The 135,057-nt window shown below is 40.1% G+C and overlaps 2 protein-coding genes and 2 non-coding genes across 6 annotated transcripts; 2 read left to right on the forward strand and 2 right to left on the reverse strand.

The window, feature by feature from the left end:
* Nucleotides 1-2,653: 2,653 nt before the first annotated feature.
* On the reverse strand, nucleotides 2,654-3,382 carry Sf3b5 (splicing factor 3b subunit 5). The gene has a single exon (XM_046448756.2). It carries the CDS (start codon nucleotides 3,243-3,245, stop codon nucleotides 2,985-2,987), a length of 261 nt encoding a protein of 86 aa, XP_046304712.1. The 5' UTR covers nucleotides 3,246-3,382; the 3' UTR covers nucleotides 2,654-2,984.
* A 34,457-nt stretch (nucleotides 3,383-37,839) lies between these two features.
* On the forward strand, nucleotides 37,840-84,845 carry Stx11 (syntaxin 11). Of its 3 annotated transcripts, XM_046450799.2 has the most exons (3): nucleotides 37,840-37,976; nucleotides 38,202-38,372; nucleotides 81,339-84,845. In XM_046450799.2, exons 2-3 carry the CDS (start codon nucleotides 38,300-38,302, stop codon nucleotides 82,205-82,207), a joined length of 942 nt encoding a protein of 313 aa, XP_046306755.1. In that variant the 5' UTR covers nucleotides 37,840-37,976; nucleotides 38,202-38,299; the 3' UTR covers nucleotides 82,208-84,845. The 3 variants fall into 3 exon arrangements, with proteins under 3 accessions (XP_046306755.1, XP_046306769.1, XP_046306763.1); XM_046450813.2 differs by lacking the exons at nucleotides 37,840-37,976; nucleotides 38,202-38,372 and adding an exon at nucleotides 45,142-45,345; XM_046450807.2 differs by lacking the exons at nucleotides 37,840-37,976; nucleotides 38,202-38,372 and adding an exon at nucleotides 45,484-45,692 and having other exon boundaries at nucleotides 81,339-84,844.
* Nucleotides 61,542-61,647, reverse strand: LOC124096994 (U6 spliceosomal RNA). The gene has a single exon (XR_006853072.1). It is a non-coding gene; the product is annotated as a U6 spliceosomal RNA (small nuclear RNA).
* Nucleotides 84,846-117,830: 32,985 nt separating the features above from the next.
* Trnal-uaa (transfer RNA leucine (anticodon UAA)) lies at nucleotides 117,831-117,913 on the forward strand. The gene has a single exon. It is a non-coding gene; the product is annotated as a tRNA-Leu (tRNA).
* Nucleotides 117,914-135,057: the final 17,144 nt, after the last annotated feature.

Below are 135,057 nucleotides of genomic sequence, written 5' to 3' on the forward strand. Positions count from 1 at the left end.
AAAGGAAGCAAATGGGCCTGTCATTTCTAGGAGAATTATATATCTACTACCAGTGATCAGATTCAAGTTTCCAAGTAAAGTTAAACTTGCTAAAGACATACCATTGGGAATTTCCTCTTTTCCCCCTAGTTTTTTTTTTTTTTTTCTTTTTGTCATGCTGGGAATTGAACCCATGGCCTTGTACAGGGGTGGCAAGCACTCTACCAACTGAGCTATATCTCCAGCCCACTCATTTTTTTTTTTTCAAATTGGTGTATTATAGTGATACATAACTATGGGATTTATTGTTACATATCCATACATGCACACAATGTAACAATGTAATTTGGCCAACATCACTCCCCCTCCCCCTGACTAACTCTCTCACACCCCACCTCCCAGCCCTTGGTCCCTTTCCTCTACTAATCTCCCTTTGATTTTCATGAGATCCTCACCACAGCCCTGCCACTTTTCCTTTTTGCTCTCTAGCTTCCACATATGAGAACATGAGACCTTTGACCTTCTGAGATTATTATTTTGCTTAATATAATGGTCTCTAGCTCCATTTTCCTGAAAATAATATAATTTCATTTATCTTTATGGCAAAATGAAACTCCACTGTGTATATTTACACTTTCTTTTAATCTGTTAATCTTTCATTAATCTGTTGATGGACACCTAGGCTGGTTCCATAGTTTAGCTACTGAGATTTGTGCTGCTATAAACATGGGCACAATTGTGAATTTCTGTGTCTTTTTTTCTTCTCTCTCTCTCTCAGGGATTGAACCCAGGGTGCTATACCACTAGGCTATATTCACAGCTCTTTTTATTTATTTTTTAAAATTTTGAGGCAGAGTTTCTATAAGTTGCTCCGGCTAGCCTCAGACTTGCATCGTTCTGTCCAAGATTATATGCACGTGTCACCACACCCAGCAGGTGAATAAATTTAATGTAACAGAATTGTAAAGTTAACTGACTTAATTTCAGATTTCCTGTTTTAATTATCTTTAAGAAACTACCACTGGATAGATTTGCTAGAATATCAATGAATAATTATTTGATAAAGCTAAATATTCTTCCCATACTACTGATTTATGAGTAGTGGATTTTCTCATACTTGAACCAAAAACTTTGTATCCCAATAGTATGAATGAATGAAGAATTGAATAAGAATCCAATCATCAATTAAGCCAAATACCAAAGAGCTCTCCAAAATGTTTTTTAAGTCATTCTTTTCAATAAATTGTTTTGCAAACTAGCTATTTTTCATAAAAATGGTTTTATTATGTAATTTTTTACTGTTACTTTAAACGATTTAGTAAATATTTTTAAACTTTGTTTTCTTTTTTTAATATTTTATTTTTTAGTTGTGGTTGGACACAATACCTTTTTTTATTTATATGTGGTGCTGAGGATAGAACCCAGGGCCCTGCACGTGCTAGGTGAGCACTCTATCACTGAGCCACAACCCTAGCCCAGTTAATTTCAATTGTGGTAAATATCAACAGCTATAACACCCACACAAAGACTCTTTGGGATCTCTGATCATTTTTTAAAGTGTAACAGAATCCCATGACCCAAATTTTGAGAACCAATGACTTAAAATATCAGGTGCTGGAAGTGTAACTCAGCAGTAGTGTGCTTACCTAGCATGAATGGGACCCTGGGTTTGATCCACAGCACTGCAAAATTAAATGCCATATCATGTCACTTCTCTGCTTAGAGACCCTCCAGTGCTTTTTTTCCTACCTTCTTCAGATTTTGTTGTATTGACTACATAGATCTACCCTTTTCTGCCCTCCTTTATCTGTCCCTGCATTCCATTCAGTACACTTGTCTCTTTGTAGTACCTACAATTAGTCAGACACTGTCCTGGCCTTAGTCCCATGCATCAGTAGTTCCCTCTACATGAAAGCAATTTCCCAGTTTTCTGCATGGCTATTTCTCTCAATTCCTTTAAAAAAAAATCTGGACTCAAATGACATCATCTCAATAACCAAATATGAGAATGATATATATAAATTGTGACCCTACTAACTGCTCCCACCTACCAGCATCTTCTAACATTTATGTCTACAGTTTGTTTGGCCTCCCTCTTCTCCAACTAGCATAATTTAAGCCCCAAAGTCTAAAAAAAAAAAGCCTGCCACTGAGAACGACAAACATCAGGTGCTGAGGCAGAAGGATCACAAGTTTCAGGCCAGCACCAGCAGGGAAACCCTGTCAAAGAATTTAAAGGGCTGGGGATGTAGCTCAGTGGTAAAGCGCCCTTGTATTTAATTTCCCCTACCTGGGGATGGACCACACACACACACACACACACACACACAATTTGTTGAATGAAAAAACATACTCGTTTACCAGCTGTCATTTCTGAAGACATGGCCACAAATTCCAAGGGAGCGGATTCAATTTACAGAGACGAGGAGTCAATGAAAGCAAACCATTTTGAAATGAGAGAAAAAAGGTGGGATAAATTAATCATAAACCTCAATATTTGTAAGCATGAAAAAAAAAAAACGTTCTTGGGGATTCAGGGTGGGGAATATTACAAAGGTCTGCATAGAGAATTTAAGGGCCTGATAATGAACCAATTCCTACTCGAACTCTGAAATCCTGGTCCCCAAACCTCTCCCCGAACCCTTCCACCGGAACAAAAGGAGTCACACCAAAAGACAGGGCAATTTCTAAACTTTATGGAAAAAGCACCAATGACAGACAACTAGCCAGGTCCCGTTTCACTCCAGGGTCGTCCTCCCTAATGCTCGTCGGCTCTAGGACCTCTCCACTCGCACAGTTCTCAGGGTCCCGACGGTGTCTCAATGCCATGTTCCGAAGGGTCCACGTTTAGGCGGGTCAGGAGGGCCACTCCGGGACAAACCCCTCTGGACACCGAAAGCACGAGCCGGGAAGAATCTGTTCACTGGAGGCGGGAAAACGCAGGAAACCACAGCAAACTGGAGAAGGCAGGGAGCGGTGCGGCCGCGAAGGTCCCCGCGCGGGGCTCAGTTCTCCTCGGGCTTGTCGGCCGGCGGCCCGCAAGGCTGCAGCATCTTCTCCATCAGGTTGAAGCGGACTCGCGCTTTGCTCTCATTCTCGGCAATGGCGAAGTAGTTGAGAAGGTCGAAGTGGCCCATGTAGGAGCAGTACGAGTCGCGGTGCTGGTTCACCAGCCACTCCCACTTGGTGGTGTCGGCGTGGCCCGTGCCGATGTACTTGGACTGGAGGTGCTCCAGCTGGCTGTGGATGGTGTAGCGGTCGGTCATCTCGCCACTTTTCCCTCGGCGCTCAGATCAGAGGACGAAAGCCAGAGACAGCCGCTCTCGGGTTTCCCGCGGACAGGACACCACCACGCGGAAGCTCCGCACTCAAGCAGTCGCAGCAGAATAGCGTCACGGCGGCGACGCTGCGTGAACGCTCATCCGTCGGGCACGGAGGCGGAAGCGGAAGTGCATTCCGTTACGGAATGGCAGTTGCCTAGGCGACAGCAGCAACTGTGCCGCCCCAGCACCTAGCGGCCCATTCTTGAAAGCGTTGCCTGACGGTTCGCTTATTGGCCACTGGGTGGCGCTTTTCTAACCTGAACCAGGTTTACTGGGACCTGTGATCGCGGGAGTTCGCGTGCACACGCTCCTGGGACTCCCTCGCGTTTTAAGAGTCTCGGCGGCCCAGCTGGGGGCTGTGCGGGAGGCGGGGAGCATCCTTGGGCGGTTGGGAGCTGAGGAATGGCCACCATAGGCCAGGGCTCCCGACCACCGGGAGAATGAACTCTTGGTGTATCCTGGCGGCACGGTGGTCTTTTCCAATTAGGGATGGATCACCTTAAAGTCAGCCTATGTGCCTTCTGGTCCAGGCTCTGTCTCTTAGAGGTAGTAGAGGGTGGGAAAGCTGGTTGTGGTGCCGCACGCCTGCAATCCCATCTATTCCGGGGCTGAGCGGGAGGGCCGCAAGTTCGAGGCCAGCCTGAGCAACATAGCGAGACCCCTGTTTATAAGTAAAAACTGGAGCAGGGCCATCGTTTCCTACTTGCAAGCAAAGCACAGCAGCGGTGCCTGCCTGTTCTGGCTTCCATCTCCGGCTCCTTCACCCGCTTTGCTGTGCGCCCCCGGGCTCCTCACCCACCTCTGCAGCCCCAGCCTGCAGCGAGTGCTGCGCGCCCCCAGTTCCTCCTACGAGCTGACCCCCCTGTATTGTACTTGGAAAGCTTTTGTTCCCCTGGCAAACACGACTCCCTTTAAGGCTATTCACAAGCTTTTCCTTGAAGTCGGCTGTGACTACTGCAGACAGATGTAAAGCTTTCTTCCTCTTTTCATGTCTTGCGTCTCTTCCTTATTATCGCTTTATGGCCTACTTTTTGGGGGGAGTTAAGCACTTCTTCCGGCACGTAGAAACTACTTGAAAGGCGGAAAAAATCCTATGCTGCTTTTGTGATATCCTTTAATGATATCCGTATAACCTGGTGGAGATTGTAGTCCCAAAAACTGTTGGATGGAAGGTAAAGAGGAATTACAGCCAAAGAGAAGAGACTCTAGGAGAGAGACAACTTCCAAATACAGTAGTTCTATTCTTCTGTTTAAACTGTTTTACAATAAACGTTTCGTTCTGGAAATGTAGAGAATATTATGTCATACTGGGAGTTCACTATCTAGGTATACCACCCCTTGCCCTTCTGCCAATGTGATTGTTTTGCTCTTTAAAAAAGAAAGAAAGAAAGAAAGAAATGATATTATACAAATAAGATTGAAGTCTTATTCCCCATGCCCCTAATCATGCCCCCTCAGAAGACTATCCTGAATTTGGAGGCTGTTTTTTTTTTAATTAAAAGTTTCTATAAGTAGAAGTTGTTATGCATGTGTGAATGCTTTATAAAAATAATACTATGTTGTTACAAAAGTTGTTTTTCCTTTAGACAACGTCCTTGTTGACACGTTAATTCAGTTCATTTTTATCACTGAATTAATATACTATAACTGATCTGCTCTTAATAATAGATTTCCCACTATATTTTTTTTTTATTGGAAACAATGCTGGGAAGAGGGGGAGGACGCAAAAAGGGTGGTTGGGTTTGGTCAGTGCACACTGTATTCAGATATGGAAATACCACACTGAACCCCATTCTTATGTACAGTTAACACATATTAATAAAAAGAGTGCTGCAACAAATATTCTTCTAGATATATTTTTATACAAGTGAAAGTTTCTCAGACCATATACACAGGAATAAAGTTGCTGAGAGGGATATATTCAAGCTTTGCCAGCCATTGCCAAATTGCTCCTAACAGTGGTGGTCCCAACCGGGGCTCCCACCAACAGAATGAGGATTTTGTTTATTCCACATACTCCTCAATATTTGATGTCATCAGATATTTAAAATTTTTCAAATCTCATGGATGGAATGAAATTTCATTGTTAATTTTTATTTGCATATCCCTGATTACTAGGAAGGTTGGCATCTTTGTGTTTATGGGCCTATTATATTTCTGTTGTGAATTGCTTATTCCTATCCTTTGCTCATTTCCTATTGGATATTTGTCTTTTTCTTACTAATGCTTAGGAGCTCTTTAGATATTTAGAATATTAGGCTTGCCAGTTATATGCAATAGGGTATCTTTATCCAGTCTGGCCTTATTTTTTTTTTTTTTAACATCATTTATGATATCGTTTGTTGTACAGGCGTTTAATGTATCAAATTTACCAGTCTTCCTTTATGGTCTGTGCATTTTGCATTTGGTTTAAAAAACTGAAATCAAACAAAATCCTTTCCTACTATGGGACCATAACAAGAATTTCTTATTCTTTTCTAAAAGTTTTAGAATTTTGTTTTTGCAGATGGTAAAAGGATTTTCAATATGTGCGAGTGTTGGTACAATGTTTCCCACTAGGTGTCGCCAAAACAACATGTAAAGCCAACAAACAGGTCAGTGGTTCAACACATTTTTATAATTAGGCATTCTTGAGTTTCTTTCTCAATCAGAAAGGTGCCTGTGACTGAGATGCATAAGATAAGACCTTGCCTTGATGAGTTTTTTGGTTTTCAGGCTTTTAAAAATTATTTTTGGCATTGGGGTTTGAATCCAAGAGTGCTTTATTACTGAGTTTTATCCCCAGTTCTTTTTATTATTATTTTAATTTTTGAGACAAGGTCTTGCTAATTAGGTGAGTGTTTCGCTAAATTGCTGATGCTGGCTTGGAAGCTGTGATCCTCCTGTCTCAGCCTCCCGAGTCACTGGGATTATAGGAGTGCACCACTGAGACCAACTGGTTTGCTGGGTTTTTAAAGGCAGCTAAGACAGATGATTCAGAAGAAAAGCGAACTACAATTTGCTTGTCATCATACAAATTTTACTATTTAGAGTAAGTTGTGATGTGGAATTTGATGTAGAGAATTTTAAAGACTTGTTTGCTAGCTATGATTTTATTTTTCTATGGTTACAATATCTTGAGCTTATGCTTTTCCCAGTTATGATGGATTTCATGTACCCAAGCAGATCTAAAACTCTCAATTGAGGGAGGTTTTTGCCCCTAAATGAGTTTATACTATACAGATTAAATTGCATAGACCACTTTTATCACCTCTCTTGTGGAGATTTGAGACATCTATTCCCTAACTCATTTGAGGTTTAATAGATGGGCCTCTCTCATTCTTTAGTAACAATGTTAAATCACAAGGTGGTACCATTTTTGAGTAATTTCTTATGGGATAAATTTTAGAGGTATTTTGAAACATTTTTCAGATGTCCTATTTGTTGCAGTCACATAAAATTACTTTTATGGTAGGATTTTTATTGGAACAACAGTGTCTTAGTTAGCTCAGGCTGCTATAATGAAATACTAGAGACTGGTAGCTTCATAACCACAGCAATTTATTTCTCACAATTCTGGAGGGTGAGATAAAGGTGCCGGCAATTTGATGTCTGTTGAGGACCTGCTTTCTGGTTCAGAGAGAGCTGTGGAAGGGGCAGGGGTCTCTGTTGTGCCTGTTGTCTAAGGGCACTCATACCACTGGTGAAGGCTCTGTCTCGTGACCTAATGACCTGCCTAAGGCTCCACTTCCTAATGCCATCACTCTGGGGTTAGGATTTCAACATGTGAATGGAGGGAGGGCCACAAATATTTTCACCATAGCAAATGGTTGTGCCACAATTTGTCATTTTCAGTTTTTCCTAGGAGAGATCTTCATTAAATGGACAGTAAGAAGTTTCAGGTGCAAGTCAGGCATGGTGGTGCAGGCCTATAATCCCAGCACCTGGGGAGGCTGAGGCCAGAGGATTGCCATTTAGCAAGGCCATAAACAACTCAGTGAGACCTTGTGTCTAAATAAAATACAAAAAGGGCCGGGAATGTGGCTCAGTGGTTAAGTACCCTGGGGTTCAATCCTTGGTACCAAAAAAAAAAAAAAAAAAGAAGAAGAAGGAGAAGGAGAAGAAGTTGTTGTTTCAGGTACAGAAAAGGGAATTTGACCATTTGACCATTTGCAACTTCAGTGAAGGGAATTAACAGGATGCTGTGATAGAGGGGAAGGGGGGTTGGGAGGCTTCAAGGGGAGGGCAACATCACTCTAGAAGGTGACATTTACATGTGTCCTGTGGGTGAGAGCAAGCCAGATATGCCAAGAACTCTGGAACAGCATTCCAGGCACAGAACAACGGCCCTGGGTGGGGAGAAGCTTGAAGTGTTCTGGGAGCTACGTGGTAACTGGAGCACAGTGACAGAGAAACAGAGTGCCACTGGATGGGGGTGGAGATGAGAGCAGGGGCCACTAATGCAGAGTCATGTTTGAATTTACACCCTGGAGGAAGCAAAGGTAGAATATGAAGCCAGAGGAGCACTGTGAGGCCTGATATGCAGAGATGGAGTTCTTGGGGGTGAAGAAGAGACTACCTACATCATGGTTTGTGTAAAGACGCATGTACTAGTATGTTCTATGATTGACCAACCCTTGTTCCAGACACACTGGGCAGCCATGTCTCTACCACAGGTTGTTCCTCGTTTCTCCTGTCTGCAATGCTCTTTCATAAACAAATATAAAAGCTATTTACTTTATATTAAGCAATGAAAGGAAGTTAAAGAAAATTATATAATCCCACTTTTTAGACATACATACTCACCCACCCAGCCACCCTATCCCCTCCCAGACTCTCAGATCTGCAGAGGAAAATTGGAGGAATTAACATATTCCCTCTAGGGATGATGGGGATTGAGGGTATGAGTGTGTGTGTGTGTGTGTGAGTGTGTGTGTGTGAGTGTGTGTGTGTGTGTGTTTAATCTTTTTCAATCAGCTTGCCCTACGTTTGAAACAAAGAAAAATAAATCAAATGGAAATGTTATATAAAACCCAAAAGTAATTTCACTCCACACCATCCAAAACATATTAAAATTTAAAAGATGGGTGATACTATGTGTTGACAAAGATGTAGAGCAATTGAAACTTTCATACAATTCAGAACTTTTTTTTAACAGTATCTGTGAAAGCTGAAGTAAATATGCTGACAGAAATACATTCAAATGTGCACAAATATCCAAAAATAGCAAGCAAGACTATTCATAGCAGAACTAGTCATAGTAGAATGTGAAAACCAAAGGAAACCAACTTGAATGTCCATGAATAGCAAAAGGGTTAAATAGATTGCGGTATATTCATACAATGGAATAATACAGAGTAACGGTGGTAAATGAACAATAGCTACTTGGAATAATATGGTTGAATCTCATAACTAAGGTTTTTCAAAAGTAGTTGGACATACAAGAGTACTTACTATATTATTTCATGTACACAGAGTTCAAAAAATAATCAGAATTAATGAATGGTGATAAATTCAGGAGATCAGTTACTTTTAAGAGAGGGCCTAGGTGACTAGTTCACAAGAAGGCCTTGGGATACTGGCAATGTTCTGTTTTTTTGGTCTGGCTTTGGTTTAACTGGTGTACTTACTGTGTAAAAATTCTTCAGACTGTACACTTATAATTTGTGCACTTTTCTGTGCATATGTCATAACACAGAGTGAATTATTTATTTTTTCCACACAAATCGTCCAGTATTTTCTCATGGTCTTAACCTGTATTGAGAAAAGTCTGTTAAAATTCTAGTTATCCTTCAAGGCTCAACTTCAGCATTTTACTTCCTATTGAAGACTTCCTTGATTTCTCTCCCCTATAAACTCACTAGTCCTGATGTGAATGTAAATGTGCAATTTAAAACTGTGTTCTCCATTATATTAGCACACTGACTTTACCACAGTAGGCACTCAGTACATACTTGTGACTTAGAATATTGCTCTCTGAATGGATTAGGCAGGGAGATAACCTCAATTTCAAAGCAAGCCCTAGGAGTTAATCACTTCAAAGTCTCTACCACCCTGTATCCTAAGCCTAAGAGATGTGGAATTTAAGGAAACATTTTTGCCCTGTGGAGTTAACATCAGAGAAAAAGATCCATGACAAGAATTTACAAAATTATGAACACACTGAATTTCTACTGTGATGGAGTTGCGTCAGGTAGTTACATAGCTTACATGGAATAGACTTTGCTAGCTAAGTTGGTTCAGCTGAGGGCCTTGAATAGTAGTAATTACAAATGGGAATACAGAATGTGAGAACAGAGTTTTAATGGATGGGACTGATCTTCTGCTGTGCAAATATTGACCACTTCAGGTATGCAATTCAACATGTCATTCATTATTGTCTGCCTAGGGTAAAAGTCACAGGTGGGCCCGTGAGAAAAGAGCTGAGCTTACACCTTTTCTTTGATTTGAATCTGGGCAGGTGTAACTGTCTAGTTTTCAGAGAAGGTTGAATGTCATTCCGTTAAGTCAACACAGGGAAGTTCTTTGACAGGCATGTATAGAAGCAACAACAGGGACATCCTCATTAAAGGGGGCTTGTTTTCATGTTTCACAAGTTATGCATTCTTTCCAAAGATGACCAAGCTTCAAAATCTCTACCTGTACTTTTGTGAGTTTATTTATGTGTGTTTTATTTGTTCCACATGGTTTTCTAACTTAGAAGCGATCTGGGTTTAATGTGCTGTCTTCAGTGGTCCCCAAGAACGATGACACTGAAACAAACTTGATCTTTTTACTGCTTTCATTTGTTTATGGAAACTTAAGTCCAGAAAATAATTTTGGGGTGGGGCAGATTGGCACACAGAGCCGCGGCTAAGCACCACTGGTGATACTTCCCCACCCGTCTTTGGACATTTCCCACAGCTTATGTCAACCTCTATGCAAAACCATTTCAAGTCTCCCTACTTCTGAGTAAATATCTGCCTCTAAGTCTGTTTAATAAAGAAATTCTGGCTTTAGGCTGCAAAATTAGTCTTAACAAGGAGTTTTGGTGAGTTAACCACTATACTTATTTGAGGAACTGCTTTATTCTGTTAGAGATATAAAAATATTCCCAGTCAGAGCCCTGTCTCTGGGGGGGTCCTCAAGATAGCAAAATCCTCCTTTGGTGTACCCTTTTATCCTATCCTATTTTTAGGTCTCTTGCTTTCCCAGGGTGGTCCCTGTATTTGCCTTAATCTTTTTACTTTACAAAGTAAGAAAAACACCTGCAGATTCGTCCCAGTTTCAGTGCAATTCTGCCCTGAGACAAAGGTTAGCATGGGCTTTGCCCTGGACCCCTCACTTTAGACGGAACTGCTGTGGCTCCCCTCTGGTTGCAAAATCTGTAGGTCAAGGGGACATACCTATTTAGAGTCAACCCACACACTGCTGCCTGTTCCCCTAACTGCTGGCTCCACCACTTGCAGGTAGTTTAGAAACAAATTCCAATGGCCCCAAGCCTTCTTCCAAGCCCCTGCAGGCTTCTTCTCTTGTCTCTCTGCCCAAAGGATGCTTTGCTGCTGCTGTGCACATCTGGGCCTGCAGCGAGCTGGGGGACCCATTTGGGCTGGGATGTTTAACTTGTGAGTTCAGAGAGGCAGGCTGAGAGATTCCACTTAAATGGTTTGGGCTTAGAGCTCCCTCTTAAGAAATGATTTTTAAATGGACTTAGGTGTCTAATCCTGGTTCAGAAAAGACAACTCTGTTCCTGAACTTTCTCCATCTTGCTATCTCTATCTCAAGTTTCTTACTGGTAATAATCTTATGATCATAAGTTATATACTTAGTAACAATGACTTGCTCCTGGGAACTTATTTTTTTCCTGAAATGCAATTTCTGATTACCTGTGATGTTAAAGCTGTTTGAATAGATAAGTGCTTTACAATAAACCAAAGATTTATAACTAGATACAAAAATGGTTAAATCATATCACTACTATTAATATTTTCATATTAGACTTGGGGATAATCTGTTAATGCTCTTATTCAGACTGTTTGAAATATTTAAAAGACAGGCATATTAGACTACCTGACAGATGTCTTATGATTTCATTTATTTAAAAACATAATTGGCTTATAGTTTCAAGTTTAAAAAAGTATGAATGTGAACAAGTGTGTCAGAGCCATTCTAGTATTTAAGAGAAATAGGTTTGCTAAATTTATAAGTTAAACTTAGATTTACAAAAGACTTTGGAACACTTTGGAAGGTTTTTCTTATTAAGATCATACTTGGTCAGGCATTTGAAATGCTAAAAGTAAATTGAATATATTGAACCCATTAATGCAGTTTAAAATATTCAAGTGTGGTTGCTGGATACAAAATCAATATAAGAAGGTAATAGGGCTAGGGCTGTGGCTCAGTGGTAGAGTGTTTGCCTAGCATGTGTGAGGCACTGGGTTCGATCCTCAGCACCACATAAAAATGAACAAATAAATTAAAGACATTGTGTCCATTTAAAATTTAAAAACATGTTAAAAAAGAGAAAGTAACAATATTTTTATATTTCAGCAACAGAAGAATAAAATGGACCACACATAAATGGATACTTGGTTCACAACAAAGGTACACAGCAGGACAGTGGAGTGTATACAGTCCCCCAGTAACTAGTACAAGGACAGTTGTGTTCCACAGGAAAAAGAGGATCCTGGATTCCTAAATCACTCTATACACAAAAGCCCGTACCATGTGGACATGAGATCTAATGTGCTACCGATTATAAAGCCATTTGGTGATTAACAGGAGATTATCTCCATGGTCTTGGAGTGGAGAAGAGTTTTTTAAATGAGACACTCAAGTATCCAACCATAAAAGAAAGATAGTAAATTTTTTTATATGTATACATATGTTTTTTAGTTTTTGATGGATGCTTATTCTATTTATTTATTTATTTATCTATCTATCTATCTGTCAATTTATTTATTTATTTATTTGTAGTGCTGAGAAGCAAACCCAGGGCCTCACACGTGCCAGGCAAATGTTCTACCACTGAGCCACAACTCCAGCCAGGTAAATTTAATTTCATTAAAACAAAATACTTCTGTGCATCAACAAATACCACTAGAAGAATAAAAGTATAAGCAACATACTAGGAAAAGATATTTGTACCCTATGTAACCAACTAACAAGAAAAAGGTTGCTTCCAAATATACATATGGAATTGGAATATATTTATAATATATATACATGTATAATATATATTTATATATTTTAAATTGGAAAGAAAAAAGGCAGCAAATCTAATAGAAAAAAATAGGCAAGTCACTTGATTATATATTTCAAAATAGAGGAAACCCAAATGGTCAATAAACATTGAAGTGTTCTTAGCATAATTAGTAATCAGAGAGACACTAATTAAAACAGTGAAATGCTCCTGGATGCTCTCCATATTAACATACTTTTTAATGTTTCGTGGTATCAAGTCTTGGTGAAGAATTTTAAGTTTTGGTGGGATTGTAAATTGTGCAGCCACTTTGGAAAATACTTTGGAATGATCCCAAAACACAGCCTGGAGTTGTGGGAGTGAGAAGCATAATTTCCCCAGTGAGTCACTGGGAGTAATAATGGGACCTTCCCAACTTCCGTTTGTCAGTTCCCAGACCCTTGTGTTCTACATGCTGGGAGAACAGCACCATATGGTGGCTAATGGTAAGGTGTAGTCTGTCCTGAAGGATAGTTCCCTATCCTTTATAGGGTTCCAGCTCCAATATGGTGCCTTAGCTGTATCTTTGAGAGTTTATTTCACTGTCTTCTTTGAGCTGGCAGTTTCTGGATGGTGCATGATCCAGGGTCATGTGTCAATGGCTTGAAGGTGTCCCCCGAAGTTCATGGGTTGGAACTTAATCCCCAATGAATAGAGTTGAGCAGAATTCATTTCAAATATGATCAGGGTCATGATGGCTCTGCCCTGTGAACTAATTAATGTTGTTAATTGTGGAACTTGTTAGTTATCATAAATGTGGATGGTAAAAAACAAAAACAAATTTGGTTCTCTCCTGGTCTGTCTCTGTCTCTTTGTCTCCATCTATGTCTCTCTCTCTCCACACCCTGTCTTTCTGTCCTCTACCATAGGGTGATGCAGAAAGAAGGTCCTCACCAAATACAGACACCTCAGTCTAGGGCTTCTTAGCTTCTAGAACTATGAAAAATATTCTTTCTTCATAAATGATCCATTCTCAAGGATTCTATTATAGCAATACGAAATGAATGAAGACAACCTTTGCTATAAAGAAGGTTCTTTGGTCCCAAGACAGGCAGGTGTGATCCTAGGTCTACAGATGGTATACTGTATGAGCTTTCACATAGTGGTGAAGCTGTGTGACAGCTGAGGCAATATAAGAAAGAAGGCCAAAATTTTAGTCCAATTCAAGACAGATTTTCTTTTCCAGAGTTGAAGGAAACTGATATAATAGAAAAATGCCATCAAGTGACTTGTTAGTTACCTTGGAGAGCAATAAATAAGTTCTGGGGTTATAATAATGTACAGCAGGGTGACTATAATGGATACTGTATTGTATACCTGAAATTTGCTAAAAGTGTAGGTCTTAAGCATTCTTAACACATACACACACACGCAAAGTAACTCTGGGAGATGATGCATTAATTAGCTTGATTGTGTAATTATTTCACTATATATATGTATATGTATATGTGTGTGTGTGTGTGTGTGTGTGTGTATATATATATATATATATATATATATGTATATATAAAGTCACTGTGTTGTAGATCTTAAATATACACAATTTTATTGTCAATCATACCCCTATAAAGCCAGGGAGAAGAGGAAGGAACTCAGCATAAGACTATTGCTGGAAGGTTGGACATTCAGCCACAGCAGTAGGTAGATGAGACCCTGGTGAGAGAGAGTTACCGAGTTGGACCCAATCAGCAGGGCTGCTTGCAACACAGCTGGGACCTGCTTCAAAGTCCTTTTTACTTGGCCCAGCTCAAAACAGCAGTTTTCCAACTTATTCCATCCATGGATCAGAGCAGCATTTTCAGGTGGGGTATATTTTGCTTCTAAAACCAAAAATGTCCTCTAAAGCAAGGTGTGAAATGCAATAACTTGTCCTCTGCTCTGAAAGGGATGTCTTAGTGTATTTCAGAGTGGTGACACCTAAAAACTGTATTAAAGTGTCAGGCCACCGAATCTCAGTAGATCATACACACACACACACACACACACACACACTATTGAGCCACATCCCCAAGCCTATTTTGTATTTTATTTAGAGACAGGATCTCACTGAGGTGCTTAGTGCCTCACTGTTGTTGAAGCTGACTTTGAACTCGTGATCCTCTTGTCCCAGCCTCCTAAGCCACTGGGATTACAGGCATGCGCCATTGAGCCCAGTAGATAGCATATTTTAGCAAGGCCTCCTGAGTAACTGCCACTTCTTCCTCATAAGTCCAAACAATATGATGTTGCCCATTTAGTGACCCAAAGTGAAGTTCTCTTGAATTCAGATGGCCCAGAACTAGAAAAACAAGAGAACTGACATAGCACTTGGGCAAGACCAGGAATGTACACTGGTATCCAGTGTACACGCTTTGGCTCTTTGTTCTTTTAAACAGTGAAAAGAAAGTTGACAAATAGCCACAGAACCACATACCCGAAGCTGTGTTAATCTGGTAGATTAAATATAACAGATCTAATACAGCAGATGTGGCTGAGGTCACTTCTTGGAGAAGTTTGTAGTAGGTCAGTGTCATGCTCCCCGGTTCACTTGATTTTTCAGGGCCAGATGGTGAAATATACTAGGATATAATGAGAACCACCATGTCTATGTACACATTTCTCTCTTTTAGTAACACCAGCCATCAAATTTAGCACCTCCCTAATGTAGTTTGACCAAATCTTTTTACATTTACATTAATAATAACCCTACTTCCAAATAAGGCCTGGAGGTTAAGACTTGGATGTATTTTTTGAAGATACACTTCTACCTAATACAAGGCTCAAGAGAGATATTAAGTAACTATAGAAACTCGATTAATCCTTCCATCCACTCTGGTATCCCCATTTTTTATAGGAGGAAACTGGCCCAGTCAGACTCCTGACTCTCAGGACTCTGGGGCTGATCTCATCCATTCAGTGTGGGTGGTAAAATGCTCTGGACTCTGTTACTCTGGGACCCTGTCATCCCCGTGACTACTAGGGTCTTGGTTCTGCTGCAGTATCTCTCATCAACTCTGGCCTAGAGAAGAGAGCCACCGCAATGACCTGTGCTATCTCTCTGCTCTTCCTTATTGTCTTAAAACTTAAAGCCATTCGTGTTCCTCCGAGGACCCTAGTTAGCTAAGTTTCCCAGTTTCATATAGCAGACCCTGGAGCACTCACACTTTGTAGGGTCTTTCAAACCTTCCCTCTAGTCTACCTGGCAATTCTGGTGCCTCTGCTTGATGTAAGTTGTCCCATTGCTTGTAAAGTCTCCCAGGGTCTATCCCAGCTATGTATCAGAACCCTCTCCTTGGACCCAATGAGGATACTAAACCTGGTGACCTGGCGGAGTGCCTCTATATTTCTAAACTCTCTCATAATGAGCTTTATATTTCCCCTGCCTCCCCCACACACACACCTCTATCTAGCACCACTTGGATTTACCCCAGGCACATTCTACCGGTTCCCACCAGTTCACATTAGCAAGGTTCTATAGTAAGGTTGGTGCTAGGGTCTCTCTTTCATTAGCATATTTTTCTCATTATGGTCTTGCTCTCATTTGGCTCTTGTTATCATTTAGGGGGACAGGGAGGCCGGCGATTACAGATTCTAAGGAATACAATGGCATTGTCTTTTAAGGTACCTTTCTTACTGGAGGCACCTGCCAAATCTTCAAGAGATGGCCTCTATCTTCCAACAAAGCAAAGTTGGCCCCTTGTATACACTCAGAGAGTTAAGTATGGAGACTCAAGATGCTCCTGTGAATTTGTCCAGAAAGGTCCTGCAGACTCTCAGGGTCCTACTCCTTTCCTGTAAGGACCCTGACCCTAGAGTAGGACACTTGGCTAGGCTGTGAATCCAGCCTTCTCTGAAGTTTTGCTCCTCCTACAATTAGACCCTGTGCTCTATCTCCTTCTGGCTGCAAGAGATGAAGATCTCTTGAAATTCTGACAGACTCTCCCACTTTGCTCTAAATAGCTGATTAATACATTAGAACCAATGATTTTTTTCCTCTTCAGTGTAGTAGTCACACTTAGCAGTAGGCTCCTACTCCCATAGCTTCTAGTTACTATTTCTCCCATAATTCTTAAATTACAGAGACAATGCACTGACGGGTGTAACTCTTTCCTTTTATATCCCATCAAATTCACGACAGACACAACTCTTAACCAGCTCATCTCTATCCCCTGCCAGGAGCTACGTGTGCCCTCTACACCAGTGCTGGGGTTCCCATTGCTGTCTGGGCCCCCATCCCAGAGTCTGCAGTTTGGGATTGCTTGCAGGACCAATTATCTTAGGTTGAGATTCCTAGTAGCAGAGCTTGAGACAAGGATCCTGTGCAGAGATTTACTGAAGCAGTGTCCTCAGGAAAAAAAAAAAAAAATGGATGTTGGGACAGGTAGAAAGGGGAAGCAAGGAGGTGGTCTTCCTGAGGATTGCCTTCAACCTAATCCTCTGGGAGCTCTGTCCACCTTGAGGCAGGGACTCACTGCTTAGGATCCTGGTGTTAGTCCCTGGCTGCTATCCGCCCAGGAGGATTTAAATTCTGCAGTGAGGTGGTTCCTCTTCAACTGGGGGTGATTCTCTGAAGAAGAAAGGGCACCTATGAGTGGATGGCAACCAGTGGTTGAAGCAACTTGGGGTGGGGGTGTGATGATTGGCCTGATGAAAGCTTGAGGGATGAGGCCGATCCCAAACATTTCAAAGTATCCTTCATCTATAGAACTGGGTATCAATGATATCAATACATAATTCACAGATTTATTTGCAAAGTAAATGAAGTCAAGTGATTGATGGCTTGAATGTAAGTGGAATTTAGACATGTTTGGAAAATGAGCTGACTGAGCCTGTCAGAAGCCTGTTTGCACAGAGATTGAGGAGCTCCCTCGGAGTAGACTCAGATACATCTGCAGATTCACACATTCACTTACTTACAAATATTCGTGCAAACACTATAGTGCTTATAATGGTCTGAATGTTTCCTCCCTCTGCAAACTCAATGCCCAATGGACTGCATCCAGAGGTGGGGACCTTGAACAGGTGATTAGATTACAAGGGAAGACCCTCATGAATGGGATTAGTGTCATTATAATAGAGGCCTCAGAGAGAAACCACGCCCATTTACCCATGGGAAGACACAGCAAGAAGGTGCCATCAATGACAAAGAAGTCCTCACCAGACGCCGAATCTGCTTGATCTTGGGCTTCCCAGCCTCCAGAACTGTGGAACTATGAGCAATGAATTCCTGTTGTTTACAAGCCCCACAATCTGTGGTGTTTGTTACAGCCACTGGGACAGACAGGGAGGGCGTTTTTCGTGTGTCACACTCTTTTAATGCCATGAGCGTTTGGACTGGTTCAAAGAGGTGAAGTTGAAGAGGAGACCTGTCAGCAGTCTCTTCCTTCATGTCTTGGCATTAAGAAGCATTTGGGCAGAGAAGTCATGCTAAGGAAGCCACAGATCAGGCATGATGAGCTCGACAGTCTGAGATGGAGGAAGTTTTGGAGAAATAGGTAAAATCAAAAGGAGCATTTATTTAGGATTCAAATACACCTGAAATGAGGAGCTCAGCTCTTGAACTCTTCTAACAAAGCCTTCTACAGAAACAGGGATGGATAGTGCGGGGGAAGTTCTCCCACTGAACACAGAACATCAACAGCTGTGCCATCTTGAAGGTGTCATTGCCTGTACTTGACAGGGGACAGCTGTAGGGGAAAGTGTGTGGTAGATAGCGCTAGGACCCTGTAGGATCTGGGTGGAGGTTCAGGTGCAGACATTGAAGAGAAGTGTGGGGACCCTCTGGGAACTCCTAAAAATTCTCCAGGGTCTATCTTCAGTGTAGGGCTGGCAAAGTCTGGGGACACTGGTTACAGTGCTACCATACCAAGACCACCCAGCAGGGTGCAAAACTCCTAGCTGATGCTCAACCTGTTACTCCACTTAACCTCTTCAACAGTGCCACAACCCTGCTGCCTTTCTGTCACCAGGGTGCCAATTAAATATAATTTTTTTGTTTGTTTCCTGTGGTGCTGGGGGTAGAATCCAAGGCCTCATGCAGGCTAAGCAGATGCTCTATTCCTGAGCTACACCTCTAGTCCTTAAATATAAATTTCAGCTACTAACACTTTAAGGAATACTCTGGCTCCCAGACCCTCTCACAGATTCTTAGATTTAATGACAGAGTCTCTGGAAAAATCTACATTACTTTTTATTAAATTCCTATCCCTATTCAATTTGGATGGAGGATGAAATGACCTGGAAAAGCCAGTATTCGAAAACAACTTTTGCAAAAGATGTTGGTTTTTGATGTTGCTGTTGTTTTGGTACTGGGATGGAACTAAGGGGGGCTTTACCACTGAGCAACATTCCCAGCCCTTTTTATTTCTTATTTCAAGACACAGCCTTGCTATGTTGCCTAGGTTGCGAAGGTTGGCCTTGAACTTGCAATCCTTCTGCTTCAGCCTCCTGAGTTGCTGGGATTACAGGCGTGCACCATCATGTCTGGCCTAACTCTCCTTATATTAAAAGACGGCTCAAAATTGGATATAGAGTTAGAATCCAAAATATAAGCTTTGTAGTTTACTTTCATTCCACCAATGTAGAGCCCTGAGTCTCTGCTGATGGGTATGTTCTAAGAAAGGGGTCACTAGGCGATGATGTTGCTACATGAGCATCATAGAGGCACTCACACAACTTAGAGGGCAGAGCCACAGCACACTTAGGCTGTGTGGCATTTATGTGGAACAGCCTGTTGTTCCCAGGACCATGATGAACAAAACAACATGAGATTAAGTTAACCAAGAGAAAATGACACAGTCAAGAGTTGTGATAAACACAGGATATGTGAGCTTGCTGTGGGTGTAACACAGCAGACTATTTCACAGTGAGATTCTTTTTAAAATGTAGAAAGAATACACTCTAAAATAAGGATTAAAATATAGTATGGTGCCTGGTGCAATAGTGCACTACAATAATCCCAGCGACTGGGGAGGTTAAGGCAGGAGGATTGCAAATTTGAGGCCAGCCTCAGTAATTTATCAAGACCCTCAGCAACTTAGTGAGATCCTGTCTCAAAACTTAAAAATAATAATCATAAGCAAAATAAAAAGAACTGGGATGTGGTTCCGTGGTGAAGCATTCCTGGGTTCAATCCCCAGTACTGGCCCCCAATATATATATACATATATATACACACACACATAAATATATGGAGAGAGAGTGCAGTCAATACATAAACCAGTAACATGGTCATTTATAAACACTATCAAGTATTATGTATTGAATATAAACATAAACATATGTGCATTACTTTTATGACTGGCAGATCAGTTGGTTTGTTTGATAGCATCGCCACAAACACATGAGGAATCCATTGTGCTTTGACATTATGAAGGCTGTGATGAGGAATTTTTCAGCTTCATTATAATCTTATGGGACCAGCATTGACCTAAACATAAAACATTACATTAGGCATGACTGCTTCCTTAAGACCTCCGATGGGTATTCCAGTTCTTCACATACAACCAGGGTCTGTACAAAGTACAGGAGACAGTAACAATCCACTCAGAAAAAACAACTATGGCTACAAGCCAAGTGCAGTGGTGCACTCCTGTAATCCCAGTGGCTTGGGAGGCTGAGACAGGAGGATCACAAGTTCGAGGCTATCCTCAACAATTTAGCAGGGACCTAAGTAACTTAGTGAAACCCTGTCTTAAAAATAAAAAGAGTTGGGAATGTGACTAAGTGATAAAGCCACCCTAGGTTTAATCCCCATACCTTCAAACGAACAAACAAAAACAACTATGGATACAAAAAGGGATCAGAGGGCACAGAAAAGAGATGGTCCAAGGGGCAGGTAACCTATATATGAAGGAGTTAACATGAAGTCCAGGTTTTCAGAAAAAGGTGACCTTATAAGGCCAATATGTGGGTTATTTTCTGATAATTTCTTAATCTTTAGAGTTTATTGTTTATTTCAAGTACTATAGCAATATTTTTTCCTGTCTGCACTTAATAAAGAAGTAATGAATTTGGCCAACATGGACTAAAGATTAAAATGTAAGAGAACTGGGGTCATCTTTTATCACAAAGACAGCTCAGTGTTGAAACAAACATTTTTGCTTTCTGTCACAGAAAAATTGGCAGCAATCTAAACTGTACTTTTCTTTCTAATTTTCATATAGTCCTGAGAGGTTAAAAAAGAAAGTTAAAAACACATGTGACATACTAAATGTCCCAACAAGTGTTTGACTGAGATAAGTTTTAACACTTCTACTAAAAATTGAAAAACCGTCACTTCCGTGTTGGAGCTGAAAATAGCCCTTGCAAGTTGTTCTTTCTATATGCCAATCCATATTATGTCTTGTGTTATTAACACAGACCGCTCAAAACAATTGCAAATGAGTGCATGTATAGAGAATTGTGTGCTAAATGATACTAGGTTGTTGATAAAGCCTTTCATCAGTTTAAATGGAAGCTTCCTAGAAAGAGAGCTGTTTTCTTTTTTCTTCTATATATTCAAGGCTTACATACCAATTCCATTTAATAAATATGTATTATGGAGCCTTTAGGTAAAAATTCAGGGACTAGGCACTCCCAGGACTCCGAAGGTGAATAAATATGCAGTGAATATATATAATATACAATCTGATCATGGTTACGAACATGCAAATTTTATAATTTATTACAACAGAAGGCAGCATAAAAGCGGTACCTAGTCAGGGCAGGGGTGGACTATTTCTAAAGATATATAAAAAGGAGTTGATAAAAGAGAGAACACCGGACAGGCTTGGAAGTCAGTGTGTGTTTCGGAAGCTGGTGATGGCCTTTGAGGGAGATGGTTCTAGTGGAAGTTCTGTCATGAGCGACGTCAGGGAAGACTGAAGGCTCCAGGGGTATTCAAGGAGTGGCCAGCAGTGGAGAAGAGGACAGAGGACAGGAGGGCAGGTGAGGGGCAAGATCAAGCCGAAAGGCTGCTGTGGAGAACTTGCAAAACCACATTAGCAAAAGTGGCTGGTTTCGATCTACAAGTAAGTGGGACGCAGTGAAGACTGTGGGACAGGAGAGTAATTTAACTAAACATGTATTTTAAATTTATAACTAATGACAGTGACTTAGGAGAATTAGGGCATGTAGGAAGACAGACTCTTTAGGTGGTTATGGAAAATAGTGTAGGTGGGAAATGAGGTCTAGACAATGGATATAAATGGAAATAGCCTGTGTATTCTCTGTGGAATGATGTTCAAGAAAGAGATTTGCTTTTTTTTTTTTTAATTTTCTTTCTCCTTTCTTATGGTTGGAATATGTAGATGATGTCTAGAAATAGAGCAGCCATCTTGAGCCATGAGGTAAACTCAGACATGGAAGCCCAGCCTGAGGTGGAAACAAACTAGAAGAATCCTGACACCCCAGTGCCTGGCTCGCCATACCAGACCCTCAGGAACTTTATCTGAAAGAAAAAGCTGTGTTGCTTAACCCATGGTAATCAGAACTTTCTGTAGCTTGTTGTTGATACTAATCCTAATTAATATACCACCTATATCTGACCTGTGAAGAGCCACAAGGTGGTAAGTAGGAATCAAATTACAAATATAATCTAATGCAACAGATTTCTCTCCTTGCCTTGAAAGAGCTGGAGTGGTGACAGACAGGCTTCAGGCAGACACACCTTAGTAGCTACTGCAGCAGTCTGGCTTGGCCTGAAATGGGAGAGTGGGAATGGAAACAAGAGGCACGTGATATCACTCCCCCAAAGATGCACACAGCCCTGTCGCAACTTTTACTTTTCAAATTTATTATTTTTTTAAATTTTTTCTTTTGGTACTGGGGATTGAACTTGGCAGTATTTTACTTCTGAACTACATCCACGGCCATATCTGTTTTTAATTGTGAGACTGGGTCTCACTGAGCTGCAAAGCTGTGAGCCTGTGAGGCAATCCTGTCACCTCAGCCCCCCAGCTTCTGGGATCACAAGTGTTCACCACCTGACCTGCCCAACTTCTGCATTTTTGCTCCTATGATTCCCTCTGATGAGAAAGACCTCACCCTCAAGACCTATCTAGTCCTGTGAGATTGTGTACACCCTCACGTAGACGTATTTTCCCACAAAAGCTTGTCCACTCATTTATTTGTTCATGCTGCTGTTGCTCTTTCAAATGCATCAACAAAACTGATGGTGTTTTTGCTGTTCCTAATTCTGGGGACAGACAAGGTGCTCCAGGAGCTATCATGACCACTTCCTATGTCCTGGGACAGTTTGCTAAATCTTTTTTTTTTTTTAATATTTAGTTATAGTTGGACACAATATTTTTGTTTTGTTTATTTATTTTTATGCAGGATGGAACCCAGTGTCTCACACAGGCAAGGCAAGTGCTCTACCACTGAGCTACAATCCCAGTCCTCCTAAATCCTTTGTATGCATGATCTCATTGACTCCTCTGATGATCTCTGTGACAAGAATAGCCTCTTTCCAAGAACCCTGGACTCACCCCAGCTCTCTCTCCTGCCTATCCTACAATGAAATTGATGTGTAGACTCTCGTTTCTTCAGGAGGCAGTGGACAGGGGGCTGCCCTCAGAGCTGGAGGCATTGGAAGGGAGCATGCAGGAGCGGTTAACACCTGCTGACGTCAGCTTTCTGTATCAGCCACAATCCCTCAGCAACAACAAACCCACTGCATGCCTTTTACACATTTAAAGCACGTACCCATCACTCAACAGATACGTAGTCACTACCTATTCTGAAATTTGCATTCTACATTTTGTTACAGGAAATGAAAAAATAACACAGTGTTTGTTTCATTTCATTTCATTCTCCACAGGCTACCTAGTAAATGCCGTTAACTGAAAGAATAATAGTACACACTTCCCCCTGGGGTTCGAAATATCATATCAATCATTTGTCATACATGAGTGTATTTGGACATTGTAAGTTCAAATTTAGTAATTAATTCCTGGGGATATGACTTTGTAATAGTGTTTTCCTTTTTAACTTCTTTAAAGAAAATAATTATAGACTCACAGGAAGTCGCACAAATAGCTCAGAGTCCCATGTGCCCTCCCCGCATTGTGATGTCTTACATAACTGTACAATATTAAGGCAGGAAACGGACATTGGTAAGTTTAATTTTAACTAGCCTACTGTTATTCCATTTCTTCAGCATTAAAAAAATTTCCATTCTCTCTTATATCTGTAGGGTTCCGTATAATTTTATTCCATCTGCAGATCATGTGACCAGTGTCACAGCAGAGAAACAGAATGATTCCATGACCTCCCACCTGGTATTTGCATCTATCACTCACCTATTCCATCCCTCCACCTTCTTCCCTGTGCCCTGGAGACCACTAATCTCTTGTGTGCCTATCGTTTTGTCATTACCAGAGTACTTTATAAATGGAATGAATACTGTGTGTAACCTTCTGAGAGTGACATTTTCCACTGGCCACATTACCCTTGAGGTCCACCAAGTGGTTGCATGTGTCGATCATTCATTCCTTTGAATTAGTGAGTATATTTCATTCTATGAATGTATTAGTTTGTTGAACTCTTCACCCAAGGAAGGATATGGGTTTTCTGCATAGTTATGCTTTCATGAATAAAATTTCTATGAGCACTTGAGTTCAGACTTTTGCATAAATCTAAGGTTTTGCTTCTTTAAGATTAACTCCCAAGCATGCAACTTCTGGGCTATATGGTAGCTACACATTTCCTTTTGTAAGACATTGAAAATGTGTTTTCCAGAATATCAACATCATTTGACACTCCCACAAATAAAGTGTCAGTTTCTCTGTATCCTTGCCAGCATTTGGTATTGTCATTATGTTTTAATTGTAATATAACTTACATAGCATGACATTCATCCTTTTAAAGAGGACAACCAGGAGGCTAGGAAGGTGGCTTCATGGTAGAGCTAGTGCCTAACATGCTCAAGGCTCTGGGTTCAATTCCAAGCACTGCAAAAATTAATTAAAAAATAAAGGGGGAAAGACTGTAGTCACAAAGGTGTGTGGCCACCACTACTATCTAATTCCAAAACATTTTAATTTTTCTCAGAAGGAAGCCCATATTTATTAGCAGCTTTGGCATGCTGCTCCCAAGACTCTAGGAACCAGCTATATATTTTTGCTTTACATATTTGTCCATTCTGGATGTTTCATATGACTGGAATCATAAAATGTAGCCTTTTAATACTATTTTTAATTTTAGGCATGTATTGAGATCTCATTGTGATTTTAATCTGTTTCCTTACTGTAAATAAATGCAGTTTGTGTGCTTATATGCTATCACTATTTCCTTTTTGATGACATATCATTCATGTCCTCTGCCTAGTTTATAACTCTGTTGTTTGCTGTTGAATTTTGATAGTTTTTATTATATTCTGAACAGTAGGACTTTTCAGATACATAGTTTGCACATATTTTCTCCCATTCTGTGGCTTGTCTTTTCATTCTTCTTCACAACATCTTCCATGGCATAAATGTTTTAAATTATGATATTATTTCCCTTTTTATGGATCATTCTTTGGGTGACGTGTCTCAGGACTCCTTGCCCAGCCCTATTGCAAAGAATAAAAAAAAATTCAAAAACAAAAAAGCAAGGCTATCAAAATCTACCTACTGAAAGTTGGTAATACGGAGAAACATCTTAAAGTAGCTATGGAAAAAGGTCCAGTCCGTCCAGAGGAGGAGGATAAAATGTTAGTGGCAAGCCACCATGGAACAGCCAGTATCTTTAAAAGGGGAGGAACAAGTAAGGAACTATTAACATTTATTTCACACACACACACACACACACACACACACACGAGTCAATTCCCACTGCCTCTGATCTTCATGGCCTGGGTGTCCTGCAGAATCCGAGATCCCTGGTAAGGGAACCAAACACACACCCCTGGCCCAGAAGTGGGACAGGTAAAGGGGGAACCCGGGAAAGCGGGGGCAGCTGAAGGCCTGGCTGCACCTCACATTAAAGATGTGACCCAGATTATGAAGGACTATGGGTGTCAGCTACAAAAACTTTCCACTGTTTCATTTCCTCCAAATTTCACCCTAGACTCCCCTGTGGCCCTCCTTCATCAGAAACGTACGATAAAAGGAATTCCAGGAAAGGTTACCTGGCACCGGTATTGCATGGGATCTGTTTATTTTAGCAAATTCTTAAGAGCAAACATGAAGCTAAAGATGTCTGAAGACATCGGGAAAAGCAGTGCACGTGTCTGGTGGACTTAGATGGAGTTCATTGTGGGATCCGTGGCCCAGAAATTTTACAGACTTTGCTCAATGGGGAAGATAACTGGCTGGACCCCCAACAGAAAGCAAGTCCTTCTCTGGTGTGATTTTGGAGACTATTAAATATACACAGGAGAAGGTGAATTGACGCAAACCAAGAAGAACAACTGATGTACTCAGAAGAAGCAACAGCAGGAGGTCTTTATCCCCAGAGCCCCATGCAAGAGGAGCTGGAGTGGCCAGGGAGGTAGTGCGTGCCAGAAACGTGGTGTCACCTGGAAGGAGCAGAGAAATACCCTGGCCTACCTTCATTCTACCTTCCTGTCTCCTGCCACAGCCTCCTTCGGCTCAGAGCATTGGGTAGACTGACTGAGAATGATCAGGGAAGACAAGCAACAGCTGGTACTGAGAGTCATGTCTAAATCAGCCAAACTGCTATGTTACCAAAGACCCTGAAATTGTCACGATGAAAATAATCTGGTGTAGGGTTTACATTTTCCTTGTTCTTTGTCACTAATGTTGAAGCACATTCACCATCATTCTGACAAATACCATTAATTTACATTTTTTTTTCCTCAAATGGAACATTGCCCTGTAAGTTACTTTCATAGCAAAGATTGACTCAGTTTTCAATAGAAGTGAGAAGTGGAAATCAGCCATATTCTCACTCTGTTACTCATAAATTTTCTGCATGTTAGTCAACTTCTTCAAGTGTTCTGAGTCACAATAACTCACGGTCAGGCACTGAAAATGCAATTTGGCTATTCTAAAGGTGAAAGTATGTAATGAGTTAATGTTATTCAAAGAGAGCAAGCAGCTCAAGCCAAAGGCCTAACAGCACTTAGTGTGAACAGTTAGTGGATCTAAACTCATACAGTCAATGCCATAAAAAAATAAGAGTATACTCAAGTACACTCTTGCCTTAAGTATCATTGTAAAATGTCAGATGTAGAACTGGCTATTTGCAGTATATTTGGGCTTCCTTCTTTCCTCTTCTCTCCATTTCAAGCACTTTCATATTTACTGATGCATTTATTCCTAAACAAAGGTATTATTCCCATAATGCAGATGATGAGAAACTGAGGCCCAGGAAGTTGACATGACTGGTCCCGACTCTATTCATCTTAGAAAGACACAACCCATGAAATAAAAGCACATCACTTGCTTTCAAACTCTCCCTACTTCAATTAAATACTTTAAAATGCCTTAAAAGACCATTCGCTTGCTTGCTGAGTAGCCTATACTCTCTATGACCTGTCAGTCCTGAGATACTGCCCTTCTAATTTCTGACTTCACTCCTGGGAATTCTCTGCTTCTAAGGGGAATGTGTCCATATAACTTTATAAAATAGCCTTTAGAGATTTAAAATTTTTTTGCAAACAGCTTCATAGTGATAAAACAACAACAAAAGCACGTAGGAGTGAGGATCTCTAAGCCACTCTTCAGGTCAAGAGACAATAAATTGACCACAGGGTCAGAAGTCATCAGATGCACCTGAACACACACAAGCTCCTAAATCAGCTCAAAATGAGTCCTGTCAAAAGCCTGTGTTTGTCTGTTTAATCTTCTCCATCAAGCACTGCAGGGAGTAAATTTTGCTCCCACGTATTTTCGGGACCATCTACTCAACTGCCTCTTTCTCACCATTCACAGTGACAATAATAGTATTTATTGGGTTCTGACTGCTCACTAAATGCTATACTCAAGCCTTTACATAGTAAACTTAGTTCTCATATAGATCCTATGAGATAGTTGTCCTTAAAATCTTGATTTTACCCATGAAGAAACAGGCAAAGGGAAGCCAGCTCACCTGGTGAGTACCGGCCAAGCCAGGCTCTGAACCTGGGCAGTCTGTCAGCCCCTGCTTCTGACTGCCCTCCTGCCCAGGCCTTCATCAGGTCCCCCTGAGATGTGCTCCCACAAATATGGGATCCCTAGAGTGCCTGGTACACACACTTTGCAAAGTTGATTGCAAGGTTGATTGAATGATTAAATAATTGATGAAGGGAAGAAGGAAGAAAGAAGGATGAGTATACAAACAGGTTTTTAGAATTGTCAGAGAAAGAGATGATTTCAGAGTCAACAGGATAGGAAGAAAAGTTGAATCAAGGAGCATTTCATAATGGTAAAGAGCCAATGAACAGAGGTGAGGAGGGGAAAAAAAAGAAATTTCAGGTGGAAAAATTATATAAAGTCAGAAAAACCCAGGATCCCAGAGATACATTAGATAAGAGTACGTGACCTGAATAGACTGTGACTTAGTCCTGGGCTACATGCAGTTAATACAGGGAGATGAGTCTAACAGGTGAGTTGAATTGACATTGCTGAATCTTTTAAATAGAAGACAGGAATTATGGGGTTAAAAAAAATGGAAGCCCCTTTAAGGAAAGAGGGTGATATCTCACCACTGTACATAGGGTTACATTCAGGGAATTTGGAGCAGGGGTTTCTGACTTGCAGTGGGTGGATTCGTGGGGTCCATGGAGTTTTAGGGATAGATACTGGAAATGGAAACGAAATTTTGTCTGCAATTCTGTATGTGCAAGTTTCTACTGAGAACATTCCACGTCCTCAATGATTCTCAAAAAAACTGTGATACCCCTCTACCTCCATATGACTGCCGGAAGCCAGAGTCTAAACAGAGGCCAATGTATCTGAATATTTTCAATTTACAAACAAAACTAAGAAGTTGTTAAATATGGTCTTCATTCTGCCTTGTCAAATAGGATCTCCCAATGATAAAACTAGAAAATATGTGACTAAAAGTTGGCAAAATATAAAAAACAACTAAATATTTTTTTGTATGTAGTATTAGAGATCAAACTCAGGCCCTTGCATATGCAAAGCACATACTCTGTACACACTGAGCTACATCCCCAGTCCATAAATTTGTTTTTGTTGCCTTCATTAAGCAAAATATTACTTATAATAAGATTTACAACAAAATTACAATTTTGTTCTATTCATGATGATCTCAAGTGTTAAAAGTGAATAAGAGTAGGGACGAAGAGCAGGAGAAGAAGATTAACATTTAACAGGGATGAGAGGTGGGAGGGAAAGGGAGAGAGAAGGGAAATTGCATGGTAATGGAAGGAGACCCTCAGGGTTATACAGTGGAGGGGGTAGAGAGAGAGGAGGGGAGGGGAGGGGAGAGGTGGGGAGGGGGGAGGGGGGAGGATGGGAAAGGCAGCGGAGCACAACAGACACTAGTATGGCAATATGTAAATCAATGGATGTGTAACTGATGTGATTCTGCAATCTGTGTATGGGGTGAAGGTGGGGAGTTCATAACCCACTTGAATCAAAGTGTGGAATATGATATGTCAAGAAATTTGTAATGTTTTGAACAACCCACAATAAAAAATTAAAAATATAAAAAAAAGTGAATAGTAAGGATATTCAAAATTTACTTTTATAAAAAATGTAAAAATTGGGCATAGTGGCACACACTTGTAATCCCAGCAACTTAGGAGCCAAGGCAGGAGGATCACAAGTTCAAGCCAGCCTGGGCAATTTAGTGAGACCTGATCTCAAAATAAAAATAAAAAATAAACATGGCTGGGGAGGTAGGTCACTGGTAGTGCACCTCTGAGTTAATCCCCAGTACTTCGAAAACAAACAAAACAAAACAAACAAACAACAACAAAAAAAAAAACAAGAAAGAAAGAAAATATATAAATGAGGTAAATGTAAAAACTCAAAATACCTAATGACATTAATATTATTTATTAAAATTAAAGCCAACTACAATGGCTTAGAACTTAGAATGGCTAAAATCCAAACCACTGACAGCATCAAATACCGACAAGGATGCAGAACAACAAAAACTCTCACTCGTTGCTACTGGGGGTGCAAAATGGTACAACTACTTGGGAAGACAGTCTGGCAGTTTCTCACAAAACTAAGCATACGCTTGCCCTATGATGCCGTGATCATACTTTCTGGTATTGTGCCAAATGAATAGAAAACACATTCATACAAAAACCTGTACGCTAATGTTTATGGCAGCTTTACTCATAATTGTTTACACTTGGAGTCCACCACGATGTCCTTAGGTAGGTGAATGGATAAACAAGCAGAGGAACATTTACAAAATGGAATATCATCCAATGAAAAATAAATCAGCTCTCAATCTAGGAAAAGACACAGAGGAACTTAAAATGCATATTATTAAATAAAGGATACCAATGTATCTACCTATTGTATGACTCCAGCTACACAAACAACATTCTGGAGAAGGCAAAACCGTAGAGAAAATGAAAAGACCAGTGGGTGTCACAGATTCTTGAGGGGAAGAAAGAAGGAATGAATAGATGGGCATAATAGACTGTTTCAGGGCAGCAAAACTATTTTGCATAATATTGTACTCGTGATTGTACTGTTTTTTTTTCAACTGTGCCATTGTGCATTTGTCAAACCCAGAGAAAAACCACATACACACACACACACACCCCTAAGAATACACAATATAGTTCAAAGAATGGGGCCCAATGTAAGTTATGGGTTTTAGTTAATAAGACTGTACCAATATTGGCTCATCAATTGTAACAAATGGATAGCACCAATATAAGGAACTTGTGTATGAGCCAAGGAGTGGGATAGCTGGGTCAAATGGTGGTTCCATTCCAGTTTTCCAAGGATTCTCCATACTGCTTTCTAGATTGGCTGCACCAATTTGCAGTCCCACCAGCAATGTGTGAGTGTGCCTTTTCCCCCACATCCTCGCCAACACTTATTGTTGTTTGTATTGTTAATAGCTGCCATTCTGACTGGAGTGAAATGAAATCTTAGAGTAGTTTTGATTTGCATTTCTCTAATTGCTAGAGATGTTGAACATTTTTTCATATATTTGTTGATTGATTGTATATCTTCTACTGAGAAGTGTCTGTTCAGTTCCTTGGCCCATTTATTGATTGGGTTATTTGGTTTTTTTTTTTTTTTTTTTTTTTTTGGTGTTAAGATTTTTGAGTTCTTTATATAACCTAGAGATTGGTGGTCTATCTGATGTGTGTGTAGTAAAAATTTGTTCTCAAATTGTAGGCTCTCTATTCACCTCACTGATTGTTTCTTTTGCTGAGAAGCTTTTTGTTTGAATCCATCCCATTTATTGATTCTTAATTTTAATTTTTGTACTTTAGGACTCTTATTAACAAAGTTGGGGTGTAATCCAATATGATGGAGATTTGGACCTACTTTTTCTTCTATTAGATGCTGAGTCTCTGGTTTAATTCCTAGGTCCTTGATCCACTTTGAGTTGAGTGTTGTGCATGGTGAGAGATAAGGGTTTAATTTTATTTCGTTGCATATGGATTTCCAGTTTTCCCAGCACCATTTGTTGAAGAGGCTATATTTTCTCCAATGTATGTTCTTGGCACCTTTGTCTAATATAAGATAAATGTAATTCTGTGGGTTTGTCTCTGTATCCTCTATTCTGTACCATTGGTCTACCAGTGTATTTTGGTGTCAATACCAGGATGTTTTTGTTACTATTGCTCTGTAGTAAAGTTCAAGGTATAGTATAGTGATGCCACCTGCTTCACTCTTCCTGCTAAGGATTGCTTTAGCTATTGTGGTTCTCTTATTTTTCCAGATGAATTTCCTGACTGTTTTTTCTGTTTCTATGAGAAATGTCATTGGGATTTTGATTGGGATTGCATTGAATGTGTATAGTGCTTTTGGTGGTATGGTCGTTTTGACAATATTAATTCTGCCTGTCCAAGAACAAGGGAGATCTTTCCATCTTCAAAGGTTTTCTTTAGTGTTCTATAGTTTTTGTTGTAGAGGTCTTTCACCTCTTTGGTTAAGTTGATTTCCAAGTATTTATTTTTTCAAGGCTACTGTAAATGGGGTAGTTTTCCTCTTTTCCCTTTCAGAGGATTTGTCACTAATATACAGAAATGCCTTTGACTTATGGGTGTTGATTTTATATCCTGCTACTTTGTTGAATTCATTTACTAGTTCTAGAAGTTTCCTGGTAGAATTTTTTGGGTCTTCTAGGTATAGAATCATATCGTCAGCAAATAGTGCTAATTTCTTTTCCTACCCTTTAATTTCTTTCATCTGTCTAATTGCTCTGGCCAGTGATTCAAGAACTATGTTAAATAGAAGTGGTGAAAGAGGGCATCCCTGTCTTGTTCCACTTTTTAGAGGGAATGTTTTCATTTTTTCTCCACTTAGAATGATGTTAGCCTGGGGCTTAGCATAGATAGCTTTTATGATGTTGAAATTTGTTCCTGTTATCCCTAGTTTTTCTAGCATTTTGAACTTGAAGGGGTGCTGTATTTTGTGAAGTGCTTTTCTTGCATCTATTGAGATGATCATATGGTTCTTCTCTTTAAGTCTATTGATGTGATGAATTACATTTATTGATTTCTGTATGTTGAACCAAACTTGCATCCCTGGGATGAATCCCACTTGATCATAGTACACTATCTTTTTGATATGTTTTTGTCTCCAGTTTGCCAGGATTTTATTGAGAATTTTTGCATCTATGTTCATTAGAGATATTGGTCTGAAGTTTTCTTTTTTTGATGTATCTTTGCATGGTTTTGGAATCAGGGCGATATTGGCCTCATAGAATGAATTTGGAAGTGCTCCCTCTTTTTCTATTTTATGAAATAATTTGAATAGTATTGTTATTAGTTCTTCTTTAAAGATCTTACAGAACTCTTGTGATGCTTTCTATTGAGTTTTTTTATTTGGTTTATTGTTTCCTTCATTTCCAGGATTTCTGATTTGGAATGATCAATTTTTGCCTGTATTTGCTAATTTAGGTCATTCTTTAATTCACAGACCATTTTAATAATGAACATTCTGAACTCCATCTGTTACATCTCATCAACTGCACTGTCCATGGGTTCTGTTATTGTAGTGTCCTGGTTTGTTTGGGGCACCTTCCTCCCTTGTTTTTTCATGTTGTCTGTGTGATTTCCTTTCTTGCAATGTGGATCTGGGTATTACAGTTTCTACCCTATCATCTTGTAATATATGTGCAGATTATCTGTACTTTACCTTGGTGTTAGGCTACCAGATTGTGCTGGTGTCTCAGGATGGACATTGCTTCTAGGCCCTGTCTGTTGTCCCAAGGTAGAGGCTACTGTGTGGGGAAGGCTGTGGGCATGGCTGCAGTTTCTCAAGATGGAAGTAGATTAGACCTGGGCTCCCAGGTGGTGGTGGGGTGGGAAGATACAGACCTATGCTGAACCTAGGCTCCCAAACAGGTTGTTGTAGGGGCCTGAGCTCTAGGGGGTCTGCAGGTGGTGGGATGAACTTGGGCCTACCCTGGGCCCTGGCTTCTGTGCAGGTCAGCCAAGCAGTGCCTAACTGGAAAAATTTTAAAGGAGGAAATGTTTATTTAGGGACTTATGGTTTCAGAGGTTTCCATCCATAGACAGCAGGCTCCATTCCTGGAGACCCGAGTTGAGGCAGAAGAGTGGCGGAAGAGTGTGGCACAGGAAAGCAGCGCACATGGTGATCAGGAAGTAGAGATAGATTCCACTTGCCAGATACAAATATATACCCCAAAGCCATGCCCCCAAATCCCACCTCCTCCAGCCACACCCTACCACTTCACTTACCACTCAGTTAATCCCTACCAGGGGATTAATTTACTGATTATTATTCATCTGTCCTCTGAGCCTTCTTGCATTGTCTCACATGTGAGCTTTTGGGGGGACACCTCACATCCAAACCATAAGGCAGTCCTTGTTTGAATGGACTGACTGGGTGTTAACTGCAGGTAGATGGGGTGTGGCAAGAGGAGGTGTCATGGGGGCTCTCCTTGCAGTCCCTTGCCCCTCTCTGCTTCCTGGCTGCCATGAATAGAGCAGTACTCTTTTGCTGTGCCTTTCCATCATCATGTTCTGCTTCATCTCAGGGCCAGAGCAATGGGCTCAGCCAACCATGGACTGAACCTCTGGAACCGTGAGTCCAAATAAACTTTCCCTCCTATCCAGCTGGGTGTGGTGGCACATGCCCGTAATCCCAGCAGCTCTGGAAACTGAGGCAGGAGGATTGAAAGTTCAAGGCCAGCCTCAATAATTTAGTGAGGCCCTAGGCAATTTAGTGAGATTCTGTCTCTAAATTTAAAAAATGAGGTCCCGGAGATGTGGCTAGGGGGTAGGGTGTGGCTCAGTAGTTAAGCCACCCTGGGTTCAATCCCTGGCACCAAAAACAAAACAAAACAAAACAAACAAACAAAAAAAACAATTTCCTCCTCTAAGTTGTTCTTGTCAAATATTTTGGTCACAGCAATAAAAAGCTAACACATAACTCAGTATTTTTTCATTTTGGTAACTGCTTATGGACTTCCTCGCCATTGCTGAGTCTGGCTTTGAACTCGTGATCCTCCTGTCTCAGCCTCCAGAGCCTCTGGGATTACAAGTGTGCGCCACCACACCTGGCAGTTTTTTTTCATTCTTAATGCCATATGATGTAGAGGTGCCTCTTACCATTATGTACAATATATTAATAATCATTTGATTAAATAAAATATATTAACATTTTCATTTTACAGATTAAGAAATCAAGGCACACAGAGGTTGATTAACTTGGCCAAATCAAAACAATCAAAAAGTTGTGACGTGGCATTACAGATTGGATCCTTCAGAAGCACCTGCAGAAAGAGAATTTGGGATGCAGGATGCTTATTAGGGATGAGCACCCATAAAAGGAGGACACCAAAAGTAGAACGAGGCAGAGGAAGAAGTCAAATATGATGCAGACCTGACAGCGCCTTGATGAACTTGGCCAGGAGCTCTAGAGCTTATCATAGTGTCCCGCACAGAGTGGAAATGGCCTGGCCTTCATCTCTAGCACAGGACACACAGGGACAGTGTAATCTCAGGTGAAGCGTCTCTTCTGTAGCTGAGCAGACAGAGTGCACTGACAGCTAGATGCTGCCTTCTGTTTGCTTTCCAGCAGTTGGGCATCCAGTCCTTCTCACAAGAACACATGAGCAAGATACAAACTCAGGCGGCCTTATTCCAGACCAGCATTCCTGACTGCTAGGATGTCCTGTCTTTTTTTTTTTTTTTGGTGTGGTGGTGGGGGGAGGGATTACCGGAGATTGAACTCAGGGGTACTGGGCCACTGAGCCACATCCCAGACCTAATTTGTATTTTATTTAGAGACAGGGTCTCACCGAGTTGCTTAGTCTCTTGATGTTGCTGAGGCTGGCTTTGAAATCATGATCATCCTGCCTCAGCCTCCTGATCCCCTGGGATTACAGGCCACCGTGCCTGGCTGATGTCTTGCCTCTCTGTCAGATGCATTGGGATCAGACTGTGGCAGTCCTGGAATACCAGGTGAGAACTCAGTCACCAATTCAGTCTCCTTTCCTCTGTACCGTCATTTTCAATGTAGCACAACCATAAACCAGGCCAGTGTTTCCAACTATTATTGACGTTTGCAGGGATCCAATTATTCTACAAATTTGAAATTTCATTTTGATAATAATATAAACAATTATAACTCAGGATTATCATCATACTCAACTTTGTAAGTATGTAGTCTCACCATTGGCATCTGTGTTGACAACTGCATGGCAACAAATCAAAGACTGACCTCCAAGTAAAGCTCAAATGATTGCAGGGTTACCTGTAGCCTAAAGAAAAGTGGGGTCCAGCTGAGCCTCTACACAGCTCATACCAGGGTAGGTGTGAACCACACATAGAACTTATGCCTCAGAACTATGTTGCATTCACAATGAGAGAGGGGAGAGGAGATGCGTCATACTCAGACTTTCAGTTCTTTAGCCCTAGATATGATTGTATCTGTTATGGTTTAGATATGAGGTGTCCCCCAAAAGCTCATGTGTGACACAATGCAAGAAGGTTTAGAGGTGAAGTGACTGATTTATGAGAGCCTTAACATAATCAGTGGGTAAATTTCATTATAAGAATTAACTGGGTGGTAACTGTAGGCAGATAGGGGGTGGCTGGGTGAGGTGGGTCCCTGGGAGTGTGCTTTTGGGGTTTATATTTTGTCCTTGTTGAATAGAGTGCTCTTGGGCTGGGGATATAGCTCAGTTGGTAGAGTGCTTGCCTAGCATACACAAGGCCCCGGGTTCTAATCCCCAGCACCATATTAAAAAATATATATATATCTGAACAGAGTGCTCTCTCTCTCTCTCTCTCTCTCCCCCCTCCTCCCCCTTCCTCTCCTTCTCTCTCCTTTATGCAATGCCTGAGTCTCTTTCCTCCACCACATTCTTCCACCATGATGTTCTGCCTCACCTTGAGCCCTGAGGAATGGAGCCAGCCTTCTATGGACTGAGAACTCTGAAACCATGAGCCCTCGAATAAACTTTTCCTCCTCTAATTGTTCCTTTCAGGTCTTTTGGTTGCAGCAGTGAAAAAGCTGACTAGAACAGGAATTATTCAATAAAAACATTTTCATTAAAATAAACTTATTTTGGTATTTTATTTTAGGGAGTGTTATGGTTTGGATACAAAGAGTCCCCCCAAAAAAGCTCATGTTAGGCAATGAAGGAATGTTCAGAGGTGAAATGATTAGCTTCTGAGAGTTGTAACTGCATTGTGGATTAATCCACTTGGTGAATTAATAATTTGAATGGATTCCTGGGTGGTACCTATAGGCAGGAGGGGTATGGCTGAAGGAACTGTGTCACTAGGGCATACCCCTGGGTATTATGTATCTTGTCCATGGCTCCTCACTGTGCTTCTCTTCTGCCATGTGGCGCTGCCTCACTTCAGACCCAGAGCCATGGAGTCAGCTGACCATGGACTGAGACCTCTGAACCCTGAGCTCAAAATAAACTTTCCTTCTTCTAAGTTGTTCTTGTCAGGTATCTCAGTCACAGCAATGAAAAGCTAATACAGGGAGAGTTTTAATTAATAACGGATTCATTCATAAATCATGGATGGATGATTCAAGATGAATCTATAGTTTAAAAGGAAAAACCATGACAAGGAGAAAGAGGGATCACTAAAATGAGTGTTTATTGTGTTCAAACTAAAAAATAAATCATCAACAAGTGAAATACAAAAATGTCCAAAAGTGCTTTTCTACTTTTAAGACAAAGCTTTGTGATTTTGTTTCATCAAAATGACATTAAATTGATACTATATTACTTTGTAGTTTTAATGTGTGTATTTTTTTCCTTTTTATTGCACATTATAATTATACATAACAGTGGAATTTATTATAATATATTCATATGTGCACACAATAAAACAACATAATTTCATCAATTTCTTTTTTTTATTGTTTTAATCAGTTATACACGACAGTAGAATGCATTTATGCACTTTGATATATCATACATAGATGGGATATAATTCCTCATTTTTCTGAGTGTACATGTTAAAGAAATTTTAAAAAAAATAAATAGAAGGGAGACCAGAAGAATAGAACAAGGGGATCAGGGGCAGGAAGGGAAGGGAAAGGGGAGGTACCTTTTTTTAAATTTGTTCTAATTAGTTATACATGACAGTAGAATACATTTTGACACATTGTACCCAAAGGTAGCACAACTTCTCATTCCTCTGGCAGTACAAGGTGCTGAGTCACACCAGTAGTGTAATCATACATGTATACAGGGTAATAATGTCTGTCTCATTCTACCGTCCTCCCCATCCCCACAGCCTTCCTCCCCTCTCCCATCTGCACCATCCAAAATTCCTTCATTCTTTCCTATCCCCCCACTATGGATCAGCATTCGCTTATCAAAGAAAACATTTGGCCTTTTAAAATTTTTTTTGCATTGGCTTATTTCACTTAGTATAATGGGTGTGTGTGTTTTGGATCTTATGGTTTTTTAAAGGATCTGTAGCCATAGGGAATTTATAAAATATTTACATTTAAGTGACATTGTATTTACATTATATTAAAACAATATTATTGTAGAAATGATTCAACAACACTGGGTGCCATAGGCATATATATATATATATATTTTTTTTTTTTTTTTCTTTGAAGAAGTTCCTGCTCATCCATTAAGTCAGAGAGATGCTGTACCAGGTTCATGGAAGAAATAAGGAATGAATAAATTATTTGCAGCACCCACTTTTGCAGCGTAATCAATTATGCATTCTGATTTGCATGGGGGAGGACTTTTGTTTTGTAAATGTTCCTTTGCAACTAGGGATGCAGAGTTTTAGCAAAAGTTCCTGTTTCATAATTTATCTTTGTCCATCACCCACTTGAGAACAGCGGGTTTCAAGCAATCTCACCAGGACACTCTGCTTTCAACAAGCAGCCCTAGTGATATAAGGCCAGGCAGCCCCTTCCACAGATTTCTTCCTCACCCTTGGGCACTGGAGTAAGGTAAGGAGACAGGGGACAAAGGGGAACGAACGCCTATCTGCTTCTTAATTTCTCCTCCACAAGATCATCACCCCAGGCAGATATCATCAAGGGAAGACTCTCCGGGTTACAACTGTGAGTTCACTGCTCAGACACCTGTTTCATTATGTCACTTTTAATCACTTCCTCATTTGAAATGCTTTTGTTTTTTGTGGTGCCAATACCATACTCTTAAATTTTCTTTAGGATCACAGAAGTAATGCTTACAGAAATGATAAACCATCGGAGGAGAAAGAATTGGTCCATCTGAGTAGTGTGTGAAAGGGAGAAAGACGAATAAAGAGATGGAGCTGCCGCAAGGAGATGAGATGGAAGAAGGGGAAGAAAAAGAGAGGAAAACCAGGTCTCCGCCTCAGGGTAAGGCTTTTTGGTGCAGAGTGTATCCTTTCTCAATGGGTGCCGTGAGTTCAACTAAATGAACAAAATGATATAAAAACATTTACCCTACCTGTGAAAAGGACACCTCTTGAGAGCTAACTTAATTATTCCTATGCAAAGCCAGTATCTAGAGTCTGAAGACCGAAATAGTTTTTACAAAACGCATGACTTCTTTGTTACAGTTTGTGTATGCTTTTCTGTTTCACTTTTTATCAGTTCCGCAGGAGAGGACAATGATGCAAAAAGTTTACCAGAAATGACTATTGAGTAACAGTCTTATCTTAAAATATGCTAGCAACTTGTTATGTAAAGTCATAGTTGCAGAAAAATTGGTTTCAATGAAGAATTATTTAGCAGATTGATTATACTATCTCTGGACTAGATTTTTTTTTTTTTGACCCATTTTCTGTCACAGAGGATTGGTCTGTTTGAATACATGGAGCAGCCAGCATGGATTCAACATCAGGTCTCTTAAAACAAGTATGCAAATATTTGGGAGGAGAGTTTTCAATTACTTGAAATTTAGGTTCAAATAAAAAAAGACCAGAGTGTCATTGCAGGGATTTGTATGCAGGGATGAAATTTAATGGATACCAAAAATAAAACAATTTCCACTTTTCATTTTCTAACCCTCTTTTGTGTACCATGCATGGAAAAGTAAATGAGCTTCCTATAAACAACAAGAAATTTGCTTAACTGTGAGAGTTATATAGAAATATCTCATGGAAATATGTTGTATCCTTCTCTGTTTTAAAATAACTTTTCCCAGTCTATCTAGTGTTCCACAATGTTCTTTGAGAGCAGATAACAAGATAAAAGTAATTTGCATTGAAAAGTCCTTGGTTTTGGTTCTTCTGTAAATCTTTGGTGGTGTTCTTGGATTCTTTATTAATGGTTAAAAACACGGACTTTTGTGTCAGACCCTGGATTTAAATCTAGTATGTCTATTTGCCTGAATGGTGGACAGATGTCCCTAAGGCTCCAGTTACTCCTCTGTCAAATGGGGTTGAGTTTTGTGCGCCTCCTAAATTTGTAGAGAGTTAAATAAGATGTTATATGAAAATGTGAATGCAGTGTTTGGTACATTGTAAGGGAACAACAAGTATTGCTTAGCTTTAACATTGGCATTAGCATTCTGAGTTTTATTTTTTTAAGTAATCTGGCATTTGCTAATAATACATTCACATTTAAATTTTGCACTTCAAATTTTAGAATCTGCATTCTCTGGTAAGGCTATATATAATAATGATGGTTCATTTGCAGTACTGATGATTTTGCAGATTTCAATACATATCTATGAGCACTTTAAAGCTTATTAGATATTTAAATACTTAAAACCTTAACAACCTTCTTCACAATTCTCATTTTTGTATTGCCATAAGTTACATTATGTGTAGAGAAGTTCTATACAAAAGGAATTTGTCTGTGGATATTTTTCTGAGCCTGAGTGGACTAGAGAAAATTTTATATAAATCTTATATGGCACACAATATGGTTGCTTCATAAAGATAACCAGTGGATTGAAATAAGAATATGATAATATTATCAAGGAACACTTTTGTAAGGACCACAGTTAGAAAATTTTCAGAGATGGGCTTTAGAGACTATATAATCTTGCTACTAATTAAGGATATTGCTTCTGTTAGGGTCCCAAAGGGAAATGATGGCACATTCTAATTTGGATAATTGAAGCATGGTTTATAAATAAGGGGACTATTATAAAATCAGGGATAAGGCTTATAGTGGAACACTGGGAAAGGATATCTAGAACCAGGAGGAGGAGAGTCATGCAAAGCAGACCAGCTCAGAGAAGCCCTGACCTTCTATGGAAGGGCACAGGCAGTCCTTCTGTTTGAAATTGATTCCCTGAGCTCATCCCCTGTCTCGGTTCTCCTGCCAGAGTTCTCTACTGGCCAAACCCAACAGAAGCCATGGGGCACACGTACCCATTAGAATAACCCATTCAGATCAGCATCCCAGGGCCAAAAGCCGGGTGGAGGCAGGGACAAGATGGATTTAGAGGAGCAAGCAGAAGATGTCACTCATACGCCAGCATTTTATAGAAATACAGGATTTATTTTCCCCTTATATTCAGCATTGGCAAGTGTTTATAAACATGCACTATATAAGATCTTCATAGAAATTTAGTTTTAAGGTGTTTTTGTTTTTGTTTTTACCAGAGAGGAAAGAACAATGGGGAGAGGGAACTAGGAATTTAAAGTCTACATTCTATAAAAGACTATTTTCTATAGGAGAGCGAGAGAGATAGTTGTACGCCTCATTAGTTCTGAGTATGTCCCTCTAAAAAGCCATTCAGGGCCCTAAGCTCTCTTTCACATGTGACTATGGTAAGATACAGCGCAGATCTACAACTTTTTCAACAAATTGTATTGACAGTCCCCAATGTCTGGGCATTGTGCGAGGCTTTGAGAAAAAAGTAGTAAATAAAACAGACACAATCCCTGCCCTTTTGAAGTTTATAGTCTAGTAGGTAAAGGAGGCAAATGATGTAGCAAAAGACTTAAATAGTTTCATATATTGGATTCTCAAGTGCTACAGAACACGGGACCACCAAGTGTGGAAGTATAATATTTACACATGAAAATTAGAACTGCAGAGCAGCCAGCAATGTACAAAGGGTTTTTAAGCAGTGCATTTCATCCCTCCCAAAAGAAACATCTTCAACTCAAATTTTAAGTAAGCCAGTTCTGGAAAAATATATCCAAATGTGGTTTGTGAGACAAGACAGTATGGCTACAAGGATCTAGAAAACTCTCCAATAAAGTAGCCAAAGAACTGTCCACATTAAAAGAATTGTTCTATTCTGCACTACCTAAAATAGTAGCCACTCATGGTGGGGACTATGAAGCACTTGAAATGCTGCTAATGAGACTGGGGAACTGAATTTTAAACTTTGTTTAAGTTTAATTAAATTTAATTAGCCACATGTAGGTAAGCTAAGATACAGTGCAGATCTAGAACAAGATATGTTAGCTGGGGCTTGCTGAGCACAGCTGCTTCATTTAACCTCCTTTCCTTTCAGACAGGGTTGATAACCATTTCTCCCCCCCACCCCCCCACACGCATAACATCATGTGCTGTGCAGGGTATCAAATAGGGAGAAATCAAAGACAGGCTAATAAAATAACAAGTGTTAGGAGGTAGAGAAATTGAAACTCTTGCACCTTGCTGGTATGAATGGAAAATGGTGCTTCTGTTGTCAAAAATGGTAAGATGCTTCTGCAAAAAATTAAACATAGAATTACTGTATGACCCAGCACTTCCACTTCTGTGTACGTACTCAAGAGAAATGAAGGCAGGGATTCAAAGAGGTATTTGTATTATGTTCTTAGCAGCATTATTCACAATAGCTAACAGATGGAAGCAACCAAGTGTCCACTGATGATGAATGCATAAACAATATACATGTATCATATATATTTATATTTATATATGATATATATTTATATATGATATATATATTATATAGCATATATTTATATGTACAAAAATATATATACATACCATAAAAATCAGATTATACATACACAAACACACACAGACAATGGAATATTTATTAAGGTTTAAAAAGGAAACAAATTCTGATGCTTTCTATGATGTGGATGAACATTAAAGACTTTATGCTAAACGAAGTAGACCAATCACAAAAAGATAAATATATGATTCCACTTATATGAGGTACTGAAAGTAGTTAAATTCATAGAGCCAAAGTAAAATGGTGGTTGTGAAGGGTTGGTGGGGAGAATAGGGAGTTGGTATTTAATGGGTACAGAGTTTCAGTTGGGGAGCATGAAAAAGCTCTGGAGATGTACAGTGGCAGTTACCTCACAATGTGAATGGATTTGATGCTGTAGAATTGTACATCATAAATGGTTACAATGGTGAAATTTATTTTATATATATATCAGAATAAAAGAGGAGAGATTAAACACATTCTCTAGCATGGAACAAAAGAAATGGTAGTTGATGATTACTACATGGTATGGGGAAGTGGGATTACCACTTGGCTGAAGGCTGTGACAGTGTCACATGCAGTTCAGATGGGTGGTTGCGTTAAATGACCTCCCACTCCTGAGATCTGATGGCTTTACAAACCCTGAAAATTTGGAATGCCAGTGGTGTCCATGATGACAAGTTTTCATATGGCACCATGTCCCTCTCCAAGTGCTGGCCTTACGGAACTATCTATAGTCCTCATGAGTTCCCATTTCTTAAAACAAAAACCAAAACAACAATAAGACCAAGAACCAAACTGGAGGTGAGAGCCAACTTTTCAACAAAATTTATAAAAAAGAAGACAAGCTGAGGGTGGAGCTCAGTGGTGAAGCACTTGCTTAGCATGCACAAGGCCATGGGTTCTATGCCATCTCTGCAAAATCAAATGCAGAAAAAATCCAAGAAAAAAATCCAAGAAGACCAACCAGGGATTTTGGTAGCAAACTGCCTTACTGACAACTTCAAACTAAGAGTATCAGAAATAGAACTCTTAATTCCCAACAATCCTCTCCTTGCCACCTCCCACCACCCCATTACCTACATCTCTGGCGGTCTTCCCCATCTCAACATAAGGGCCTCTTTTCTTCTAGCTGCCCTGAGTAAAAACTTAACTCTTCGACTCTTCTTTATCAATCCTACATTTCATTGATCATCAAGTCCTTGCAGAACCTGACCACTTCTCAGCTCCACTATTTCGGCTTCATATTAGTCAGCACTTTCTACAGAAACAATCAAGAGATTAGCTAGCTAGCTAATGCATATACAAATGTATTTATGAGGAATTGGCTTAGTTATGGAGGCCAAGAAGTCTCAAGACAGCATTCAGCAAGCTGGAGACCCAGAATAGGAGTTGATAGCGGAGTTCCAATCTGAGCCCACAGGCCTGAGAAGCAAGAGAGCCAATGGTATAAGTTTCAGTCTGAGTCCAAGTCCAAGGTGAGAGAAGACTGACATCTCATTTCAAAGACAGGCAGAGAGAGGACGCATGGTCCTGTACTCAGCCTTTGTGTTTGATTGAGGCCTTCATTGGGTTGGATGAGGCCCACTTGCTTGGGGAAGGGCAATTTGCTTCACTAAATCTACCAATTTAATATTAATCTCATCCAGAAACACACTTATGTTATACCCAGAATAATGTCTAGGCAAATATCTAAGCATGCCATGGCCCAGCCAAGGTGATGCATAAAATTGTCATGGCTACCTGCTTCCATCTTTGTCCCTTAGTCTATCCTCATTACAACAGTTCAGGCACATCATGTCACACCTCTGCTAAAAATTCTCTAGATGTCTCCTACCTTGATTAAAGTAAAATTTTAAAACTACCATGACCAGTAAGGCCCTATAGGTTAGGTTCTCCATCTCTAGCCCCACCTTCTCTTACTCTATTCTTCCCACACATGTTTCTCCAAAAAGCCAATCAGGCTCTTGCCTCAGAGTCTTTATATCTGCATACCTGTAAGCTTAAAGTGGTCTTAATCCAAAAATGCACACTGTTTCCTCCCTCAATGATTTTCTTATCTTAAAGGCCTGTGCAATAAATCCATTTTTAAAATGTAGCACTCCTCACCCCTCATATTTTCCTTCTTTTAAGTTAACTGTATTTTAGAACAGTTTTAGATTTACAAAAATAATGCAAAATGAACAGGGAATTCTCATAAACTCTGTTCCCAGTTCCTCCTATTATTACCCTCTTACCTTAGTATGATATTCTTATCACACTAATGAACCAATCATGATATTTGATTAACAAAAGCTCATACTTCATTTGGACTTCCTCACTTTTTACCTAATGTCCTTCTTCTGTCCCAGTATCCCATGTAGGATATCACATTATATTTAGTTTTCAGGTCCTTTAGGTTGTGGTGGTTTATTCAGACTTTCTTTGTTTTTGATGACTTTGACATCTTTGAGGAATATTGATCGGGATTTTGAAGGGTGTCCCTCTGGGTATTTGACTTTTTCTCCTCATAAGACCAGGGTTATGGGTTTGGGAAGGAAGACCATAGAGGGAAAGTACCATTTACCTCACCATATCAAAGGTACAGAGCATCAATATGATTTGTGGCAGTTGATGTTGACCTCGAGCACTTGGATAAGGTAGTGTTTCTTGGGTTTCTCCTGTAAAACTACTTTTCGTCCTTTCCATGCTGTACTTTTTGGAGGGAGACACTATGCACAGCCCAAACTTAGAATGGAGAGTCTCTTCCTTGGGAGCAGAGTATCTACAGAAAATATTTAGAATTCGGGGGGGGGGTGTCTTCTCTTCCCATTTATTTATTCAATAATTTATTCATACGAAAATGGACTCACGAATATTTTTTACTTTGAGTTGCAATCCGGTGTACAAATTGTTCTCATCTTTGGCCACAGGAGCTCTTTCAGTCCTTCCCTGCGTGGTTTGACATTCCCCCATCAACGCAGGGTGTGTGTGTGTGTGTGTGTGTGTGTTTTACATAAGACACACTTTCTCCATTTCTCTCTCTACACTAAATTTACTGCCAGAGCCTTGAGGGCGAAATCTTGGCAGGACTTTTACCACAGTGGCAGCCTTAGTGTTATCCAGTGAATGAATGGACAGGGCTGGCGTCGAGGTTCACTTGGCCTGTCCTAGGCTGGCCATGGGAAGGCTGCATACAGGTTGCTGTGACCCCCGCCTCCCGGGCCTCCGCCTCGCAGGTCGGGGCTGGCTCAGGGCTGGCCACAGCCTCTGGCAGCCACACCCACCTCCCAACAGTTTCAAGCGTCCTGGCCACGGAAACGCACTGGACTGCAAATGTCACCAGCTCAGCGGGGTTTCCCCGGGCAAGTCCAGTGCCCCGGACCGGGCCCACCTTCCTGGCCTGGGGGCTAGAGAAGAGGGGAGGGAATGCCTGAAGCGGAAAACACTCTCACAGGCTTGACCAAGCCGCCCACGGCAGCGTCTGGGGGCGCACGGGTGAGGCCACCGCGTGTCCGGGGTTCCGGGCAGTCAGCAGGGCGCTGACTGCAGTTGGGGCGGGAACCGGCGCGCGGAGAGCGCTGCCGTCCCGGGGCGGGGCGTGGTCCCCAGCTGTGGTGGCTTCCCCAAGCGGCGGGGGCTGGGCCGGAGGCGCCCAGATGCGGCCGCGGTGGCGCGGAGCTCGGGCGGCGGTGGATGATCCCAGCCTCGGCGGCGGCGGGAGTCACGAAGAGCGGAGCGGCGGGGAGGCGCTCAACAGGTTTCCCCGGCGTAGGGGCGCCCACCGCGGGACGTGCGCCCGAACAGCACGGACTTGTAGCCTCGCACGCTCGCCCCGGATCGTGGTTGGTTTTTTTCTTTGTGGGTCCCCTTCCCTCTCCCTAACTCGCCCGGAGCCGGGACGCGCCTGTCCCGCTGAGCGCAGAGCGCGGGGTACGGGCGGGACTCCAGCTGCTGGGTGCCGGATGCTGTACGGTAAGGTAGGATTACGGATCTGTCAGGTCCCCACGCCGCCTGTAGGTATGTTGGGGACACACGGCATTGGGTTTCTCCTGTAGAGAGGAATGCCGTTTAAATCTTCATTGTTATTATTTTTTAATTATAGAGGACAAGAGATTGAGGATTTAGTGCTTCGTAGGAATTATTTCAAACCTACCTGTTGAGAGGCAGCATTTACTAAGCATCTAACTAGGACCACTTTTAAGTTGAAAGGTTGAAGTGTTATTGTTTTAATTAAGGGGGACTGCATTTCAGTTCGATCACATCTTCACTTCCTATAGGGTACTCTTTCTCAAAAACACCAGAGTGAATACTCCTTGACTTGAACTTGATGATATGGCTCAGGAACCAGGAAACATGGAGACATTGATACGGCCTTGAAACAGTTTCCACAGAAAGCCTTTTTTTCGTTAATAGAGAGAAGTAGTGGCAGCGCCTAGAACCACATTGTACCGGGAGGGAATTCTCTCCTTTTCTACTCTCCACTGACAGCAGAGATGTGCATGACTTCCTGTGGTTCTCACGCACTTGTTTAAGCCATTTCTCAGCAAAGGGAGGAGTTGTTATTTGCACATGAGTATCCAAAAATGACTCACAGGACCGCTTTCTTAATTGTGAGACCTTGTTAATGAACTTTTGAAAAGTTTGTGCTCCGTGCTTCATCTCCTTCCCCCACAACCATATTTAAAATAAAACTACAGATGTGAAATACCTGTGCTGCCAAACTGGGGCAGGCCGGGTAAAAAGTAACTATTCAAGTTTTCAGTTTCTCAAAGCGCCTAATGGGACAACATACCAGCTACAGTCACTAAGCTGATCTAAGATAACTCTTAAAATCATGTGCTTTGCCACAGAAGCCCAAAAGAAAATTAATTTCATCATTTAGTAACCGTTTTACTATTACTTTCACAGTATGGTAAAAATAAGTCATTTTATGAAGTGATTGTAAGTCCTCTGAAATCAAATATTTCAGACAGTTTGTCTTTACTAAATGGGTGCTAGAATCACATGAAAATTGTTGAAGAAGGTGGATATCAGAGTTGAGAAATTAAAATGTTAAAGCAGACAAGTTCCACTGTAGCTTTTAGAAAAGGACCCTACAGGATGTCAACACACAGTAGGGAGAGGGAACTGGCAACTCCCTGGGAGCTGACTTGAGCTGAGTTCCACCTGAGACAACAGTTCCCAGGCACCCTCTGTGCCAGCTTCTTTACCTAGCTCTGGTTGTGCAACCAGCACAGGGCCTAAAGATTCAGGGAAGGCCAGCAAGTTATATTGGAAAATTCAATATAGCAAGATGGGTGCTATCATAAGTCTACAACCAGAGTGGAGTTTCTATCCCAGTCTTACTGATGTTTCTGCAGTTCTGGGATTTGGAATGCATTAGGTCATTGCTGAAAGAACAGGGAAGGTTTTAGTTGAGTCATCAGCTTATCTTTGTAGGCAGCCTATTCTTCCTTCAACAAGTGGTTTAAAAATACACTTGAGAGGTATGATTTTAAGGAATTTGAGTTAACCATATTTCATATGACCTAATGACCATATAAAAATAAACCATCTATTATCACCCCTGAATAATTGCAGGCACTTTCAGTTATGTGCCTTTTAACAAATGGAGTGGCTAATTAATAGCTTATAACTTTATAACACTATATTGAAGCAACTTTATGCTCATTATTCTTGTACAGAAGTCTGTCCTGATCTGAGGTTTGGCTTTCCATGACTTCAGTTCCCTGGGGTCAACTGAGCTCCAAAATATTAAATAAAAACTTCACAAATAATAAAACATTTTGAGAGACAAAGAGAGAGGAAGAGAGGCCATATTCACATAAATTTTATTACAATACATTATTATAATTGTTCTACCTTAATATTATTATTAATCTCTTCCTGTGCCTAATGTATAAATTAAACTTTATCATAAGTGTGTGTATAAAAATACAGTATATATGGGATGAATATTATCCAGTTTTAGGCATCCACTGGGAGTCCTTAGACCATATTTTCCAAGGATAAATGGAACTACTATATGTTAAATTTTCCCATTTCTCTGAGATAGTCAACCAGAAGAGGAACCAATGCTAAATTTTTACTTAAATTTTCACATTTCATTTCTCCTTTGAGACTCTCAAAGTTACATTTTCTATGAGAAAAAAAAAAGGTTAAGAGTTTTATTTATCACTGTGCTCCCTGATCTTGACAAAGGCCTGAGTCATGACAGGTATAAGAAGTATTTATTGATTTGAATAATGAACCTTACATGAGAGGAGGAGCTGTTTGGCAGATGGAGAGGTAGGAGACCCCAAAGAAAGAAGAACACATACAGCAGAGTGCAACAGCATTGTGTGGTCAGGAAACTCCAGCCTGTGGTGTGGGCACTGGGGGAGGGCTGGAGAGACAGGCAGGGCCAGATCACCAAGGTCCATGTGCCAGGTAAGAGCTGTGGTTTTATTCTAGATACCTTTGAACAAACGGATGGTGTTGTCAGACACATGTTTAAAAAGCAAAACAATTTAGGGAAATAAGGCATAGAGTAGAATAGCTGAAAGTGACCTTGACCTTACATTATTGTAATATCCGAGGTGAGAAATTAAAGAAGGCTTTAATGAGGCAGTGACAGTGAGCAATGGAAAAGGGGGAAGGAGCTGAGAGATGTGCAATGGGTAGAACCCAGTTGCAGCTTTAAAGTGTACAGTGAGAAAGGGGGAGGAGTTAAGATGATACCTGCATTTCTAGTTAATGACAGGATAGGATCATCCTACTAAGTGGAAGAAAAGGTTTGGGCTGGTGGATGATGAGTAGCTTGCACAGTACTTGACATATAATCAGTGCTCTCCTTAAACAGTTTTGGATGGTTAATAATAGCTAAATACCTGCGCCACATACTGTCCTAAGTTCATTACATGGATTAAGTCCTTTACTCCTTACAGGAACCTGTGAGAGAAGAAGCTACCTTGATGGGTGGAAAAAGTGCAATGTTAATAGTTGACAGAGCCAGGAATTGATCCCAAGCACCAAAGCATGCATTCTAAACCACTCTGCTCTAATATGCTTCTCAGTGAACAAATGAGGCTTTGGACTATGTGAACCCAAGTTGGAGTCATTCTCATCCCAGCAATTCTTCCCCTGCCAGGAATACCCCCAATACACAAGATAGGCCTTCAGAGGCCCTCTTGTGCCATAAGGCACCCCTTCATCACCATTATTCAAAAAAATACACAATTGATCTAGGAATAAATGTGGAGAGATCAGAAATTTCTCCTGGGAATTTAAACATTTTAATGGAGACTCACAGGACCTGAAGTTTCCCAGAACTTCAACCATTGTTTCCACAGGGCTGTCTTGGTTACCATGCTTTCCCAGCATTGTATATTCAGCTCTTGATGTTTCTTTTTTCTTTTGGGGTACTGTCTATTGAACCTAGGGTCTTGTGCATGCCAGGTAAGCTGTGGACCACTAAGCTATACCCCAGATCTTTTTATTTTATTTTGAGCTAGCCTTTCACCAAGTTGCGGAGGCTGGCCTCAAACTTGCATCATCCTGTCTCAGCTCCTGAGTGGTTGGGATTAGAATGTATGTGTGTCCACTTTAGTTGGCAGCTTTTTGTGTTTCTTAGGTGTATTTTGTTGCTAAGCTCTTCCACAGGGAGGCAGGAAGCCTGGCTTGACAGGAGGTTATTAATCTATGGATTGGGCTATTGGTGGAAGAGTCACCTAGCAAAAGTAGGTAGGGACGCACCAACTTCAAATCATATGTCCCTGCCTTGTGATCTGTCATCTGTGGCCTATTTTGTTCTGGTTTTACCCTGAAACAGGTGCCTTACCTGCCTCTCCTGCCTCTGCTGTGTCCTTGCCCTCTAGGTTTTAGCTTGGAAGAATGATTCCAGTTTCTTGGATTCAGATCTTGATTTCTATTTGAGGTATCTAAGTAGATGCTTTGGTCCCCCAAAAGGCATTTGGAACAACAACCCTATCCCTCCCACTACCCATCAAAATATCTAGCCCAAATTCATCACTATTCTGTTTGATGATTCAAGCTACCCTGATTTGGGTTGACACCCTGATTTTTGTTCAGAAAGCAGGATCTGATTATCTTTTCCTCAAAGACTGTCAGTTTGGACCAATTAAGAATTATAAACAATGGCCGGGCATGGTAGCACATGCATGTAATCCCATAGGTTTAGGAGACTGAGGCAGGAGGATTATGAATTCAAAGCCAGGCTCAGCAATTTAGCAAGGTCCTAAGCAATTTCGTAAGACTCTGTCTCAAAATAAAACACAAAAAGGTCTGGGGATGTGGTTAAGCGCCCCAAGGTTCAATCCCTGGTACGGAAAAAAAAAAAAAAAAAAGGAGTTATAAACACTGAATTAATGTTGTACCCAAACTGAATCAGCAAAGTTGCTGGAAATTTTAAGCTCTAAAATGTTCAGATATCTAAAACTTAAAGTTTTAAAAGTTTTCTTGTCATATGAATTACGTGTTTAATTTGACGTTTCTTCAGATTTACCAGGAGATCAAGATGTTGTTAATTGCCCACTGTATGAGAGCCACAGAAGGCTTTCTGGGGTGATCCACATACCTGTCCTTGGTTTTAATTCTGTATGTCCAGCTATAATCCATTCAGTGCTTGGATAATAAGAAAGGGAAAGGTTTCGGCCAATATTTCATGTAGGTTTGTCCTGCTTCTTCACTTCTTTGGTTTTTCTGAGAGATGGGAATTGCTGGAATTGAGCACTCTGGTAGATCTGAGTCCCCTCCCAGTGCTAACCATTCTGTGATTTTCCCTGGCAGTGAAGCCCTCTGTCAGCTGAGCCCTTGTGGGCCACTCCTTCTGAACTTATGAATACCGTCCATTGGCTGTGTGTCTCACTCAGGTTCCTTGTAAAGCTTCATAATTTCCTAATTTTTAGTGTAAATCAGAGTTTTAGAATGGATAATTCTCAATTACCTTTGAGATAATTAAATTTTTTTAACTGAAAGTTGTTTCTTGATCTTTTTAGTGAATACTAAGATAATTCAGGTGCCAAGTCTCCTAGAGTAGTAATTCCATAGCATATACCCAATTGTTCTACTTGTTTCCCTATCCAAAGATATGGAGCAATGTTCCTTGCGTAACTTATTGGGTAATGATATACAATTTCAGCTTTTCGGAATAGTGGAAATTACTCTTCATATGGAAACTGAGAATTTCCATGTGAAACAAATATTGTTCTGTCTGTTTCTCCATTTTAGGCTTACAGTCATGCACATCTCTTCTCCTGATTTTAGTTATAATTTTCTACTATGTACCTTGTCATATTGATTGGTGACACAAATCTATTGATTTGGGGTACAGTAAGATATAGTGTGTAAACTGAATTTCATAATATTTCTGTATTTCCCCCCTCCCCCTCCCCTATTCCCTGATCACTGTATGGTAAACCAACATAATATGTTTAGGTGACAATATTATGTAGGTCTATATTATTTACAAACTTTTCCCATATGTATTCTCTTTTAATTCTCATAACAGCCTGAAAAACAGTATTACTATTGTTGTTGTTGTGTCTGTATTAATGTTTAATAGAGGAAGGAAGCTCCAGAGAAATTGAGTGACCACCTCATACCCTAGATGTTGTGTGCAGAGGTCAGCTACATTATTCTGTCAGTTCTTGATGGAAAGAGGCAAGTTCACTGTTGCAGGACAAGTTCCCAGGAAGCAGACACCATGAGACTTTTGCATAGGAAGTTTTTATTGGGAAATGATCTGGGGATGACACAGGGTAGAGAGGGGAAATGGCAGGATTGCTTAGAGGGAGAAATGGAATTTCAGTGTGTGCACAACTCTAAGCTTTGGGGCTGGGATGGCCTTCAGAATTGTTTCGCCACCATGAAGCAAGTGTGCTAGACTGCAAAGCTGTATATCATGTTATGGGACTGAATGTTGCAGGCAGTGGGCAATTGTAAAACAATAGTGGGTATTTGTATATCTAAACATAATAAAAGAACTGTAAAAAAGCAGGATAAAAGATTTTAAAACGCTACACTCTTACAGGGCATTTGCTGTGAATGGAGCTTGTAGGACTAGAAGTTGCTCCAAGTGAGCAAATATGTAGGCCTAGGATGTGACTGGATCTACCAGAGACTTTACAAACACAGTTTTTTCGCTAGCAAGAAGAAGAAGAAGCCATAGCACTCAGGCTATGTTAATTAATTAATTAATTAATTTTTTGTACCAGGGTTTGAACTCAGGGCACTCGACCACTGAGCCACATCCCAGCCCTATTTTTGTATTTTATTTAGAGACAAGGTCTCGCTGAGTTGTTTAGTGCTTCACTTTTGCTGAGGCTGGCACTGAACTCACAATCCTCCTGTCTCAGCCTTCTGAGGTGCTGGGATTACAGGCATGTGCCACCACACCCAGACGTTAAATTTATTTTTAGAATATTTTTCTTCCTTCAACAATAAATTAAACTTATCTTATTGTAGCTTTTTTTAGTATAAACTTTTACATCTTTAAACACCTTTTGACTCTTGTAATAACAGCTTAAAACACATGTACATGGTACAGCTGTATACATTTGTTTCTTTATGGCCTCATTCTATAAGCTTCATTTCTGTTTTTCAATTTAATTTTATTGTGTTTATTTATTTTTATTTTTTGGCTGTTTAATTTTTGTTTGTTTGTTTGTTTAAAACCAGGATGCAAACACACATTGGTCTAGGCCTGGACAGGGTTGGGATCACCACTGTTACTGCCTTCCACCTCCACATCTTATACCACTGGAAGGTCTTCAGGGGCACTGACAGGCTTGGAACTGTCACCTGCTATGGTCACAAGGCCTTCTTCTGAAGCACCTGCTGAAGGATCTTCCCAAGGCTGTTCTTGAGATGTTGTTACTTTTATCAGAAATATATTGGTGGTGAGTTGCTTGGTTGGTTTGTTGTTTTAATCATAGATTTGCTCAAAAGCAGATAATGTACCATGAACATTCCTCTCTATTAATGAAAGCCTTTTGGTGTTGGAGTCCATGTTTTTAGACTTTTTTAAGGGACCTGTTGAGATCTACAGAAGCTTCTACATACCATTCACTGTGAATGTTCTTGGTGATTCTTCTTTTCTTCTGCATTTTCCTTTTCTCTTGCTTCTACTTCAGCTGTAGGCTCACCAGGCTGTAGTAATTTCTCAGCTCCGTTGTAATCTTATGGGACCATGCTCATACAGCTGCCTGTCTGTGAGCAAAATGTTGTTAGATAGTGCATAACTACATTAGGCTACAATTCCCCCCCCCAACCCCTTTTTTCCTAAACCCTTGATCGGTCCCAAACCTGTCCAGTGAATCTTAGTGTGTAACCTATAAATTATAAACATCAGAATTACGTAGAATATCTCAAAACAAAAACTAAAATACCAAACAAAAAGAGAAAGAAAAATCCAGAAAACAAAAGTCCAGGGCCACATTCTAGATCCACTGGAACAACCTATGGGTGAAGCCCGTGAATTCACATTTTCAGCAGGTTTTCCCCAGATGATTCTGACACATGCTCTAATTTGAGAACTATTGCTCTAAAACCTTATGCCTTTGATGACAACCAGGCATGTTGGGATTTTTCAAATTGCCTAGAAGCCCTCAACAGAGGAGCAGGCTTGAGCCTGCTGAGTCCCAGCAGGCTTGATATAGTGAGAGTCGTCCCTTGCTTTCCATTTAAATTTCTGAAGTGAACAAGAAAGAGTCTAGTCCAAATTTTTTGGCTAGCAAGAAGAAGAAGAAGCCGTAGCAACAGGATGAGGAGGAGAACGAGGAGGGGGAGGAGAAAAAGGAGGGGGAGGAATAGGAAGAAAAAGAAGAAGAGGAAGAAGGAGGAGGAGGAGGAAGGGGGAAGAGGAAGGGAGGGGAGGGGAGGGGGAGGTGTGCCCCTGGCTTGACCTTTCACTATCTCGGGCAGCAGGACAAGACTTGCCCAATGGCTGCAGACAAAGGAGGGGAATCCATGAATTTACAGGAATTAGTAAACTTTCTAGAGTATTGGGAGGTTCTGGGAACTCTTAAGCCAGATGAAGTTTTGAGGTATTATCATAAAACTTCAATGACCATCTAATAGGATCAGCGAATCTTTTGGAAGGAAGGTTAAACATTCATAAATGCAGGCAAATATATTGTCTAAGTCACTGAAATAGGCAATAATTTTTTTTAAAGGGGAAAGCACTTTAGCCTGTCAATTTTGTGTCAGATCATTGCAGGAAATACTAGTCACTCAAAGAATAATCTGATAAACTGCTAGGACACTTTGGTGTGTCTTATTCCCTCCTGCAGCACCAAATTGCTGTCGTTTCTATGCCCTCCATGCTTCATGCCTCTGTTCAGATTGTCTCTATCTGGGTCCCCTTCCCCTTCTCCCTACCCAGATAATGCCTGTTAAAACACTTTGAATGAGCTCAGACACCATCTTCTCTAGGAAGCTTTCCTCCCCATCAAGGCGATTGAGTTTGACATCTTCCACTGAGCTGTCAAAGTGCTCCCATGGATCTCTCTATTATTGCATTTATTATCATTATTCTCCCTTCCAGCCTGTGAGGACAAGGAATGCCTTTCTCATCTCTGTGTACAAAAAAAAAGCTAGCCTCATAAAAAAATTAAATTAAAATAAGCATTCAGTGAGCATATTTATTCATCAAGTATCTATTGAGGATTTCCTAGATACTGGATGCTTAGGAGGGCATTGCAAACACAACAGGTACAGCCCCTGCCCCTGGGGAGCTTATGGGTGAGCATTAAAGAAAAAAAAGAACAATTAAGAACACTATGCTATTGTAGAGCTGGGAACCCAGCCTAGCCTAAGGTTGAAGAAAATGTCTCATTCTCATGAAACATAACTTATATCAAAATAGAAGCTAGGAGGCTGACTTTTGTGACAAGACAGGGAATCTCTTTTTTTTTTGGGGGGGGGGTACTGGGGCACTCAACCACTGAGCCACATCCCCAGTCCCTATTTTGTATTTTATTTAGAGACAGTCTCACTAAGTTGCTTAGTGCCTCGCTGTTGTTGAGGTTGGCTTTGAACTTGAGATCCTCCAGTCTCAGCCTCCCTAGTTGCTGGGATTACAGGCCTGTGTCTCTCCAACCAGCATCAGGGGACCTCTTTTTAACAAAGGAAGATCTTTGGGTCTATCTAGTTCGAAAACATTGATTAATCTTTCACATGTGTGTGTCCAGTATGTGAGCACACATGTTGGCAAGGAGACAAGAAGAAAAGGACTCTTCCATTTATTGAGTAAAACAGACAGTAAGAAACAAGGAGTTTTTGTGTGTCTTGCTCAATGTGTCATTATTAGGAGTGAGTTTGTTCATCAATATGTAGTTTGTTCATCAATATGTAATATGCAGTGCAGGAAAATAAACTGACAGCTCTGAACATATAAACTTTCATTACAGATTTTAGAAAATTAAGGATCTGATTGTTTGGCTTAGGAAGGTGCTTGACAGATCAGCCTTTGGGTTTTGTTGGGGGACCATGGGGAAGCACATCTACTCAGAGGAGGGTGTCTGTTCTGACTTCTCATCTTTTCACTTCACCTTCAATGCTTCATGAGAGAGGCAGCAACACTGGTGTAGCAATTCATAGTCTCCACCCGGTTTAGCAGCTCACGCTGGCTCCTTTTTCTCCTTTGGTGACCACATCTTGCTCTGTTATTATTATTATTCCTTCTTATTTCTCACAGTAAGTTGTAAGCTTAATTGGGTATAGGAACAACTACTTTTTGGTTGAACCCAGGGGCACTTGAACACTGAGCTACATCTCCACCCCTTTTTATTTTTCATTTTCAGACAGAATCTCACTCAGTTGCTGAGGCTGATCTTGAACTTGTGATCCTCCTGCCTCAGCCTCCCAAGCCACTGGGATTCAGGCATGTACACTGCATCCAGCAGGATTTAACTTTTTGATTAAAAATTATTAATAAAGTTATTTTTGATTGGTACATCATATTTTATTCATTTGTGGGACATAGTGTGACTTTGATAGGTGTATACAACGTGGAATGAGTAAATCAAGCTAATTAACAGATCCATCACCTTGTTTGCCTATCATTTTTTATGGTGAAACATTTTAAATTTGCTCTCTTATTTTGAATACACAATACATTATTGATTAAAGTCATACAAGATCTCAAAACCTCTTCCTTCTGTCTATCTGGAACTTTGTACCTTTTGAGCAACAATTCCATCATTCTTCCCCCTCCCTGGGCTCCATTAACCATCACTCTGTGCTCTATTTCTGAGTTCAATTGTATTAGGTTTCAAATAAGTGAGATCATGTGGTATTTTTCTTTCTGTGCCTGACATATTTCACTTAGCACAATGTCCTCCAGGTTCATGCATTCTGTCACAAATGATAGGAGGTTTCCCCCTCTTAGAGACTGAATAGTGTATTGTGATGAACCTATATTTTCCTTATCCTTGATTTTTTTTAACCTTTGAATTTTTGTAGTATTTTTATTGCAATGCACTTTCATTTATTATATTCAATAAATGAATAATCCTAAAGTTAGTATCTAAATGAACAGGCAGCCCTTGGGTTGAAAAAGAAACCAGATTGACATGGTAATACATGCCTATAATCTCAACAACTCGAGAGCTGAGAGGCAGGAGGATCACAAGTTTGAAGTCAGCCTGGGCAACTTAGCTAGACCCTATCTCAAAATGAAAGTAGAAAGATAGAAAGGGTTAGGGGTGTAACTCGGTGGTAGAGAGCTTCTGGGTTCAAATCCCCAGTACTAAACAAACAAACAAAAACATTTCTTGTTTAACCTGAAATCACAAACTGAATATGCCAACTGCTATCATGTGCATATTTAACTTCTGATTTTCTACCTTGAAAACCTCCCGGTTGACTAATCCTAGGTAAGCACAGGTGAAGTCACCACAAAGCCACACTTTGCTGGCATAGGAGAGGGGTGTGTAATACTCTGCTGTGTCCCATGTAAGTCAATTTGAACTCCAGCATCTCGACAACATAGACACCAAAAAGATGTAACTAAAAAACAGAAGGCAAGAGGATGTGTAAGTCAGCCTCGAAGGATGCGTTAAGTGAATAGATGCCTTTCCATGCTGTCCTACGGCCTATCTGTCAAGGATTCACAAGTCTTTCGCCCATCCTTTATGTATTCCTTCAATTTAGTTCAAGTATTATTTAGTTTATGTTCTTATTTCTTATGTCTTGGTTTTATTGTAAATTCTGTATAAAAGCAGCATTTGAAAGATCAGGAAATAATTCTAGACATTTGTTCTTAAACTTTCTATTGTGTGTAGGTTGCTAAAGTCTAGGGTAATTGGTTTAGCCATTTCGAATCCAGTCGAAATCTTGAATTTGAATTTTTTGTTAAAGGCTGTGGTGGCAAAATGGAATCTTTTCTCTTTGAAAATGCATGGCACTTTAGAGGATGGAGCGTGTTCATCAAGGACTCAGATTATAGTAGTGTCAACTCACCTGAAAAGATTAACTGTTGGCAGAGGAAAGTCCTGCTTAGTCAGCATATTTTTCTTATTTGGTTGGAAGATTTCTCAAGTTATTAATTATGCTGAAACATTGGGTGCTATACGTTTCTCCTTTTTGTTGACATCTAAGTTTAAATACACCCACCACTGTTAGCAGCAGCATAAACACAATAAATATATTCGTTTTTATTATTTCAGTTTAGTCCCAACAACTAAAGCATAGATAAATTGTGTATTCTGGTCATTCTGGTCATATTTTGTCATTTTTTGCTAAGTTAGTAAGTCTAAACTAGGATCTTATTTTTAATTCATATTTCTTTGTTAAATAGCTGATAATATTTCACATTTTTGAGACTATTTTGTCTCTTAAAGATTGTCTTTCTGCATATTTGCCCCATTTTTATTATTATATAATTTTCTTATTAGTTGGGATTATCTCTTTATGCAGTAGTGATTATTTTCATTATGTCTATTTTGGTAAAAACATTTTTTTCTCAACCTCTGCTTTAATTTTTAATGTTATGTATTCTTTTTTTTTTTTTTGGTTGTTCAGAAATTTCAATTTTTGAGTGTATGTGTATTAGGAATTGAGCTCAGGGGCCCTTTACCACTGAGCTACATCCCAGGCCCTATTTATTTGAGAGTGTCTCACTTAATTGCTGTGATTGGCCTCTAATTTGTGATCCTCCTGCCTCAGCTTCCTGAGTCACTGGGATTACAGTTGTGTGCCACCATGCCCACACAGAAATTTCAAATTTTATGCATAGAATTTGGTTGGTTTTCTCTTTTATATATCTTCCACAGCCTCAAATTTCATAGAAAGTTATTATTATCCTTAAATATTGGTACATTTGCCTTTATTTTCTATTAATATTTTGTTATTGATTTTGCATTTTTAATTCTTTGATAACTCTGAGGCTTATTATGGGTTTATGGTAAGGATTAGAGAGAATGGAGTTTTGTCTAACTAAATAAGCCAGCTTGGTTGCATATTCATTGATATATATATATATATATATATATATATATATATATATATTTTTTTTTTTTTTTTTTTTTTTTTTTTGAGGGACTGGGAATCAAACCCAGGACCTTACACATGCTAAGCAAACACTCTTACCACTGAGCTCCATCCCAGCCCTGCTTACATTTTTTTTTTACCATATTATTTTGATGGCTTCTTGTTCATATACTAACATTTTTAATGTTATACTGACATATACTAACATTTTATTTTATTTTATTTTATTTTTTTTTTTTAATATTTATTTATTTTTTTAGTTCTCGGTAGACACAACATCTTTGTTTGTATGTGGTGCTGAGGATCGAACCCGGGCCGCACGCATGACAGGCGAGCACGCTACCGCTTGAGCCACATCCCCAGCCCCTACTAACATTTTAAATTGGTCTATTTTTCAATGTTTTATTCATGTCTGTTTGTCTCTATTATTTTTATGTTTGCTGAATGTCACTTTTATTATTTTTATTACTGTTTTATGATAGGTGCTAATGTCTGCTAGTACTTCCCTCAATTTGCCATTACTATGTTCTTTTCAATTTATAAAAAATAAATCACTTATTATTTGAGATTGATTTTAGGATCATTTTCTTTTTCAAATGTTTTATTTAAACCCTGGTGGAAAGTTTGGATTTAGTTTAATCAAAAAATTAGCTTAGGGAGAGTTTCTGATTCCACTTGTAAATATGAATACATGTTAATTCTAAAGTGAAATCTGTAAAGAGATATTAATGTGAGAGAGAAAAACTAAGCAGAGAGACAGAGACCTCCTAAAGAATTCTTGGTTACCCACAAGCCAAAATTCACAGGATTGCTCTTGTGGTTGGTGGTTTGTGTTTCCAGAAAACCCCTGCTTCTGGCTTCACCACATACTGGGGACTGAACCAGGGGATGCTCTACCGCTGAGTTACATCCCCAGCCCTTTCTATTTCTTTTGAGACAGGGTCTCCCTTAAATTGCTGAGGCTGGTCTTAAACTTTCCAATCCTCCTGCCTCAGCCTCCCAGGTAGCTAGGATTACAGGCATGTGCCACCAGGCCCAGCTGCTGCTGCTGCTTTTGGTTTGGCTGTTCTTCTTCTTTCTAGTTCTTAATTTTATCAAATTTATGTGTACTTAGTCAGTTCTGTAAGACATTTAGCGAAAAATGAAAGTCTAAGGAAAAAAGTCAACCTTCTTTCCCATTTCCACCTCACGAAAAGCAAAACTCTTCAACCATCTTGGTACTTCACATCTCTAAGTGACACCCTTTTATTAACTATTTCTTGGTCATTCATTGCTAGGCATTAGCTATTGCTTCTCCATATGGGGTGCACACTGCCTGCCCCATCCCGCCAATACAACTATCATAATTTAAGTTAGATCAATCCTGAATGATCACATTTTTCTGATTATGAAAATACTAATTACAGCTGAGCTATACATTGTACTATGATTAGTTTCCCATAACTATACAATATTTTTTGCTTTCCTGGAAGTTAATTATCTGTTCTTTTTTTCTTTCAAACTTGGACATACCTATAACCTCATCAACTTCAGATTGTGTAAATCTCTTCAGAAATTTTGATGCATGGAATATTCTATCAATTTCATCCTTCTGAACAAATCTGTAATTTCCTTCCTCATCTGGACAATAGTCTTATTGGTCAAGTGCACTACTGCGGCTTTAGAGTTTCCCTTTTCCATCACCCTGAAAGGCACATGCATCCTCTCCTGCATCTCTTGTTAGGATTCTACATCTAGTTTCTTTTTTGCTGTGCTTCCTTGTTTTGTTGAAAAGCATTGCTTGTTTTTTTTCTGAGAAAAAAAAAGTTTATGATTTACCATAGGTTGTAAAATCTTCTGAGACTGAATATCTGAAGTTTTTATTCAACCTTTACATTTGCTTAATATCTTGACTGGGTATACAATTCTGGGTTGGAGACACATTTCCTTAAAAGTTTAAAGCATTGTTAAACTATTTTTTAGTTTCCAATGTTGCTTTGTATAAATCCAAGGCATTTTGGCTCCTAATGTTTACAAATAAGATCTCCCTCTCTCTCTCACTTTTCTTCTCCCTCTCCCCCTTTTGCCTCTCTCTCCTCTTTCTTTCCCCTTCTCTTTCTCTCTTTTCTCTCCTCCCTTTCTCTGTCTTCCGTTCCCAATCCATCTCTCCTCCCCCCCCCCCTCTCCTCGCCCCCCTCTCCTCTCTGTCCTTCTTTCCCCTTCTCATAAACTTATAGGACATTCATTCCCTGGAATTCTTATCATTTAGAATTTGAATGTGAAGAACTAGCCTTCTACATTCTTTACCTTTCTTTTTCGGTCTTTCTGCTCTATAGACGAGGAATATTCATTTTCCTGCCTCTAAGTTACAGGTAATAAAAAAATAAGTAAAAAAATCTGGTGCCAGCCGGGCGCAGTGGTGCAAGTCTGTAATCCCAGCAGCTCCAGAGGCTGAGACAGGAGGATCACGAGTTCAAAGCCAGCCTCAGCAAAAGCGAGGTGCTAAGCAATTCAGTGAGACTCTGTCTCTAAATAAAATACAAAATAGGGCTGGGGATGTGGCTCAGTGGTTGATTCCCACTGAGTTCAATCTCTGGTATCCCGCAGCCCCCCAAAAAAGTCTGGTGTCCAACATCTCATGGATCCGGTCAAGCCTCCTGTCTCTTGCTGAGTATGTCTACCCCAGTATTCTCTTTTACCCTATTCAGAATATAGTTTTCTGTGTATGTGGAACAGGGGTTGGAAGACAGTCCCACTTCCTTTGTTTTTTCTTTTAAGAGAGAGAGAGAGAATTTTAATATTTATTCTTTAGTTTTCGGCGGACACAACATCTCTGTTTGTATGTGGTGCTGAGGATCGAACCTGGGCCGCATGCATTCCAGGTGAGCGCACTACCGCTTGAGCCACATCCTCAGCCCCCAGTCCCACTTCTTAACAAAGCTTCTAACTGAACCAATTTGTTATTCCCCACCTTCACCCCTTTCCCATAGGTACCCAACCTTTCATTCTGATTCCTGGGTAACTTAGGTTGTTTCTTGTCCTTTTGCACTGCTAGCTGAGAATTCATCTTTCTTAAAGCTGCTAAATTAGTTATCAATTGTTCATTTGCCTTAAAACTTCTAAAATTGTGTTGCTCCTTTCTTCTCTCTTATTTTTTTTAAGAGAGAGAGAGAGATAATATTTATTTTTTAGTTTTCTGTGGACACAACATCTTTATTTTAAAAAATACGGAACGCTTCACGAATTTGCGTGTCATCCTTGCGCAGGGCCATGCTAATCTTCTCTGTATCGTTCCAATTTTAGTATATGTGCTGCCCAAGCGAGCACTCCTATTTTTTTTTTTAAATCCCTGTTGGCTTATACCTTTGAGAGAGTTCCCTCAGTGGAGTTTTGTATGGGAGCAAAAGTAACATCCAGTTTGCCATTTTACCCCAAATAGAGAAGGCACTTTTACAAATACATGCTTATTTTCTGGGTACATATGCTATTTGTGTATACAAGCAGATATATTTCCCCAAATTGTTCTTTATTATCTTAAACACAGAGGATGGAACATAGGACTGGGATGTTTAAGTGGGCAAGGTTGAATTTGACCAGGGAGTAGGGGAGGCGAGGGCATCTCTGCTTGGAGGGCACCTTCAGAAGGAAAGCGGGATGAGGTGACATCCAGAATGGAGTTTCTCTAGAGAAGAATGGACCAAGGGGTTGGGGGGATGCGTGTGACTCAACTGTCATTTGCAGTTTTTCCTGTTGACATTCACAGAAAATGTTTGAATTTATCAACATGAGTAGAAATGTAAGCATTATCTAAAGGAAACACTTTCACTGGTGGAGAATCCATTCACTGTGGGTCACATACTGTGTGTAGGGACCTCCTGAGGTTATTACTTGTTGTTACTCTAATTTGCCTGAAGCTGGGAGTTCATGCTGGTTTTTCTGACTTTGCAGCCTCATATATATTATTTTATTCTTATATCAGGGATTGAACCCAGGGGCACTTAACCACTAAGCCACATCCCCAGCTCTTTTTATTTTTTTATTTTGAGACAGGGTCTTGCGAAGTTGCTTAGGGCCTCGCTAAGTTGCTGAGGCTGACTTTGAACTTATGATCCTCTTGCCTCAGCCTCCTGAGCTGCTGGGATTACAGGCACGCACCGCCATGCCCAGCAGTAGCCTCATTTAAACCTGAAGCTATTAGATGATTGAATTAAGAAATCTCTTCTAAATACACAGGAAACTGAAGGTATGTTACCTCGTGACCTTTCCAGTTGTCTTTCACTATGTTGTAACCCTCTGCCAGGCAGTTGATGATGGGGAAGTTACATAAGTCAGTTTTAGTTTCAGCTGTGTCTGTATTTAAATATTTCATCAATCTTATTTTAAATTTATAACATTTTAATTTATATTTTATTGAAAATTTTACATTTTTATTTCTATGCTGTTGCATATATTTTAGCTGATAAAATTGAGATATTTTAATGTTGTGTTAAAATCTAATTACAAATATTACTCAACAGTAAGAAAAATGAGTTCTCATGTTTGATGTGTATGCATTTCATGGTTGGTAGGAATTATTCTGCATGGATACTCATAGCCTGTTCTTTAGCTACAGAATTTTCTGTGCCTTCAGATGGATAGGAAGTTATTCACTGATTCCTATTATGAACATTGCCAATACCAGTGCAAACATGCTCCATTCTTTTATCCAAAATAGAAGTTTACATAGTGTACAGGTGTTGCCTCCACCCCACAACCCCAACATCTATAGGTGTTGATTCCATATAGTTCTAAACAGAATGATTGCTGCAAGGAACAGAGTACATTTAGGTAATATATGTGAAATTTGGTCAGCTGTTGCATTTTAGGGTTTTTTCCCCCCTACAAGAGCAATTTTTAGGTCCTCTTTGATGGGTATCATACTAGACATTCACTTTGAAATAAAAATGTCATTCTGCTAAGTGAGTTTTTTTTTCCTTGACCCTCTTTTGTACAAGTCATCTAACTCATACTTCCCTGAGGTGTTTATTAAATATGGGACATTCATATTCTGTCACCTGAGTTAGAAGAGTAATACAGAAACTGAAAACAGAATAGTGATAGTGATTTGGTTTCATAGGATCATTTTAGCTCATAGGATCTGTGCATACTTCCAAAGGAAGAGTACTTGTAGAATCATGAATAAACTACCCGGTGAGAGGAACTGGTTGTGGATGGCAGGAGTTTTCAAAATACAGATGCTCTTCAACCTACATTGGGGTTATGTTCCCAGTAAACATACTAGGAGTTAAAATACTGGAAGTAAAAAATGCATTTAGCACACAGCACCTACTGAATATTACAGTTTAGCACTGCAAGACTCTTTAGAATTTGGGTTTTTCCCACACATGACCCTTTGGCTGACTGGGAGCTATGGCTCACTATCATTGTCCAGCATCATGAGGGACAATGGTACTGCATAGAACTAGCCTGAGAAAAGACCAAAATACAAAACTCAAAAGTACTGTTTCTACTGACTATGTGTTGTTTTTGCACCATATACAGCCACTAACAATAAATCCTCATTAATTAATTGGGTGGGAGGGGAACCTTCCCTTTCTGAGACACTGATGTTTATACCATCAGGACAATTATTTGGCACTTGCTGCTTATATTTGTTTGTTTAAATTGTAGCAATAAGCTTTTGTTTTAAATGCATGAGAATTTGCTTTCCAAAAATTATGGGTTTTTTTTCCCCACGATTTATATCAGCTTCCTAGTTTGTCTTTAAAGAATGCATCTTATAGATGCCTATTAAGCTAAAATTGTTAATCTCCTCCCAAAAGAAACCCTGGCCCTAGACTTCATAAGTACTAAACATGAAGTCCTCAGACTGGCTGAGGCTCTTCCAGATATTTTTGTGATTCTGAGGTATGCAGAGTTGTGGACACCACCCTCAGATTCTCAAACATGAACGCGCACATGAGTGTTCTCTTTTCTAGAATTTCCTTTTCCTGGTTGCTCTCAGTATTCTTTTTATGTGATTTCACCTGCACAAAATTTTATTGGCAGAATGTTCAGTGTGACTTTTTCTGTGGCCCTATATCTCTGAGGGATGTGAAACCTGAGAACTGTGGTTTACCAGGGAAATGTTCTATATTTCACAGGAACAGGGTCCATTCTTGTGACTACTGTCTCTTACCTGTTTACAACCTGCTACCAAAGAAAAGAATCTGGAAGAATATATTCGATCTTTATTATTGGTTGCTTTCATAGTTACTATGCATCATTGTGTGGAGTAAGGAAAATGTTTACTTTTCATGTCAAACAAGTTTGTGTTATTTGATTTATTATTGTTACAAAGAGCATGGATTGCTTTTATAATCAGAAAGGATTTTACATAAGGTCATTGGAAAAGAAGTTATTTAATTAAAAAATGCACTATTTATGCAGGTGGCTATTGGAACTACATTAGTTGAGTGGATTAAAATCATATGAGTAGATGAGACGGGGTAGCATATACAGAGGGGTTATTGTCTGCCAGGAACAGCTACACGTATACAGAAAAGACCAGGTTTAGAGAAGATGGTTTACAAAGAAAGGTGGCATAAGCCCAGGCTTGGAAAGCACTAATTTACTAAGAATCACACCTTTCTGTTAGAAATTTCCCTCTAACTGTGGGATCCCTGAAATCAGCCAAGAAACCCAGGTGAGGCCCAACAATGGCAGGGTGGGGCTGAATATGGCTCTGTATGCCTCCCTAGGCGACATCTGTGGCCACTCCCTTCTGCTTCTGAGTAGACTTAGAATTCTAAGTAGATCCCACAGCTCTAAAAACAAGTGTCCTGATTCCCTGTAACATTCTGAAGGGTGAACGAGGCCCTAATCAACCCATGACATTCCTCATCCAGCTAGCTCACATCCACTAATTTCTGTTCTTTATGGTGTGATGGCAAGAAACTTCTGTGGCCCAGTTTTTAATGGCAGTAGGGACACTTTATCAGAAAGTCACACTGTGCCTGTCCTCTGCTCTTTATATTTGGGTGATCTAGCAACAGTCTTGTGATACACTTGAACCTACCCACCTCCTTTTCAAAGCTGGCTCGTCGAGTTCTCAAAACCTCTTATCAGACTGAACCTTGGCTAAGGTTAAAACCACCAGGTATCTGTGTGCTATCCTGACCCCACAGCTCAAGGATCTTTTGTAACATACTGTGCATCAAACAATCTCTCAGAGCCTTTTTGTGGAGGGTGCTTGTGTGTGGGATCATCATTATTTAGCTGTTCATCATGATTGAACACAATCCTCCAAAGGAAAGGAAGGGCTGTCCTCAGACATTTAAGAAACATGTGCTTTAAAAAGGAGTATATGCTTCATTTTAACTTTTGCATAAATAGGAATAGAATATCATAAATGCATACTGAATTTAAATCAGATATATAATTTAGACCATGATCAGCAGGTAGGTAACATACACCATCAGGACAATTACTTGGCACTTGCTGCTTATGTTTGCTTGTTTAAATTGTAGCAATAAACTTTTGTTTTAAATGCATGAGAATTTACTTTCCAAAAATTAAGGTTTTTTTTCCTAATGATTCATATCAGCTTCTTAATTTGTCTTTAAGGAATGCATCTTATAGAGCAACCTTATAGAGAAATCTTATAGAGCAAACCAAATCTTATAGAGAAACCCAAAGAAGATGCATCCATTAGCTTTTTTAGCATAACAAATCACCCCCAAATAACAATTCATTATTTATCCTGAGTTGATCCACATAAGGCATCTGCAGTAGAATCTGGCAGATAGCAGGCTCTGGGTTCTGGCCTCAATTGGGCTTAGTCATAGTGCTGTGGTAGGGGCCAGCTGGGGGCTGGCCTCTCTCTCCATGTGGTCTTCATCCTCCAGGAACCTCACTTGAACTTCCTTCCAGTACTCCCTGTGGTCAGAGGGGCCAGCCCCAACGTGCTTGTACTATTTAAGCAACTGTTTGCATCATGTATGAGTTCTCCTGTCTTCTTGGTTGAAGCAAGTCTTGTGGCCAAATCCAGATTCAAAAAACAGAGGAACTAACACTGTTTTTTGTTTTTTGTTTTGATGAGAGGTATTGAAGTCCTCCCTTACCTGCAGTTTTTCTTTCAATGATTTCAGTACTTGTGATCAGGTGTGGTCTATTAAAAATATCAAATGGAATATTCCAGAAATAAATAATTCATTAGTTTTAAATAACTTATTACCACCCAATTTTGTTACAGTTATTCTATTTCATTATTAGTTGCTATTGTTAATCTCTTCCTGTGTATCATTTATAAATTAAATCTCATCATATGTATGTACACATAGGAAAGATAGAGTTTATAAAGGGTTTGCTACACTCTCTAGTTTTATCATCTGCAAAACAACTTAGAATGCATTTCCCACAGATAAGTGGGGGCTGATGTATTGCTAAGAATTTGTGATCTTGTATTTTGTCAAGTGTATTCTGCCTTTGGCAAAAATTACTCACACTTTTCCTGAAAGAAAAAAACAATGCTCATTCCAATCCTAAAATTTCCACAATCTCATGTGATTATGGTATTAGCCTCTAGATGCAGAGGGTTATTTGTCTTGGGACTGCATAAGATCCAGATATGGACAGACCTCCTCTTACCTGGCTCTTCAGATGCAGAGCTTCTTGATTCTGAGATGGTACACTAAAAAGGTAGGCTGCATCCCCCATACCCACCCAGAACTTAAGGAGGAATAGAGCAAAGGATAACCAAAATAGACACTCTGTTTGAGAAAGCACACAACTAAACAGGGATAGGATGCAACAGCTGGTCCACAGCAGTTATGTGCAGGTGCTGCCAGGTCCCCACCCCTCGGCCTAGGAGGCTCCTGGATGAGGATCCTGCTGGGCTCCTCAGAAGCAGCTCACTGATTCAGGTTCTCTATGGCTCTTGACTCTGCCCTCTGAGACACTCTTCCTCTCCTAGGAGAGATGGCTTATTGTTGTTTCCACATAGCTTCCTCAGATTAGTTCCTGCTCATAAAAATTTGGGGACCCAGAGGCCCTTTGAAAAGAAGGTCCCCAACTTTTTCAAGAGTCTTAGAACCCCTTTTGTCTCACTGCAATGGTCTACGTTAAATTTAACAAAGGTTTCACCCTGAGGCCCATTCTTATTTTGAGAATCTTTTCTTCCTGCTCAAGAGACTGGAGAGTTAAAATGGCTTTATTTTACCATCTTAGAAGTCTGGCTCCTTTCAATTTTCTCTAATGCTTATGAACTAGACAATTCAATTTTTAGCTCATCTCTCTCTTGCAGAACCTTAAATGTAGCTAGAAGCACTCAATTAGCATTTTCAATAGTCTGGAGATCCATGCAGCTTGATCAAAATTCACTGTGCATTTTCAATTTTTACACACTGCCATAGGTGACCACATGTCCAGTTGTTTTGCTCAACCATAGCATCAACTACCTTTGCCCTGGCTGCTCTAGTATCTCCTCACCTCTTTCCCAGTCTCCTCTAACAGTGTGCATGCCATCTTCCCAGTTTTTGCTGACAGTTACCTTAGCACATTTCACCAGTAGTCAGGGTCCAAAGCCAATGTTGAATGTCTTAGATATTTTAGATGCCACTTCTAAGTACCAGTTTCTGTATTGGTTAGCTTTTGCCACATAAGAAACTGCTATGCATCTTGGTGCCTTAAAAAACAATGTTTTGTGGTGGTGCACACCTGTAGTCCCAGTGGTCAGGAGGCTAGGACAGGAGGATCACAAGTTCAAAGCCAGCCTCAGCAATTTAGTGAGGACTTTAAGCAACTCAGCAAGACCCTGTCTCAAAATAAAACATAAACAGAGCTGAGCATGTGGCTCAGTGGTTCAATCCCTGGTACCAAAACAAACTGTCTTTCTCACAGTGCTGTGATTGGCACTATACTGGTCTCTCCTTCACTTATGCACACTCAGTCATTTGGTGGACATGCTTGGGGCTGTGCTCAGCTTGGATCACGGACACAGCTTGGCCGCATCTTCCTGAAGGTTAGCCCAGGCTTCTTCTTAGAGTTGTATTAGTAGCAACCTTTTAACATAAGTGCTTTGTAAACCTCTGTTTACATTTACAAACATGAGTGACCAAAGCAAATCCCACTCTTGTGGCCACCCTCAAATTCAGGAAGTTGAAAAAAGATCTTCACCCCTTCATCAGAGGAGCAGCAAAGATTGCGTACTGAGTCCTTTTCTTGCCTTCTTTTCCTTTTTGAAAGATTTCACAAGAAGTGTGTACAGATGGGTTGAGAGGAAGAACAGGGCACTGGGGAACCAGCTCAAGGAAGTAGGATATAAATCTATGGTCATCACATAAGTTAATAGATGGACATAGTAAAATAATCTGATGCCTTCCTGGCTTGTATACTACCTGAGTATAATAATTGTCATTTATTGAAATCCCAGTATGTGCCATCCTCATGAAATGTTTCATCCATATTCAAATTTTATTGCTACAAATGGAAATGCTATTCCATTATTCCCCTACTTAATTTAAGATTAATGAAAAGTCTAGACTATTTTCACTAATAATCTTTTTCCATCATTTTTTTGTAGATTGCTTAAATGCAACAACCTTCTCTTTCCACATTTTCAAATCAAGGCGCAGTGCAAGATAATCATAATCGTCTTTTTATGCTTTGACCTTCTTTGATTTTATTCAGCTTGGTTATTGGGTTGATTGAGGAGAGAACACTATTAAGTAGCCACCCTCACCTGCCCCATTTCCATTCCAGTTGAGCAATGAGAAGGAAGAAAGCGGTTGGAGGCCAAGATGCCACCTTTGCTACTGAGAGAGACAGGCTGGCAGATGTGGCTTTTGTCTGAAAATGTGCTTTAGATCCTGAACTCAGAATTCCATGGACTTACCCTCCCCTAGAAGCTCTGGCCAGAGATGACTTCTCTCACCCTTACCAGGAGCAGAGCAGAGGGGAACTCAGGTGTGTGGTAGCCCCTTCCAAGAGAAAGAAGAGGCTGGGCTAACAGGGGCTGTTTCTCCCAGATCCATCCTGGAGATAAGTGACTCCAAGGTTCTTGGCAAAAAGATGTGGCGAGAGAGAGAGAGAGAGAGAGAGAGAGAGAGAGAGAGAGAGAGAGAGAGAGAGAGTCATGGGAAGAATGTGACTGACACAGCACACCCTCTATCTTCACACAGCTGCAGTGCAGGTAGCAAGGACATGAACGCAGGACCTGGAGATATGTGAGCTTAAATCCCAGGCTTCTTCCTTTCTTACTGAGTGAACCAGATAAAGAACTTAACTTCCTGGGACCCAGATATAGTACATTAAAAATGATGTTATCCTCCTTACAGGGTTATCATGAAAATTGTTGATGGATTGAATATCAATTGTCCTCTCCCTGTGACTGGTTCATAGTGGACATTCAGTGTGTCAATCAGTGTTTTTCCTTCCTTGCTTTAGGTAGCAGCTTGATTCTTGAAGGTATGCTGGTCCAGTCCTAATTCATCATTATTAAATGCTTGGTCTAATATGTTCACCTGCCACAATCTGTAAGGGGAAGGAGAAGACTCTCAGTGGTCGTATATGTAGATAACTGAGGCAGTGGTGGACATTTTAATTCTAGGGAGAGGGAAACATTTGAAAGCAAACAAAACTGCATCACCCCACAGTTCAAAGATGTTAATAATGACATTAGAGTTATCAATAAATTGTGTCCACTCTTTAAGGAAGCAATGAAGTGTATGAGATTTGAGATTTGAAGGAGGAAACTTCAGGGATTGTAAATCACTTTCTAAGAAAAAACCTCATGCATTGATGATGTTGAAAAATCTCATGTAAAAATTATCAGCCAAAAATAATATTTTTTTATTTTTGGAGAATTTAGGTGGAATGAATGGAATATATTAGCTAGATTAATTAGATGAATCTTTTTTTAAAAGAGAGCGGGGGGGGGGAGAGAGAGAATTTTAATATTTATTTTTTAGTTTTCGGCGGACACAACATCTTTCTTTGTATGTGGTGCTGAGGATCGAACCTGGGCCACACGCATGCCAGCCGAGTACGCTACCGCTTGAGCCACATCCCCAGCCCCAATTAGATGAATCTTAATAACAAGATTAGATTAATGGCTCAAAGACTTTGAGAGGAAGGGGAATAGAAAAAGGAATGTAAAATTTCCCTTACCTAGTATTACAGATCATTGATGATTCTGAAATCTCCTTTGAATTCTTCTTTTAAGAGATACTCTGTAGAATAGTTATGAAATACCATGGCATGAGTTAAAAAGGTATACAATTTTCAAACAGGAATCTAAGTGTGTTCCCACCATTGCTTTTTCTACATAGATCTCTTTATTTTCCAACCAATACTTTGCCTCAACTTCCAGGGCCAAAGCCAAATCAGATGGAAGATACAACTCTTTTTGTTTGCAAATACTAATGTAAAAGTGGAAAAACTTATACAGGTTGTCTGAGCCTAGACCTCCTCTCTTTAGTGTCTCACTTACTCTATCACTTCTGTGCACCTAACTTGAAAACTTCAATCTCCAAGTGTTTGTCCTTTCTTATTTCAGAATTATTTTGTGCGCTTTGGAAAGTTGTGGGGACATATTGCCTGATTGAGGGCCCCGACAACTGAAATGTGGCAAAGTTGAGGAAACTCCCATATGAAGAAATTAGGGCAGAGAAGAAAGTAGTGATTCTGATGTCGAAAGTGTTTTGATGTGATAATCTGGATTAGGTTATTAGATGCTGCTAATTATTCCAAATATAAAACCTCAGGGAACAAGTTCCCTTAAGATTAGAGATTTTGGAAACCTTTTAGATGTCTCAGGAAAAATAAGCTAGCATGGTTTTGTGGATTGTGGATGGACTCTTGAGTCAGGCTTTTAGAATTCATATCTCAGCTCCACATTTATGAACTGTGTGACTTTAGGAAAATTGTTTATTGCACCCTTTAGGCTTCAAGTTTCCTCACCTATAAACTGGGGATGATGCTAATACTTCATAGGATTAAATGAGTTACGATGCTTATCACTGTTTTGCACTTTACAGTTTCTTGCAACATTAGCTATAAAGCAAAATTATAAATCTATACTGGGTAGCTGCTTTGATGTAAGATGCATTTCTATAAAGTGTGTCTGAAAGCATATGGCTAGAAGTGAAAGCCTGGTTGCTCGATGGCTGTTTATTGACTCTGCATAATATACTGCTGACTTCTGCTCACTCATTGGCAGACACTTCTGATTCTGGGAACTCAGAGGTAGGGACATAGGGAGCATCAAGTGAGCAGAGGCGGAGATTGCTTTGAAGAATTCTTTCTTGGTTGTTGCTTCAGAGTAAAGAGTTAAAAAGAGACATTTATTATTTCTTCTAGTTCTTTTATAAACATAATGCATTTCAATTAACACTTTAAACTCTTAAATTGTGCTTGAATTTGAATCCTAAGAAAATATCAAATGTGTTCTTTTTTTTATTTGTTCTTTTTAGATCTGCATGACCATAGAGTGTATTCTGACATATATACAAGGAGTATAACTCATTCTAATTAGGATTCCATTCTTGTGGTTGTACATGATGTGGAGTTTCACTGTAGTGTACTCATATATGAACATAGGAAAGTTATGTCCATTTATTCCACTGTCTTTCCCATTCCCATCCCCCACTTCCCTTCCTTTTCTTTTATCTAATCCGCTCCTTGTTAATCCCGCTCCTTGTTATGTGTAGCATACGCATATCAGAGAGAACATTCGATCTTTGTTTTTTTTGGAATTGGTTTATTTCACTTAGCATGATAGTCTCCACATTGATCTATTTACCAGCAAAAGTCATAAAGTTATTCTTCTTTATGGTTGAGTAATATTCTATTCTTTATTCATCTATTGAAGGGCACCTAGGTTGGTTCCAGAACTTGGCTATTGTGAATGAGCTGCTAGACACATTGATGTGGCTGCGTCACTGTAGTATACTGATTTGAAGTCCTTTGGGTATAAACCAAAGAGTGGGATAGCTGGGTCAAATGGTGGTTCCATTCCAAGTTTTCTGAGGAATCTCCATACTGCTTTTCAGAGTAGTTACACCACTTTGAAGTCCCATCAACAATGTATGAGTGTGCCTTTTCCCCACATTCTCACCAACACTAAATGTTTTTGCCCAGTGAACTGTATGATCCAACACAGGATTTTTTTTTTTTAATTAACTTTAGAGCAGCAAGAAAATAAGACTTTTTAGGAGCTCTTTTTTTTTTCTTAGTTTATAATTTTAGAAGATCAAAGGACAATTTTTGTCTGTTAGACCTGACCTTTTTTTTTTTTAATTAAGGGATAGGGCAAAATACTGAATTTTACTCAGTTGAATGAAATTATTACATATGGATCTGAATCAGCCTGCTGGGGAAGATGCACTCATTGTCCTTTAAGGCTGTCACCGTGGTGTGCGCTGAAAAGTGATTGCTAAGTTACTGTGACATGGTACCTATGGAGTTTCCCATTCCCTACCAAACACTGTGGTGGGATGGTTGGGCAGGAGGGACTGGACCAGGTGATTGAGAAATGTTACACAGAATGACCACAAAGACCCACACAGGTTGTGATCTCTTCAAGGAGGGAAAGGCTGGTGATTCATACCATGTTCAGCTTCCCAGGCAGATGCCCTGATCCGGGGTTCAGCCACCTAGAAAAAGGGGTATTCTTGTCATTTTCACAGGAATACTATCTGGCCTTACACACAAAGGTCTGCAGAGGCCCCTAGGGTTAGTGGTGGACCTTCTGATTTGTAATCATCACTCTCTTTTAACAATACCTAAAAATTGGTATAAAATAAGGACCTATGAGACACTTATCATGGAATCTGAAAATCAGAACATGAACAGTGTTGGGAGATGCTCAAAGGGGCAAGACCTTTTCTGCTTCATACATTGCTCAATACCATATGCAAAGAATACACACGTGTGGATATGTGTGTCTAAATGTGCACTTTAACTCCTGTTAAAACTAGAATCCTAAACTTTCAGAACTTAAAGCAAAATAAAATGTAAAATATTTCTTTATCATAAATACAGAAAGAAAGGACTCTACATGCTTTGGAGGGGGGTTTGTTCATTTGTTTGTTTTTACTTCCTGTATTCTACAAATTGATCTCTGAAACAAACCTCACATAATTTGATTTGTGCCTTGCTGTGCTTTGCATTGTATATCCACATATCTGAGGTTTCTCACTCTTATAAAATACTTGAACAAATTGCTGTGGAACGGGGAAAACGTTTGTTTCTTGATATTAGGTAAATTTTACTTAATGTGTGTATTAGTTTATTAGGTGTTTTAGTCAGCTTTTTCACTGCTGTGACTAAAGGACCCGACCAGAACAAGTGTAGAGGAAAGATTTATTTGAAGGCTCATGTTTTCAGAGGTCTCCATCCACAGACAGCAGGCTCCATTCCTTGGGCCTGGAGGTGAGGCAGAACGTCATGGTGGGGGAGTGCAGCAGAGGGAAGCAGCTCACATGATGATCAGAAAGCAGACAGAGGCCACTCACCAGACCCAAATATATACCCCAAGCCACGCCCCACTTCCCACCTCCTCCAGCCACACCCTACCACTTCAGTTACCACTGTTAATCTCTATCAGAGGATTAATTTACTGATTGGGTTAAGACTCACAACCACCACCACCACCACCACCACCCAATCACTTCTCCTCTGAACCTTCTTGCATTGTCTCACATGTGAGATTTTAGGGGACACCTCACATCCAGACTCTAACACTAGGGCTGCCATAACAAAGCACTACAGACTGGGTGCTTAAAAAATGAAATTTATTTTCTCATAGTTCAGGAGGCTGGAAATTCAAGATCAAGGTTCTGGCAGGGTTGATTTCTTCTGAGGTCTCTCTCCATGGCTTACAAATAGTCATTTTCCTCTCTATCTTCACATGGTCCTTCCTCTCTGTGTGTGCACATCTGTCCAAATTTTCTCTTCTTATGAGGACATAGTCATACTGAATTGGGCCTCAATCACATATGAGGTACCAGTCTTAGGTCTTCTACACATGAATGGGGTGGGTATGGAGTAAAAGGACACATTTTACCATGTAAGGATATATGAACAGTCTCCTCCTCCTCCTTCTTCTTCCTCTCTCTCTCTCTCTCTCTCTCTCTCTCTCTCTCTCTCTCTTTCTCTCTCTCCCCCCTATTCTCTCCCCCCCACTCCCCATTTTTGTTTTGTCTTGTTCTGCTTTTGGTTCATTTGGTTTTGGCAATACTGAGATCAAACCCAGGGCCTCTGGTAGGGTAAATGATGGCTTGCAGAGCTATAACCCCAGCACTGAGCAATTTTTTTTCTTGTTCCTCTAGAGTAAGTAGGCACAAAGTGTCTCTTTTATGATCAGAAATATGACTGTACATAGTGTTTGTAAGTGGTTTGCTTAGGGATAAATTGGGAACAGTGGCTTCCACAGTAGGTCTTTGTGGCATCCTGGATATTTGTTATTTTGTAGTTATCACCCCCATTCATTGATCTTCAAAGGTATGTAGAAACTTGCTTTCTGAATCTTTTCTTCCTGATGTGAAAGAAGATGTCACAACAGAGTTGGAATTTTAGCTCAGTGGTAGAGAGTTTGCCTAGCATGCATGAAGCCCTGGGTTTCATCCCTAGCACTGCCCCACCCCACCCCCCCCCAAAAAAAAAAACAAGAAAAGGTCAAGATTTTATGTGCCAAGCACAGTAGATTCTTCCTGGCAGAATCTAGAAGCCAAGATCCTAGGCCAGTATATTTAGCTAATGGGGTTTGTCATCCATCATTGTTCACTGTGATGCAGGTAGAGAACTTATTCAGACACCATAATGAGTGATAGCAAAGCCCAACCTTCAATTTTGTTCATAGTTCCCTTTGGTCATCATCTGCAATAATTACAAATTTTCACTCAAAAACAAAGAGGTTGGGCTGGGCGTGGTGGTGCACACCTGTAATCCCAGCAGCTCGGGAGGCTGTGACACGAGTATCATGAGTTCAAAGCCAGTGTCAGCAACTTAATGAGACCCTAAGCAACTCAGTGAGATCCTGTCTCTAAATAAAATATAAAAAAGCATTGGAGATCTGGCTCAGAGGTTAAGTACCCCTGGGTTCCATCACTGGTACATAAAAAGGGGTTGGAATAAACTCTCTTTAACATTCTTGGTTACTCTCCCTTTGGGTCTTCAGATTGTCTTCATGACTCACTAGATTGAAGGTGAGCTCTCAATTGACCTTGATTTGTAATCCACCCTCTGTCCATCCCAAGGAGCCAGGAGACAGTGCTTATGAAAGCCACTGGCATTTCACAGGAGAGAAAGGACAGTAGTTCTGCCCCTTTGCTTTCCTATCAATTCTCTGTTCATTAAGATTGCCCCTGGCCTGGGGACTATTAAAGTTCTTCATAAATGCATGACATTTAGGATTAAAGTCTGCCACAGTGGGTATCTGTGGAATGGCTCACGTGCGCATTAGAATCACCTGAGGATCATTCCAGACCTACTGGATCAGAAGGGCTGGTGGCACAGGCATCTGATGTGTTTGAAGCTCTGAAAGCCACTTAGCTACCATTGTACCTTTGTTCCTTTGTTTTCTCTTACATAAAATTTTATTGCTCAAAGAAAGGAGGCTTAAGTAATTTTGTCTTCCTTCCTATTGGATCTAGTTTTCAAGACAGCTTATATGAGTTACTTAAGAAGAATACTGGAAAGCACAAACAGATTTAGCAGTTGGCTCTAAATTCTCTTTTGTATTCTTCACCTCCATGTGAATCAAAACAGGACTTGTTTTAGCAACTTTACGAAAACAGTTTACCAAAGTCTATTGTATCATCTTTTATCACATGAGACATGCAGGCCAATGGATTCGTTTGGGTTTTCTTTGTCATTTACCATAGTTCTCTTTTTAGTATCTCAGTACAAAATCAAGCTGCTGGATATGACCATTGTTTTGATATTCTTTTTGTGTCCATTTCTATATTTGGATGTAAGTTTAGCAAGGTATATATTTCTAACCTTTTGGGAGAGATTTTCAGAAATGTCAGGTGGCTTTTAGTAACTTTCCTTTTGTTCACTCCCTGGCAAGCAGGAGACCTTCTGTGTGTGTGAGAGACCCACTCCCTTGGGGCTGGTTGAGCTGGGCCAGGAAGGGTGCAGGGGAAGGCAACAGGAAGGCCTCTTCCTGGCCTGCACTTGTCTAGAGGATCTCCATATCCCCTGGCCCTTCCTTTCTCTCTCCTTATAGTCATGGACTTGGGCCTTCAGATGAACCTAAGCTTCACCTGATTGAGGACTTAACAGTGGCGAGGTTGTTAGATCCCAAGAAGGAATGATTGACTGCCCTTGAACATCTTCCAAGAATACTTCCTGTATGGTTTGAACTGTACTTTGCTCTTTATAATGTGAATGAGATGATTTCCCCACTTAGTTTTTTCATGGATTTAGAAGAGCAGCAGAATGCACAGGACCTGGCTAGACCAGTAGGATAGCTACAGACAGATCCTTACTGTCCTGGTGTGTAGCACTGCCCTGTCACCACCCATTACCTTCCATTGTGGTGCCTTGTAAGCCTTGGCCAGGATGCCAGGAAGCCATCTGTCATCCATTCTTATCTTGTTTGTCAAAATTTCATTCCTTCCATCTGTTGAGTAGTAGACTGCATTGGATGCTAACTTACCAGATGCATACAGATCAACTCCATGCTAGCTAGGCAATGTTCTTTTCCAGATACCATAGGTGTGAACCCGATTGTAATGTGTACACCTTAACGAAGGAGTTAAGGATTCAACTTTAAAACAAATAGAACTTCTGGTTTTCTATGGGGTTATCCCTAATTATGAAATCTTCATGGACATAAAAGTTTTGAAAATATGGAAAAGCACAAGGAAATAATTAAAATCTCTTTTAGAATTTTGTGACCCAAAGAAAATTGCAATTAACATTTTGATGTGTATTATTTAACCCTTTATTTCAGAATACATATGTGGGAGTTCTCCACATTCTCTTCTGATTACTTTCTTTTTCTACCTAAGAGAGTATTTATGCTTTCCATGTCATTATAGCTAGCCTTCTAAACTCTGCAGTTCATTTAGCAGTCTCATTATTATGCATTGAATCATTTTAATTTCTTTTTTTTTTTTTTTTTTGGTGCTTTTTGGTGCTTGGGATCAAACCCAGGGCCTTGTGTACGCAAGACAAGCACTCTATCAACTGAGCTATATTACCAGCCCATTTTTTAATTTTTGTAAAAACAATGTGGTGATAAAAATGTTTATAGTTATGAGCATCAAACTTCTTTGCATATAACCTTGGAGTGCATTGCACATAGGTCAAAACAAATGTACACTTTCAAAGCTTTCAGTACATATCGCTAAGCCATCCTCTGGGAAGTTTCTATCAATTTACCTTCCTGTCAGCAAGCTTTTGAGAGTTCTCAGAATCCTTACCCATTTAAAATATATATTTTTTTATTTTAAAAGTTCCTGCTAATTTGGTGGGGAAAAAAGAAAAAGTCTCTCAACTATTTAAGTTGTATTTCTTGTTTAATAGTGAAATTCTTTATGAATGCACTTTTATACATTTGTTAAAGATTATATCAGTCAGGGTTCTCTAGAGGAACAGAATCAACAGGAAATATGATTATAAAAAGAGGCTTATTGGGTTGACTTAGGTGACCAGAAGCTGGATCGTCCACAATGGCTACCTACAGGCTAGAGAGCTGGTAGAACCAGTAGCTGCACAATCCAAGAGGCTGAAGCCCCCAAACAAGAGAGATCAAGAGTGCTACCCTAGTTCAAGACTGAAGGCTTCTGGAAGCTCCCTCAAGAATCACTGGCAGAGTCCACTTTGGAAAAGTGAGGAAGCAAGAGTCTGATATCCTCAGACAATTGCAGCAGCAATCAAGAACCCCTTCAAGAAGAATTGAGCTAGCATCTGCTGTGCTTCCTTGTTCTTCCATTTTTTTATTCCATCCAAGCCACCATCCTATCAGATGGTGCTGTCCATGCTTAGGGAGGGTCTCCACTTCAGTTTACTATCCCACATGCCAATCATTCCTAGATACAGCCTTATGACACCCCCAGAAGCCTCTTAACCATCAGCATCTCTTAATCCAATCAGGTTGCCAATTCAAATTAACCATTACAAAGATACTTTTATGTATAGTGGTGAGGTGGAACTATCCTGGAGTCTGACTATTCATTTACTGGTGACCTGGGATTAATTCCTGAATCTTCTGATACTAACTATAACCTACTTCATAGTCTGTATGAAGACTGAGGAGGGTATCACATGAAAAGTACCCAGAAAGTACCAGGCACACAGTAAGCACCCAGTCTGTATCAGCTACTTGTATGATCTCTGTCATTTACATTTCTTCCTAAAATGAGATGTCTTTTCATTGTGTTTGCACAAGTGCTTGGTATTTTAGGGCTTTTTGTTGTTGTTAGTTTTAAAAAAATACGTACTCTATGTTTAAAAAAACTAGAAGAAATGATTTTGAAAGCTTTTACCATAAAGAAATGCTATTTAAGGAGATACATATGCTTAGATTGATTAAGCCATTATGTAATGTGTCAATTAAAAATAAATTTAGGGCTGGGATTGTGGCTCAGTGGCATAGTGCTTGCCTCGCATATATGAAGCAATGGGTTTGATCCTCAGCACCACATAAAAAGAAAGAAAAAGGTAGGTAGGTATTGTGTCCACCTACAACTAAAAAAATGTTTAGAAAAAAACAAAAACAAATTTAAAAAATAATTTTAATGGGTTAAGCAAACTAACCTACTATCTGCCTAATATTATAATTTCCCTCTAAATTCTGATTTGCTTAAATTTTGTTCCAAGTATAAAGAAAATTTGATACACACACACACATAACACACACATATGTGTATATATACATATATGTGTGTACACATATAATGGAGTTTTATTCAGTCATAAAGAAAAAATGAAATTTTCATTTGCAGGAAAATGGATGGAACTGGAGACCATTATTTTAAGCAAAATAAGCCAAATTCAAAAAGTCAAGGGTCCTGTTTTCTCTCATGTGGAAGCTAGAGAGGAAAAAAGAAAAGAAAGGTACAGGGCAGGGATCTCGTGAAGATCAAAAGGAAATCAGTAGAGGAAAGGAACCTGGGGTCTGGGGAAGATGGAGAGGGGAGAGGAAGTGCTGGGGAATGATATTGGCCAGACTATATTATGTGCATGTATGAATATGTAACAACAAATCCCATCTTTGTGTATAATTATAATGCAACAATAAAAAATCTAGGAAGAGAAAAGATGTTTTTGTTCCAAGTGAGAAAATATTTTAATATCAAGACATTCAGGCCCAAATAACGCATAGTTTTGGCCCAGGCTGGTTTTTTTCCCCCTCTCAATCAGACTGAAATGGGAGTTGCTCTCCCCTTTGTTGAGATGGTCTGGTATTGATTTTAGTCACCAGATAGCAGAAATGACATTTTAAGCAGGAAAATGTATTACCTTTAAAATCACTACCATAGAATAATGCTTCTGCTTAATTTATGTAAATAATGATCATGGTAGATGGAGGCTATGGTTAATATGTCACGAGTTTCCATTTACCACTAAATCCAGCTTGTCAGCATTCCATTAATGGTGCTATATAAAATTGATTACCTCAGCTTGAAAGAAGCTTTTAATTTGAGATCAAAATTGCTGATAGATTTTACAGCCATTAAGCACTACTACTTTCCCACTTTTTTCTGCAAATTATATAGCAAGAGAATCTCTTTAGCCATGAAGTCTCATGTATGAGGGCAAAATATCTCCTACTTTGGCTTATATGCATGGTACTAAAAATAAAAGTTTGTCACTTCACTAGAAAAATATGCATATAGAGAACATCATTTTTGCCTTGATAAGCAGGGAAATTATCAAAAATTCTGCCTGAGCTGCCAACTTGTTTCAAAAAAACCATTAAAAGTGGGCAAATATTGCTGCATGATGTATAAATGAGAGTGGTTATATTATTGCTGTAAGGCTATGTATGATTGAAGTTTCCATATAAGAAGTTTTTTTAAAAAAACAGTTTTGTTAATGATGTTTACCATTAGGGAATTAGAGAATGATATTAGGGAAATGTCAATTTTTGTTTTATACCATGTGTGCCTATGTTGGCCAGGCTGAGCTTAAACTCACTAATCCCACCTCAGCTTTACCAGATGCTGGGACTATGGTGTAGGCCATTACACCTGGCTTTGAACCCAGGGTCTTGTGCATGTGAGGCAAGCACTCGACCAACTAAGCTATATATCCCCAGCCCACACCTGGCATATATTTCCAAATTTTGTACTGTACTTTCTTATTAGATTTAATCTGTTTATATTTTTGTTGTTTTACTTCAAGAATGTTTTATTTTCACAATATTTTAAGAGGAAAAAATTTAAGCTGTGATTTATACAATAACTACTTTAAGAGTTATTCTGTACAGGAAGGAATGCTCACAAATGCTAACACAAAATTAGGAACATTTAGTGTTGGTCCCAAGACCTTATAAATTGTTCTTATTCAAAAGTCCCAGTGGGGCTTGGGTGTAGCTCAGTGGCAGAGTGCTTGCATAGCATGCTAGTGGCTCTGGGGGTAAAATAGAAAGAAAGAGAAAGAGTGAGCAGGTGGAAGGAAGGAAGGAAGAGGGAAGGATGGAAAGGAGGAAAGGAAGAAAAAAAGGAGGGGGAAAAATTCCTATGTTTACAAGACTTTTCATATTTTTTTCTGTATCTGTTTTGATTGCAATGATTGGAAGGCAAGATTGTTTCCCAAAACAATCTAAAATTTTCAATTGCTGATTGAATTCTGCTGTCCTGTGATATTGAACTGCGGAAGCCTATACACTGTAAAAACACAACTGTTCATGCCTTTGAGTCATATTTTTTTTTAATTGTGAGCAAAATGCTAGAGAACATCTAGCTTCTTCGGTGCATTGAATTAGGAGCACTGATCAGAACTTTTCTTTAAGCTTCAAGTCCCCTGAATGCAAATGTTTGACTGTCGCTAGAGGAATTTAACCTGTGCATCTCTTTTTGCAGGCAACATGAAGGACCGGCTAGCAGAACTTCTGGAGTTGTCCAAGAGTTATGACCAGCAGTTCCCAGATGGGGATGATGAGTTCGACTTGCCCCATGAGGACTTCGTGTTTGAGACTGACCACATCCTGGAGTCCTTGTACCGAGACATCCAGGACATTCAGGATGAAAACCAGCTGCTGATGGCCGACGTGAAGCGGCTGGGAAAGCAGAACGTCCGCTTCCTCACGTCCATGCGGCGTCTCAGCAGCATCAAGCGCGATACCAACTCCATTGCCAAGGCCATCAAGACTCGGGGCGAGAGCATCCACCGCAAGCTGCGCGCCATGAAGGAGCTGAGCCAGGCCGCCGAGGCCCAGAACGGGGCGCACTCTGCGGTAGCGCGCGTCTCGCAGGCGCAGTACAGCGCGCTCACCCGCACCTTCCAGCAGGCCATGCACGAGTACAACCAGGCGGAGATGAAGCAACGCGAAAACTGCAAGATCCGCATCCAGCGACAGCTGGAGATCATGGGCAAAGACGTCTCGGGCGACCAGATCGAGGACATGTTTGAGCAGGGCAAGTGGGACGTGTTCTCCGAGAACCTGCTGGCCGATGTGAAGGGCGCGCGGGCCGCCCTCAACGAGATCGAAAGCCGCCACCGTGAGCTGCTGCGACTGGAGAACCGCATCCGCGACGTGCATGAGCTCTTCTTGCAGATGGCAGTGTTGGTGGAGGAGCAGGCAGACACGCTGAATGTCATCGAGCTCAATGTGCAGAAGACTCTGGACTACACGGGCGAGGCCAAGGAGCAGGTGCGGAAGACCCTGCAGTACCAGAGGAAGGTCCCCTGCTGGACCATCTGCTGCTGCTGCTGCCCGTGCCTCAACTAGCAGCTGGCCCACACCTCCACCACCCATCCCTAGCCCGAGCCACCCTGGAAAGGACCGTCAGTGGCCAGGTCCTCTGCACTGGGCTGAGAGGCTCCCAAATCCTTAGAAAAGAAGAAACGAGAGGCTCAAGAATTGGAACCCAGCTCTTGCGGAAGGAGATAGCTGATACCTTCCAAGGTTTTTTCGGTGAAGACAGATTCCTAGTGAAGTTGTGCAGGGCAAGTTGTGTGACACTGCATTATTAAATGACACTGCATCTTTCCTCTCCCACCAAAGGTTAAGGAACTGACGTTGGACCTGACCATAGGGTTGACGTCCAAAGCACGCTTCCTGTTGAAGCTCAAGGAGAAGGTCGATTTTACATTCACTCACAGTATGAACTCATCATCAAAACTTAAATTCGTTTGTCTTGTCCTGAAAGTGTTGGTTCTGTCCAATTTCTGGTGAAATTGATCTTGGGGAAAAAATGGGATTTCTGCATTTCTGAGTCATCTGATTTATGATATGTGATTTGGGCCTAGAGGTAGACCTTTCTCCTCACCTCCCCTATCAATAAAACCCACATGGAACGCTTTCTATCCCATAACTTTCTCTTTTAATACCTTCTACCACAATAGATTTTGTGATTATTTTTCCAAATAATTTTAAGCACTGAATATTGAAGAAGCACTCAAATAGAAGTATATATCAGTCATATTTTATGTATTTTCACAGATAAGATTTATTTAAAATTTACTTTTTTACTTGATTGCATATACACAAATGTATGTAAATGTAAAATACTAATATTCACTAACATGTACATAATGACCAATTGGCTTTATCGTTACTTTGTAAATATGTATATAAATATTAAGAAAAACACTTTTCCTGGCTGTTGGTATTAGTTTGCTTGTTTTGAGTTTATCTCCCTCCAATCTGCTTCTTCGTAGTCCAATTTGGATCCAAATTATATTTTGAAAAACTCTGTATTGGTTATGTTAGTAAAGACAGGTGTTAAAGGCTGAAAACATATGGAACCAGAGACAATAAAATTATGTTCTTGGAAATAGTGCTTTTGTTTTAATGGTAGACCATTCCTTTTGTACATTAAGATGGAGTAATTTAAAATGAAATAATTCTGTTTTTCAAGTAAACTTTAAAACATATTATAAATATCCATTTTAAACATTTGTATCTTGACCATTTAAATCTCGGCTTACTTTTTCAATTATTACTAATTTTCTCCCCCACTAGGCTACTTGAGGCTACACCATCTAGATGGATCTCTGAGCACAGGGGGAAAATGATAAACTCAAAGAATTTAGCTACAGGTGTCTTGCTTTCTCTCCCGAGTTATAACAACTTAGCAAAGTCATCAGGTTTTAAGATTTGGTTTCATTTACCATGCTTCTAGTGTTTCTTCTGAGTCAACTCTTAACTCTTTTTCCCCTTATTTAATACAGAAGCAATTTTAGTCAGCAGTCATATTTCTCAGGCCCTCCAGAAGACAAGATTTTTTTGAAAGAGTAGAATGTGAACTCTTTGAGGCTCACTGCCTGACCTGCTTAAGACCAGGTAAGTCTAGCCCTACCTACAACATATTTCATGGTGTAAATATGACAATTGTAGAAACTGGGTCCCACCAGACTTTTCTCAGATTTCTCTCAGTTTCTTTCCAGCTAACTCCAAGGATATGTTTCCCCTTTGACTTAATACACTCCTCCCTATAGCAAGGGAAAGAGTCTTCATACAGTTCCATTGTGGTAGTTTTCACTGTAGGAAAAAAAATTTATATATATATTTTTTTATTTATATATGAATAAATAAAATAAGTGGAGACCTCCAGCCTCTTCCCACAAGAAAAGACAGCTCACAAACTGGACTCATTTGAACCCTAATATACCTAGCATGAGGGAGGCTCTGAGTTCTATCCCCAGTGCTACAAATAAATAAATAAATAAAACTCAAAATAAAAAAAAATATATAAACCCTAAAATATTTTTTTTTGCTTAGAATCATCATAAAAGTAAATATGTTAGAGTATATTATAATTTGTAAATCATGTATTTATACGAATTATCCTAATTCTTACAGTAAACTGAGAAGATTGACTTTTCGAACTACTAAGGGTTTAAGTTATATTTTTAAATATTTGCTATATACTTCTGTTGTTGTTGTTTACTCCAGACAGGACAAAGTATTCATTAATCTAACCTAGTAGATAATGAAATACAAAACAATACTAGCAATTGCTTCAATTTTCATAAAAATAGTTTCACTAATTTTGTCTTTAAATGGCACAAGTAATGTCTATAAATAGGCATTTGTAAAAAAAAAAAGTTATAGTTATCAAGATGGGATTTTTAAAAATGTACTGGATCATTTAAAGAAAAAGAAATATATTTGCTGAATACAGTGTCAATGTTTGTGCTCCCAAAATAGTATTGTGTGGTCACAAAATCAAGTGACAGGAGATGCATTTTGATCTTTTGCTGTCCATTTTCTATATTCAGTTTTTCTTAAAAATAATACCTTTGACAATATTTTTTCTATCAAAATGAGTATTTTGGAAAAAGAAAATTGTTAAAAGTGATGTATAAATATTTTGTTTAATTCAATAAATATTTATTGATAGAAAAAAAAGTAAATGTGTTTGGGCTCTGTGTATTTTTAAAATTCTTCATTTGAACTTGGAGAATTAAGTAAAGACTTCACTTGATTGTAACAAGAGAATGAGAAGACTGTCGTCTATGGAAAGGGACGGATTTTTCTTTCTCCTGGTTAGTAACCACCTGAGGGTGGCATGATGGCATTACAGCTTATGGACCCCATGCTGAGGTTTAAAGCCTGACTGCCATATACTAGCTGTATGACTTGAACACATTATTCAAGCCTCAGTGTCCTCATAGATACAATGGGGATAATAGCACCTACCTTTAACAGAGCTGTTATGAGAAGTAAATAACCAAAAAATGTAAAAGTGTGGAAAACAGTGCCTGGCACATGTTAAACATTGTGTTTCATTATTGTTACAGAATTTCCTCTTCAACTGAGAGAGCTCTTAGTGACCCAAGTAAATAAATAGGTATGAAGTTTAGAAGAAAAAAAATAAAGAACTTATTCTTCTGTTAACAGTCTTTAATAAAATGTAATAAATAACCCAAGATCCTATCTTATTTGAACATTAGAGTTTTTTTTCCCTACAATGATAAAACTTTTTAATGATGGTATTTTACAGTGGTATTTGAATTCCTTTGCACTCTTATGTTTGAAAAAGAATTATGTTCCACAGAAAGCAGGTAAACAGAAGGAAGCTATTCTGCTCAGTTTGGCCAAGTGCTTTCTCCTGATGTTTTCCCAAGATGTGAGTCAGAGAGTCCCCGATGGAGGTCTGGGTTGTTGAGGCTGGATCACGACTCATGGAGAAGGCATCAGTTGTCCCCGCCCAAGCCCTTGCCCAATCCTCCAGGCTCTGACTGCCAACCCAGGCAGCAGGTGATATGCCAGTTTTTTCCTCTGGAAAAGGTACTTTAGGGTCACCAAGAGATGCTGCAGAGTTGACTTTCCCAACCATGTGAGGCTCACTTGGTGAATTCTGAAGGGTGACTTTGGGTGAGAATAAACCTTATAGTGTTTTTACAAATTTCAAACATAAACGTCATTTAGTGTAGGACAAGAAAGAAACAATCACAAAAAGCAACCTATCTTAAATAGCAGAAAATGGAAATCTTCTAAAGGTGTTTTAACATATGTAGTGACTACTTCCAATTAGCCAAATGCCAAACCTTACAGCCATGGCCAAGCCATGGATTGTAGATGACAACACCAGAAACATCCTGAGAGGGAAAGGGACTCACCTAAGATGTATTGGTGTCCAGGGTAAGATGACGGATCACTGAAAAATATTTGGTCTGTGACATGATAGGAGTAATTTTGTGACCTTTCAAGATAACAACATGGAAAGAGAATAGTGCTTTTTTTTTAACCCAATGCCTTTACACTTAAAAAGAGTAAGTTCAATGTCATATACAACTATTTTTCCAGTTGTACCATAAAAAGTTCAAATCTTGACAAGAAACTACTGAATACTGTGCATATCTTTAAAATAATAAAATAATGATAGTCTTGTTATTAGGAATAAATCTCAGCATCTATTATCTACCATCAAACATATTTCTACTTTCTGTTGAAATATGTAAAGTATCCCCAACTACATCAGGTACTCCATTCATTTGTAATCAGTATGATAATTTGAAACATCCAGTTATAATCAAAGTTAACAGTTGACTTACATTTGAGAGCAGAATTGAAAATAGTTGCAATCTATAAGGAAGGGCTAGGGGCTGGGGCTATAGCTCAGTGGCAGAGCACTTGTTCTGCATGCGCAAGGCACTGAATTCAATCCTTACCCTCACATAAAAATAAATAAATAAAATAAAGGCATGATGTCCATCTACAACTACAATTTTTTTAAATAAAGAAGGGCTATCAGAAATTTAAAATGAATAGGATCTAGAATGAAACTCTACCATCATATAAATACTGAGAGTCTTTATTACCAACACATTATAAAGAATTGCCAAGTATCTTTATACACTAGAAGCTTTTGTAAAAATTGTGTGTTTACTGGTAAGAAAGAAGATGTTCTGAACTGATATTCTGAATGAGACTATAAAGGACGCTTTGAATCCAGTAGCATCCTGGAAAAAAAAAATGAGTATCAAGACCCCAATGTTATCATTTGAAAATTCTTAATGGTCTTTCTAAAGAATACAATATACTTTCTGTCATTATTTAAACTTTAAGCCTCCAAAATAATTTCTTCCTTCCTTCCTTTCTTTCTACCAGAGATATTATGGTTTGGATGTGAGGTGTCGCCAATGTGAGAGACAATGTGAGAGGGTTCAGAGAAGAAACAATTGGGCTGGGAGAGCCTTAAACTAATCAGTGAATTAATCCCTAATGGGATTAACTGGGTGGTAACTGGAGGCAGGTGGGGTGTAGCTGGAGGAGGTGGGGAATTGGGGGTGTGGCTTTGGGGTATATATTTGTATTTGGCAAGTGGAGTCTCTGCTGTCTGTTTATCATGTGAGCTGCTTCCTTTTACCACACAACAAAATAATGATGATCTTGTTATGAAGAATAAATCTCAGCATTCTATTATCTACCATCAAACATATTTCTACTTTCTGTTGAAATATGCAAAGTATCCCCAACTACATCAAGTACTCCATTCATTTGTAATCAGTATGATAGTTTGAAACATCCAGTTATAATCAAAGTTAACGGTTGACTCCATGATGCTCATGATGCTCAGCTTCACCTTAAACTCAGTGGAATGGAGCTAGCTGTCTATGGACTGAGACCTCTAAAACCGTGAGCCCCCTAAGAAGCTTTTTCTCTTCTACAATTATTCTGGTCAGGTATTTTAGTCACAGTAGGGGGAAAAAAAAGCTGACTAAAACAAAGGATTTAACACAGGAGCACTTAACTTTTGAGCCACATCCTCCTTCCTTTATAAATTTTATTTTTTATTTTCAGACAGGGTCTTGCTAAGTTGTTTAGGGTCTCTTTCAGTTGAGCCTGGCCTCGAACCTGTAATCCTTCTGCCTCAGCCTCCTGAGTTGCCTGCCTGTGGCCCTCTTATCTCTCTCAGCCAGTGGCCATTAATTAAGGAAATACCAGATGAGGGAAGATGGGGGATGAAAAAAAGATAAACACACACACATAGAGAGAAAAAGGTGGGGCCAAGTGAGACACTGCTCTCTGATGGAGAAGCAGTGAGTCAGAGCTAGCTCAGCACATATTGTAGGTTTCATCAAAAGGTTATTTGTGGGAAAGTTTCAACAAAGCAGGCAATCTGAAGGACGTAGGACTGACGAGACATAAGGGTCATCTTGTTATGCTCAGAATTCTTTATCCCTGGGAGTTGGTACTTAAACTCAAGGTCCCAACTAATAACTCTGAGCTTTTACATAGAGTTTCCTCTGGCTGGTGCCACCATAGCAACTGAGCCATCTTGACTTCACTTTTGCACAGGCAGTTCCCAGTGCAAATGCAGCCACAAGGAAGTCAGAAAGACCAGGATTCAAATCACTGCTCTCCACAGTTGCTGGGATTACAGGCATTCACCACCACACCAGGCCTACAGCCAACTCTCGAGATATATCCCTTGCTCTATATCCTAGCATATTCAACAGTGAGTAAAAACAACAGAGTATGTGGGGCTGAAAGGTTATCTCAGAGATGGAATAGTTTCCTAGTGTGTGCAAGACCATGGATTGGATTTTTAGCAATGAAAAATAAAGTTAATAAAAAATAAAAGAGCATACAATATTATATATATATATATATATATATATATATATATATATATATACACCCACACACACATATATTTATATATATATATATATACAATTATACATACTTACATGTCTGTCTACAATCTATCTAAATCTAAAGACCCCCACCATCATCCCCTATCCCCTGCTTCTCCTGTTACCCTACCTTGAAAATGGCAGCACTGATAACTTTTTACTTCACTGACCAAACCAGCCTACCTGCTATAGCCTCCTTTCTCCCCTATCTCTCTCTCCTAAAATCCGTGCATACTCTCCCTCCTACTACCACTCATCCAGGTCAGACAGTCTTCCTCTCGCCTCCATTATTTTGATCACAATTGCGAGGAAGCTTCCACCTGGCCTCTAGTTGTGACCCTGCAGTCCACTCTCCATATCAAACTATGGTCATGGTGTCTTTTTGTTGTTGTCATCACCAATTGCCACAGTCTGGCTGGGCACAAATGCCGCAGTCTGGCTGGGCACACAATCACGAGCCACCACACAGCTTGTAGATTCAAACAGCAACCAATGTTGTTGTTTTAAATTGAGGTAAAATGTGCATAGCATAGTTTATCATCTTAGATATTTTTAAGTAGTCAGTTCCATTGTTCAGTACATTCATATTGTTGAACAGCCAAATCTCCAGAGCTCTTTTCCTCCTGCAAAACTGAAACTCTACACAGATGCACTTCAAAGTGTGATGGGATTCTGTCCCAATAAATTCATCATAAATTGAAACACCTTAAGTGGAAAATGCATTTAATCCATATAACCTCTAAGCATCATAGCTGAGCAACCCAACCCACCATAGAGTTTGGGTTGTTTTTCCCTAGTGATTGTGTGGTTGGATGGGAGGTGCAGCTCATGGCCACTGCCCTGTATCATGAGCCCATGTAAGGATTCAAATTTAAAGTATGATTTCAGCTGAATGCAGATGAATCTCACACCATTGTAAAGTCAAAAAGTCAGAAGTTGAGCCATGATAAGTTGGAACCATTAAACAGCAACTCCTTACCCCCTGGCAGCAGCTACCATCCCTCTTTCTATCTCTGGGAGTTTGACTACTCTGCTACCTCATAGAAGTGGAATCATACAATATTTGTTCTTTTGTGTCTAACTTGTTTCACTTAGCAAAATACCTTCGAGATTCATCCATGTTGTAGTACATATTCGAATTTCCTCCCTTTCTAAAACTGAGTAACCATCATATATATATATATATATATATATATATATATATATATATATATATATACCATGTTTTATCTATCCCATTCATTCATCCATCTGTCGATGGACATTTGGGTTGCTTCTACCTTTTGCTATTGTGAATAGTGCAGTCATTTGCTTAAGATTCTGTGATGGCTGCCCATTGCTGTTGGGATAAAATCCCAACTCTAACTTAGAGAGGCTGGATTGAATCCCTTCAGGATTCAATCCCTGTCTGCTTTCAGCCTCACCCTGACACATCTCATTGCACACTCTCTTTTTATTCATCTCTGGCTATTTTGGCTGGCTATTTCCCCTGCACCATTTTTCTGGATGTGGCCCCTCTGTTAGAGTCTTCTATGAAGCTGACCCCAGGAGGGAGTCAAGGTGCAGAAATTTTATTAAGGTCAATGCCTGTGAGGGGGAAATGGGAATCCAGGTTGGGCTAAAAGTGGTGTCCAACTCCCACACAGGACAGGCCCCAAAAGAAACCAGAGGGAAAAGGTCAAGTGGAAGAGTTCTAGACTGCCATCAGTAAGTCCTTGAATCAAGGTCAATCATCACAGGTGTCCACTGTCTCCTAGGTGCCTAAGTGTCCCTGCTGCTCCATCATTGCTGGGAGACCTGTACTCAGTGGAAATGCATGGATTTCAGAGCACAGCCCCACCCACACCTGCACTCCAACGCTGCTAATTCTGTGGCAGCACAATCTATGTCAGTTGCCTTCCTAGGGCCAGCAATGAACCCATCTTCACCATGCTAGGGTGCTTCCTTTACTAGGCTGCTTTATGATTTTTGAGGACCATAAAAAGCGTCTTATTTGTTTTTTGATCTTAGAATTTTGCATGATATCTTTTATGTATCTATGTTCAGATATGTGTGTTTTTGATATAGATATAGAGACATTTGGAATTTGTTTTCTGTCATAAGTGATTTTTAAATACCTTTGTGAAGGAGTCAGTTTTATAGCCTAAAGCACAATATCTGGTCTGCCCTCTCATGGAGGATCTGTGCTAGGACTCTGGGCCCAGCATGGGGGTGGTGTTCCAGGAACAGGCATCAGGCTCCACAAGGGGACAAGATAAGGAAATGGAGAAAAAAGTACTAGGAGAGAGGCAGACAGTCTTTGCCCATTTTCTGTTGCTGTAACAGAATATCTGAGACTGGATAATGTATAAAGGAAGGAGGTTTATGTAGCTTATAGTTCTGTGCCGCAGTCTGGCTGGGCACAAATCACGAGCCACTGAAGCAGGAACAAACTTTATTTTTAAACTGCAGGAAAACACTTCACACAGCTCCCGGGGAATCCTCCCGAACGCGCCAGGAGGCTTGTCCAGGAACCCCCAGCCGGAAATATCTCTCCCGGAAATCCCTCCTCCTGCACTTCCCCAACCAATGGGAACTCTCGGGGAATCCCCGGAAATCCCCATGAGAACTCCAAAATAGTGCGAGAACTCAAAAGTTGCGGCAGAGGAGGATAGTAATGCCTCGCCTGTCAATCAATACTGTTGGCAAAATGCCAGGGGCCATACAGACTCGGCCGTGGCTCTCAGCATCTCCCCCTTTTTGTTTAATTAAACAACAAGCAATGTGGCTTAGGGACCGTGCCTGTTAGGCAGTCCAATTCAACATATGGTCCTTACCCGTCATCGGATGAACTGACCTCTAGGCGTCAGCCTCCTGTCTTAGGTTGGTACCACTGCAATTGGATCATACCCGTCACTGACTACCGGTCCAGCATACAGCCATACTTGTGGATAGGCCTTTGCACCAGTGGGGGGTGAGGTTCTTTGCCTCACCTCTGTTGGCCCCCAAATTTTAGACCATCACTAGTAGAAGGGAGGAGGATGCAAAATGCCATGACACTAAGCCAATTGAGGGCTCCTTTGAAAAATTGTACCACCGGTGACACCATCAGCAAAAATACTCCAGCACTACCACAATTCGCTGTACCAACAGATAGTTCACAATGCATACAAATGATACATAGTCCAGGCAAGGTCTGCAAGCAATTCAAAGCAGAGGAATCTGTCAATATGTCCATTTCCTCCCAAAGTAAATCAACTCCTTAATTGAGCATTACTTGTTGAGTTATTATTCATTGATGCATCAGTGTTTTACAGTTTGTTGTGATAACTATCGAAGAAGCTGTAGTTTGGTTTTATCTTTGTCTTCACCGGCACTGGGATGAAGATAGGAATTCTGGCAATGATGCTAAGAAAAAAATTATGTAACATTCCAACAGGCACTAAGAAAACAATTTTTTGAACAATTTACATTATCCTGAACAGAATTATTAAATATAATGAGAAGGAAAGGTGAAAGTAAACAAACAGATCTGTTAACCTCCTTATTTGTTCACATATTAAAACAATTTTCAACAGCTGTTTACCCAATCTAAATTAAACCATTAAAATCACATGAATAAAAAAAATTCGGATCCATTTATTCATGAGCGCTCCTCATATATGATATATGGACATACACACATACAGACGTACAACACAAAACAGAAGTGTGCACACATAACATACAACACATAAGACAATAGTAAAGGCCTTGTAGCTTTACCTAGGTGAAATCTCCATTGCAATGCTTAAAAACTCCACAGTAAAAAAATAAAACTGATCAGAAAAACATTAACCTAGGTCTGTATGAGCTCAAAAATAAAATAGAACTTTATGATGTGGGAAAAGGCAAATAATAAAATAAATATTGAAAAAAACATCCTGGTTAATCACCGTCGCAGATGTAAGAATAGCCAAACTGGAGTTCTGGATATCAGCTGTTATGGATTTGAGTCAAATCATCTTCCTTTTGGCCTGTAGAAATTGTTTTAGTTAATCTCTCTGGAATCCAAATCGGCTGCTGTTCTCCCTGTGGAAAAACACAAACAGAACCCCGACTCCAGACAATCACTGGGTCAGGACCTTTCCATTGTCCTGTTAGAATATCCTTCCAAAGTACCTTAGGCTTATGTACATTTTTTGGACACATATGCCTTTCCGCAGCACTAAGCCCTGAGGAATCCAAATTTAAAAAGTTTAGAGTAAAAAGGGTTATTTTAAGTTTATCTTTGGGTGACATATACCCCTTTCCAATTCCCTCTTTTTGCTTTAGTAAGTACATTTTAATAGTTTGATGAGCTCTTTCAACTATGCCTTGTCCCTGTGGATTGTATGGAATTCCTGTTATATGAGTAATGCCAAATGATGAGCAAAATTGTTTAAAAGAGGTAGAAATATAACCAGGACCATTATCTGTTTTTAACTGTTTTGGAACGCCCACAGTGGCAAAATTTTGTAAGCAATGAGCTATAACATCTTTAGTTTTTTCTCCGGAATGAAGGGAGCCCATCAAAAATCCGGAAGAAGTATCAACTGTAACATGCAAATATTTTAATTTTCCAAATTGTGGCAAGTGTGTGACGTCCATCTGCCAAATATGGTTAGGTATCAGTCCTCTAGGATTGACTCCAAGATTAACTTGTGGTAAAAAGGTCACACAATTTTGACATTGTTTTATTATTTGTCTAGCTTGTTCCTTAGTTATTTTAAAACGCTTTTGTAAAGTATTAGCATTGACATGGAACCTTTTATGAAAATGTGTAGCTTCTTCTAGTGTAGAGAAAATATGTATGTCATGTGTAGTTTTATCTGCTAAATCGTTGCCCAAACTAAGGGCTCCAGGCAATCCTGTATGTGCTCTGATATGTCCTATAAAGAATGGATCTTTTCTGTCCCAGATTACACTTTGTATAGCAGAAAACAAAGAGAAAACAGTAGAGGAAGGGGAAATCCTGCCAGCATCTTCAAGGGATACTATAGCATTAACTACATACTGACTATCAGAGAATAAATTAAATACAGAATCTTTAAACATCACAAAAGCTTGTAAAACTGCATTAAGCTCTACCTTTTGAGCTGATTGTTTGGGTACTAAAAATGTAAAAGTTTGATCAGGGGTAACTACTGCTGCTGTACCATTATTTGACCCATCAGTGAATACATTTGGAGCATTCATGATAGGGGTTTTTCTTGTCATTTTTGGAAAAACTACAGGATGCGAAGACCAAAAAGACAACAAAGGATTAGATGGTAAGTGATTATCAAATGAAACATTAGATTTACACATGATTATTGCCCAAGTATTTAACTCATTAGCTAACTCATCAATTTGATCCATAGTATATGGAGTAATAATTTTATTGGGAGAAATTCCAAACACTCCCTTTGCTGCTTTTATTCCTTTGAGTATTAATTGTCCTACAGCCTCAGGATACCTAGTAAGAATAGTGTTAGGAGAATAAGATAAATGTATCCACAATAATGGACCTTCTTGCCAAAATACTCCTGTAGGAATATTTTTTGTTGGTAGTACAATAAATAATAAAGGCAAACTTATATCAATTCTATCCAAATGCATATTTTCCATATATGTTTCAATAATTTTTAATGCCTTTCTTGCTTCAGGCGTTAACATGCGGGGTGAATTTGGATCTGATGGACCTTTTAGGATATCAAATAAAGGTCCCAACTCTCCTGTTGGTATGCCTAGATAAGGCCTTATCCAATTTATGTCTCCTAATAACTTTTGAAAGTCGTTAAGTGATTTGAGTTGATCTACTCGTATTTGAATTTTTGGTGGACGGACCATGGTTGAGGATAATAGAACTCCTAAATAATTAATTGGAAAATTTAATTGTACTTTATCTATTGCTATCTCTAGATTATAATTTTTTAATAAATTTGTAAGTGTGGCATAACATTCTAGCAATGTGTTTTTATCTTTGTGTGCTAATAATACATCATCCATATAGTGAAATATTTGTAGTTTAGGATTTTGATTTCTAAGTGGCTGGATTGCTTTGTTAACATAAATTTGACACATAGTTGGGCTGTTAGCCATCCCTTGAGGGAGTACTTTCCATTCATATCTCTGATCAGGACCTTCATGATTCAGTGCAGGGATAGTAAATGCAAAATGTGGACTATCCTCAGGATGAATTGGAATTGAAAAAAAACAATCTTTAATATCTATAGCTAAAACGTACCAGGTTTTTGGCAAAGCAGACAATTGAGGAATCCCTGATTGAGCAGGTCCCATAATAACCATCTCATTATTAATGGCTCTTAAATCTTGCAATAATCTCCATTTACCAGATTTCTTTTTAATGACAAAAATGGGAGTATTGTAAGGAGATACGGAAGGTTGTATATGTCCCTCCGCTAATTGTTGTTTGACCAGGTCATGGGCTGCTTGTATCTTTTCTTTAGTCAGGGGCCACTGAGGAACCCATACTGGTCTATCTGATTTCCAAGTAATTTTTATTGCCTCAGTGACCCCTTCTGAAAACCCAGTCCATGTCTATTTATTCCCTGATCTATCTGAATTGGTGCTGCTATGCCTTGTTCTCCTAATCTTTTTTCTTTCCTGAAACCTTGTCTAGCCCTAATAGTGGGCGCATTTGGATTGATGTTATTTGTTAATGTCAAACCTAATTGATCTAGGACATCTCGTCCCCATAAATTTATAGGAAGATGATCCAATACATATGGCTGTATAGTTCCTTCACATCCTTCAGGATCCTTCCAATCTAATACCATTGCACTTCTATGGGGATTAGTCGCCACTCCTAGGCCTCGAAGCGTTTGAGTGGCTTGTTGTAACGGCCAATGTTTTGGCCATTCTTGACGAGATATGATGCTAAGGTCTGCACCTGTATCCAGTAGTCCATTAAATTCATGTCCTTGAATATTTAGTTTTAGCATGGGACGAGAATCTAAATTTAAAGACAGCATAGCCCAATCTACACCTGTGGAGCCTAATCCCCTGGAACCTCTTTCTATAGTACTACTGGAAAATTTATCATGTAGGCTGGGTATTATTAATAACTGTGCTATTCTATCTCCTGGTGAAATTACTGATATACCCTTTGGAGAGCTAGCTATAATTTTTATTTCACCTTCATAATCGGGATCAATTACCCCGGGACTTATCATAAGTCCTTTTAGCGTAGAAGAACTGCGTCCTAACAATAAGCCTACTGTTCCTTGGGGAAGAGGTCCTTTTACTCCTGTGGGAATGATTTGAACTCCCATCTCTGGAGTTAGTACTGCTCTGGCGGAGGCGCAGATGTCCAACCCTGCGCTTCCTCTGGTTCGTCTGATGAGAGATCTGATGGATAATGTGTCCTGGGCACTACCCTGATGGTGTTGCTGGGTTCCTCCATGGTGTTTCTGGGTTCCTCCAGTGCCCCGTACATTTGTGGTCATGGGCCCCGGAGCATTGGGCCCCCCTGTCCGTTTTTTGGCAATGGAGCTCGATGCCTTTCTCCACGATATCGTGGGTAAACACTTGGTCCTTGTCTGTTTTTTGATAACGGAATACCCTCTATGTTGGTTTGAGAACGGCATTCATTAGCCCAATGTTTCCCTCTACGGCATCGTGGGCAAATACCCGGTATTCTATTCGTTTGATATCTAGCTTTGTTAAACCCTCCTCCTATGGGGCAACTCCTTTTAAAATGTCCTGTTTGATCACAATTATAGCATGTTTTTGGCCTGGCATCTAAAGCCTGTTGTACTGCTGCTAAGACTTGCCCTTGTTCATTAATGTCTCTACACAATTTAATATATGTGTTTAAATCTTCATGTCTCCATGGTCTAATGACCTCTCTGCCACAACGATTTGCTTGGTCATAAGCCAGTTGTTTTATAAATGGCATTGCCTGTTCTGTATCCCCCAAAATTCTGGAAGCTGCTTGAATAAGCCTATCTACAAATTCAGCGTAAGGTTCATTAGTTCCTTGTATTACCTTAGATAATTGACCTTGTAAACCTCCATGCCCCTGTAAAGTTTTCCATGCCCTAACCGCATCTACAGCAATTTGTGCGTATACGCCAGGATCATATTCAATTTGTTGCCGTTGACCCTCATAAGGCCCTTTTCCTAACAACATATCTAGATTTCTTTGAGGGTAACCAGCTGCTGCATTTCGTCTAGCTGTCTCCCTGCAAAATTCCTCATTGGCAACCTTCCATAACAAATATTGTCCTCCATTTAGCACAGATTTACACATACTAGCCCAATCTGCTGGCGTCATGTCCAAGTTGGTAATGGATTCGACCATGCTTACAGTGAACGGTGCTTGAGGACCATAGGTTGTTACAGCCTCCTTTAACTGCTTCACTGTTTTGAAATCTAAAGCACGGTGAATTCGCTGCCCTCCTGCCTGCTCAAGTACAGGGCATGCTAATCTTTGAGGTCCTGTCTCAGGATCCCATCTATCAACTACGGGGTTTGAGGGCCACTCAGCTATCTCCATAGGGGGAGCTGTTGGTTGAATTACGCCCTCTGGTGATAGAACAGTGTTAGTAGCAGCCTCCTGTTGTAGCTTTTTCCCTAATAGCTGTTTCTCCTCTAAGCTTTCTTCCTTTAAATTTTCTTCCTCTGTCTGACTAGCTTGAGAGACCTTCTCTTTTGCTTGATCTAAAATGTCTTTCTCCATGGTCTGAACCTCTAACAATTTACTTAACACTCTTTCAGTTTGTTTTTTACTAATTTCTAATCTGTTATAAAGATAACGCAACCCAGTAAGATAACACAAAACAAAACCGAAACAGGATGAAACAAAAACGGAACAAAAAATCGTTGTATCAATTTTCCTATTTTCTTGACATGTGCATTTGTGGTCTATTTCTATCTCTTCCTCAGGGGCGAACAACTTCAAACCTTGAGCCAACCATTTTTCCCAATCTGCCTGAGAAAATTCTAGGGATAGGCAGCTTGAAACAAACACAAAACAAATCAAAACAAGAACACATTGTTTTTTAAAATGGTCGCCCATTCTCTCGCCTTCCCTTAGGGGCAAGCAATTTCACTTACCCCGAAGCTTCAGACGTTCCCCGAACGGGCCGCCAAATGCCGCAGTCTGGCTGGGCACAAATCACGAGCCACTGAAGCAGGAACAAACTTTATTTTTAAACTGCAGGAAAACACTTCACACAGCTCCCGGGGAATCCTCCCGAACGCGCCAGGAGGCTTGTCCAGGAACCCCCAGCCGGAAATATCTCTCCCGGAAATCCCTCCTCCTGCACTTCCCCAACCAATGGGAACTCTCGGGGAATCCCCGGAAATCCCCATGAGAACTCCAAAATAGTGCGAGAACTCAAAAGTTGCGGCAGAGGAGGATAGTAATGCCTCGCCTGTCAATCAATACTGTTGGCAAAATGCCAGGGGCCATACAGACTCGGCCGTGGCTCTCAGCAGTTCTGAAGACTGGAAGCACAAGATCTGGTGCTGACATCTGTTCAGCTTCTGATAAGTGTCTTCTGCTCTTCCACTCATGGCGGAAAGGTGGAAGAGAAGCCAGCAAAGTGTATGCAAAGAGAGAGGGGACAGGAGAGGCCGTGTTATTGAGAGCCACAGCCGAGTTGGGATGGCGCCTGGCATTGCCAGAAGGAGTGGTTGAGAGGTGACACCAGCGAGCCATTAAGATGATGATAATTAAGTTAAGCTGTGTATAAACAGGCTGTGTATTCAGTTGTATATAGACCCCTGCTGTCCGGCAATAGGGGGCTCCTGCTGCCTTGGCCACCCGATACTTTCTGAGTTCTCACGGAGCCTGGTTGAGGGCGGGGAGAGTTCCTGGGGAGTGCGCGTGGAGTGCCGGTGAGAGTTCGGGCAATAAAGTAGTTCCTGTTTGAACCTACAAGTGCCTTGTGGCGGCTCGGTTATTCTGTGCCCAGCCAGACTGCGGCACCATGTGTTTTATAACAACCTACCGTAGTGAGAACTAATCCAGTGAATGAATTTCCACTGAATAATAATAATAATAATAATAATAATAATAATAATAAACGAATAATAATAAAATTTCCAGCTCACTGGAAATTCATTCCTACAAGAAAGGCATCAATCCGTTCCCAAGGGCTCCACCCTCATGGCGCTAGGTCCCACCTCCTAACACTGCCTCTCTGGGGTCCAAACCTTGAGGTAAGTTTTGATGGGCACAGACGCATTCAAATCATAGCACAGGTGGTTCAGGAAAGCGGGCAGTCCTAAAAGCTGAACACAGAGATTGAATGTCAAAGGCACAAGCAAGACTGGGGACAGAGGCTGGGATACAGTGCTATGAGGCAGGTCCTGGAAGAAATATCTTAGGAAAGGTGCAAACTCAGTTGATTGCAGATAAAGTTGTAAAACTACGCTTAATCTGTAAGTGAATTCTCCTTCTTTTTATCCTTCCAATGAAATGAAACATTTTTGAAAAGATTTTGGGGGCTGGGTGTGTCGCTCAGTGGTAAGACATGAGCTTTATATGCTCAAGGCCCTGGACTAGATCCCCAGCACCCAAAAAAGAGATTTAATTTATGTATGCTACTTGCCTACCGGCTGTGCTTCAGGGTGGCAGCTTTGGACTTCATGTCCTAACAATCACTTAAGTCACTGTGTGTGAGGACAGCCCGAGAGGCCACTGTCCATTTCGGTGAATATATCAGGGTAGTCGTCCCCCATACACTGTTTAGGGATCCATATGCTTATTCGATACAAAGATGTTTCACTGCTGCATATTTTACAGAAAAATAGCTGCAAGGCTGTCCCTTCCCCACAGAAGCTAAAGAACAAGGTGAGAATGGTAAAGTCTAGACTGTCCTTGCTTGTAGCATCGTGGGCTCAGCTGGGCTACAAGGCCCCAGACTATGCCTGGCCCAGCAGATCTGCTGTCTGGCACCAGGTGCCACTCTGCAGCTGCAACTCTTTTAAAACCCTGTTTCTAACCAAATCGAGCATTGACTCTCCAGTGGGTAGAGAACAAATACAAGGAATGTCACCCCGAGATAAAAAGAAATTACTTAGCCTCCATGTGACTAAGACAGGAATTTCTCTTGCCAGTAGGAATGTTTGACTAGTTCATTCTTTTACCTTGCCCTGTGGTTTACCCTGGGCTAATGCCCCCTTAAAAGGGCATAGATGAGGTAACAGTCTGTCTTCATAGTCTTCACCCATCGTTGTAATCTGGTTTATGAAAGGAACCTGTCAAACAAGAAATGCTACCTAGTGGCAAGATGTTAGAACACGCTCTTGGGAGGAGGGAGCCACCTGGGAGAGGAAAGAAATCACCTGATGCTGCACCCATTGGGAGGGGAGCCTCTCGAATTTGGCTCCCTGCATTGACCATTATTAATATTTGAAGCGACTCTGCAGCCAGTTCTTATTTCCAAAAGGAAACCACTGCCTTGTCAGAAAAAGTTGCCTCTCTTCTCACCAATGTGGATTCCAGTGCTACGTTAAACATGCACAGGCAGGATGCACTGGAGGACCTGACAATGGCAAAGGAATCCTTTCCTTCTGGATGAGAGACAGAAGGACTTTCGCCTAGCAAGCATGGGGCCCCAGGTTCCATCTCCAGCACCATGAGAGAGAGGGGAAGGTGGGGAAAGAGAGAGTACGTGGAGTCAAAAAATATTTTGAGAAGGAATAGATTTAGTGATATGAATGAATTTGAGTTACAAAATCAAATAAAAAAGGAAGGAAGTAGAGAAGAAGGGAGGAAGGAAGAAAGAAGGATTGTTCCTATGTAGGAAGTAGGTCAGAAAGCAAGAGAGCCTGGACCCCCAGGGGGACAGGATAGGAACCAGTGATGGCTATGATGGATCAACACGTAGAAAGGGGAAGCTGAAAATACTAAAAGTAGATCTTTCTGTGAACTAACTCAATGTGTTTTCATCTGTGTACCAATAAATGGAAATCAAAAGGGCTCACTTGGCAGAAGATCAGGTCAATGGTTATAATCAGAAATTGGTAGATTTTCTTTCTTTCCTGCCCTGTGAATAATTTGATAAAATTATATATTATGATAATCTATGGTATAAATCTATAGTAAGTAGAACAAAAACTTTGGAAATTGTGCCTAACATTTAAAGGCATTTATAGATTCTAACTCAAAGCTTTTATATTCATTTGCACATTAATTTATTTTCCTTTGTCTTTTTTATAAAAAAAAATTGAAGGCCTGCCACTTTCACAGTCTGATAAGATATACATGTTATTCCTTTTTCTGTGTTCCTGTTGCTTTATCTTTTAACAGATAAATTTGGAGAGAATGATGGTATTCATTTCATTTAGTCCATTTTTTCTTTCCTAGGTTTACTTTTTTATTTAGAATAAATTTAAAAAACATTTTTTCATCTTTAAAACTACCAGCAATTCTTAAAAACAAAATAAATACTATAGCTTATACTTCAAATAAAGTTAAAGATATATTATTTAGATTCTGAGTGATTGAATTCCACCTTAGACTTTATTGAAATAGACAACTAAAAGGAAATATTTGTGTATTCAAATTTATAATAGCAAGTCTTCAGATTCATTTTTTTAATATTTATTTTTTAATTGTAGTTGGACACAATACCTTTATTTTATGTATTTACTTTTATGTGGTACTGAGGGTTGAGCCCAGGGCCACGCACATTCTACACAAGCGCTCTACCACTGAGCCAAAACTCCAGCCCCTTATGATTGATTTGACAGGAGAAAGAAGCTGTGAAGTGCCAAAGACCTGCATGCCCTGTGTGGGCTTGGTTGGCAGTACTTGCCCTGCCCTGAGCTATTACACCTGCACACTATGCAGCAATAAGTTATCAGATTGTTGAAGCAACCCAAGGAAAAGTTGGAGGGACGTTTAATGCTTCCCAGTGCTCAGTAGCATAAAAATACAGGTTTATCTCTCTATATTTCATGAACTCAAATGAGTTTGCTCACTCATGGACACATGAAATGGCCAATGCTGCATTTAACTCTTCTTTTCAGGTAACCTCAGTCATCTAAGATGTTGCTGCCTTATGGTGATAGTTTCCAAACTTTGATGGACGTAAGACTGATCACAGATGACTAAACAGTTCTCCTTAGTTTGGATGACACAAACTAGCAGTCTCAGGATCACCCCAGATCCCCACCTGCTGTCAGGATGAGTAGGCAGTGTCCCAGCTGGCCCTTGAGCCATTTTGCTCTGCTTATGGGACCACTCACAATCTCACTTTTGTAAAAGATTGGTTTGAGGAGCTGGGGGTCAGCTTACCATGCATTCATCTGGGACTTGTCCACACATGTCATGGGGGTGTCAAGAGATCACATGGGCATTATCCTAGGCTGCCCTCTCCCGTGGTTCCATCCTGCACCATGTGACACCTGGGCCATTTGCCTGAGCTGTTCACTCAATAATCTGTATCCAAAGATCTAGGCTAAAGCCTATGTTGCTAGGACTCCAGATTTCTCTATCCTATCATCTACTTGGCCTTTCTTCTAAAAGCCCCACAGACTCCTCAAACTCAGCATTCTGGGGGCTGGGTTGTAGCTCAGTGGTAGAGCGCTTGCCTAACATGTATGAGGCACTGGGTACTATCCTCAGCACCACATAAAAATAAATAAAAAAAAATAAAGGTCCATCTACAACTAAAAAGTATTTAAGAAAATGCCGCAGTCTGGCTGGGCACAATCAGGAGCCACTTGTCAAAAGAAACTAACTTTATTTTAGAACCACACACTACAAACAAAATAGTCTCTCAGGAAAAACCCTCAGAGCCTCAACTGCCACCACCGGCTTTCCCCAAGCCTCTCTCTCCCACACAAGCTTCTCTCCACCTCCCACAATCCTCCTGCTCTTGAGGCCGATTGGCTGGGTCACGTGGGCGGAGCCAAAAAAGTCCCCCAATGAGCAGCTCCGTGGTCTGAAAGGGCAGGGAAACAGTCCAATGAGCATCACCGCAGAGGAGCCAATCAGCTAGATGTTGCTGGGGCTGCTGTGAGCCAATCGTCAGCCGGCAGCTGGAAGTTTGCTGGCAGCTGGAAGTTTGCTGGGGCCCCTTCGGCTGTGGCTCTCAACAAGAAAAAAAACCCCTCAGCATTCTGTTCTTCGTCCTTGGGGCTACCTCTGCTTAATGGAATCATTATTCTGCCAGTTATGTAGAGGCAAAAGATCAGAATGATCTTGGGTTCCATCCTCTCCTCCAGAACCAAATACAATTAAATAATACCAAAAAAGTTAACATCTGTGTGCTATAAGTGCTTAAGTAATCTAAAATGCAAACCAACCACTTTAGTTGTAAAGGCAACACAATTTCCTGTCTGCATTTGCCTCATTGACCCAGCAAGAAAGTGAGTCACACATCAGGGGATGTTGTTTTATACTTTTTTTTTCTTTTTTTTTTTAAATTTTTATTATTGGTTGTTCAAAACATTACATAGTTCTTGACATATCTTGTTTTATACTTAAATAACCCCTGAGCTTACTGATCATTCAGTCAATAGATATCTATCATCTGCAGAGATGATATTAATTAACTTTGGTCCTAACTTGCAGACAGATCTCTTATACATATGTAAGTTGCCTGGGACCAGCTTCTTGTAGGCCTCTTGTCCCAGCATGATTTTGAATAACTTGCTTTTTCACTTTCAGACATGTCCATGTTTGGTGATAATAGCTGTATAGTAGGCCGTCACATCCATGATATGTAATGCGGATGTACTCTTGTTAGAGGTTTTCTAAGCTCCCTCTGCCCTTGATTATCTAACTAATTCAGTCTGAGCCCCCATCCTGAGCTGTTGCAGGAAGGCCCTGCTTTTTGTTAGATTACCCCCTTCCTTGGTGTCAAGTTCATAGGGACAGAGGACTTTCTTCACTGCCACTTCCCAAGGTCATTTACTTACTAGCCAAAAGCATAAAGCAACATAAACTAAGCAAGAAAGACAAATTTACAGTAAAATTACAAAAGAAATAGAGAAAATTAAGAAAACCTGAAATATCAAAATTAAAATATAAAGTTAAAGTTAGTTTAAGTATGAATGTAATGAAAAGTGAACTATTATAAGATAATTTGATTTAAGATCAAGGAAATTAAAAACTACAGAATGGGGCCGAGGGTATAGCTCAGCAGTAGAGTACCTGCCCCCAGCCCTGGATGAAGCCCTGGCTTTGATCCCTAGTACCACGAATAATGACAAGAAAAGCAACAAAATGTGAAAACAATTAAAAATATGAACAGAAATTAGGAAGAAAAATTCTAAAAGGAACTAGGAGCACACAGAATTTCAAAAGGATGCAAAGGTAATATTTTTAAAGAGACTATAAATAAAGATAACATAAGGAAAACAAGACTGAGGTAGAAGACTTAAAGAGTGAAGCACTAAAATTGAAATGTGGGAAACTGAATAAAATAAATAAGATAATACATGTAAAATATCACTCACAGCAAAGTGATGCTGAGACACTGCTCCATAAAACAAAATTTGTCTTTGATAGAACTGGAAAACAAAGAAGAGGGGAGAGACAGGAAAGGAAGGAGGAAAGAGCCCTGTTAAAAGTAAGCTCAGTGTCCTTGGCCAAATTCCAAGGAGGACTTCTCTACATTCATGCATTACCTGAGGACCAGGAATGTTCTGAGAGATGCAATCAAGAGACACAGTAACAATGAGATGGATGACCACAAGCATGTGAATAATGTTTGGGGCCAGCAAGCTATGACATCACTAGGCCATAGGAATTTTTAAGCTCCATTATAATCTTTTTTTGCACCAGGGATTGAACCCAGGAGCGCCTAACTACTGAGCTACATCCCCAGCCCCCCTTTTTTTTGGTGGGGGGAGGATTAGGGATTGAACTCAGAAGCACTCAACCACTGAGCCACATCCCCAGCCCTATTTTTGTATTTTATTTAGAGACAGGGTCTCGCTGAGTTGCTTAGCACCTCACTGTTGCTGAGGCTGGCTTTGAACTCGTGATCCTCCTGCCTCAGCCTCTGGAGCTGCTGGGATTACAGACTTGCACCACTGCGCCCGGCTGGCACCAGATTTTTTTACTTATTTTTTTATTACCTGTAACTTAGAGGCAGGAAAATGAATATTCCTCGTCTATAGAGCAGAAAGACCGAAAAAGAAAGGTAAAGAATGTAGAAGGCTAGTTCTTCACATTCAAATTCTAAATGATAAGAATTCCAGGGAATGAATGTCCTATAAGTTTATGAGAAGGGGATTACACTGGGATTACAGGTGTGTGCCACTGTGACTGGCTCCATTATAATCTTACAAGACCACAGTGGCTGATGCTATCCACAATTGACCAAAATGTCATTATGCAGAATGTGACTGTAGTGGATCCTCTATAGCTCGGAGATAGAAGGCAAAACTCAATGCAAAAACTCCCTCCTCTCTGCCCCTGTCCATGTCCCCAGCAACCTTGTATCTCTTTATCACATCTATCAAAGAGGACCCAGAGCTGTTGAATCTTTCTACAAATGACATTGATTGACATCACACAGGCTCAGCCACCAACTCTGTTCTTTGGAACAGAAGAAGAGCATGCTCAGGAATCTGAAAGTACAATCAGTGTTTTAGCAGCTTCCTATGTAAGCAACAGAGGGCCTCCCATTTTCACCTTGACTGGAAAGAATTTATCCAAGTACTAAAGCTATTTAGTGATAATATTCTAAAAATGTGTGGTGCAGTCATTTTTTTGATACTGTAATTGATGTGACCAATGGGTTTAAAAGAAATATGGAGGTTAGCTAATGTCGACAAGGTCCCAGGGTATGGAATGATGCTAGGAAGTGAAAATTTTCTGGTAATTTAAAATGAAGATTCTATCAAAGACAAGAGCACCACTTAGGGGAAGACAGATTTAGGGTTCCACATCTAATTTGTGTATTTAAATATATGATTAAATATGTTTTACATATATGCAAAACATAATTTACATACACATACAAAAATTGCTTGTTGGAAAAAAGCAAGTGGTAAGAGGTCATGTTAATAACAGAGACTAAATCAAGGAACCACCTTCTAGAGAATACTTGTGAATTCTTTGTCTAGTCTACACATATTTGCATGAGCACTCAGCTAGGATTATCCTTGGCCAACCCCCGCTGCTAACCGGGCTTGGGGATCCTAAATTTAAGCATGCTTCAGAATCACCAAACTTTGGGATGCAGATTCAGAAGCTTGGTGTGGGACCAGAAAATTAGGGTTTCCAACAAGCTCCCGGGTGATCTTCATGCAATTGATGGAGGAAGACAATTAAGCACCGCTGCCTTACATTTAAAGACATGTTCATTATCCAGTATAAGAAGACCAGAGGTGGTGGCCCATGCCTATAATCCCAGCGGCTCGGGAGGCTGAGGTAGGAGAATCACGAGTTCAAAGCTAGCCTCAGCAAAGCAAGGCACTAAGCAACTCAGGCAGACCTTGTCTCTAAATAAGATACAAAATAATGCTGGGGATGTGGTTCAGTGGTCTAGTGTCCCCGAATTCAATCCACAGTACCAAAAGAAAAAGAAAAACTGGAAGTAAGTGGTTGGATGTGACTCAATCAAATCTTTAAAGGCAAAATCTCCTTCTAACTTACCATTCTGACATCTTTGGGTGTTAGTGTAAGCTCCTTATTACCCATAGGCTTGTGTCCCCCACCCACCTACCCATGGCTAACACAGTTCCAAGAATTTCACCATCACATGATCCCACTCACTTCCCAAGGCTCAGTTTTGTTTTGTTTTGTAGTGCTGGGGATTGAACCCAGGGCCTTGTGTATATGGGACAAGCACTCTACCATCTGAGCTACATCCCCAGCCCCCCAAGGCTCATTTTTTTAATTCAGAAAGAAATTTTTTTTTCTAAGAACACCCAGCCCACTTTCCAAAATCTCTCATTGGCTAAAATGGATCACGAACTGCTCTGGCTCCCCACACCCCAACACCACATATTGATAAGGGATGAGATGACAAGTTTTAGTTTAGTTTACTAATGATTCATTCCCAGGGATGGGGAAAGCATCCACCTTCCCAGAAATCAAGAAGCCTCTGCCTGCTGCCTGAATCAAATAAGAATCCCTGCAGCTGAAAGAAGGGTGGGGGAGGGCTGCTGGATAGGCACAACACTGACCACCTGAGGAGCCCACCTCATGCCAGGACCCAGCTAGCTTATTTTATATGCACTATTGTATTTATTTATTTATTTATTTATTTTATTTTTTTTATTTTTTTAACCTCTTTATTTTATTTTTTTTAATTTTTTATTGTGGGTTGTTCAAAACATTACAAATTTCTTGACATATCATATTCCACACTTTGATTCAAGTGGGTTATGAACTCCCACCTTCACCCCATACACAGATTGCAGATTCACATCAGTTACACATCCATTGATTTACAAATTGCCATACTAGTGTCTGTTGTGCTCTGATGCCTTTCCCATCATCCACCCTCCCCCCTCCCCACCTCTCCCCTCCCCTCCCCTCCTCTCTCTCTACCCCCTCCACTGTATAACCCTGAGGGTCTCCTTCCATTACCGTGCATTTTCCCTTCTCTCTCCCTTTCCCTCCCACCTCTCATCCCTGTTAAATGTTAATCTTCTTCTCCTGTTCTTCGTCCCTACTCTGTTCTTAGTTACTTTCCTTATATCAAAGAAGACATTTGGCATTTGTTTTTTAGGGATTGGCTAGCTTCACTTAGCATAATCTGCTCTAATGCCATCCATTTCCCTGCAAATTCTATGATTTTGTCATTTTTTAATGCAGAGTAATACTCCATTGTGTATAAATGCCACATTTTTTTTATCCATTCGTCTATTGAAGGGCATCTAGGTTGGTTCCACAGTCTTGCTATTGTGAACTGTGCTGCTATGAACATCGATGTAGCAGTGTCCCTGTAGCATGCTCTTTTTAGGTCTTTAGGGAATAGACCAAGAAGGGGAATAGCTGGGTCAAATGGTGGCTCCATTCCCAGCTTTCCAAGAAATCTCCATACTGCTTTCCAAATTGGCTGCACCAATCTGCAGTCCCACCAGCAATGTACAAGTGTACCCTTTTCCCCACATCCTCGCCAGCACTTGTTGTTGTTTGACTTCCTAATGGCTGCCAATCTTACTGGAGTGAGATGGTATCTTAGGGTGGTTTTGATTTGCATTTCTCTGACAGCTAGAGATGTTGAGCATTTTTTCATGTACTTGTTGATTGACTGTATGTCCTCCTCTGAGAAGTGTCTGTTCAGGTCCTTGGCCCATTTGTTGATTGGGTTGTTTGTTCTCTTATTGTCTAATTTTTTGAGTTCTTTGTATACTCTGGATATTAGGGCTCTATCTGAAGTGTGAGGAGTAAAGATTTGTTCCCAGGATGTAGGCTCCCTATTTACCTCTCTTATTGTTTCTTTTGCTGAGAAAAAACTTTTTAGTTTGAGTAAGTCCCATTTGTTGATTCTAGTTATTAACTTTTGTGCTATGGGTGTCCTATTGAGGAATTTGGAGCCCGACCCCACAGTATGTAGATCGTAGCCAACTTTTTCTTCTATCAGACGGCGTGTCTCTGATTTGATATCAAGCTCCTTGATCCATTTTGAATTCACTTTTGTGCATGGCGAGAGAAAGGGATTCAGTTTCATTTTGTTGCATATGGATTTCCAGTTTTCCCAGCACCATTTGTTGAAGATGCTATCCTTCCTCCATTGCATGCTTTTAGCCCCTTTATCAAATATAAGATAGTTGTAGTTTTGTGGATTGGTTTCTGTGTCCTCTATTCTGTACCATTGGTCCACCCTCCTGTTTTGGTACCAGTACCATGCTGTTTTTGTTACTATTGCTCTGTAGTATAGTTTGAAGTCTGGTATCGCTATACCGCCTGATTCACACTTCTTGCTTAGCATTGTTTTTGCTATTCTGGGTCTTTTATTTTTCCATATGAATTTCATGATTGCTTTCTCTATTTCTACAAGAAATGCCATTGGGATTTTGATTGGCATTGCATTAAACCTATAGAGAACTTTTGGTAATATCGCCATTTTGATGATGTTAGTTCTGCCTATCCATGAACAGGGTATATTTTTCCATCTTCTAAGATCTTCTTCTATTTCTCTCTTTAGGGTTCTGTAGTTTTCATTGTATAAGTCTTTCACCTCTTTTGTTAGGTTGATTCCCAAGTATTTTATTTTTTTTGAAGATATTTTGAATGGAGTGGTTGTCCTCATTTCCATTTCAGAGGATTTGTCGCTGATATACAGGAATGCCTTTGATTTATGCGTGTTGATTTTAAATCCTGCCACTTTGCTGAATTCATTTATTAGCTCTAATAGTTTCTTTGTAGAGCCTTTTGGGTCTGCTAGATATAGAATCATATCATCTGCAAATAGTGATAATTTAATTTCTTCTTTTCCTATTTTTATGCCTTTAATTTCTTTCGTCTGTCTAATTGCTCTGGCCAGTGTTTTGAGAACTATGTTGAAGAGAAGTGGAGAGAGAGGGCATCCCTGTCTTGTTCCAGATTTTAGAGGGAATGCCTTCAGTTTTTCTCCATTCAGAATGATGCTAGCCTGAGGCTTAGCATAGATTGCTTTTACAATATTGAGGTATGTTCCTGTTATCCCTAGTTTTTCTAGAGTTTTGAACATAAAAGGATGCTGTACTTTGTCGAATGCTTTTTCCGCATCTATCAAGATGATCATATGGTTCTTATTTTTAAGTCTATTGATGTGGTGAATAACATTTATTGATTTCCGTATATTGAACCAGCCTTGCATCCCAGGGATGAATCCTACTTTATCATGGTGTACAATTTTTTTGATATGTTTTTGTATCCGATTCGCCAGAATTTTATTGAGGATTTTTGCATCTAGGTTCATTAGAGATATTGGTCTGTAGTTTTCTTTCTTTGAAGTGTCTTTGTCTGGTTTAGGTATCAGGGTGATGTTGGCCTCATAGAATGAATTTGGAAGTTCTCCCTCCTTTTCTATTTCCTGAAGTAGCTTGAAAAGTATTGGTATTAGTTCTTCTTTAAAGGTTTTGTAAAATTCTGCTGTATACCCATCCGGACCTGGGCTTTTCTTAGTTGGTAGTCTTTTTATGGTTTCTTCTATTTCCTCAATTGATATTGGTCTGTTTAGGTTTTCTATATCCTCCTGACTCAATCTGGGCAGATCATATGACTTAAGAAATTTATCTATGCCTTCACTATCTTCTAATTTATTGGAGTATAAGGATTCAAAATAGTTTTTGATTATCTTCTGTATTTCTGAAGTGTCTGTTGTGATATTGCCTTTTTCATCCCGTATGCTAGTAATTTGAGTTCTCTCTCTTCTTCTCTTCGCTAGCATCGCTAAGGGTCTGTCAATTTTGTTTATTTTTTCAAAGAACCAACTTTTAGTTTTGTCAATTTTTTCAATTGTTTCTTTTGTTTCGATTTCATTAATTTCAGCTCTGATTTTAATTATTTCTTGCCTTCTACTTCTTTTGCTGTTGTTTTGCTCTTCTTTTTCAAGGATTTTTAGATGAAGTATGAGATCATTTATTTGTTGGTTTTTTCTTTTTTTAAGGAATGAACTCCAAGCAATGAATTTTCCTCTTAGAACTGCTTTCAATGTGTCCCATAGATTCCGATATGTTGTGTCTGTGTTTTCATTAATCTCTAAGAATTTTTTAATTTCCTCCTTGATGTCTTCTATAACCCATTGATCATTCAGTAACCTATTGTTCATTCTCCAATTGATGTATGCTTTTTCCTTCCTTCTTTTATCGTTGATTTTCAGTTTCATTCCATTATGATCAGATAAGATGCATGGTATTATCTCTACTCCTTTATATTGTCTAAGAGTTGCCCTGTGACATAATATATGATCTATTTTTGAGAAGGATCCATGTGCTGCTGAGAAAAAAGTGTAACTGCTTGATGTTGGGTGGTATACTCTATATATGTCAATTAGGTCTAGGTTATTAATAGTGTTATTGAGTTCTATAGTTTCCTTATTCAACTTTTGTTTGGAAGATCTGTCCAGTGTCGAGAGAGGTGTGTTGAAGTCTCCCATGATTATGGTGTGGTGGTCTATTAGACTCTTGAACTTGAGAAGAGTTTGTTTGACGAACATAGCTGCACCATTGTTTGGGGCATAAATATTTATGATTGTTATGTCTTGTTGGTGTATGGTTCCCTTAAGCAGTATGTAGTGTCCCTCTTTATCTCTTTTGATTAACTTTGGCTTGAAATCTATTTTATTTGATATGAGTATGGACACGCCTGCTTGTTTCCGAAGTCCATATGAGTGATATGATTTTTCCCAACCTTTCACCTTCAGCCTATGTATGTCTTTTCCTATCAAATGCGTCTCCTGTAGGCAGCATATTTTTGGGTCTTGTTTTGTGATCCATTCTACTAGCCTGTGTCTCTTAATTGGTGAGTTTAAGCCATTAACATTTAGGGTTATTATTGAGATATGGGTTGTTCTTCCAGCCATATTTGTTTATTTCTGTTACTAAACATTGTTTGTCTTCCTCTTTGATTATTTCCCCCCCCCCTTTACTGTCCTACCTCCCACTATTGGTTTTCATTGTTATTTTCCATTTCCTCTTCCTGTAATGCTTTGGCGAGGATGTTTTGAAGAGATGGTTTTCTAGCTGCGAATTCTTTAAACTTTTGTTTGTCGTGGAAGGTTTTAATTTCATTCTCCATCCTGAAGCTTAATTTCGCTGGATACACAATTCTTGGTTGGAACCCATTTTCTTTCAGTGTTTGAAATATGTTATTCCAGGATCTTCTAGCTTTCAGAGTCTGTTTTGAAAGATCAGCTGTTATCCTGATTGGCTTACCCCTAAATGTAATCTGCTTCCTTTCTCTTGTAGCTTTTAAAATTCTCTCCTTATTCTGTATGTTGGGCATCTTCATTATAATGTGTCTAGGTGTGGATCTCTTATGATTTTGCACATTCGGCGTCCTGTAGGCTTCTAGGATTTGGGATTCTGTCTCATTCTTCAAGTCTGGGAAGTTTTCTTGTATTATTTCATTGAATAGACTGCTCATTCCTTTGGTTTGGAGCTCTGTACCTTCCTGTATCCCAATGACTCTTAAGTTTGGTCTCTTAATGTTATCCCATATTTCTTGGATGTTCTGCTCATGGTTTCTTAACAGTCTTGCTGAGCTGTCTATGTTCTTTTCCAGTTGAAATACTTTGTCTTCATTGTCTGATGTTCTATCTTCTAAGTGTTCTACTCTGCTGGTAGTATTCTCCATTGAGTTTTTAAGTTGGTTTATTGCTTCCTGCATTTCTAGGATTTCTGATTGCTTGTATTTTATAACCTCTATCTCCCTGTATAGTTGATCCTTTGCTTCCTGGATTTGTTTGCGTAATTCGTTGTCGAAGTGATCTTTCATTGTCTGATTTTGCTGTTTAATGTCTTCCTTGATACTCCAGATCATCTGAAGCATGTATATCCTGAATTCTTTATCTGACATTCCATCTGCTGCAGCTGTTACCTCTTCTAAAGTTGCGTTGACCTGCATTGCTTGTGGTCCTTTCTTTCCTTGTCTTTTCATACTGCTTGCGTATCTTTCCTGCAGGTGCGGGCGGCGGCTCTGCTCTCTCCTTATTCCAATTGGGGTGTCGTGGCTACCACGCCAGCAGGTCACTGGGCCTGTTCTGGGAGCTGGTGGCGGCTTTGTTCTGCCCCTACTCCAATTGGGGTGACGAGTGTACCACGCCAGCAGGCCACCGGGCCTGATCCGCCGGTCGGTTGCAGGTTTGCCTACCCTGCAGGCGCGGGCGGCAGCTCTACTCTGCCCCTACTCCAAATGGGGTGACGTGTCTGTCGTACCAGCAGGCCACTGGGCCTGTCCCGCTGGTCGGTCGCAGATCTGCCCACCTTTCGGGCACGGGTGGAGGCTCTGCTCTGCCCCTACTCCAATTGGGGTGTCGTGACTACCCCGCCTGCAGGACGCTGGGCCTGTTCCTGGCAAGGGAGGCGACTCTGCTCTGTCACTACTCCAATTAGGGTGGTGTTTGTACCACGCCGGCAGGCTCCTGGGCCTGATCCGCCGGTCTGTTGTAGGTCTGCCTACCTTGAAGGCACGGGCGGCGGATCTGCCCTGCCCCTCCTACCACGCCTGCGGACCCCTGGGCCTGATCTGCAGGTTGATCACTGGTCTGCTCACCCTGCGGGCACGGGTGGCGGTTCCGCTCCGCCCCCATTCCAATTGGGGTCACGTGACCACCACACCGGCAGGGCCTGATCCGGGCATGGGAGAAGGATCTGCTCTGCCCCTACTCGAGTTGGGGTGACGTGTGTACCACACTGGCAGGCCACTGGGCCTGACCCGCCAGGCTGTCACAGGTCTGTTTACCTTGCAAGCGCGAAGGGCGGCTCTGCCCTGCCCCTCCTACCACGCCCATGTACTACTGGGTCGTGGGTCTGCCCACCTGGCGGGTGTGGGTGGCGGCTCCGCTCCGCCCCCTCTCCAATTGGGGTCACGCGGTCACCACGCTGGCGAGCCGCTGGGCCTGCTCCGGGGGCTGGCGGCGGCCCGGCTCCTTCCCTCTGGCTCGAGGACAAATTGAGGAGACTCGGGTGACTGAGCCTCACCCCCCCTACCAGGAGACCAACTGCTTATGTCACCGCTGGTATTGATGAAGATATCTCCTCCACCGCTTTCTGCTGACATCAGATCTCTGCCATGTTGGTATCCTATGCGAATGGCAGCATTTCGTTCCCCTTGCCGGGCAACCCAAGCAACGGGTGAGTCCTGACCGGCCCTCAGCAGGACCCGGACCGAGACGCAGTTTCCGCGGGCTCCTAGCCCCGGTCCAGGGAAGTTCCGGGAGCCGGAACTCGGCCGCTCCGTGCTCGGTGTAAGCTCCTATAAGTGTAAGCTCCAAGAAGCAGTCCCCGCGGGCTCAGTTCCGGGAGCTGGAATTCGGCTTCTTAGTGCTTGGTGTTTGCTCTGATAGTAGCAGGGTCCAAGAAGCAGCCTCTGCAGACTCCGCAGCCCTGAGCCAGCTGCACTATTGTATTTAATTTTTACATTTGTCTGAGGTAGGTAGTTTCATCCCCACTTAACAGATGAGGGAACTGAGACCTGAAGAGGTTATAAAAATAGCTTACACAGGTAGGAAAAAAAAAATCAAAATTTGAACTAAGTCCATTAATTGGATGATAAACAATATTTTATGTTGCTATATATTTCTGCCTCTTGTTTGATCTATCATTCAGAAAAATAATTTCTGTAATAATGACAACTCTCAATTATATACAAAAAGGTTAATTTATATTTTGCTTCCGATACAAGATAGGTATAACTATATTTTACAAAAATTGACATGAAAATTTAAATTCTATAAGTACTTCATTGGACAATACTATTATCAAGAATAACATATTTCTGGGGCTGGGGATGTGGCTCAAGCGGTAGTGCGCTCACCTGGCGTGCGTGCGGCCCGGGTTCGATCCTCAGCACCACATACAAACAAAGATGTTGTGTCCGCCAATAACTAAAAGAAATAAATATTTAAAAAAAAAAAAAAAAAAAAAAAGAATAACATATTTCTAAGGACATCACCTACTTTAGTTTTTATTATAATAGAACAAGGTCACAGGCTGGGGTTATGGCTTAGCAGTAGAGTGCTCCCCTAGCATGTGTGAGGCCCTGGGTTTGATCCTCAGCACCACATATAAATAAATAAATAATAAAGTTATTGTGTCCACCTAGAACTAAAAATATATATATTTATTTATATTTAAAAGAAAAAACAAGGTCACACAGAGTGAAAAGGACACTTGTAAGGTCTGTTTTGAAGCTTCCTGAGTTAATATGCCCTCATATTTATAAGTGTAGCTTTTATGTACTCATTAACTTTACAATTTTATGTGTGGTAGCAAGATAGGACTTGGGGAGCCTGCAAGGTAGAGAAAAGTAGGCACAGGAAAAAGTGAAGAGAGGCAGAAATTGTTTTAGTATCTTCAAGGGACTGAGTTTATAGGAGTAGTGAGCAAGAGGTTTCACATTTAACTATATTCACTTCTATATATTGTTTGAACTTTATACAACTTTTACAACTTGAATCTATTTTAGCAAATATATTTTCTGGAAAAATAAACTTATGAAAGAAAATAACAGAAGTCATATTACAGGGGATTCTCGTGAACACAAAAAATAAATGAGTAGACTTGGAAAGTATGGGCTATCCATTCCAGAGATTGAAAACAAATGGGAAAAGGAAAGTTGGATGTTAACCAGCAAGATTATTCTTTTTAAACAAAGATGTAAAAATAATATTTAGGCTTATGAATACATTACCAATGCCAGAGAAACTACCTTTGGCTAGGATGTGTGTTAGCAATCTAAGGAAACATTCACATAAACCTAGAAGCCTAAAACAACATATGTTCATGACTTTATATAGTTTCTGAAGATCAGGGCATTAGTACTTAGCTGAATGGACCTGGCTCAGGTGTCCCATGAGGTTGCAGTCAAGTTGTTGGATAGGGTTGTAGACATTTGAAGCTTTGACTGAATTGAAAAGTATCTCCAAACTTACTCATAGAGACCTGCATTCCTTGCTGGTGACTGACTAGGGACCTCTCCAGAGGATTGCTCATGACAGAACAGCTGGCTTCCCACAGAGGGAATGATCCAACAGAGAGCAACCAAGATGGCAGCCATTGTGCCTTATGATGATCAGCTGGTCTCCAAGGTTGCATACATCATTTCCATTTTATTTTATTATTTAGAAATGAGTCAACAGGTTTCATCCAATCTCAAGGGGAAAGGAATTAGGTTCCATCAATTGAAGAGAGGGTAACAAAGCATTTATGGACATATTTCTTAAAGTACCACAGCAAGTATAAAGAATATCATGATTTGAATAAGCACACATACACAGTGAAGAATAGCTTGAATAGGGTGAAGCATTTCTCTGCAAAAAGCATGTCAAAAGCAGTTTCCTAAACATGAAGTCATTTTGATGTTACAAAATCCATCTTAATATTGTCATTACTCTCTAATATCGCCAGTTATAACAAATACTGCTTCTCAGTGCTTTTCACACTTTGTTCCAACACTCCAGTGGCTATTTGTCATGCCAGCATCATTTTAATGCCCCTTTCCTGTGGTGGGGATTTTCCTCCATTGTGAAGACTGCTTCCTGAGTCAGAAGGCAGAACTTTGCTTCCTAAGCTCTCTTGCAGCTAGAACCAGGGATGGGACATCTGTTCTTCCACCCAAACACCCCACAGAAAATGGAGATTTGGAAGACAACAGCCTGTCTCAAAATCTAGTCTGCAGTAAGGATGGAGGAGGTGACACCAATGATGACTCAGACCTTGAACTTTCTTCATCTCTGGACTCTGCTTTCCCTTGTTGGCTTTGCTCTCAGATAGCCTGTCTCAACTAAATGTTCCTAGTGCTTCATTGCACTGCTGCCACCTTATCAGTTTCAGAATTTTCATTATCTATTGCTCTGCATAAAACAAACACATAAACTTAGTGATACAAGACATTAATGATTTTATTATATCCAGAGATTCTGTGAATCAGGAATTGAAAAAGGGTTCAGTGGGACAACCTGACTCTTCTCTATGACATCTGGGTATCTAGCGGGAATGACTCAAAGGTTGAGGGGGTATCACAACGGTGAGGAGCTGAAACCATCTAAAGCTTTGTTCATTGGCATTTGCAGCAGTTAATACTGGTTGTTGGCTGAGGGCTGTCAGCTGAACAACTGCATGCAGCTACTTGGACTTCCTTACAGCATGGTGGCCAGGTTCCAAAAATGAGCCTCCCAATAGAAGACAGCCAACTATACCATGTTTAGGACCTAGGCTTAGAAGTTACAGAGTGTCCCTTTGCTTCAAACAAAATCTTTCTAGATTCAGTGAGCAAAAACACAGAACCCGACTTGCCCACCCATTAATGAGAGAAATGTCAGAGTCATGCTGGAAGAAGAGTATGTGGGATGGGAGATACTATTGTGGTACTTTCTGCTTGTGTAGCAGACTGATATCTTCTGTCTCCCAGTAGTTCAGAACTACCTGTGGTTTTGATTAAAGTAACTTGTGTTCTAGGCCCATCCCTAGATGGGAGCCAGAAAAATCTAATATAATCTGGAGGCATTAGAATATGAGCTTCTAAGAGATGTCCTATGATGTGGCTGTGTTATTCAGAACTGTTTTATACCAGGAGTTTGTTTGAAGATAAGTCTGGGATTAAACAAAAATATATCCAAAAAAAAAAAAAAATTAAAAAAAAATATATATCCAAGCTGGACATATTTATACATGCCTGTAATCCTAGTTACTTGGCATGTTGATCTCACTTGATGGTGAGATCAAGGCCAGCCTGGGTAAGAAAGTGAGGATCATCTCAATATGCATGTAGATGTATGTATGTATTGTACGTATACATGCACACACACACACACACACACACTCAAACAGTGTATTGCCATTGATCATGGAGGATGTGATGGCCTGATTGGTGGCAAAACTCTGTGATGTTCCTTGAAACGCAGGCAGCAGGTCTAGGAGGTCTCTTACATTTGCAAGAGCACTGATGAACAAGTTAAGATAAAGGAACCTGGAGGTCTAAGCTCACTCTAGGGCCTTGGAGACAAAGAGGAAGCCACCGCACTGCATCTGAGGCTCTGCCATAGCTAAGGTGTCTGCAGGCACCAAGGAGGGAAACTGGGCAGTAGCCACATCCTCTGCATGTGCGTGGGGCAGGATACACACAAATTCCTACAAAGTTTCCTGTCCCTGTGATTTGTGACATCTGCTAAGAATAAAGGCTACCCACGGGTGCAAGGGACCAAGAACTCTACTGCCGCCCTTGCAACTCAGTCCCTGAAACTTATTCTATCGAGTTAGAATAAAACAAAGTAAACGCAGTCCTTTGGGCTCAGTCCCTAACCCACCAGCCAAGCGCTTCCAAAACACCCTCCTACGAAGCCAGAAGTTTGCTAGCTTGTTTGTTTCCGGCGCCCGCGCACCTCGAAACTGAAAGCAAACATGGCGGAGCCAGAGCCCTGCTCTGAACTAACCGCCCGCCGAGCGTCGCAGACGCCCTAGCAGAGAGCGTGCCCGCTCTGCTGCAGTTGCCTTCTTGGCCGCGGCAGGCCTGGGGCGACAACGAGCTATGGCGGCGGGAAAACAAGGCAAAAGAAGGGAGGCCTTCCCAGCCCGGGCTGGGAAAACTGGAAGAGGTGGTGGAGGCGCCTCGGCATTCGTAAGGGCGGGTGCGAGAGGGCGGTGGAATACGCTTTGTAGGAAGAGCCGAGGAGAAAGCCCTTGCCTGCACCAGGATGGCCGAGTGGTTAAGGCGTTGGACTTAAGATCCAATGGACATATGTCCGCGTGGGTTCGAACCCCACTCCTGGTAGGTCGTCTTTTCTCTTTTCAAAAAGATTTTATTTTCCAAATACGAATCTCACTAAGCACACTACGCTCCCAAATGAAAATGCCGACTTCTGACTGGAGGCAGCGCAAACCCTACATAGCGGAAAGGGACCGCAGCTGGGCTGGGGCACCGGCGCAGCCCGGCCCATTTCCCCCCAGGGCGGGGCAAGATTGTGGTCTGCAGCGCGATATACAAACTGCCTCTGCACAAAAATCAGGAAGCATCTTCATTAACCCCCCACCCCCCCATCACCACAATTAATTGTGTGCACACAACTTTTCAATTAACTCCTAGAAGGCAGAGGACTCCTGCACCATATCTCTAAAATGCAATCCAAATTGTGGATTTAGAGTTTTAAAATAATAGCTACGTGACCTAATCCCCCCCTTCTCTCTCTCTCAAAATTTTACAAATAAAAATAATCGAAGACCTTCAACAAACTGCAAGTGCAGTGCAAAAAACTTTCTCCCCTCGAATCACTGAAGAGTAAGATACCGACTAGATGCCCCAATGCAGCAACTAAAATTAGGAAATTAACACTGATAATCCTCAGGTCCTATTTCGTTACCAGCTGTCTCAGTATTGTCTTTATAGCAGTGGTTCCTGTTCAGAATGTGTTGCTTTTACCTGTCGCTTCTCCTTGGGCTTCTTCAGTGTGGGTCAGAGCGTCAATCTCTGACTTTCATGATGTTGACATTTCTGATATCTCTGTGTCCACTGATGCGGAGGTCTGTCCGTACAAGCTGGGATGCGGGGAGGAGGGCTTGGGGACAGCACGGTTAAATGGAGAAATATATATATATCTGGGAGGAAGACAATTGTTTTATTTAGTCAATAACTAATTAGACTGAGTTTAGTCTTTGTCTCTCTTCCTCCTTAAGAACCCAGAATTGTTTCCTTGAAAAGTAGACCTTTCACATTAGAGTCTTTATATTTTTTTAAAGTCTTAAAATATAGCAAATCTTTTGAAGTTAAATCTGAATCATTTGTAGGTATACCTCCACTTATAAGCTTATAATGGCTTTCTAAAAATTTAATAAGAACTGAAGTTACTACTTTGAATTAGAAGGCAAGCATGTGGATTTGTAAGCGTTCTCTTTGTGGGTTTGAACAAGTCGTAAGTTATTCAAAATTGTTTGTTTTGTATTTTTTTTTATATACAGAACTCTGTAGGAAAACATGTTAGGAATACATTTAAACAGTGACACCTACTGGTGAATTTGAGGCAAATTTCTTGGTTAAATTTTGCCTTATTTCTTGATTCAAATTCAGAGGAATTACTGTTCCACATTTACTGTGTTTGCAGCAAATTAAGGATATATCCACCCCAGCTGGTAAGTTGATTTTCTTTTTTCTCTTTCAATCATTAATGATAAATCTGCCACTGAAAAGAATCCCAAATCACTGTTATAACTTGATCGAGCCATTATTTTAAATTCTATGAATAGAAACTTTTTCTCACATCATCTTTGTTTCAATTTAATACTTTTGAAAAACTCTGAACCTGGCTGTGAAGTTAACAGGGAATAAATACCTGGATTATCCATGATCTTTGAAACATGGAAATCATGCCTGATTGAGGGGGAAATAGCAGGGTCAGTCAGAAGGCAGAGGAAGGACATGAAAGGGAAGACAACAGCTTGCATCATGGTTTTGGTAGAAGGAATGGGCGAGGCAGGGTTAGCAGGATTGGAACTGAGTAGTTTGAGTAATGCCAGCAGGATCTGCAGTATGAGAGCTGTTCCTAGTTGTCTGGTATTCCTAGGAATTAACTCATCCTGCGAGGCACAGTCCCTGCTCAGTCAGTGAGGCCCCAGATCCCAGAACATCAGGAAGAGAGAAAACAAGAAACCATAGTTCATCCCTCTGGGCTCAAGTTTTCTAATTCTTCTTTTACTTCTCTTTCCTCTTTCTTCAGCTAGAGCAGATTTTATCTACTGAGGAGAATCAAGACTCAGAAGCCCAAAGAGATGACCTCTTGAAGTAGTTTTTGAATCATTTCTATCTGGGTGGGTTATACCACACAATTGTTCAATTCAAATGTCCCAAGCTTGTCTCAGATAAATTTATCTTTGGGTTTAGGTGATATTTTCAGCCATTCTATTCATTACTTTAATATAAAAATAATGTTTATAAATAAGACAGTAATTAAAATTGCACTGAAAAGATGGATTAAAAAGCATGTTGAGCTGAATGTGGTGGCACATGCTTGTAATCCCAGTGACACAGGAGGCTGAGGCAGGAGGATCATGAGTTCAAAGCTAGCCTCAGCAATTTATCAAGGCCTTAAGCAACTTAGTGAGACACTATCTCTAACTAAAATATAAAAAGGGCTGGGGATGTGGCTCAGAGGTTAAGTGCCCCTGGGTTCAATCCCTGGTTAACCCCCCCCCCCAAAAAAAAGAAGAGTATTGAGTATTTGTCTCAACTCCACATTCTCTTTTATATGTAATAAACACAGGGGTTTGTACATTTGTGAAATCTACAACCATAGGTCCTCTAAGATAAAGCAGACCTGTAATTAGGAATCCTAGCTCCATCCCTTGTTTGTTGATATGGGACTTTGGGATTGATACTAATACCTATCAAACAATTTATTTGTAAGAGATAAATGTTACCAATACATTTAAACAGTGATACCTGCTGTTGATAAGACCCTTAGAAAAATGTATTATGTACATGTATTATGATCAAAAGATGAAGCTTTTGTTATACTTTAGTAATTCTTATAAAATATATACATATGGATTGACCTTAAGATCAGTGTTTCTACAATGGCAAAAGTTGCTCATGGAATTTAGACTGGCACTGTAGTCTATCATTGTTTTTGCTATAAGAATTGAAGTTGAGTAAAATGAGATCATTAACAAAAGACTCAATTTTTAAAAGAGAAATTTGGGAGGAAAGTGTAGATTGCATCCTTCTGATTTGATAATTAAACTTTTTTGTTTCACTTGGAAGTCTTTAAATTATATTTATTGCTGTAACGCAGAAAGATCAGTAGTTACTGAAAAAGATAACTATTAAAATTGCATTGAAAAGATGGGGTAAGAAGACTGTTGAATATTTGTCTCAATTTCTGAACTTTCTATCATCACAGCCTCTTCCCAAACAAATTTTGGGTAATTCCTTTAATAATTTTCATGTTAAAAAAAATAGAGTTCTAAACTCCCAACTTTTCAAATGCACAGTAAGTGAACTTATTGTTTTCTCCTGGGGGTCACACCCACTGGGTTAGTCACAAATAGCTATATTAAGGATGTTGTTCACATTTTTTAAACACTAGCAATCCTGACCCACCCAGATTAGCTTTTTTTTTTAACAGATTAGCTTTTTAAATGCAACCTGACTTTTCAATATTTTTTAATAAATGCAAGAAAAATAAGGAACTTTTATCACTGGGATGATGAATAAAATAATATACAATATTCTGTTTTGTAGTGCAGCAAAGTGCATCATAAGATTTAGACTGGCACTGTAGTCTATCATTGTTCTTTTACTGTGATGCAAGTGTAGTATCTAATCCTATTAGTGCATTACAGAGAACAGCAAATAATAGTATACCCTTTTAGCTGCAAATAACAAATGAAATTTTAAACTGGCCTAGAGAGTTGAAATGATCTCAATATTACACTAATGAAATCAATTTGTCAACTTCTTTAATGCTGATTTTAGTCCCCGGTAAGCAATCCTAGACCAAGTAAGATGCAGATGAACTTGGATTATTCTGGGTGGAGAAGTGTACTGGGTGAATCTGGGTGAAAAGGATTGCCCAGTTCTATTTCTCTCTCCGCCCATAAACCAGCCCAATGCCTGCCTGCAGAACACAACTACTGCTGTCTTTTGCCATTTTTTCAAGGTGTCTAGGAAAGCCTTGTAGAGAGATACCTACACTGAAAGCTGGCAACCTCTAGTTCCAATGGGGAAATTTGTTCATTCAGAAATTTTTTGAAGGTACCAGAATGGGCAACGTTGTGCTGGTTTCTGGGTGCTGGGATAACAGCAATGAATAAAACAGACAAGGTTCTTCCAATCCTCATGATATTAAATAACTAACCAAAACATTAATTCTTTCATAGTTGTTTCATATAGCTCTCCTTGAACTGGACAGTAGCCAGCTGCCTATCAGAAGGAGAGAGTAGGAGTTTGGGGTATATGTAAGGGGAAGGGGAAAGAAATAGAGAGAAAGAGGGTCCCCCAAACCTCACTTGAATTCCCGAGTCAATGTCTTTGAATCAGTTCTCCAACCTTGTATTTCCAAAGATAACACATTTCTATTTCATCTCATATTGATTGCTTGTTATTTGCAGTTGAAAGAGTTTTGGCTAACATAGCTTTTAAGTATTTAGCTATGGGCTTGGTGAATATCAGAGTTGAAAGGGATTTATTTACTTGGTCAAAGCTTCCGGTGAGTCTAGAACTGCTTCCAGCAGTGGTAAACTAGTCTCTGAATCAATGATTCTTTGTAGTGAGGGCCCTGGCCCAGGGAAACGCTTTAAGTTTGTTTTAATAACTTGTGGTTAGGGGAGGGGTTGCCATTAGGATGGACGGGGTATGCAGGCCATACTGCATTGTATCAGAGTGCCACATAGTAAGGAATTGTCTTCATGCTGTAAAGTTTTGGAACATCCAGGAGGATATTCCTGAGGGTTAAAGGACTTTTTATCTAAACCCACAACCAAACTCCATTTTCCACATTAAACACAAATTTTTCTGCAAGCTGTCATCATGCAGTGAATTTTGTAAGCACACAGCTTCTCTATAAACAAGGGGAAAATGTACTTTATTTTATTCAAAATTTCATTGAGTTTAGTTTTCATGCTGGAAACACATTACTCACATTTATTTCTACATATGCATACTGACTCTTAGGTCTTGCATATTCAATTAGTTTTAATCTATTATAATCATTAACTAAAATTTAGCTGTTTGAATTTTCCCAGATAGAGCCAACAGGAGCCCCTATAAGCTGATTCTTGTATCCATTTGACAGTTTTCATCACTCTACTTCCTTACTTTCTAATAAAAGATGTTCTGGGTTCATTCAGAATGCCTCCCTCCATTGACCTTGAATCGTAATTCCAAGATGATATGATTGATTCCTGTAGAAGGAAGTGGTATTTAGAAACCCAAATCAGGGTACCAGCTCTGTTCTTTGCTACTAGGATGTCATTGCTTCTAGTTCTCCTCAGCAGACAGAGCCATGAAATACAACATAGGTATACAGACATATGTAAATGCACTGTATCTGTGTATACCTCCACTTTCAACAAGCCTCTTTTCTTTTTCCACCTCTGCACTTACCTTGTCTACCAATAGGAAATCTGACTCTCATTTCCTGAATATATTCACTTATTTGCACAATCCACCAGTGTGTAATAAATTTCATCACATGGGCCATCTCTTCTTCCTGCCTCTTTACACATGCCAGCCACATGGATCCAGGCTGCTATCTCTAGTCATGCTGACCTGATGCCAACTCCAACCAGGGGCCTTGCCCATATCCTAAGTAACTATTCCCAATGCCAAAGTTGACACATCTCTTTTAGCAATATTTTATTTTATTTTTAAAATTTTATTTATAAAAAGATCTGAGGTTGTAGCTCAGTGATAAAGTGTCCCTGGGTTCAATCCCTGGTACCCAAAAATAAAAATTCTAAGGTTCACTGAGGCTTAAAAATGCTACAAATGTCACTTAAGACATAACCACGTACCCATGTACCTGATAAAGCCATCTTTTTTTTAATAAAGTTGTCTTTGCTAGACCAAAAAGAAAGAGAGAGAAAAGGAAATAAACAAAACAAAACAAAAAATCTCGTTCAGGAGCTATCCATCGAGGCCTGTTTTGCTGGATTTCGTAGAATGTGGTGTGCAAAGATCACATTCCTGAGGCTGTGGTCGGGCTGAAGGGGTGCGTACAGAGGAAGAGGGAAGAGTCTGAACAAAGGAAGATTGAAGTTGACAAGCAGGGAGAAAAGTCCCCACAGAGGAGTCTGTGAGTTCCAGAGAAGGGTGGGAGTCCTCCCTGAAATACTTGGAGATGAACTGCACAAGACAACAGAGGCACTTCTGTGGGGAACAATCTGGAGCTGGCAGCTGCTCAGAAGAGTCCACCCACCACGACTCTGCCCTGAGTGACTATCTGGCTCTCTGAGGTCGCTGTGAGGGCTGGCTGCCTGCAGCCTCTCAGACAACTGCCCTGGTGCTCCTGCAGCTGAGTGTGCACAGTGGCCCTGAACCCATTCATTTTTTTTTTCAGGACAAACACATTGTTTCTCTACAAAATCTTCACCCAAAAGTAACATTTTCATCATGTCAATGTAGACATTTCATCCTGTTTTTTTTTTTAATTATTCAGAAAATAATGCTGCCCAGACTACTCATTGTCCTCCTTCCCCCATCTATTCTCCCTTCCCTAGAAACTGAAGCACAATGTTTAACTGACACAGAGTTGCTTGGGATCAAGCCCACACTGTCCAGCTTTTGTTTTGATTGTGAGCAGCAGTGCGAATAAGTCCTGGCTAGTGACATACGAGTAGAAGTGTTACTGGACAGCATCCAGGAAAACATCCTAAAAGGACTCTGTGTGTGTGTGTGCTCTTCACCTGCTCGAAAAAATGTGGACACATGGCTGGTATGTCAACCATCATATTGCACCATGAGGATAGAGGCCACTGCTTGGGAGTTGGGGCTAGAGTTTCTTCCAGAAGCTTTACTAAAAGCAAAGCCACCATCCCAACTCTGGCTACCAACTTTCACATGTCCATGAAGATAGAATAAAACTGTTACATGGAGATTTCTTTCATCTACCACTAATGCTAATCCTACCTGATGTCAATACAAAGTAATATAAATGTTATTATTAGTATAATGAATAAGTCACTGACTCCCCCCCCACACACACACACACTAATCCTTCAGTTTGGTGGTGGTGGGGGTGGTGTTTATTTTTGCAGTGCTGGGTATCAAACCCAGGGCTTTGCACATGCTAGACAAGTGCTCTGTCACTGAGCTACCACCCAAGTCCTCAGCCTTGTCTTTTTAATCATACATCCTCTCAATTCTGCTCTGAAATACTGACATCAATTTAAGTGAATTGTTAGGTTTTCAGCCTGAATGCCTGAGTGTCAATCTGGAAGAAAATGTATATAAGCAAAAATGCAACTAATATTGCTCACACTGAGGTGCCAGGCAATGCAGAGAGCACCCTGTAGAGGTATTTATTTTTAAGTTTGCTTAGGATGCTAAAAGAGTTTTTGAAACTGAAGGCTCTGGTCCGGGCCATGCAGCCCTGCTCTTTGGATTCCCCCATTCTGTACTTCCCCAAGGACCCCCAGATATGTGAGATTAAAATTCGGGAGAGAGGCTAGAGATATTGGATAAGTGTCATCAACTTACAGGTGACAATAAAAGCAAGAAAATTGGGCTAGTGAGGAGAGGGCCTCTGGCAAGTAGGGTTATGTGCTGCATAATGACCTTTCAGTCAACATGGGACTGCATGTGTATGGCTGGTTCCATAAGGATTATCATGGAGCTGAAAGGTGTCTATGGTCTAGTATTGTCATAGCTCTCGTGACCTTGTGGCACAATGAATGACTCTTGTGTCTGTGTGGGGCTGGTGGAAACAAACCCACTGCACTGCCAGCCATATGAAAGTACAGCCCATGCATATATTATGGCAGATGGCTCTGCCAACCAGGTTTATGCAATTATGTACATTCTGGGATCCTCGAATGGTGATGAAATTCCCTAACAGTGCAGTTCCTAGGACACACCCCCAGCGCCAAGCGAAGAGCGACTGTGCTGTGAAAAGTTTACACTTAAGTACTGGGCAAAGGAGAAGCCCAGCACAAAGACTGAGTGGGCGGAGTTGCTGAAGAATAAAACTCAAAACAGAATTGACATCTTTTGTTGATCAAATGGTAAACAGTATCAACCTCTTGTCATTCAAGAAATAAGGTTGAATTGACAGTGGTTTCGTGGATCTAGCAGCCAGGTACTCCTATAACAATCAGCAAGAACAGCATCCTGAGTCTCAAGTGTCCAAGGCCATGTCCTGCACTCACACTCACTAATTTAGCTGGCCTTTTTTTTTTTTTTTTTGGTACTTGATGGCAGAGTTAGTTTAAAAGTCAGTTGTTTGACTGGATTTTTCAAGTTCTTCGAAGCAAATTAATACTTGTGCACAAGTATGAACTGGAGGAAAGAGAAAACCAGGAAACTTCCTTTCTCAGATGGTAAAATCTTTTTTTCATATCAGGAACTGTAATCCTGCCAAGGTCACTCTTAAGGGCATCTGGAAAAATAAAGGGAAGCACTAAGTGTGGCCTCTGGCTTGAAGGATGGCATTGGCCTTGACCTGAAAGGCCTTAGGGATTTAAGCAAACTGCTCTATTGTATCCCAAAGTGGGTGCTTACCCACTTTGGAGGGTAAGCTGGAAAGTGGACCAGAGAGGGCTTGAGACCTGAACTGCCCCTTTGGGGAAGAACTACTACTCCACCCCCACTGCCTGGTTTCCATTTTCTACCATTATTTCCTTTTTTTGCCAAAACTTGGTATTTTGTGCAGTTCTCTAATTGTGTAAAGAGAGTTTCTTCTTTTTATCTCTGTTTTTCAGTGCCTGGCATGATCGCTTGCTAAATATATTTCACCATTTTATTTACTTCGGGGTGAAGCTCTGACACCATTATGTCGGCTTCTCCACACCCAGCTCCAAGCTGCACATTTCAAAGATAAATCACTGTAATTATTTATGCTCTTGAAAAGGAACAGGAGGTGTAAAAGCCAAACTAATATGCACCTTTAACCCACCCAAATGACATTTTGGAAACCGGTTGCTGGGAGCCCTTAACTCAGACTCTGTACTTGCAGATGCCCTGAGATCATTGGGGTTCATGCACTGAGCCGGGAAGTTTCACTTATTTTGCAAAGACTTCCGCCCAGCACAGCACTATGTATTTGTAAGGACTTTCATTGAGTCCATCAATGGTAATCCTCAGAGTGAATTAGTTCATCAACATACTCTGACACTGACTGAAATCTAACTAGGGCTAAGGAAGTTTGTGTTAGGTTGCTTTGTTTTTTGTGTTGTACTGGGGATTTTTTTTCTTTTTTTTTTTTTTAAATATTTATTTTGATTACAATTCTTTTTTTATTTTTTTTAAGAGAGAGAGAGAGAGTGAGAGAGAGAATTTTTAATATTTATTTTTCAGTTTTCGGCAGACACAACATCTTTGTTTGTATGTGGTACTGAGGATCGAACCCGGGCCGCACGCATGCCAGGCGAGCGCGCTACTGCTTGAGCCACATCCCCAGCCCTGTACTGGGGATTGAAAGTGGGGGCACATTTATCACTGAGCTACATCCCCAGTCATACACCTGTATACTTTTTTTTTTTTCCTTTTTTGAGAAAGGGTTTCACTAAATTGCTGAGTCTAGTTCTAAACTTGACATTCTCCTGCCTCAACCTCCCAAGACTCTGGAATCATAGGTGTGTGCTACCACAACTGTCATGGTTTCTTTTTATTTTATTTTATGTTAGTATTTATTTATTTAACTATTTATTTTGTGGTACTGGAGATTGAACCCATGGGTGCTCTGCCACTGAGCTATATCCCCAGCCCTTTTTATTTTGAGGTAAGGTCTTGCTATGTTGCCCAGACTAGCCTTGAACTTGAGATCCTCCTGCCTCAGCCTCCCAAGTAGTTCAGATTACAGGTACTGAGCCCTGTTTGTTTTTTTTAAGAAGAAAATATTTTTCTGTCTAACAATTTTCTTAATAAATCTTTTCTTTAAGGTGACTTAAAATGAAATCTTAATCACAAATACTAATCTTATCCCCTTCTCTTCTTTAAAAAAAGGAAAAGAAGATTACTAAGCATTATTTTCTATTCCAGTATGAGACAAATTGAAACTTTTTTCCTAGGAAGTGTTTTCTTCAGTGGTTGTACATTAAAACAGTTCATGTAAGTGGATTGTCTTGACAGTGTAGCTATAATATGCGTAAAGGAGTCACTATTTGCATTTAGGAAATGTATCAATATTAACTTGAAATCATAATGTTAAATATAGCCTCTTATCCTACCATAGTGGCCAATCTTGCCAAAAAAAGGTTTTCTGCGACAGAAGTGTCTTGGTTTGTTGGAGAGCATCTCCTCAAGGAAAAAATCTTTGGCTGGTCAGAGTGGTTTGTGTTTAATCCTCTCTCCTCTTTTGCCTTTTTTTTTTTTTAATTTTCAATGTTTTAAAATGCAATCTCCCAATTGCATGCCATATAAGGAAATCTTGGTGGAAAATAGTAGCTTCTACTTCATTTTGACATAAACAAACTTTTTAGATGATGGAAACTAATCATAAGTATAAGCTGAGAAAATAATTTGCAGGATTCAAATTCCCTGAAAGCCGGTTTTTCAAAAGCTAATTTTGAGAATAATATGATAAATCAAAATTATATGGATTTACAAAATTCACTAGTAGTGAATTTAATAAGATTATTAATTTTTAAAAAGAATATGAAATCACTATTTGCTTTTGCAAAAGATTCAATTCGTCAAAATTTCAGCATTCCCTGTGAGAATCCTTCAGTTTCTACTTAAAAAAAAAAGATTGTTTTAATAAAATTCTAATTGATTTTATTTTATTATTATTTTTTTAAATATTTATTTTTTTTTTTAGTTTTTGGCGGACACAACATCTTTGTATGTGGTGCTGAGGATTGAACCCAGGCTGCACGCATGCCAGGCGAGCGCGCTACCGCTTGAGCCACATCCCCAGCCCCGCAAGGCCTCTAATTGATTTTAGATGAGTTTAAATTAGAAATGAAAATTTTCCTGTTAGAGCTAATAAATATATATTAGTAAAGTTGGTTGATCTAGTTTGGTTATTTGGCAGAGTTGTTTGATGCAGACTGCAAGTGTGGTAACTAGGTTGAGTCACCCCACCCCCGTAGATCTCATCTGGAATCTAGACCTTACTTGTCTGGCCCTGGCCAAGAGACCTGTTGGTAGTTTCATTAACTAGATCAGAAATTCCAGTAGGATTGGAAGGAGCACATATCTCCTCAAAATGCAAACTAAAGGGCCGAAGTGGGGCCTGTTGGACAGCTTGTAGGGTAGATGCCATATACTGCATGTTGTATTTCCCGCCATTCACGTGTTACATCTTTTTTTAAAAAATATTTTTTATTTTTACATTTATGTGGTGCCTAGGATTGAACCTAGTGCCTCATGCATGCTTGGCGAGGGCTCCACCACTGAGACACAACCCCAGCCCCCACGTGTTAAATCTTAATGCCCCATGTGATACTATTTGGAGATGAGGTCTCTGGGAATGATTAGGTCATGAGGATGGAGCTACCATGAATGGAATTAATAACTTATAAAAGAAATCTCAGAGAGCTCTCTAGCCCCTTCCCACCATGGGGGAACCAGCAAGAAGACATCTATTATCTAGGAAGTGGACTCTCACCAGATCCTGAGTCGGTCAGGCCAGCACACTGACGTTGGGCTTCCCAGCCACCAGAACTGTGAGAAATAAATTTGTTTTTTTAAAAAGCAACCCAGGGCTGTGGTTGTACCTCAGTGGTAGAGTGTTCACCTCGCTTGTAGAAGGCCCTGGGTTGGATCCTCAGCACCACATAAAATAAAGGTATGGTGTCCATCTACAACTAAAATATTTTTTTAAAAAAAGCAACCCAGTTTAACTTGTTTGTTTTTAGCAGTTCAAATGGAACAAAACAGTATGTGAATCATCTGCAGATATTTTTTTAAAAAAGCATTTTAGCCAGGCTTGCTCCCAGATCAGTCATATAAGACTGTGTTGGTGGAATCCAGGCACAGACTTTTTTTTTTTAAAAAAAAAGCTCTCAAGGTGATTATAACTATTTTATAATAAAGAATTTGACTGGCGTTTGTCTCAGGTTCCTGATTTTAGGGACTTTAAATTCTTGGAATTCCCTGTAAAAGGAGTGTCTTTATTATTCATGGGTGGGCCCTTGGACCACACCTGAGATCACATCAAGGAGATGCCTCAGAATGGAGACTGAGAATACTAGAATGACTGACCATATCATTAGAGGGTTGGGTCTCTGAGCCACTGTTACCGCTGTTGACCGGTGACGAGTTCTTGCTTCCCCAATGTTGAAGAATAACACCAAAGAAGCACGCCGAGGCAAGGTCAGAGTAGAAATTAGAAGTTTATTAAAGGACAGCAGAAAAGACTTCTCCCGGAGGAAGAAGGGGACCCAAGAGGTGGAATCCATGGAAGGGATGTTGTCTCCCCTTTTTATAGTTCTTTCAGTAATGGAATGTAGGTGGGAAGGACCGAGGGGTGGGACACAGGTGGGCCAAAGAAGTAATCTGGTCAGGAAGGACTGAGTCAGCACCTTTTTGCTGGGGGCTGTTCATTAACGTTTCTTTGAGGTGGACTTTGGCCTAGGGCCTTTTGGGACTTCATTAACATTCCATGAGTTGTCCTGCGTTTCCCGGAATCATTGCCAGCATGGCCTCCATTTTAGATTTCACTCGGTATTAGACCCGATTTACCTAACTACACTGACTACCTAACTTTAAATCTGGCTTCATTCCCCCCTCTAAGTTGGGAACTCCTTACTGCTGTAAGGAAGGGGGGCGAAGAGAATCTCTCTGGCTTCTTCAGGCTGAAAAGGGACGGTGTGGGGCAAGCAGTTTGGAGTCCCCCTTTAAAAATCGGGTCTATCGAGTGGTCCATGATATACATCTGATTGAGAAGTAATAGGCTGGAGGGCCATTTGAGTGATGGATGGTCTATAAGAGAAACAAGAATTCATTAGTACTGGAACCATATCGATGCAGCAGCAATAAATGCCATACCACAGGAATATGCCAATGAGTATGATGGCAAAGACAAAGATTAACAATGTTTTCCACCAGGAAGTACCAAGAACTAGGAGCTAAGATATTGTTTCCATGACAAAGTTGCTGAGGACATGGCTTCTATCTGAGCATGTAAATCTTTAAGGATATTTGTCACATTGCGAGAAATGTCAGGGATGTAAACACAACATTTAACTTTTAGGGTTACAGATGTCCTTTTCCTTAAGATACAGTTTAATAATTTAATGTCATCTGGTCTTGTAAAATCCTTTTACTAGTATGACACCTGTGTCTAATAGAGAAATCTTTAATTCTGTTACTTAGGGCTGGATAACCATACTTGCAAACACTAAGCCTACCTGTGTAAGTTAGAAATAAAGGCCTTAAACTAAAAACTACTTTGGCAGTTCCTTTTGATAGTTATCAGGCATTCCTGTCTGAGAATCTCTTTTGTAGCCTCCAGTTTACTTATTTTTAGAAGTTACATTTAACTATTATTATTATTTAAAATGTCCAGGAACAGCTGTGCTTTGGCTTTGACTGTCTTTGCTAAGTGTTTAAGATGAAGCAAGTCAAACTGACTTTTGTTTCTATCTATTGTTAACAGTCAGCTGAGTTTCCCTGGGAGTCCTCGGGAACTTCACAGCAGCTTCTCAGTTCTGCTAGTGCCATTGCGCTAGGATGGGTCCAGGCCTTGCTTGACCATGTGGCTTCCCTTGGAAGCATCAGGGATGTCTCCCTTTTCTGATGACCCTCCTCTTCACAGCAAATGCACTGATTGGCTTTCTGTCCTCCACTGGTCTCATTAATCTCCCTGATCAGGAGGTTATGTGGCCTAGAGTTGCAGAGCCCTTTGGAGAAGTCCCCTATTCCCTGATTCAGACTGACATAGAGGGCAAGAGCCAAATATTGGTTTTCTTGGCCCTTTTAATTTAACTTTAATTTTAAAACTTAATCTTAAACATCCAGCAAATAAGTTAACAGCCTTATATTAAAGAGCACTGGGCTTTAATGTCTATCTCTCTATCCTGTAGGTGATAACTCCTTATCTTATGTTGACCCAGGTTGTGTTCTTAAAGCAGTACCTCTTTAAAACATTAACAGGCAATCCTAAATCATTTAAGAAAACTACAAAATAAAATTATCAAGAGTAAAAACATTTAGCTTATATAATAGCTACCTTGAATTCTGGCAGGGTTGTACATCATAATTCCCTGTTTGAGATCCTAATAATCTTGGCAAAAAACTACTTTTGGACACAACTTTAACTGTACTGAAATCTGGCCTACTTCTTTCATAGTCACTTTCACATGTAGTGAGATAGGACAGAGCCTTATCTCAAGTAAGGCAGGGCTTTTCATAAATCTTAAGTACTGTAGTTCTGAAACTGATCACTGATCTTTGCTTTTCAAACATCATTTTACAAAGCCTACATAAATTGTTGTGAACTTGAGCAAACACAACATGAATATCACATCTAAAACATGAATTAAAGAAAGACTGAAAGCTTTTAACCTTTTGTAGAAAAGTAGCAAAGTACTTTTGTGTTTTGCAATAAAACCTTCACAAAGATTAGGCTCTCATTAACTTAAAAATACATTTAAATTGTATCTCAGTGTAAAAAGTAACATAGAACTTTACATCTTATTGATAACAAGTCCAGTTATAGAACACAAATGATATAAATAAATCTCCAAATTAAATTACCATACAACTTGAGAACACCAGCTTGATATAATGCTCTTTCTAAAGCTTCTACCTTATAGACTTCTATACCTGGAAGATATGGACACATTAACACCACAATTACATTGATGTTTTTATATTAATCAAGTTTAGCTTTTTAAAGAAATAACATAGCACAATTCTCTAAAACAACAGCACTTGTTTGACCAGCTGTTTAATTTCTTTAAGATTACTTGTTCAAAAACCTACACTTATAAGCAACTTACACAGACCTTTTTTATATCATTTACTTAAACCCTCTTAATTACTTAATCATACACTCTTATCCAGAAACACATTTTCCCTCTATTAAATCCATATCTAGAACCTTCTAGTTTCTTTTATCTGTTAACCTTCTGTTCACATTTTGAATACTTGTAAATTTTTTGAATTTAAGCAGATTTAACATTTTATTAGGGCCTTTTTGAACATCTAGAAAAACTTATAAGCTTAATTTTAAAGACATCTTTACTTTCATCTGTTTACCCAATTTAAATTGAACCATTTGAATCACGTGAATCAAAGATATTTGGATCCATTTTTTAAAAATTTTTCATGAGCGCTCCTCATCTGTCAATTGTCATATCCCTGCATGATATAGACATACACAAAGACATACCGACATACAACATGTAACACAAGTGTAACACAACACAATAGTAAAGGCCTTAGCTTTTTCAGGTGAAATCTCATTGCGATGTTTAAAAAAAAACTCCAGTTGATCAAAAATAGAACTTATCAGAAAAACATTAACTTCTCTGTAGGATCAAAATCACGAGCTCAAAAAAAAATACAGAATCTAAGAAAAAAGCAAAAGTCCTAGAAAAAATTGACCGGCCAGTAATTAGTAAATGCCATACAATTTACTCTTTGGTTTAATCTAGTTTGAGTTCCCATAAAAAGACACTTTACTCTTTTTTTTCTTGGGCCTCAGATCTGTCTCATACTGAGTGCTCTAGGCTTCTTCTATTTGCATATCAACTTAAGTCCTGGCTGAGGTCTGGAAGGAACTGGGAAAACTGGAATTCTGAGCAGAAACCTCATGCCTAAGGCATTTTAACCATAAGTCACAATTTTCAGGTTTGGATGTTGAAAATTATGATACAAGTTTAAGATACAATTTACAAAATTTCATACCTTTACATTTTCCTACACTAGAAAAACTTGCTCACACAAAACTGAAAATAGGATCTCTACCATCAGAAGAAATTTCTTTAGGATCATTAAGTCACTTCCTTTGTTCTGAAGTTCCTAAAGTAGTATTAAGTTACATTAAATCACCTGAAAAAATCTTAAAAGAGAACCACACACTACCATGTATATCCAAAATTAAGCTTTAAAAATTTAAGACTGTTGCTATTCAATGTTATTTCAATAAGCCAGACCAACGTTCCAATTCAACATTTTTTTCCTAAATCTTACACACTGGAGGGGGAACAGATACCATATCATAATTTATTATCCTTGCCCAAGTTAATGCACTGGTACACCTAGTGAAATCTTCTCAGGCTACCCAGTTCAAAATAAAACTAAATGATTGGGAGTTACTTGCCAACTTGGATTTAAGTTCTCCGGCATGAATTATCTGGAATCACAAACTAAACAATTACCTAACCCCAACTTTTAACTATGCAATGCTTCAAACTCATTTAGATACCAGATTGTTACAATAAAAAAATCATCTTTTAGACACACATTTAGCCAAGATCATCCCCAAGAAACAATCTATAATAACCTTTAAAATAGAGAGACCAGATAAGAGAAAAATCTCTCCAGGTTTTTTACTTCCATTTAATTATGACTCCTATCAGTGGCACCATAGATTTCCCATGAGTGGACCAGATGTTTTCACAGAGGGGCAACTATAGGTGTAAAATCAAGGGTCTCAGTGTGACTGACTTTACTGCATTCAGTGTCCCTTCTTTTTAAGTGGACAGAGATGGAGCAATCCTTACAGTGCAGGGAAGAATGAGGAAATTCCCCAAAGCGAAAATGGCTCTGGCAGCTGCTGGGAATCCTCAGTTTCCCTTTTACTTACAGGATTAGCTCCTTTGGATAGATCCAATCCCAGGCAATCTGGCATATCTCCTAACTTTCCAGTAGAGTCAGTTTTTATCTGCCTTAGGTCTTGAAGGGGGAAGGGGGTATGTACTTTGATCGGCCCAAATTTTTCTCTTGATTCTTTTTCCTCAGTGAGTCCAAGATTTTTTCTCTTCATGGCAGATATCATAGCTAAGTCTACTTTACACTGTTGGCATAATTTAGGATTTTCCCTTAGAGCAAAGAAAATCTGAACATACAGCACCTCACACCATTTCCTTTTTTGTAAATTTTATCAAACTGTTAAATTGTATTAAAATTGATATTTCCCTCTGGTGGCCAGGTTTCTCCATCAGAGAGTCTGTATTGAGGCCAGGCCAAGAAAATGAGGTGCTTTTTCTTGAGCGTCTGAGGTTCTGAGGTTCAAATTTATCCCAATTTTTCAATACGCAGGCTAGTGGTGCGCCTGGCGTATTGGAGAGAGAGAAGCTCCCGTCTGAGTGAGAAGA

This window comes from Marmota monax, unplaced genomic scaffold (assembly GCF_021218885.2).
Source record: "Marmota monax isolate L192 unplaced genomic scaffold, Marmota_monax_Labrador192_F-V1.1 WCK01_AAM20220418_F8-fsc00030, whole genome shotgun sequence".
Lineage (NCBI taxonomy): Eukaryota > Metazoa > Chordata > Mammalia > Rodentia > Sciuridae > Marmota > Marmota monax.

Coding starts and splice junctions, on each gene's coding strand:
- Stx11 (XM_046450799.2), top strand. CDS start 38,300: ATGGAGCTGCCGCAAGGAGATGAGATGGAAGAAGGGGAAGAAAAAGAG. Junction 38,373..81,338: donor AACCAGGTCTCCGCCTCAGG/GTAAGGCTTTTT, acceptor CTCTTTTTGCAG/GCAACATGAAGGACCGGCTA.
- Sf3b5 (XM_046448756.2), bottom strand. CDS start 3,245: ATGACCGACCGCTACACCATCCACAGCCAGCTGGAGCACCTCCAGTCC.